Genomic DNA, 136143 nt, shown 5'->3' on the forward strand with positions numbered 1-136143 from the left:
GCTGAAGAGGAATTTCTACCAAAGAAGCTGCACATCCACTGTGAGCTTGGGGAACAATGCCTGCTCCATGCCCACAAAGCACCAAGCGCAGTGAGGACCAAACCTGGTCGGTTAGCAGACACTGCATGTCACACAGACATCACCAAAGAGCTGTCTTTGAAAAGAGCTGGTCACATTGAACCAAGTGCATGTCCTAATGCTCTGCAGCCATCTCCTATTGCCCAGCTGTGATCAAAGCTGGTCCTTCATCCTCCGTGCAGGTGGTAAAAGATGGAAGCCAACTCATCCATGCAGTATTTCAGTGCTGGCATGGCTTCATTTGTTGTTTTTTTTTTTTTTTTTTTCCATTAAAATTGTAGAGTATCCTGGTAATCCTGACAAATGCGTCACCCTCTTCACACACTACATATTAAAGGGGCTCACTTACAACTATTACTGCTGTTGCTATTTTCAGGGAAGAAATTATATTTCATATACTCTGATCTTCCTTTTGTGCCAAACCCTTCCACTTTGGCTCAGGCAAAAGCACCCTGTGACTTTCTCTGGCAGGCCTCCACTGCCCTGGTCTGAAATCTTGTGTTTCATTGCAATTACTGTTCAATTTCTGCTATTCAGCAATGCCAGCTTTTTAGAAAGGTGTTGACAAAAATTAAGAAAAATGTAGATTTAACATTTCTGGATGCATGTGGACAACTTTTACTGAAAGAAGGAAAATGGTTTGTTGTGGAAGAAATCAGCACATCAGGTAGTTGCATAAAGACTGGAAGCTATAGCTGTATATTTCTGATTCATTTTCACCAAGTCATGGAGGTAGCAAGCAGATCCCTGCCATCTTGCTGTGGTGGAGGTTTCTATCAGATGGTGCTGGCGTTGAAACATCCCCAGCTGTGATCACGCAGACACCAGTAGCCTGCCCCGCATCTGTGCTTTCCTGAAGTGTAGATGACTCGGGAATGCCAATATTGGCAAGGACTTGCTTACAAATACGTAATATGTAATGAAATACTCTGGAAAGTATTTGCGAGCAAGCAGTTCCCAGGGTATTTCTTTCCTTGTTACAAATTTGCAAATTGTCCACGAACTATCAAATATTAATATTCAGATGCAGTGCACTATCAGAAGAGATCCACTGCTTCGATAAGAGCTTCGCCGTGTTTGATGGGCAATTACCTGCTGCTGCACTCAGGGCTGCTACGTCACGCCCGCTGATTGCCATTTAAAAACAGGAAATGTCATTGAGGATTTGGCCACATATCGCCGATGACTGGGCCATTATAACCTGCTTGCTAAGGCAGGAGAAAGTCTGGTGCCTGCCGCACACACGAGGAGACGCTCTGCAAAGTACAAAGAGCTGCTGAGCGCCTCGGGGCGATGCCCGGCGCGCTGGCTCCAGTGAGGTTGCAGCCCTGAGGTGGAGCAGACCACTTCTGTGATAGCGTACACACCGCTCCACCCAGGCCTCCCTGTGCAAATAGAAAATATAGTCAAATTATGGCAGTAAAGAGTGGATTACACTGGTCACTGGGAGTGTTTGTGTGTGTTTGGTCATAATCTGCGATAAGGTGCTTGCCACGAAATGCCTCCCTTTGGGGAGCTGCAGGATGCCAGCAGGACCTGGGAGGGTTCATTTGGCTGCATGGGGACAGTACAGAGGGGACTGGGGACAGGGACCGAGCTGCTCAGGAGCATGGGGAGCCCCAGGGGCCACAGGGAGCCCCTCTCTCTTGCAGGAGACAGAAAGGAGTGTCAATGGTTGCCAACAGATATGAGGGGACGAAGTTCATTTCAAAGAGGTAAAGGGTAGCAACCTTTCTACAGACAAGGCTGTCCTGCCATCAGAGCAGCACAGCGGTAATCAGGCCACAGATAACAGCGTATAATGAAGACAGAGATTACGGCACCTCCCAACCAATCCATCCTGCAGCAAGGAGCTGTTGCAGACCGGTTTTAATGCTAGCCTCTGAACACAAATAGAAATGCAATCCTTTGGTACAGGACATTTTTGAGAAAAAAGCTTTCAGTAAGTATCACTGGAGTCATTATAAATAAAAACAGCATGAGAGTCTGAACAGGTCCCAGATTTGATGAGTTTCTTATACACAAAAATTTATTTCTATTGTCTATTAATACAGAAAGAAGTGAAGTCAGCTTCCACTATAAAAGCTATAGGAACATGAAAAGGCACTTCCAAGACAGCTGGAATTCCACTCTATTTAAGAAGTCCCCAGCATTTGGACCATCCCATGCCATGGTGATGCTGCAAGAGGGAAGAGCAGGCTGGCAGAGTGGGCTGGCATAGCCCCAGGGAGGGAACCATGCTCTCTCCTTCCCACCCACGGATGGAATTTGTTTTGAAGAAACATCATTGCACGCTGGTCAAACCTCTAGTTACACTGGGGAAAAAAAAATACCAAGGGAAAGGTTATTGCAGACTGATAACAGGCAAGGAGGCTGGGAGCGGTACCTGTTGCTTGGGTGAGTTTGCTTTGGCCCCCTCAGAGGGGGCATTGGAGACAGCCCAGGGCGGCTGTAGGGACAGACGTGCATTATCATTAGCCCACCTGATGGAAATCAGCCACCAAAAGGCACTGCTTGGACAGGGCTCACATGCCAGGGAGGTGCCATAGGCAGAGGGCAGGGTCGGTGTGGGTTTTGCCAGGCAAAGGTCCCTCTGTGGCTGCAGGTGCTCAGCAAAAGCCCCAGCAGCTTCCATGGTGAAACACCACCCCTGGGACCCGGAGTGAGTTATGCACCTCCTTAAGTATGTGTAGGATAGAGGCCTTAGTTCATTGGGTTAAAATACCAGAACAATATAAAACACCTCTGCCTCTGTAACCCACGGCACTCCATAAAAATGCTAGGGACCCTGCTGGAGCTAAGCCATTGTTGATAGCCATAAAAAATTGGTTAATAAATCTTCTTCCACTGATGAAATAGCTACTTCACAGCCAGAACTAAACAAATTGAGCATTTCAAAGCAACCTGTTTGACACCAGCCCTGATTTGCACACAAACACAAACATCCCAGTGCCGGGCAGCAGCACTGAGCCGCCTGGCCTGTCTTGTTCCCCCCTCCCTGGTGTCACAACCGAGTGCCAGTGGGAGATTTACTGCACAAATATTTTCCTTCCAAGTGACAGGAAGGGGATTTGCCTCTGCAATCTGCAGGCTGCTCCTGCGAAACGATCCCAAAAGCTAACAGCGGGAACCAGCCTCACGCGCCACGTCTGCCGGCACTGCCCTGCTAATGGTCCCCCAGGGCCCGGGGCCTCGGTCGCACAGAGATGCTGGAAACTCATGATTGTGACAATTTTACCTTTTTTGGTTGCCCTCGTTTTAAAAATGGAAGTGTAACTGAAAGGAAGGCAGCATCTCGTCCTCCTGCTGCTTCACTGAAACTGTCCTGGAAGGCTGCTTCATCTGAGAAAAAGCAATTAAAGCAGAGGCCCCGTTTTTAAAAGCTGTCTCAAGTCACTGTTTTTTAAAGCAGCCAACAGCCAAGGTGAGGGAAATAACACACATCACTAGTTTTTCTCAACTGCATGGCCACCGATGTACTATATTAAAAAGTGTGAAACTAGAGGGAAAAATCCTTTAGCATTCCTGTTTTAAGAAAAGCTTCTTAAAAATGAAACTCTCACCCTGAATTCATGCCAGTATCTCTGCTCACCGGGTCAGTACTGCCCTGTTTGCTTCTTTCCTGCCATCAGGGAAGAAGGCAGGGGCTGGGCTGTGGGACAGGACCTGATCCAGGCAGAAATGGGCAGTGAAAAGTTGCATCTAAACTCTGCTACTTCAGCAGAAATCACTGATAGCTGGATGGTATAAACATGCCTAGAGAGCCACACTAGGGGAAAAAAAAAAAAAAAAAAAAAAAAAAAAGGCATTTTTTAATGCTGTTTTAAAAATAATGAATGACATGGAAATAGTGCTGAGTGAAGCCTACATTTTACAAAGCCGTTTGAATTTGGGCTCAGACTTCCCGAGAACTTGTTAAGATTTGGGTTTCCAAGACAGGTGTTTGGCGTTTCTGGCTCCCTGCTCCCTTTAGGAGACATCAAACTGAGCATTAAATTCTTACAGCCTTGGAAGTTCAAGTCAAGGTGGTTTTTGTTTTGTTTTTCCCCTTGAAGGTCAGCACAGGATTGAATCCTTTTGTCAAGCTTGGCTGGAGAGCACAAAGCTTTGTTAATTTGCAGGCACTGTGGCTCCCTCCTGGCTTCCTTCCCTTGCAGTTTGTTTTAGTTCAGGATTCACCCACTGGGATTATAAAGGCTGCAGACAAGGGTTAGAGGTGAAACAAAGAAAACAAGGATGTTTGTTTATTTAGAAGGAGCCAGAATTCATAATGCTGGAGACACTGGGCTCCTCCCAAAAGATAACCATAATTTTACAGCACCCCTCTACAAGCCTTTCTCCAGAAATAAACCAGTGACAGATCCAAATACCATTTCCCTGAGCAGCTCCAAGAACCAAAACAAGAACGAGCATTTTCCCTGCAAAGTGACCAGCCACTGGAACAAAACAAACATGCTTCTATTGATCTTCACATGGGAAAACAGCAAAAAAAAAAAAAAAGACATAAAGACAACTTTGCCTGCTTCAGAGGCCTTTTTTATTCACTCATCTTGTGCCTTATTATAGAGGTTTGTTTTTTTTTGGTCATGGATTTTTTTTTTTTTTTTTTTTCTCCTCAGGAGATAATCTTCTTATTTCCCCCTCCACAGCCCTCCTTCAATAGGACAGCCAAAATTTGCTTCATTTACTGGCTGCGGACCCCCGCTGCTCAGGGGCTAACAGGCACATCGCATCCTGCACAACACCAGGCAGCCTGGCCATACATTTTCCCTTCTTTTAGCAACTATGACAGCTGCAGAGGAAGGTGAAGCTGTATCCATCGTTCCTACGGAAAACCCTGCTCCTTCCCCAGGCACTATAAGCCCTCCAGGGCAGCACCCACTTGTACTAAGACCACCGGATTTATTACAGAGCTAGGGGTTGTACACCACCAAAAAAAAAATGATCCTGAGGTCCCGATAAGCAAAGGTGAGCTGTCCTGGGACAAGAGGCTGGTTGGTCACCCCACCACTAATCTGGGGGGGGATCTGTCGGCATCAGTGGCTGTGCTCAGAGCACACACGGGGGTAACCCCGAGGACAGCCCAGCCCCAGCACCGCTACCAGCAGCGGCTGCTTACTTTCAAGCTCTCCGCGCAGCCTGTAATCACCCAATATTGGAACCAGATTTACAAGCTCTTTAGAGGAGGAGAAGTTTGTGATTTCCAAAGCAGACACATTTGGTATTTCAGAAAAAGGTCAAGCCCCCTGTGGAGTAAGGGGATTTTAATAGGAGCAGTTCAGCAGGAGTTAAGAGGAGACATACCAGCCCAATGGCTCCCAAGGCCAGGAGAAGCAGAGACATAAGAAAAGCCACAATCATTACTGTTTTGAGGAAAAAAAGGAAAAAAAAAAAAAAAAAGTCAGGGAAATAGAAAAGGACAGGGAAAGCTAAATTGCATCTGGAATGTTTGATTTCATTTATTCCTATCCGAGAGACCTTGCAGTTAGAAACAGAGAGGGCTGTCCTGCCTCTGCTCCGGGGCTTGCAGCAGTTTCACAGCAAGGCGTGTTTGTTACTGTCTGCAGGGGAAATCCGAGAGGGCAGCACCACGACAAACCCAGGCTCCCAAGTCAAATGAAGTCAAATGCATTTTAAAGGATAGCCATCAGTTTTTGTCTCACCCCTCTGGCCTCCAGCCTCTGCGGCTGTTGACATTGTTTGTCCCCTGCACGCAGCCGGTGGCCGATGCTGCTTTTGGGAAGCCTGCAGAATATCACAGAAAGCTCTCATGACAGGAATACAGTGGGGTTTTTTGTTTGTTTTTTAAGAAAAACGTGCATCGGTGAGGTCTGCAGAGAGGAGAAGCGATGCCGACAGCCCCTGCCAGCTCCGACACCCGGGGATGCTGCAGTGAGCCGAGCACGAAGATTTGGGGCTCGTCCCATAACCCACGTAGCTGCTGCCAGACGCACACCAGAGCTCATAACGCAGCTTCCTGAATATACTACGGGCTCTAAAATAAATTGAAAATCCAGATTGCATCTTTAGAGGACTCCGGGCCTAAAAGCTTCCAGGCCGCATCAGCCACCCCATGTCAACTACATAGAGGGGAGCAGGCAGCTGCTGCCCCAGCGCTGTCCTGAGCCTCTGAGGCTGCAGGGGAAGGCAAACAATCTCTGCTCTTCTTTAAAACATCTCCACAGCAAGGGGCCAATTAGAGGCTCCCGGTCTTATTAGCCTTTCAATGGCAAGCAGAACTAGGCCCTTCTGTATTCAAATCAGCAGCAAATGAGTGCTGAAGGTCAGAGGATGCTTAAAGGACCGCACAACCTGCTCCTCCGGGCTCCGGGAGAAAGTACTCGAAAGATGGAGCCATCAGGTCTGATAACTCACCTAGCCATCGAAACTACTGCTGTAGCTGCACTGTTTCAGGTTCATCTCTTGCAGCTCCAAGCCAGTCATTCCCAAAAATATGCGGAAGAGCAGACGGCTGCCCCAGAACCTGGTATCAGTGCAAAGAAAGAGCTCTTACGGGAAAGCAGCACTTTGAAAGGTCAGACAGACGACCACAGGCTAGCCTCCTACAGCAGATGCAGCCACATGACTTAAGACTTTAGCAGCTGAAAAAGGTAAAAAAAATTACATAATGCACGGCCTTAAAAGCCATTTCTCAGGCTCTTCGAGGAAATAAGTCCGTAACTTGACATACAGAGATGAAATGAGCTCTCCCAAGTTATACTGTAATATTGTAAACATGGGCTCGGTGGGACCTTGGCAGGCCCAAGGCTCTCGCTGTGCTTGGCTGATAGAAGTGTTTAACTACGGGCAAATTTGCAATATCAATACCGCTGTTTGCACAGCCAAGTGACCAACTTATCTGCAACAAGGCTACCGCATACTTTAAGTGTACTTTCAGCAACACAAACTTGTGACACACAGGGGCAGGTTTCCCTGGCTTACATCCTTCTGCATTTCAGGCCACATATCCCAAAGCAGTTTATCGTAGTAATCAGAGCGCAAGATCCAAGCATTGCTGCAAAGTTTTTGTAAACTTGTTTGTGCCACCTCCTTCTCATTGGTGATAACAATACGGGCCTGACTGTACAGCTAGAGCAGAAGGTGGCAGAAGCATTCCTAAAGTGATTTAAACATAGATAAAAACCAGGCTTCCCAAATCCTGTCTCCAGCAGCATTTACTTTTCTTTCACCATGATGCAGCAACTCCTTTTAAGCAAGTCTACTTTTGGCTTAATCAAACAAGAAAAACACTTTTAGGTCCAGAAGTTTTGTCTGATTGTACCAACTGTGCCCTGAATAAATGAAATAATCAAGTGAATCCAACTTGTTGAAGGAGGAAGGAAAAAAAAAAAAAAGAACCACACAAACACAGGCTGGGAAGAAGAGATACCTATGCAAGAAGAGCATAAAGAGCCAGCAATTAAAGTGAGCACACTGTTGATTTTTCAGTCCCACACAGGAGTTTAGCAGCATGTGACAGTGAGTTACACTATAAGATCAGGCAGATGTTGTTTTCCACAGTGCCTAGAGGGATTATTAGTAGGAGAAAAAAATTACAGAGTAGGCTTCAGGTTTTTTGAGTTCCTTCCCACCTCCTCCTCACCCCCAAATACAAGGCAAGAGTAGAAGGCACAAAAAATGTTACAGAAAACAAGAATTGTGAAACAAAGAAAACCAGCTACGAAGAATTAGGAGACATTTTCTAATGCTTTGTATGGAGAGAGGAAGAAAAAGCAATCGTGTAGCTGCAGAATTCACTTGATTATGAGCAAAGTGCAATAGCCAAGAGTTGAGGACACAAGTTGAATACTATTGAATAAGAAGAGCTGCGATTCTTGTTCAGTAATAATTACCCAATTTCCCTCAGCAAGTAAGAAAATGACTTTTTCAGAATCTGAAAGTGCACAGCATGACCACACATTGCACCCCAATTTATTCCACAACACATTCCCCCACCCAAAAACCATCCCAAAACAAGAAGTCACAAGCAAGTTTCAGACAAAATATATATATTTAAAAAATCTTTACAATAAGTCAGGAAACATAGGAGCTTGCATACAGTTTATTATAACTCAATTCTCAGCTCCCTACAGTTCAGATAACCCTGGTGACAGTGTTTACAACTTCTAATTTTTGCTTTCATAACATTAAAGCAAACAATACATTTGAGTGTATTTTACTCTGTGCAAATAAGACAACTTTTGGAATCCTTCAGAAGAAATATCCAAGATTCTGTTTGCAGAGGTCCTTTGTTTCTCAGATGATCTGTGAGTTTTTGTTTCAAGATAAAGTGCTCCTGTCCAGCAGAACCCAAAGGCCTTCAAGAGTTCAGAGAGTAAGTTTAGCTCAGATTAAAAAATAATTGGTCATACAAATTCCAGCTTCCCATGTCCGCTGTACATTCCCCAGTGGACTAGCGAAAGAATCTTATCATTGCTGAGGTCTGAATGTCTCATTTTATCACAGGTCATGCAGCAGTTCTCATGACCAGTTACAGGCACCATGCATTCCAAGTCCAATTTTGCCACCTGCCCTTTTTTCGAATGATGTCCATGGAAACTATAGTGCAAACGGGAGAGCATTTGCTGCCGCTGGTCTTGCAGTCTCTTATTTTCACTCCTGAGCATCCGCAAGGCCAGCATGATAAGGAGCACCAAGATCAGCCCACCAGCTATAGGAACAGCAATCACGGCTGCCCTGAACCACAATTCTTTTGAAGAGGTCAGTTCCTGCACCTTGGTGATGAGATTCTTGCTGTCATGTTGATATCTGCTCCCTTGTCCTGCAAAGGGAGAAAGACGTGAGGTTTATTTCAGTATCAGCAGTTCGCTTATGCTACAACTCCCTCCCTGAAAGTCCACATTGACAAGTGGACACATTCACAGCTACACGCTTAAGCATGTACTGAAAATACTCCTATAAATTGAAAGACGTTTCCAAGGGTGTTTATGGCATGGAATTTCTTACCCTGAGAGCTGATTTAAGAAGGAATGACGCAGACAGACAAGACGGCCCTCTAGTATTAATGCAGGCATAAAAGCTACTCAGCCGAGATGCTCCCCTGCACCCAGCCACCCGCTTCTCCCTCTGCTGGCTCTACTTACATTAACAACAAAAATCAATAGCAGACCTTCAAGGTCTCGACCAGCACCAGCCTGAAGGCCACAAGAGAGATTTCACAGTAGCTTCTTTGCCCTACCTGAAGTCTCACCCTTGGGAGGAGACAAAACATCATGTAGTCCTCTGTAATTGCACATATCTTCATGGCAGCATTCCAATGTGGACATGGTGGTGCCAGAGTGGTTTTGTGCCTGTTTAGCTTGGCAGATATCAGCTGTGCTTGCAATAGAGTCCAAGCAGCCGTGAGTAAGTGGGGAATGTGTATTCTGAGGATCAAGCAGTCTGGAAAAGCAGGCGCTAAGCTCAGATTTGCACATATAGCCAGTTGCAACACAGTGTGCAGCATCACAGTAGCATCTGATTTCACCTAAAAAATAAAAATTGTGCAAGATAAAGGTAAGAACTTGGTCCTTTAGGAACACCTCGCTAGGCACTCTATCAGCCACAAGCAGTACACAGCCAGACTCGGTGCCAGTCTGGGGGTACTCCTCTAGACTGTAAATCCAGAGGAGCAGGGGGTTGTTTCCTCTCCACCACTGTACAGTGCCTACCTCCTTGTAACCTTAATCCCAGCAAAAGCCTTGGGGCACTTGTTTTAATTACTACTGCTGTAGTCCTTTGAATTAAAGCAAGTACATTTCACTGAACCAGGGGCCAGGGGAGGGGGGTCGGGAAGGTCAAAGTGGCATTTTTTCCAAGGTAAATAACTAACAAGACCACTTTATAGCTACTTCCACTCACTGTCAGCAGTTGCATTAAGCTACATTTAAAATAAAATCACAGCTTTAAAAGAAAAAACACCTACAGTCCCCCAGGAAAGCCAAATCTATGTTTTAAACTGTTACTACAGGAACAGCATTCTCTTTTTATAAAGGGAATGCTTCTTCTCATCGGGCATAAACACATGACAAAAACTTTAGGTTTAAGTATTTGTGTGAAAAAAAAAAAAAGTCGGAACTGCTGAATTGTTTATTACCTCTCAGTACTGTGCCAAAATTTAAAAGGTTTAACTAACACCTTATAAAGCTATTAGCTAGAAACCATTACCATCTAAAAATCTCTCAGTCAGGAAGGTTTTTACTGTGTGAAACTGAGCAACTATTTGTAACTTCTCCAGAAAGAGAGAAATTCTTTTTATTTTTTTTTTTTTTTTAAGTAATCATTCAAGCAAAGTTGCACTTTTTAAAAATCAGTATTAAAAAAAGAGACAGTGCAGCTTACAATTAATTAGTTCACCAGAGTCTGTGTCTTTCAACCCTGACTGTGAAGTTCCTAAATGGAGTGAAATTACAAGGCAAAAAGTCAGACACCCTCCTCAGCCCCCCTGCAATTTCGCATGAAATCCAACATGCGGTCAAAAAGGGAAACACTTAGACTGAAAATCCTCTACCGGCTCTATGAAAAATCTCTCAGGAAACCTCAAAAATTTCTGAAGGAAGCGATAAAAAAGTTCCCTTCATAAAACTCTTCATTTTGTGCTCTCCAAACCGCTCTGGTACGAATTATACACGTCCTGCGCTGTAGGGAAAACTTACTCTTTCTAGGCAAGTCGCGACTCAAACCTACTTGAGTGTGCCGTCAACCCAAGGTCCAGGAGGAAGGCGGATTTTTGGGGCTATCCTTACAAAGATGGGACTCAAAACTACTGATGTGCTGGTGCATTTCGTGTATTGCTATCAGAACGGCACCAAGGCTTTAAAAGTCTGCTGGATTGTCAGAGCTTTCTTCTACAAGACAGGGCATCTTCCATACTGATTTTTTTTAGGGGGGGAGTGAAGAAATCAATCTACAGGCTTCCCCGTGCCACCCCTTTTCGTGATGCCCTTCAGGAGGCGTCCCGCAGGACGTGAAGCCCCCAGCCAGGTTTGGGGTGCCCTCCTGGGCCACCCTAATACCTCCCCCAAACGCCACCGCAGGCTGCAGGCCTTGAAGTTCCCGCTGCTCTTTAATAACTGCGCTTAATGGAAGCCAAATGATGGAGTGGCTCACTGTCTCCAGTCTGCGCTAATTCCCTCGGGCTTCTGCAGAGCAAGTAACCTAATTTTTCTCCAATTCACACACATTCCCCATCCCGCGCGCTATGGAAAAGCCTCTTTGTGTTTGCGGTTGGCAGCAGCCCTTCCCGGAGCATTTCGTGCACGGCTCCACACACCCCCCGCCCTCTCCAAAAAAGTGATTTTTTGGGGTCATTTTCCTCACTTTGAGTTAAAAATAAGAGGCAGGCGAGGAACCCCGCCGGAGCTGACAGCCCGGGAGGGCAGGCAAACAATGCGCTTCCACGCTCAAACAGCCCTGCTCGAAACCCTTCGCTTTATCGACCCGAGACAGTCCTATAAACAGGACCTGACAGGCTCGTCACCAGGTTATGGCAGCCGCTTTTTAATTAAAGCCACGTTTTTTTGGCCGAACAGACCGGACTCTGTACGCCCGTGCTGCTGTCAATCCATAAAGCCCCTTCCTGCGCTCCGCCAAAGGCCGGGCAGGGTATTTAGGATTTTTGAAGCCGCGAACAATGCCCTTCTGTTCCCTCCTCTTTCTTGTTACTGTACGCAGCTATTAAAGAAAAAAAAAAAAATGTCTGCTTTTAGGCAAGATGGCTACAGGAGAGCCTGCAGCCCGCTCCCGGGAGCCTTTTGAAGTCGGCGGCGGCCAGCAGCCGGCGGTCCCCTCATTATATCATTATCAGGCGCATAGTTTCGGTATCTGCGACTTCCCATCACTCAGGCGCTCCCTGCTTTGATGGGGCCAGGCGGCTCCCCCCCGGCACGCTGCAATTTCGCCTTAATTACAGCCTCCCCGAGCCCTCCCGGCTCCCCCCCGGCGGGGTGAGGGGGACCCGGGGCCAGGAGCGAGCCCTTCCCGAGGCTCCGTCTCTCCCCCCCTCACCTCTGGTGAGCAGCACGGCCATGGCGCACAGCTCCAGTTGCAGCCAGACGAAGATGTAGCTGGAATGGCGATCCATTTACCCCTCCCCTCCGCCGAGGAGCCGCTCCGCTCGCTCGCCCGAGGGGCGGCCCCGTTTCCCCGGCTGCGAGCACGGCGGCAGCAGCAGCAGCACCGGCGGCGGCGGCGGCTGCTGCTCACTGACACGGCGGCGCCTCCCGGCCCCGTAAATAGCGGCGGCGCCGGGCCGGGCCGGGCCGCCCCCAGCACCGCCCCGGTGGAGGCGCCGCTGTGAGGCGGGCGGGGAGCGCCGCGGGGCCGCCCCGGCTGAGGGAGCCCGCCCCGAGGCGCCCCCGGGCGGCGGAGGACGGGCATGGAGCCCTCAGAGCCGGGCCCTCAGCCCTCAGTCAGTTCCCAGTCAGCCCCCAGTCAGTCCCCAATCAGTCCCCAGTCAGTCCCAAGTCACCCTCAGTCAGCCCTCAGTCAGCCCCCAGTCGCCCTCAGTCGCCCTCTGTCAGCCCCCAGTCACCCTCAGTCACCCTCAGTCAGTCCCCAGTCAGCCCCCAGTCAGCCCCCAGCCCCCAAGACCCCAGCCCCAGGTCCCCGCTGAGGTGCCACGGGCAGGTTACTCATGGTGGTCCTGCTCCAAAAAGCAGCGAGGAGCCCTGAGCTTCTACCCCCAAGCCGCCCCACATCTCCCTTGGCAGGGCTGCCGGAGATGTGCTCGATGAATAAATGACGAGGCCAAAGGGTTTCTTGCTGATGAGAGGCTGGGTGAAATGGCAGCGGGGTGAAGCCCCCACCTGCGCTCACTGCCCCGCGCTGATGGCGCTGCCACAGGGCCTGCAGCAGGTGATTGCTGCTCGCCCTGCCCCTGCCTCTCTGCTCCGACACTCCGCGAGGATGCAGAAGTGTTGCAACATCATGGATGCCAGAATTTCCATTAAAACCTTATTTTCCACGGTTATGAATAAAAAAATACAACAACACTCACACTTGTGCCCAACTCCCACAGCCTGCACAGATGCTCCAGGGGCCACCCCACTTCTGTCACCTCCACGCCACAACCACAGGCCCACGGGACAGCCACGGGCAGATACCCCCTCAAAGTACACCCTCTTTTTTTCCTTCCAGCACTCCCTTTTGGGAAGCTGCTGTTGGGAATGGGAGCAGGAGGCGATGCTCCATCACCGGACACTGCCACAGCCAGGAGCTACTCGAGGTCTCGTCCAGCCTGGACAGCTTTCCTTCAGATACTAATCCTGAAAACAATATGCCCCATAGTTAACATTTCTTTGCTAATTCAGTTTTCTACTTTCTCTTCTCATTATGTTTTATAAGCCTTGATTTCTACAGTATTTGCACACCAACTGTTTCCCATTTATGGGCAAAATGCTTTAAATATTTGGGTCCGCAGCTAGTATTAAAGCTGTGGGATGGCGCGTAGATAATAAATTAATAGCAAAAATTGCTTTACAATCTTAATTTGAAATGTTTTGTGAGTCTTTCAAGATGTTTTCTATCCGGGATATAATACCTTGTGACAGAGACATTCCTCCCCTGAAAGAGAAAGGAGGAAATATGAGTCTGAGATTGAGATAACTCCAGTTTACTTTGGCAGAGAGGAGCAGACTGGATCTCAGGCTAATTAGTGCTGATGCCATCACACATTATAATGGTTTTACTGCGAGTCTTGCCATTTGCATATGTATAAGATAGACACACGTGTGCTGCACCGCAGTCTTTACACTTATGTTATACATATTTGCACTCCACCACAAAGTAATTTTCTAATTCTTGTTTCTGTTTAGAAATTACAAAAACAGCGAGATCAGCCAAGCCATATCTCCCACTCTGGCACTGGCTATCAGACACTCATTTGCAAACATACGAAAATATCATTCATTATAATTTATAATCATTACAGCAACATGTGCAAGTCTGCAGTCATCGTTCCTTCTACTCCTACCACTAGTGACAAGTGCATTTAGCAGATCTCATTTGTTACATGTGATACCAACAGACTGGAAATGGCTTTTATTCGTGGAGCCACATTACTGCACTAAGTAACATGAGAGACTCCCTGAATATTATAAACATCCTGTCCAAGGGAACGCGGGCAGACTAACCAGAAGGCAATGTGCTTGAAATCAGTTTTCAGCAGCAAATTTCATTGACAGCTGTCAAGCCTGAATTGTGATCTACAATTTACTGTAAAAAATGGGTAAATTCGGTATGTAAGAGGCTGACTTGAAGCACCACAGGGAAGAGGGTCCCATAGGGATTGCTCCCCAGCCTTGTGCCGGACAAAGCCACAAATTTAAATGCCCTTTGGGGGAATCTGTTGATCAAAACGAGGTTTCAGGGGGTCTGACTGCCTTCCCACATCCCCTCACTCATAGGAACCGCCGTGGCTCTGCATAGGAGCTGCGCGAGGATCGCGTGGGGTCCTCTGGCAGACCACAAGGCAAACAAAATAATTCAGCTTTTGCGGCACTAATTTGCTTTTATTTCAGAGGCAGGAGCAAACAGGGCCAGATTGGCCTGTAAGGAAAGGACAGGAGACAGCCCCAGCACAAAGCAATAACAACAGCATGTTCTGCAACCAGAAGGAATGCGGGATAATAAAGACAGGGAACCAGCAAGGAAAGCATCAGGAGCCTGAGGCTGCAGGATACGTCTCCGGCAGCCATGGGACAGCAGACCCGGGACTCCACTTGTAGGGACTGTGTGGCCCAAGGGGCATGGGGCTGTGCTCTTCCACCCTCCCCCAGGTACAGTGAAGCCTTTTGAAACTGTCACAAACAAAGGACCTGGTTGCAAAACCAGCCTCTGGACACCTCAGAGAAAGGCACTGCCTCGGGAAGCGTCTCAGAGGAGCACGTTCCCTTCTGTGTCAGCTCAAGACTGTGTCACTGATTCTAAGAAGATGAAACTCCCAACCAAAAAGAAGAGCTCCATCCAAAGACATGACTTGAACGCTGTTTTGGTTCTCTCACTTCATTTCGTAGGCCATCAGTTGCCAGCCTTCTGCTAGGAGGACTGCTGAGAGGGTTCTGGTAAGTCCTTCTTGAAGACCAGTTTGAGTGAGCCCTGAACTGCTCCAAACCCAGACCTCTCCCAGCAGGCAGGCAGCTGGTGAACCCCCCCCCCCCCCACTGAAACCCCAAACTCCAAAACCCCAAAGCTCCACGTGCTTGACAGACCCACTACAGGCACCAGAGCATGACTGGCATGAGGGATTAGGTCTTTCCTAGATCTAGGAGGAAAACAAAGACAAGCCAAGACAGAGGCTGAGCTGGCAGCACTTTCTGAGCACATTTGAATAAGAGCAAAACTCCTCTCTGGCTCTGGGAAACCGACTCCAGAAAAATTAACCTCCACCCCTTGTATCGCTTCTCTCCTACATTTCCTCTCTTTTTTTACATTAATCAACATCAACTCCTGTCCCAGCTGATGCTGCATACCATGCAGTTATCGGTAGCAGCAACACACCTGCAAAAGTGACTGAAATGGGTTGAAACCTCAGCTTGCAGGTGCTCCTGGTTTAAGCAGCCACCCCTAGAAACATGGCTTGCAGTGAGTGAGAAGCAATTCCTTCATCTGGCAGCTTTGAACGTAATCACAAATTCCTGGCTCTTCTATAAACTTGCCTGGCATGCTGGCAACTTGCCACCGTTTCCCCCAAACGTTTGGATGTAACCACTCAGCCTGCCTCTATCAAACAAAACCTGCATTAACATAATAGTATCTGCTTGTTTGAACACTTCCAGCAACCCACTCCCCCCTAAAAGAAGAAGGAAAAAAAAAAAAAAAAAAAAGGAACAAAGAAATGGATAACAAGTGCAGTTTGGAAACCTATCCTGTGTTCATCTCCAGTCAGGGCATTGTCACAGCAGCCCTGTCCTGGGGAAACTCGTGCTCCTTGTGGAGCTCAGCACTTGCACCCCGGGATATTTGCACATGCATGCTGACTTTTGCTAACACTGCCCACGTAAAGCAGTGTTTTCAGCAGCATGGAAAAATCACTACTGCATTTCACCCCTTTCAAACTGGTGTCAAAAGCAATGTTCACATACCATACCCATTCTTCTTCTTCTTTTTTTTTTTTTTTCACCTTGAAATTACGACAGAGAATTTCTTGTTTGCAAATGATACAAAGGAAAAAAGGCACTGGGACGCTTTCAAGCATTTTTGGAGCAACATGAATCAAAGTGGTGTTTTTTGTTAACCACTCAGCACTAGCCAACCAACACCTTTCTTTTCCCAGTTATTTCGCTAGCATTTGGGACATGATATACACAAGCTAATTCCACTGAATTGCCTTTACTTATGCTGATTATTGCCTTTAAAAAATAATTAAGGCTTAAGCTAGCGTAGCTATGCTCAACGTAAAGCCCAGGGGGCAGGGAACATAATATGACTCCTTGGCTTTGGCTTCCCACTTCTGGGGCTGGCCATGGGTTTAGTGAATCAAGTAGCCGTGTCAGGAGCTGAGACTACGCAGAGCCCAAAGCTTGGCTCCTTCCCCAGCCGCTCCCCGGTGACAGACAGGCTGCCGAGCAGGTTCCCGCAGGTGGAAAACTCCCAGGCAGCTTTATCCCCCATAACTGGGGCAGTTCAAAGGGGCGGATGGAGGCCTGCTCACTTTCAGCAGCAATTAGCATGTCCCCGGTGAAACTCGGTGACCTGCGGACTGCAGGAGGGGAGCTGCTTTCCAGAGATGCTCGGTGATACCCGGCCAGGTAGAACAGACACAAAGCAAGGCCGGTGTGTGCTTCACAGCATCCACCTCTCCGTGCCCATCTGCATCCCCCAGATAGATGGTATGAGAAGGAGACGCTGTTTAGGGGCCCCAGAATATGAATATCAGCGTTTGCTGAGATGCTCATCGGTTTAGTTTTTTTTTCATTTCAAACCAATCCTTCCCCCTCCTCCCCAAACGAGCTGCACTCCTCCTGCTCCTCCCAATCAATAGGACGATTTGCATTTATCCTCCTGGAGGCAGCGCTGCGAGGAGCGGGGGGCCAAGAGCGATTCAATCGATAGGGGGGAAGCTGGAGCAAGGCTGGAAAAGAAGCAGCAGCGAGATTCCCCCCAGGGAGAAATGCAAAACACTGGAGAGAGGCAACAATTATTGTAATTGAAGGTAATGAGGCCGAGGCGCCAGCTCCAGCCCTGCTTAGCATCATTCAATACAAACCGAGACACGCAGGGAGGAGACAGCCCGAGCCCAGCTGCTCGGTGCCGACAGCCCGCACGCAGCCCTGCCCTGTGCCGCAGCCCAGCCCCATCCTGCCTGCTCCTGGGGGGGTCCCTCCCGTGCTGACAGCTCCCGAGCTTTGGAGAAAATCGGAGCTTGGGCCGAGCTGGGGGGGCACAGCCTCCTCTTTTCCCTTTTCCATTAGGGAAATTTCCATTAGGGGCTCCTGCAGACTGGGGAGGGGGAGAAAGTGCATCTTGCCCTGGAGTGCAGGGATGCTCTCCCAGCTCATGTAGAAAGGAGGCTCTGAAAGGCTCCGGCACCGGTTTTATTGAAGCCTCCTTTGGACTCCTAACGCTGCCGGGGCTGAAACGGTGGCTCCGGGCAGGAGGCAGCGCCCCGGCCCCGTTCCTGGCCCTGAACCCGTCCCCGTCCCCACAGCGGGTGCCTCTTGCCCCCTGCTGGCCGAGCGGGTCCCGGCAGGCACGAAATCGGGCCGGGAGAGGGGAAACTCGGCGCTGCTGCTGCTGCTGGGATGCTTGGGATGCTTGGGATGCAGGACCAGCCCCGGCTGGCAGCAGCTCCTGCACCGGCCCGAGAGCTGCAGGCAGGAGAAAATGGCCAGGGTTCAGCCACCACCTCGGGAAACATCCGCGTAAAGGTGTTACCTGTCAGGATCCATAAACTGTACCCAAAAATGCCAAGCACCACCCAGCAGAGCTGAGTTATCGGGTGTCTAGTGATAAGGCAGGGCAAATATTAGGAATTCTCTTTAGATCTCGAGCGGGAGAAACTATTAGTTATGTCCTGGCACAGGATAGCATGCACTAAGGAGAGGGGAGTTAGCTCTGGAGACATGACATGTCCAAAAAAAAAAAAAAAAAGAAAAGAAAAAAGAAAATTGAGCATCATTGTAACTGGACAGAAAGTACAGTGTAAGTAACACAGCTTACAGAAAGGTACAGTATGGAGACAGGACATCTGGAGAAATAGTCATGGAGGACGGTCAAACCACAGCCTCTCACAAATAAATAAATATATAAAAATTGGCAACTGCCTTTTAAAGGAGGCCTCTCAGGATCATATTTACATATAAAAGAGAGAGAGCTAACAAAGTCTGAGCAGAGACAGTCCCTTGGAGGACTTACACCCCGTAGCCAAAACCAGGGATGCTCTGCAGGGACAAGGGGCTGTGCAAGGGTCTTCTCTGGTCTTGCAAGTAAAAATCGTCAGCATCCCCTCCACAACCGCAGCTCTAAAAGCTTTTGATCCAGATAAAGACTCTCTCTGGTGATGTGTTACTTGCTGTTAGTCAATATTTATTGCTCAACCTCTTATTTTCTGAGCCACATATTTCAGAGCCAAACGCCAGAGACAAGGCAGTCAATGGCAGTCGGGAAAGCCTCTACACATCATAATAGATCAGAGTCCCAGCTGCTGGAGGAGGCAGTGCTTTACCATTTTACACCAAACTCCGGCTCTGACAGGCATGTGCAATCGCTGTAAAAAAGGCCAAAGGCAGAGCTAGAAATGTACATATAAATATCCTGTGAAGACCTTAATAATTCTGCCTGAGAAAGCAACTGCTTGCAAAAGCATCTAAATGCAGACATGCAGTAAGAATAAGACCTCATTGCTCGCTCCAACAAGCAGAAGGGACGAGCTTTGTGAGTAAGGGGACCCCAGGAGCTGTGTGTTGGAGGAGGCTGTGGGCCAGCAGCCAGTGGAGCACCAGTGGTGGTGTGCTCCGGGTGAGCACAGAGGCTTCCCTGCTCTGACACTGGGGCAGGGACAGTAGCTACGCCAGGGACAGAGGGTATTTCTGGCAACTGGGAGTTAGAAAATCATAAAGAGGGGGGTTAAGAGGACAAATGGAGCTGCAGTGAGCTCTGGCAGATGCACATGCTGGTGGCATTGAATGCCCCAGCTGCCAGGCAGGGCAGCGTCTGAAGGCCCAAACTCACCATCTCTGGTGGGCTTAACCAGGGAGGGTGGAGGTGGTCACATCCTCGGCTTTCTGCCTGCCCCAACAAGGGACACCCACCCTTGTGGCAGGGGCTGCAGGAGGCAGCCCATCCCTGTCACCCACAGCCTGGCAATGAGCACCTGAGGAGAAGGTTTGGCACAGTCCCCACCACCCTCTGATGGCAAGGATAATCCCATGGGGATGGGAAGGATGCAGAGCTCTTGCCAGAGGCATCTCAAGATGCCTACAGGAGCAATGCGAGACCAAAGGCAGCTCAGGCAGAGGAACAGGTCAGCAGAGGGCTGCAGAGCCTTGGCGGAAAGAGACACCAAGTGGAACAGAAACTCAAATTCCTCACAGACCGGGGCCGAGAGGCAGCGAGGGGGCAGGAGAGGCGAGTTCAGAGAGCTGGGCGTCCTGCAATGGGAAAAAGCTGGGCCTTGGCATTTTCATAACCGCTGAAGAGAAGTGTGCAAGCCACATCAGAGTTACACAGGACTAAAAGCAAAGCCACGGAGCAGGAGAATAGCCCCAGTCTATATTGCAGAGGAGGACGTTAAGCCGAGGGCCTCCCCGCAGGCCTGCTGCCACTCCGGCCTGCCTCCAGCGCTGCGCTGCTGCCACGCGTCCGGGAGGGGCCAGTTTGCCTTTAGTTATTATTTCTCCTTTTTGTTTACACACACAGTGCACTTATAAAGGGCAGGTCGTGAGAGCAGCCTGCTCGCAGCCTGGGAGCCAGTTTGGGAGCTCCCATCTCCCACGAGCAGTGGTGGGGCTGGGGCCTGGCCCTCAGCAGACACACAGCAGGCTGGCTCGCCGCCCTGCCGTGCCTTCATCAGCTCCGGCAGAGACGAGCAGGCACAGAGGGGCAGAGCTGTGGCTGCCTCCTCTTTCAATCAGTCCAGTCATCGCCTGGTTCTCATCTTCACTGTCAGAGCCCTGGTAAAACAAAACTCCGCAAGTCTCTGTAAAGGCACGGTCAGTCTGAGCCTGACATGAAGTCAGGTGCTCAGCTCTGCTCGGGGAGCCTGGCAGGAGGACTGATAACATACCAAAGAATGTGTTTTTCCCTCCCAGGCACAGATTTTAAACTCATCCTTTTCTAGCAATGTAAGCAACAGAAGGGCTGGCATTAGAAGCCAAACAAACAAAACTGCTGCTGGACATTTAGCGACCGGACCGGCTATTATCGTGACAGAAATCAGACACAACAATCTGCCTTAGTTAGTATTCCCATCGTTAGCCCCAGAGCCTTGCATTTCTAAACAAACCGTTTACATCCATCTGAACTGCATTCCCATAAACAAAGCGTGCGGAGGGGAGGGGGTCGGGGCTCTGCTGCTGCCCGAGGCCATGCTGCGAGCCTGTCACTGCCAGCCAGGACCGTGTTGTTTGGCTGGATCCCTTTGCCCTTCCTGAAGCCCTCGGATTAAGACAACATCAGCTCATTTTTGATGCAAACGCCAACTGAAGTGCCTCTATTCCCAGTAGCAGGAGGCACCGCTTGAGCCTGCTGGAGATGTGGATGTGCACATCCTGAGCCTGCCTCCTCATCATCCTCCTCCTTCTCCTCCTCCCTCCCTGGCCCTTCTCCACTTAGCACCAGGCTCCTGCTCAGGGCAAGGCTTGGCTGTGCTCCAACCCTGGGCACAGGGATCAAGGAAAAGGATGGAAGTATTGCAGTGGTGGCAAACAGTGAGGAACTGAGAATGAAAGCAGGTATCTGCACCAGAAACATCACCCGTGGCAGGAAAGCTTTCCAAGGATGTCGTGGTGGAGCATTTCCTATGAACGGTCACACTGATCTCATCTGAGTGCCTTTGTTGCACAACTGAGATGGCCTTTTCCCTCTCTCATCAGCTCCAGCCTGGAGTTCATGAAGACTTTGTGCCATACACGACCAAGCAGCCACCAAGGACAGAGGGCAGTTCACAAGCTCACCTGTGCCTCTCCTCTCCCTCACACTATTTCCCCCTGCATTTACACCTGAGGCAAGGAAGGAGCAAAGGGAAGATGTACTGACTGAGACCAAGCAGAGTAAGAACAGCCCAAACAGAGAGGAGCCTGAGAAGGCAGTGGGAGGAAGCCCAAGAAACAGGCCACCGGAGTGGAAAGCAGTAAGCGGATCTGAATGCAAGCCCCGTGGTGAGTGAAGCTGGCCCTGGCACTGTGCTGGTGGACACGGTGTGATGTGCCAGGAAAAAGAGATGCGGTAATAATGGCCAAGGAGATGCTGACTGACAGACACTGGCATCACCAAACATCCACACATGAAAAATTGTCCTCGCTATCCTCTCCTGGTGAGTCCAGCTGGGACTGCAGAGATGCTGGGAGGAGCTGGGAGCAAGGGGTGGCTGCAAGGAGCATGGAGAGAGAGGCCAAGATGCACCTGAAGTCTGAGGAGCAGGAGGCAGCCGCTCTGCAGGGGCACAACCCCTGTGCATGTCGGGACCCCTCTCTGCAGAAAGGGACCCTCCACATCCTTGTGCTTTCATTCCTCAAACCTGGTAGCTCCAGAAATGGATCATTGTTTCTACCGTACCAAGCTCAGGAGTTTTCACTCTGCCCCAAAAACAAGTCTTCCCATGGCGTGCTCCGTTCCTGACCATCCTGCAGCAACACTTGGATGAGGATTATCTATCTCACCATGGATGACTGAGGTTTTTCCTTTCTGATTTCACTGACATAATTAAGAAAGCACAAATGACGTGGCTCTCTCAGAAAGCATGTTCCTTCCCCTCTCTGCTGGCACATCTGGAGCAGCCCTCCACACTACATTTGTGTCAGGGATTTACTTCATTTGTGTTGAAAGAAGGGGTTGTCAGAAATCTGGAGATGGATACAGTGCCAGGGTCCTACCTTAATCCTTAAAATTGCACAGCTGCCTCAGACTCCCTCAGCACAGATTCCTTAAAAACACTGTGGTATGCAGTGACTTCCCACCAACAACCAAAGGGGACTAGCAAATAACGTGTCAGGAGATGCCCTCTGCTTATAGAGCATGTTTCTTCCAGAAGATCCCCCAAAGCGCAGTGCAAAAAACAGCCAAAATGACCGATTTGCATGGTATTTGTTTAAAAGACCTGCGCCTTCTCAGCTGTGGTGTGGGTGACAATCCTGAAGAGAAATATGCCAGCTCTGAAGCAAGTGAAATAAATGGCAATTGATTCTCCATAAATTGCAAAACACGTAGTTCTGTCACCAGTCCTCATGGCTCTTGTATTAAACTTCACTGGACCGTTACCAACAACAATCCTACAGCTGATACAGAAAGCACAGAAACCCCTCCACAAGCTTTCTCATTTCTTCCAACCCTAACAATTAAGACTGGTGTTCACCAAGGGAATTCAGTGGTGCTAAGCTCCCGCTGGCCACAGAAGCGATCCTATGCATTACCAAAGAGTGGCAGCTCCAAACCAGACCTGAACGTAGCAGACGTGGGAAGCTGAGCGAGTCCTCCGTAGAAGCCGTGCAGCACCTGCAGCCAGAATGGTTCAGTGAATTTGCACGCCCAGCAGTAACACTCATGAAATTATCACTGCTAGAAAAGTCACGCTGACTCCACCAGATTGTTTTCCTCCAGCAGAAAGCAGCACATTGTGAGCAGTGTTGGACTACAGAAACTACAGGAGCCCAGCAGACCTCTATACACAAGACCTTCTGTTCTCCTGACTTGCTCTTGAACAGTGCCCTTACCAGAAAAGTGTTAGGAAATATTAAACACATCCCTGTGGAAGTCATCAAATACCATCTTATTTGACCCCGTAAGCACAAGAGGAAAGGAATGAACTCTATTTCCCAAGCCAACTTCAGAAAACATTCAATTATACGAAGTGCTGCCCTGCCCCACGTTGGATTCCTGCTCCAGTACATAAAATAATGTGTGAGACTTGTTCAGCATCCAAAATTGAAGCTATCAAATTGTACAGATGTTGGAAGTTCATTTATAATCATCTGGAAACGACAAGAAAAGAGCTGCAGGCAGCAATAAAATATCCTGACATCCATTATCACTTCAGAAACAAGGAAAAACAAAAGCAATAAAGTAATGGTTGATACAAATATATGTATATATAAATATATATATAATAATAAGAAAATGGTGAAATAGTTCTAGGGAAGACCTTAAAGGGTCACTATGACCAACCTCCTTGCCTGATTTTGTGTGTTTTGCAACCCAGAAGTTGTGTTATACATCTGAGCCTGCTGCTGTTCTGTGACATCAATACACTGAGAGATAGCCTGAAAAGCTCCCCCAGATGAAGAAGCTCATCTCCCCGTTGCAAAGACAGAGGCTCCTCCAGAGGACGTTTCAGAGCAGCTGTCTAATTCAGGTGGTCCAAACGTCTTTGTAGGAGGAGACTCCGCTGGTTGGAGAGGCAGGCTGGGAAGAGTGGCACAAGGCATCAGCCGTGTTTGATGGAAACCCCAGCACTGACTGGTGACTACTTTTCACTTCCCGAGCATTCCTCCTACCTTATGACAGAAGAGATCATGCATTATTCAGTATCCTGCCTTACTGCTTTTTCTGTTGTTCATCCATGCTGAAACCACTTTCATTGGTACTCTTAGCATTTATTTTTAAAGTAAAGGAATTACTGGTTCTGCTTAACATTTTTTTTACCTTTAGTTTTCCACCCTAAAATTACCTACTAATCCTGATTTTACACCAGCCTTTTGTCTTTAGTTTGCTCTTTCACTTTTTGTTCCTGAGCAGTGCAAACATTACATTTTATCTTTGCAGTCAACCTGTTTCGCTCTCCTGATTAGACTCAAACCTCAAATTTCTTTTTTAATTACTTTATACATATATAAAGAAGGTGAAAAAATAATTTCCCATCTGATTCATACAGTTATAAATATGCAAAGATATGCATGAAACTCATGGCAACAAAAGCTGGAGTTTCTTGCCACTCTGCATCCAGCTCATCCTTTCCCAGCAGGCGTGTAGATGATTATAGCCCTCCATGACCATCGTGCTCTGTGCTTTGGATGCTGCTGCTGGCTGCTGAAAGGCAATCTGGTCCACCCATTTTCCTGGCTTGGCAGTCTGCAGGAACACATGCAGTCACAGCAGTCCTCCCTCTTGTCATCACTGGCAGAGCCACTAACTCCTGTGAAAGCAGCAGTAGGACTCCAAGCCCCAGCCTTTTCAGTTTCTTCAGTGTAATAGCCATGAATCACGCAGAAGTTAAGGTGCATGGATCACCTACAGCAATGATGTTTGGTCTTTGTGCTCATGCAATGATCTGTTTAGTCTTCCCTACTAAGCAACAGGCACCATAACCAAACCAGCAACTGCTCTCTCTTTGCAGTGCAGCCATTTCCTCTCTCATTAGTGATGTTGCTGCAAAACTTCAGTGTCCTGGTTTTTGCTTTTGGAGGCTTTCACATTCACCCTGTCAGGGTCTTTAGAAGATGGACCTGTCTACATCTGACCTTTTCTCACACAGCTCTTGCAGGCTGCTTATAAAGAAACTTCCCCATCACTTCTCTTCACTCGGGATGATGATGTCCTCCCTACCCTCAGCAGAATGTGTGTTTGTGGTGACAACGTGGACCTGGCCTCATGGCTGCAGGTCTAGGAAGGTCTCACCTTTTGCAGCATTGTTTCATCATTTCTGCCTTGCAGACTGTGATCCAGCCAGCCCCCCAGGTTTTATCCCCATGAAACTCCCCTTCATTGTCCCCTATTCACTCACAGTTGCTGGTGCTGAGGGTTCACACACCCTCTCCCAGCACCCTGCTCTCTTATTAAATCGCAGAAAGAGGGCAGAGATGGTACCTCTAATTAAACTGACATTTGGAGGAACAGCAGCAGATGGCTCTGGCTGGAAGGATTGTGTGGCTGTGCTAGGATTCCTTAAAAACTCAGGTCAGTCAGACCAGTTCTCTCAGACTCTGGAAAGACTAAATGAGAAAGAGTTGCAAAGCAGGGGAAGAGGAGGAGCAACAGAGCTGCAACCCTCCGTCTGTTTCTGAGCAAGTGTAGAGCTTCTAGCTGCCAGAGCAGCTTGTCTCACAACAGAAATTGGACTAACTACACCAATTCTATAGATAGACTCTTGGCAAGCACACTATCAGTTTGTTAGTATGTATATTAGACAATAAAAACCCTAACATTCAAAAAGAAGCTGGTAAAGGGCTTTGTCTGAGTCAACAAGTTACTCTATTTCAGCTATTCAGTTGAACACACATTGTCTATCTTCAGTATCCCTGAAGAGACGAGGTTGGTTCTTCCTGTGTCAGGCATCACAAAATAAATAGTAGTTATGCTCCCCATTTTCTTTTCAGTCAGTTCTTCACAGTTCATGTTTTGATCTACTTGAAGCCACCAAATTTCTCCTGTTCCAGGAGGACTGGGTTAAGATTAAGGTTATACCTTAAAACCTGTCCAATGGTAGAGAGGTGGCTGAGTGTCATGCTTACCAAAAGGGGTAATTCCCAATCAGTGTTGGCAATGTAAAGCTGATGCTTTTAAATTATTGAAACAAACAAACAACTACAACAAAAAAGGAGTAATTTATTCCTTTATTTTTTTATACCAATGTCACCTCAACATTGAAATAAATGATTGTACACATTTGAGTAAGAAGGCTCTGTCACGTCTCCACGATTTTTTCCACATCGCCAGAATCAGTATTATTATTATCTTTGGCTTGAACATACCACTGAAAATACTTTGTAATCACAGAATCATTTAGGTTGGAAAAGACCTCTATGATCATCTAGTCCCAAAGTAATGGGTATCTGCCCTCCTCTATGGTCCCCGGCGGCGCTGGGCGGTCACCTCTGCTGTGGGAGCTGGGACCTGGGAGGGGCTGAGCTCTGTCTGTGGGCTGAGGGGGACTGCTGGGGTGAAGGGGACAGAAAAGCAAAGGGAGCTTGCAGAGATGTCACCAAGGGGTAACTTTGGTAAAGTTAAATGGGTAGGAGGGGTCAGCATGCTTAGATTAGAAAATCTATGCCAAAATTCATGACTCAGTGAATTCTTCTGCTGTTCCCTTAGACAAGCAAATGAGAGAGGGAATTTCAGAAAAGTTAATTCATCTCATACGTTATGCTGCTGCAGGGGCAGGCTCAAATGGAATCATCAAGCTAAGACACCTGCTTACCACAGCAGCTTCTTCCTTCCTTTTGCAGTGCATCTGTCGCTGTCAGTGCGACTTGTTTTATACCGTACTGGGCTCTGCAGAGTGAAGGCCATTTCCTACTGTCTGAAACTCCCCAAATCACAGAAACAACTAAAATTGTGAGGTCCATTCCCATAATTGTTCACAAATTTGGGTGAGGTTTTACTCACCCTGAGCATCGACCAGCTATTGGCATAGCCCAAAGCCACTGAAGACCCTTGTGACCTTTCCAGCTGCTCTTGCATGACCACATTTGACCCATGAATGAACAGGTAGCAGACAGATCCCACTCATGGCTCTCCCACAAAAATGTTTTCTTAATGCTAGACATGGGTGTGCGTGGTACACAGGAAATATTTTGACAGAGACCAGCTTGTGTCCAAGCAGATTTGGGAAGTCAAACACACAGGAGCCAAGTCTTGGTCCTTGTATTAAAATCAATCAATCAAACTTCTTAATCATCTCATTGCAACATTCCCGTTGTGCTGCCAAGCTGGGCTGGTCAATGGATTTTGGTTTTCTTCCAATATACATGGGGACTAGCAAAACAGCCTACAACATCCCACCTCTTCTGATAGCTGCCAGGGCCTCTTCCTTTGTGAAGACAGATGGGTGCGAAACCAGGCCAGAGAGCAGAGCAAAGGGAACAGGCACTCTCAGCATTCCCATCCTCTCATCCAAATTTTCTGCCTCCCAAATTGCCAAGGCCTGAAATAAAATGACCTTACGAAGCGTGATGAGAAGCTAGGGATGTTTAGACAGAAATACATAGTAGAGCTGATGCCAGGGAGCAACAAGCAGCACCAAACAAGAAAAAACACCCAAGAAAACAGAGCTATGTGGCAAGGTCTATGGGGAGAGTCTTACTTTCTACCCAGCACGGTTATTAAAGCAAAGCAAAACAAACATACCAAAACCTATGAATTTTCAAAAGCATATATCAACTTTTCTTAAAAAACGAGGAGTCCCCACTGTCTTCCTCTCCTGCTTGAACTGTAACACCTTATGAGAACATTTTTCTGGAGCCACACAGCCGCATGTCCCGTTTCTCGGTACCTTCACACTACAGGAGTGCCTCCAGCAGAAGGGAGCAGGACCCAGGGCCTCACCCTGGCAGGAGCTGAGCACCTCCATGCTGTCCCACAGAGATTTCAGGTGCTTACTCCACAGAATGCCTCTGGCAAGGGCATTTTACTGCTGTTTAAGGCATTATCGTGTGAATTATCACTGCAAGCATCAATTAAAAAAAAGAAAAGAAAAGAAAAGAAAAGAAAAGAAAAGAAAAGAAAAGAAAAGAAAAGAAAAGAAAAGAAAAGAAAAGAAAAGAAAAGAAAAGAAAAGAAAAGAAAAGAAAAGAAAAGAAAAGAAAAGAAAAGAAAAGAAAAGAAAGGAAGAAATAGATTGCAAAATGATGCCTACAGAAGAAAAGTAAAAGAGAAGTTTTCTTTCTAAGGTGGTGCTGCTCTGAGTAGAGCTCTTGTTTGGAAAATGTTTGGGAAAAACAGCTTTGGAGCTGGACCCTGGAAGGTCCTGAGCAGCATCACCTCTCCCAAAACTAAACAATGGCATCAGTATATGGTGCTCTGATCTGAAAGGATTGCTCTGTACCCATATCCCTCCAACCCCACAGCGTGTTCTCTCTTGGCCAGCAGCGACCATCCTCCAGCATGGCACCTCTCTAAGGAAACAGGTTGCAGCTGTGCCGAGCGTTTGGCTTCGCTTAGCACAGCGGGAAGCCCTGGCACCAGGGGGTTAACGCCCGCAGAGCTGCAGCCTCCAGCTTCACTCACAGCCAGATGCAGAAACTGCCAAGCCCACGTTCCAATAAAATGCAGCTCACACGATCTGTAAGTGTAATAAAATAGCTGTTAACAATTCTGTAACTCTCTCTCTCTAAGCTTGTAAAAGCCCGAAGGTCAGCTGGAAGGCAAGCTGCATTTCTTCCCGTTGACCGAGTCCCGTCCTTTTACCTCACCCGCTGGGGTTTTGGAAGGGCAAGCACTACACCTTGTGGGGTTTCTCTGCCTTGCTCCCACCAGAGCACAGCCAGACAAAGGAGGATCTGGGATGGCTGCTGGAGGCTTTTGATAACCTAGAGGGGAAAGAGCAGTGAGTTCAAACCCTCTCTCCAGGTAGATGTCTTAAAATCTCTCTGTAAACCCACTGGGTGTGGGGTTGGGTGTGCAAACCCAAGCGCTGTGCTCTGGCAGCTGCCGGTAAGCTGACGGAAAAGGACACAGACCAAGGGAAAAAAGCAGCTCCGCCACGGAGCAAAGCTAGGAACAGGACAAACATGGGGAGAGAGAGGACGGGAGCAGGGGGAGCTGAAAAAATTCATCAGCACCCTCTCGTCACAAGACACTCCATTGCTGGTTTGGCAAACCGAGCGAATTTATTTGTCATCTCCAGGGTCAAAAGCCTCCTCGCTTAATCACCAAGATTTGGAGAGACAGCATGTGTCAGCACTTCGAGCAAAAACAACTGGAATGAAAACAATGCTTTCCCCAGTAATTTCCCTAATGTGTCCCCAAACATGTCAAATTCGTGAAAGAAAAAGCATCCAGACTGAGGGCGAGGCAATGTCACCAGAGCCACCCTGCTGAAGTCGCCAGTCATGGTAAAATGGTGGGGTCTGCTCCTGGCCATTAATGGCAGCAAGAACAAAGCCTACATGGCTGGTTCCTTTAATTGTTTTTAGTAAAAGCCATGTTATTATATTTCTATTATATTTCATATTAAGATTCTGTTCATTTCAACTGAGAAAGGAGGAAATCAAAGGGAAAAAGGAGCAGTGCACAAACCTGCAAAACCAGTTCAAGTGCAGGCCTCAAGGCTCAGCACCTTTTCCAAGATGATTCAGAAGGATTCAAAGCCCCGTTCCCTCCTGGCAGGCTTCTGCTTGGCAATATTTTACAGCATTGAGGCCGGGGTCTTGAGGGACAGACTGAGATGAGTACCGTGAGGGGGAAACCTGAGGCAGCAGCAGGCACCTTCCTGCCAGGTGCTGCAGCCCGCACACATGGAGGCAATTCTAAGGCCTAGACATACCCACAGCACTCACACGCATGAAGTACTGCTGATTTTTTATTATTTTTTTATTATTTTTGAAGAAGCACCCTTTAAAAATCTACATTCCCCAGAAGATCCTTTGCAGAAAGTGTACTGCGGTAGCTCAGATGACAACAGTCAGAAGCGTAAGTAGCATCAAGACAAAACAAAACAAAACAGAGTGTGTCCAGTCTTTTCACCCAGCCTTAAGCCTTCAGCTTTAATCAGGAAAAAGCCTGGACTCCCTTGGGCTTTGGTTATGAGAAACTGGAGGAGTTATGTTCATGAGTTATGAGCACTGGAGGAAGGTGGCGCTTTGCCAGAGGGTGCTGGTGGGGTTCACTCCTGGTGAAGTGCTCCAGAAGTTCAGATGGCCTCAGAACGAAGGCACAGGGTGACACTGTCAGATCTGAGGTGGAACAAGGCCTTCTGCTGCTGTTTTGGAGGAAAATGCTTGGAGAGAGGAAACTTGGCCCCAACAAGCTCCGCCAGTGGGTAAAGAGAGCAGCAGGCCCAGGCCCTGACCTCGCACATCCCGATCCTTCCTGCCACGGCCTGTCCTCCAGCAGGGGGTGAAGGGAAAGGGGAGCTGCAGGCACCAGACAGGGCGATGGGGGGCACCAGGACAAGAAGGACAGGGCATGGGTCCCCTGCCAAGGCTGGGCTCAGCTGTGGAAGCACCAACAGCTCCCCACAGAGCCCTGACACCCGGCAGCCACCACCCTGGCTGTGCCACACAGTAGGATGGTCGTACTGTGGTGGCGGTGCCTGATTGATGAGCACATGCAACTCAGGAGAGTTTTTCTATTTCTTATACACGTGTCCAGCAGGAAAAAAAAAAAAAAAAAAAACAAAAAAAAACAGAACAGATGATGGGTGAGAGAAGTTAGGTGGTGATTTCTAGCGCATGCAAGCCCAGAGATCAAGGCTGGTTTCTATCTAACGAGTACTTCTGGGGCTGCCCAAAACGTTTCAGATGCAGACTATAGGGAACTGCTTTCTTCCCATGAGAGGTAGTGGTTTAAAGGCTGTCAGTCATTAACTAGACAAGTTTTTCCCAAAGAGCAACATCCATGCTGTCCAGTGAGTATTCAAAGAGACTTCACCATAGGGTAGAATAAGGGAATTGCATCAAAAGCAGAAGGAGCTTGGTTTTTACAAGACACTGACCAAAGGAGGTAAAGGGCAGTAGGACTTTGTTGGCAGAGAAACAACATTAGTCATGAGACAACAAGAGTCAAAAACTTAAGCACGAAGATAGATATCATCCACTACAATGGGTGATAAAAGCCTACCTGGAAAAAGAGAAATTGCATGTCTGAGACATCACTAAAACATTACTGGTGCGGGCTACTGCCCATCTGAAAAGGCACACAGTTCCTAAGCAGAGATGGAGATGGTTTCCAGTTCAGTGAAGACTGTAATGCCACTGCAGACTAATTCTGCACTGATTCAAATGCACTCATAATCTGAGTTTTAGACTAATACTGCAAGGTGGATTCAGTTAATTTTTCTTTTTTTGAATTTGAGCGTGCAACAAAACAAACAAGCAAGTCTGATTTCATTTTTAGACTTCTTCCTCCCCTTGGGAAAGTTATAGATTCTCTTTTTTTTTTTTTTTTTTTTTTTTTTTTTGTTTGTTTGTTTGTTTTTGTTTGTTTGTTTGTTTTTTTCTGAATTCAGTGTTTTTAGGATACACGGTATAAAGGCTTTTCTCGTGTATGCATGCTTTGCTTACTGCATACAAATGATTGAGGCATAACAAAAATAATTTACAACTACATTAGATTCCCTGATAGAAACTCTCTCTTGAATAAATCTGTGTTAGTGAATGAATCCCTCCTGCTCCAAAGAGAAAATCCCATAACCCCTATTATGAAGAGGCTGAAGATATGATATTATATTAACATTTCTACTTGTCAACTAGGGAAGCCATTGATGAAAAATGCATATAATTACATTTCCCTTGTGAGAACTCTTCTAATAATCAAAATCCCACTCAAGTTCAACAACATGAAAGAGTAAAGTGCCATTCAAAATGCAGAATACTGTAAATGGGAATTTGATAAAATGTTCATGGCAGGTTTCTTTTAGGTGTTCCCCATCTAGACTTGTTTAACTGTGCAGTCTTGAAGTTTTAAGGTTTAAGTGTCTCTACATCTTGATGCCTTCAAAGCAGATCATCCAAAATCCAGCACCCACGGCTTAGCACATTGAATGTGAGCCCACGTTATTCTTGTGAGTAGCTTACCTAAAAATAGCGAGATATTTGCATCAGTGCTTGATAATGGAAAACTGTTTTCAGACTACAAAATATTGAGTAATTTATCTATAGCATGCACAAGTGAAGTCCTTTATTAAGTACTATTCAGAGATGATGTTTATCATCCTATTATCCACTCATTTTGACAGATCACAGCTATGCTTTACCTACGCCATGAAGATCAGCCATGCGCATCTGCAAAAGCACATCACAGCAAGCCCTGTGAACCAGCTACCAAATGGTTGCCTTCTGTTCTCTGAATTAGACTTGGAAGCCTAAGTGACTTGGAAAAATTGCTGCCATTTCAGGTAAAAATCAGAAAGGTGTAGTCAGAAATGTACACCCAACACACAAACTCTACTTAATCTGACATTGGTCAAGGATGCTGTAACTGAGCAGTAGAGGATGAAGCAGCCTGAGCTCGCACGGGAGCTGTGGGAGCCCCTCTGCCTGGCAGCCCACCCCTGGACCAGCAGTGGGACACCTGTGTGCTCCCAGGGCTTGCAGACACCTTCCCAGAGCAGCTCAGGTGTTCAGGAAATGCTTCATACTCCTCAGGTGGCAGATGTGGATAGCGGAGATGATTTTTCTTGCTGTTGAGAGATGGTATCTAAAGAAACCATCAAGGCATGATCAGCAGCTCGGTGTCAGTCTAACAGGGAGAAACAATTTAGCATCTGCTTTGAGACACTCCTCCATTCACATTCCAAACCTGCCAAGATGCACTGTTTGCTCTGGGATGGGTGCTTTGTTTTAAATATTTTACTGAGATCACGGTTGATAATTCTACCTTTACTCGTGCTTACTTGAAAATTTATTGTACAGTTAATGCAGCAGCTTGGCTGCTGGGTCAGGACTTTTTTTGCTTGCACACATGGATGGCATTTTCAGTGACATTTTCAGGTGAATGCATACCTGCATTCAAACCTCAGAAAACTATATAGCCATCTCCATGCCTCACGCTCCCCTCTTTCCACATGTACCTCTGAGTTTTAAGAGCTGCTAGACTTTACCATTTGAGCTCACTGCCGCCCAAAGGGTTGTTCTGACCTCTCCTTCAATATTGGAAGGGCAAGGGCCCTTGCTCAGCCCTTGGTGAGCCTCTCCAGCCTGTGAAACCAGCAGGCACACGTACCACAGGTTTCTGCTGGGGTTTGCTCCCTGACCAGCTTCAGAGCTGACAAAAGGGACACAACAGGAGCACACGGCACGGAGCAGGGAAGCGATAAGGAAAGGTCTGCTCTCACTGCAGGGAACAGGATGTCAGGTAAGCCCTCCTGTTGTGTGCAACCTCACCCTCAACAATTCTTTTGGATGAAACCGCCCATGAAGAAAAACAAGGAGTACTTCTGTCCTACCGCAGTTACATGCAGACTCCACACTCACCTACGCATACCCTCCATCTCTAATTGCTCTGGTGAAGAGATGCCAAGGGATGTGACATCAAAATATACAACAAAATTATTATTTTTAATTAAGTGAAATCTGGAAACCACCCTAGGTCAACGTGAACTTTGAGAATTTTTATTCTAGAAGAAAGAACAGTATCAAGATGTTCACCTACCCATGTTTCTACTGGCAATGCTACTGCAAGCAGAAAGGCAGTTTTGTTCAGCAAGCGAAGACAGGGACATGCTGCCAGTGGTTTAACAGCTTTCCCATTTTAAAAAAGAAGACTCCCTAAGGAATTAAATCCTGACAGGAAGAAAAATAATTAAACTTTTCAATTAAGCTTTTCAAAACACGGAAGAAAGGAAAAGCCTTTGCTCCGAGCATGCACAGCAGCAGCTCCATGAACCTGTGTGGAAGTGGCGGACGTCAGAGCCCCTTGGCACCAGCACACCATCCAGAATTACTGACAGCACGGTCACCTTCTGCAGCACCGTCTGCCACAGGCTTCAGCCCCTTTGCCAAATAGCTCTTCCCAGTACACAAGCTCTCTGCTGCTAATGAGGACACATCTAGCAGAACAGGAACCCCAAGCAAACTCTGACAGCATCCCAATTACACTGGAAAAAAAAAAAAAAATCTAATAATTGATTTTTGGACAAAGAAACACATAAGATTTTGACAACAGATCTGCCAGGGCAGGCAGAAGGAAGCTGTTAGGTCTGAAAGGCAACACACTGACAGACAGCTACATGTCAACCTTAAACATTTTGTAGGAAAAGGGGAAGAGAATTAAACATAAGAGACTTCACACCATTCTAGCTACTTGTACAGATGGTGGTGACAGTATTACCCATAATTAATTGAACTTGCAGTGCACAGTAAAAAGAGAAAATGAACATCACAGGCCATTCCGACCACTCAGACCAAATCCTGAGATTTCAGCACAGTGCTGCACACAGAAGTAAACAGTGTCCCTCTGAAAGTGCTCTCTGGCACATGTGACTAACAGCAGGTGACGAAATAGCATCACGTGTATTGAATAACCATCTGGAAAGGTAAGGTTGGTCAAGCTGCATGCAGATCTATGGAGCCATATAGTACCCGATGCCCCAGGTCCTAGGGGATCCAGGCAGGGCCTGCCTGCAATGAGATGACAAGACCTGCCGGGATGTTCCCCTGGGAGACAAGACCCGACAGCTCATTTTCCAGAAAGTCATAGAATAGATAGGTAGAAAATCTAAGTCAGTCCTTTCCGCCATATGGGATCTTCAACCAAAAAGCTACAGCTAAGAAACATAGAAAAACATAGCAAGGAGCATCCTCCAGGAACCATCCCTGCCAAATTAGTAAAACACAGGAATTCAGGAAGGTTAGAATAGGGTGAGGTGCCTACAGCTATGAAAGACTGAATCTTTCTAAAAGCCTGTTGTAAGAGACAAAAGAGATGCAAGAACTTGAAAAGATAGTTCACAAGAGCAACGTGTAGCAGGAATTCAAAACTATCAAAGATGAAAGTTTTCTCTGCAAAGTCGACATGTATGTGGATCTTGGTTGGAAATGAAAGCTTTTGCTTAACTATTTCAACTGCAAAAGCAAACAACTGCCAAAAAAAGTTGAACTGGGCAAAGAAACGAATTCCTCCTGGATCAAAAGCTCCAATTCTTAAAAATACGTCACACAACATCCCGTTCCTAAGTAGTTATCAGCTGAAGGGCAGTGCTAGTATCAACAAGATGGCACCTTGGCTCAGGATATTCCTCGGTAACTTTCACAAGTCAAGGCGCTATTTTTATAACACCCAAAATTATCCTGATTATCTTATGCTTGTACAAGAGAGTGTGTGTTGGTGAGGACAGATTTTTGCTTCAGAAACAGCAACAGGGATGAAGCAATCACAAAAATTTCCATCTCCTAATCCAATATGGGACTTGAGATTTTGCTACATATTCAGTACCACATATTAATTTAGGGTTGAAGTGAACGCCCCTTACGTACAGATGACTTGTGAATATCCCCAAAGCACGATGACATGGGATGCTCAGGGCACACCACTGCTCTCATTCAGCAAAACACACAACATTGAGCACCGTGGCCAACCTCACAGCAGCAAAGGACTCAGCAGAGCATCACCAGAAAGGTGAGACTGTAAGATACAGTCATCTTTGATCCACAGACTTAGTAGACATGACATAAATACCTACTATGTTCTTAACTGTCTTTGGAGGCTGCAGGTGTAACGCCATTTCCTTCTCAAAACCAAAACAAACAAAAAGCAAAATGCCTTTAATCCTTTGGCCTCAATTTGAAGGTCAAGCAAATAAAATATACTACTTCTGCATGTGTTTTTAACTGCAACGGTGAAGACAACATTGGCATCCACCAAAAGAAAAGACCCTCCTACCAAAGGAAAAATAGTTAATAAAACAAGTCCTAAAGGAGACTAACGCTGCTGTAAAAGAACATCCATCTAAGCAGTGGAAGATAACAGCTATGTCATCTTAATATCCAGGCCAGTGAGGAAGATGAACAGATCTTCAAGGACATCAGAAGGCCTGTAGAGTAGGGGAAAAAAAATAATAATAATAAAACAAACAAACAAACAAAAACAAATAAATAGTGGTGTTACAAAGCAACAACACGGGAGATCCTGGGACCAGTCCTGTGGTTTTACAGTGAAGCCCGTCCTTCCAGCAGGGCTCCCTGAGCACACCACCAGATGGTGAAACACCGATTGTACAGCTGCAAGCAGCGCTGCTGGGACAAACTCGTGAAGCAATTCTTAACACCTCCTCTTTATTATATTAAATAGTTGCTTAGCGAATACCTAAGAGGGAAACCAAAAGCAATGTACTCAGCAACTGTTCTTTTATCAGGTCTTCAACACTATTCCTTGACCAGCCATATCAAGTAATTAACGTAGGAAACACATCCCACAACTCCAGTAAATGCTTTCTGAACATCTGCCTAGGAAGAAAACAAGCCTTGCCCCAGAGGAAATTCACTCAATCTGACTTGCAGGTGTAATGTGAGCCAATAAAGCCCCTTCCGGTTAAAAATGTCAATCACACTGGAAAGGATAGCATCATTTTGGGGATAGATAATAAATAATAAGCTGGTAATCAGTTCTCAGTGCACCTGCCCATTCCTTTGTTGTCCAGCTTCAGGAAGATTTGATAGGAAAAAGCAAAATATCGCTTCCCCCTGCCCTGTGTGTCACTCCAGATGACACAGAAAAGCCCAAATTGCATTTGTATGTTAGTGAAGCTGTTTTGAAGGACATTAACTCGGTCCCTGCCATTTGGTTGGCATCTATTTTAAAGCAGAGCCTGCTCTTCCCCAAATTGCCTGATGAGGTTGGCAAGCTGTCGCTCTTCAGCTCACAACAACTCCAGGTTTTGGAAGGGGGAAAACAAGCTATTGCGTGGCGAGCAGAGCCAGGAGCCAACAAGCTTTCTGTTTGCCATCTGAGGCTGACAGAGCAGTCCTTACTGCATTAATTCAGAGAGGACATCACCTGAAGAGCTCGTCTCTGCACGATGTACGTGCATGCATTCTTAAGCAGTTAAATTAGCAAATTAATCCTTGTCCCTTCCAAATTCTCTGTGACCACTACTAATGCTGCACAGGGGCTGAGAAGGATGATCCGGGGTACGTTCATTGTGAAAACAATGACTCCAACCTTTTAGGCTGGAAGAGACTTTCCTGTAAAATGGTGAATGATAAAAGACGCATAGGCAGCAGCTAAGCATATACGAATAAAGTCACTCAAAATAGAGGGTTATTTAAAAAAAAAAAAAAAAAAAAAAAAAGCACAACATGGACTCAAAGGAATTTTCAAGTAGTAGAAAATTAGCCTGTGAAGTTCATCGACAGAGGATGTTATAGTGGATAACCTATGAATCAAGGGAACGAAGTAAGCTCATGAAAAATAGGCCCCCCTTATCTATTAAGAGAGAAGCGATCTGTCTTAGCTAATAAGCAATGTGCAAAATACCAGAACTAAGGACTCCCACTGCTGAAAGCCCATCTCTACTTCCATCTGTTTCGCTGCCAGTTCCCTGTCCTGGGCAACCCCAAGACCACAAGCACCACAAGCAATAGAACGCTGGGCAAATGTAAGAGTCTCAGGAAGCCTTGAGTCACTTTGCCTTGGCTGTCTAAAAGGGCAGAAAGATGTATGATAAAAATAATGCATTCAAGATTTTTCTATTCCCAGTTTCTGAGCAAAACCAAACATCTGCATGATAGAAAACACAAGAGCACAGACTAAATTAAAGTGAACAACAAATTAATCTGTCCTATGTCTGATTTTTTTTTGCTGTTAGTTATCTCAATTTGCTCCATTTGCAATGTCTCAGGACAGAGCATTCAACTTCCACTGATTAAAACTACTTAAAATAAATAAAATAAAATCGATCTGAGCCCACTCAGGAAGAGACAAGGCAAAAGAAAATCAAGTAGCGTTTCTGGTGCTGAAAGACAGGGTTTTCTAGGAACACAGCATGTAGCATCACATGTCAATACCTTTATCATTAAGGTTACGGATTAAAAAAAAAATGAACTGTGAACTCACTCAACAAACTACTGTAACATACGAACCTCTGCAAATAAACTGGCAGTGCCATCGCTATTTTTGTTGTTTTTAAGCAAAGAAAAAGTCACGTTATTTTGTAGTAGCAATAGTTTCTTTTTTATTTTTAATATACTTTAGGAAACAATATACAAAGCTGAGCTTTGCCACCATTTTCAAACGGTGGGTTGCTCCAATTACACAAATTCAGCGTTTTGTGATGGTTAAGAACAGCAGTCAGCACCAGACTTAAACAGTTAGCTACAACACAAACATCCTTCGAAATGAAATGTCATAATATCAAGACAAGTAAACCAGGAGTTAACATATGACAACTGTTGGGGAGGTGTCTTAAATCATTCTTGTTGAATTTTATATTTCGTTAAATATTTTATACACAATTTCCTGTTTACAAGTTTTAAACAAAACCTCCCTTGAGGAATTATTTAAGTACAAAAACGTTCAACAAGAACAGTTCTAATAAAGAGTCCCCAAACAGACCAAAATTTAATGTGTTGACCAAAGGAAATGAAAACCAGTGTTTCTTTGTTTTAACATGTTTATTACAACAGATACAATTCACATCTGACTAGCTTTTTTTTTTTTTTTTCCTCTTTCCCCTCCCACAACCATGTTAACATGTTCATTGGGCTATTTCTTTATATTTGAGCAAGTAATGTACTTTCAGCACACATGCCCAGCAGTACTATAAGTCCATTCTTACAGGGTGCAAATGGAAATACGTTTCAATAATTTATACAAACAAGTGGGTTATGCTCAATCACTGCAATTTTAAGCTACTGTACACAGGAATGAAAAGATTATAGAAAAAGTGCCATAGCAACAGTGCCTTAAGAAAAAGAGAAAATTAGAAGCATTAAAAAACTGATAAAATCAGATTTAGGATTTCACGGGGAAATGGAACACAGAAAATGAAAAACATTTCTCTGTAAAACAGAAATGGAGAAGCACTGCTCTTGATTCGGTGCAAGTGTGGAAACAGTTGTTTCATGATATTTTTGTACATTACCCAAATTGTTGCAGCCTTAGACACAGATCGCCTGGCGCTTGCATTGAATTTTAGGAAATGCAAGATTTCTGAATGATAAATTAACTAAAAAAAAAAAAAAAAAAAAAAACAAAAAAAAAAAAACAAAACAAAAAAAAAGAAAGCTAATTTTTGCAGACAGGTTTACATGTAAAAGGCTAGGTATTTAGCCACCTCAGCATTGATTAGTTTTGGATGTCTAAGCTCTGATACACATGGCTTCCCATGGCTTCACTCTACAAAACATATTTACAACGTGAAGAATACATCTACAAGAAATCTACATTTCAAGGGTTTTACAAATCATTCTTGTATCTTTCCCCTGAATTTGACTCCCTCCTGTCCCCTTCCCCATGTCATCTTTTTTTCTGCCCAGCTCAACGGTCCAAAGTCTACTCAAATGCAGCTCAAAAGTGTTAAGACTGGGCATCAGTTTCATAGTTCCTGTACTCAAAACCATGTGCAATTGTTTACAACTTTTCACACCATGAAGGAATTCTGATTCTTTAGCTTTTCAAGTTCTTTTATTTGTTGTCTCAAAAATAGTATCCTGCAAGAGAAAAGAAAAAAAGAATTAGCGTAAACATTTTCATCGTACAGAGATATTAAGCGCAAGTATCTACACAAATACTTTACAATTTCCTGGAAAGATTCCAAGCTTCTTAGCTCCATTAATAAACTTGGAAGTATTTTAAAATGAATTCCCAATCTATTTAATCACCTACAGGCTCCGTGTGCAGGTGCAGAAACCTGCAGGATTAGATTCCGTTATTTGGAAAACTAAGCTGCTGAGTTTCATTATGACCGAAACACGGTGACATTTGAGCCTCCTATTCAGCTGAATTTAACTTCAAGAAGAAGTGGAACACAGCAGAAGAGTACATGAGCTCAATATTCTGAAAAATGTTATTATGTCTGGGATGCAGTTTTCCAAACTGTGCAACAACCCAAAGAACTCAATTTTTCAGCAAATACACTGCTCCTCTGTCCCCACCCTAACCTCAGTACCTCCAGTGGTACAGAGGTTACAGCTTTTTTTCCCCTGCAGCCTTGTTTTCTACCTGAACTTGCCTGTTCTTGGAGAGACAGTGCCACTAGAGACACAAGCCATTGCCCTCACGTCTTTTAACTGATTTCCTCCCATTGTTCTGCAGGATTTTATACTGCACTAGATTTAGGTAACAGTGCAGGCAGGAGAGTTACACATGCTCTTGCTTCCCTAAAATGCTTATCTCCATAACACGGCCCGATGTATTTTAGTTTGGTTCAGCCACATACAGAGTAATTTAGTGAAGAAGTTTTAAACAAGGAAATTTTCTTCTAGGCAAAACCTTTTTTTTCTAGTATTTGGCTCTGTGACTGGTAGAGGAAAAATAGATTCTGAGGTTTGCCTCTAGTTATGGAAAATTCCCTTATTAGAAGATCCAAGAAAAAAGCTGCAACTACACTTACTTAGAAATCAATTTTGTTGCTAGCACTTCCCTTATGAACTTTTCCTCTACTACTGCACAGGCCTAAGCAATTATTTCAGTTAACAAACATGTGGTTTAGATACTGTTTCCTGAAGTTTTTAATAAATATTTTGTAACAACTTTCCATAACGCTGAAGTGTAATGCAAGCATGTGAATGAAGAAAAAATTAAGAAAGAGTTGAAACATGACAAATATTCTGCAAGTCCGAAACAACTTTAATAAGATAAAGAAAGTGCATTCACTTTAGCAGACTTCTGTAGAACCCTTTTCAAATACATCCCCAGTTCAGTAAAAGTCAATTTTCTACTAAAAAGTAGATAAATAATCAGGACAGACACGCTGAAAAACACATTAAGCTCAAAAGGTATAGGCGTATGAAATGCACCAGTGAGTGAAGAGTGTCATTTCACAAACTGTCACTTCTGGTTCAAACAACACACTTGCTTTGAACAAAGCTCTAGTTCCTTCTCACAACAAACCTAAATAGTTCTATTCAGTACAAAAATACAGAAATGATATTGTCATTCAGGTTGATAGGCTTTGATCATCCCATACTTTGTGAAGGCCTCCCCCCTATCCACCCACCCAAATTATTACTTATGCCACATATTCATTGTCTTTGGGATGGCAGCAAAAGCAAAAGAAAGATTATCAGAGATTCAAAGTCATGATCATCCATATCCACTCATGGCGTACAAGAAACAAGGTGCCATTTAGGGAGCTCAGCAATGACATTTGACATGTTATGTCAGATAAAATGTGCCTCCAGACACAGAAATGAAAGCTTAAGAGGTTTTACTTCATCTGTAAGGAACCAAGCAGTTCCTACAGAAACTATAATTTATGTAATGACACTATAAAGCTATGAAAGAATGAACATTTTATATTTGTTTATTAGGGAAATTGTACAAATTTTTTTACAGCCTACTTCTGATTACAAGGATTGTTTTACCAACAACCAAAAAGCAAGAGCTTCTGGGACAGAACTAGCTGTTTAAAAAGCATACAACGCTACTAAGGCTGAATGAAATAGGAAATCAGAATCACTGTAGTCAAACTTCAGTGTCACAGTATACAGGATAACATCATTCAGAAAGGAAACAGTATGAAAGTTAACTCAAGATCATGACTACCAATGAAAAATGTGTCAGAACATGCAGTAAGACTAAACTTTTCGATGTTGCACAACAGTTTCTGAAACAATACACAACCATGCTGTTAATAAGAAAGACACCCTGCATCACTGACTTGAGAAGCAGAAGTCTACTTTGCCATAATCACCTCTTTCTCACTGAAGAACCCCAAGACCTTCTGAGATACCTCCTACCCAAATAACAGATTTATTTTTCCTTAGCTTGTGATATCAACAAGAACTCGTCAGACTTGTTTGACCCAATAAACATCTCATGAAAATTGTAGTGTTTAAGACCAGTATAAACCACATAGATGTGTATCTATGTAATCTATGCATCAAGTATGGACAGGTATTTTAGAATTATTCTGAGCTACTGTGAGAATCTTAACCCACTAATGTATCTGGAAAGATGTCTTTTCCATCTGTATAAGCAAAAATATATACAGCTGTTGCATATCTGCCTCTATCCACTAGGCACTATCAAGAGTTACCTGCCTGGGAAACAGAACGCACAGAGGGAAGACAGCTCTCGCCCCTGGTAACAATCAGCTTGCTTACAAAGCCATCAGAAAACACAGCTCATGGAAAACAATACCTGAATGGGAACTCTAATGCCACCTTGAAAATTATGCTTTTGAAAACAAACCCACTTACCTTTGCTCACGCAAAGTTGCTTGAATTTCACATACTCGAACTAAAGATCTTAAATTCTTTAATTCAGTACAAATTTCTGACATATGAACACTTCCCATGTTGTGGGCTTCCTCACGTAATCTTGATGCCTGCAACAATTAAATATAAAGGTTAGGATTTTGACCCAAGCACTGGAAACAACTGGCTGTAGCCAAAGGACTGCTGGATGAATGTCTTGAAACAGCAAAGCACTGTAACTTCTGAAGTGCTATGACTTCTGAACACACTGTAAATTAAATCAGAAGAGCAGTAAATTCTCTAAAAAAGCCCATTTAGAATCAGAAATTATACTGGATGTCAACAGATGATGTTAACTCAGACTGATGCAGGAATGGTTCAGATATCCTTGATCCTAACAAATGTTTATTGAATCATCTTAAAGTGAGGAAACTCAGAACCCTGTCATGTGCTAATTAATTTGTTCAAGTAGTTAAGAGCCTCCAGCTGCTTTTTCAATGGTCAACTTAAATTTCTCATCTAAATTAAGCTTCAGTGACAAAAACAGTTGAATGCCATCTTCTTTTCACCTACTTCATATAGAAAACAAAACTTAACCCTCTTCAGGTGTTCTCTTCTAGACAAACTCCATTACTTTGGTGTTTCCACTTGTCCACGTGGAGATGAGCAGATGTGTATGCTCAGAAGAAACGACCCATCTTCCCAGTTTGAAGATTTCTTAACCTCTTGTCACTGAACTGGATATATGAACTCTAGCTAACTCAACAGCACCAAGAACAGTAGTGCAATTACTCAGAGGATCTCTGCATCACACCGAGATATAGAAAGAGGACTTCATTGTGCAAGCAGCACGATGGAAAAAAAAGTTCATTTCTCAAATAGATCCTTCCCTGCAGTATTACTGTTTAGCAATGTTGGTCTCTGCCACACTGGGTCTGGTTAGGATGGAGTTAGTTTTCTTCACAGCAGCCTGTATGATGCTGTGTTTTGGCTCTGTACCTGAAGCAGTACTGATAACAGACCCGTGCTGTAACTACTGCTGAGCACTGCTTACACGCTGTCAAGGCCTTCTGTTTTGCATGCTGCCTGCCCAGCAAGCAGGCTGGGGGTGTGTACGAGGCTGGGGGAGGACACAGCTGCGAGAGCTGACCCAAACAGGACCAAAGAGAGATCCCAGATCACGTAACATCATGCTCAGCAAGGAAACTGGGGGGGCAGTGGGAGGGTGGGTGCAATCTTCCAGGGGTTGCTGTTGCTTCAGGACTGGTTGGGCATTGGTTAGTAAGCTGGTGGTGAGCGATGGCTTTTGCGTTGCCTTTTTTTGTTTCGTTTCCCCTCCCTTTTCTTTATTAAGCTACCTTCATCTCAGTCCAGGAGTTCTCGTACTTTTTTTCTTCCAGTTCTGTCCCCTAGCTCAGCGGGGGCAGTGAGCAAGTAGCTGTGTGCTGCCTAACTGCCTACCGGGGTTAATCCACAACATCTGCGGAAGTACTTGTACACCTCATTTTTCCCTTCCTGAACAGAACTGTATTTAGCAGAGGTCTTCATCAACTTCTGGAATTTATCCAGGTCAAAGAACTTTGTGATCTAATTCCCTCCATTAAGTTTTCTTTTCTGGATTGTGTTGACATCCAGGAGTACACCTGGGCTCCAGCAGGACATCATCATCTCATGTCCTGCATACACAGCTCCATAGCCTTTAAAGCAAGCTAGCACTAACCACTCTTTAAGTAGTTTTTTAAGCTGTCCAGCCATCCATCTTAAAGCAACTTCACCCAGAAGGTCTTAGAATCATTTTTGCATATAAGATTGTTATTAAAAGGTGTTCAGTACACAGTGAAAATAACACTACCAATCTGAACTCTCCAAGCACTGGGCCAAGGCCACAGGGAGAAGTGACTGTGCTGCATCACATCCCTATGTAGCACACCTTCCCCAGCAATGGTGCTCTGACTCAGCACAGCTTTTCAGTAGCTTAAAATCGTATTTAAAACTTAATGGGGAAAAAAAAACACAAGCCAATAACCAAGAACCCAAAGCAGAATCCACACAGAGAATGAGTCTAGACTGCACTTCTAAGAGTCACCCTGCAAGTTACTTGCCAAAAACTTCCTATGTAGCCTTGAGCCAGCATGCAGCCAAAAGACCGAAGTCAGCTGGGCCAAGTAAGGTTAATACCTGACAGACTGTGTCAGACTGGTTTGCCTGTGACAGAAAGGCCTTGAACTGGACTCAGTATCAATATGGTTTCTTTGAGTAACACATTTCAAGTAGCTGACATGCATCCAGTTTCCCCATATTACCACCAGAAGGGTATGTTTCGTGCACTTACTTATGAAATAATGATGACAATTCTATGGATTTCCATTTATGGACACACACAAAAAAAAATGAAGTCCAAATTTAGTCTGAGACCCCTACATCACCTTAAAAAACAGGTACAACAAACAAATCACAGCTCTTTTTTTCACTGCGAAGAGTTAATTACAGTGGGCTCAAACTGTGGATTGGTCTCACATAGTTTTAACTATATCACCTAATTAATGACAGCTTCCACATAGCAAAGATACTGTTGTTATTGAAAAATTATGTTGAAATTTATGTTCTTTGTAAATTTCAACAGAACTCTGGCAATAAGAGAAAATAGCTACGATGACTGTTCTTCCATCGGAGAGAATTTCAAAAGCACTGGTACATTAAGCAAGAAAATACCCAACTGCTAAGCAGTAATCACATGTAAAGCCTGCAAGGTCTGGCCTAATCTCCCACCTCTTTCTGCCTGAGGGCAAGCATGGGTTTTTGTCTCTGTTTTTAAAGATGCTTCCAATTTCTAGAAAAAGCAACCTGGGTAACAAAAAGGGTTTTAAAGCTACCCATTTAGCACCCTCAGAAGGAGCAGAGCAGAAGCGTACTCACCTGCTTTTCTGCGTGGTCTGCAGGCCAGCCTTGAACATGCTTTATAAGGTTTTCATTGAAGTGTGCTGCTAGCGTAGGTGTTAATGAACAAGTGGGTCGTACAGATGTATTCTGCGGTGCAGATGTTGAATTCGATGCACTAGTGCTAGAGGTATGATTTGGACCTGGTGATGGGCTTCTTTGACTACTAGAAGAAAGAATTTAAGAAAAATAAGCATCTAAAAACATATGTAAACGTGTAGAGAAAATCACAATTCAGTGCTTCCAGCCACAAAGTACATGAAGCATTTAAACCATAAATATTGCTGGTAGATCAGCCCTGCGGCACTTCTCCACAAACCTCATGGTTGTATGGGAACCATCTGAGTGCTACAGCACGGCAGAGGTTTTTTTCTTTAAAACTCTGATAGCTGTTCAAGAAATGTAAGCTGTGCCTGTATTTTAGTGTTACACAGAGAATATATACATGCATATTCACCTTCTTGTTACGTATGCAAATAGCTGCAAACCTAAGATTTTCAGTAACCACACATCAGAGCCAGGCAGGCATATTCAAGAGATTAACAGCAAGTGCCACAACAGTTATTAAGCACAAAGCCTGATCTCCTGCTCTAAAAATACACCCATATGGGCTTTGAGGAGTTTAGACATTTACCAATGCCAAAACACCAACGCCTAGGGGGCTGCTGATACACTACATCCTCGCTTCAGGTGTTCAGAAAACCAGAAGCATCACATTTATAGCTACCAACTCGACTGCTTTACTTGAATATATTCACATTAGCACACAAACTGGAGAATTTGTTCACAGAAGCAAAAATAAGTGGGACCAAAAGACATGTTCAGTTAATAACTTTGCACTGTAAGCCAAATCAAAGCCACTGTACCCTGAACAAAGCCTTTCACTGGCCTCTTTCAATCTCTGCATGCAAGCAAAACTGACTTCCACATTTTCTGAATGCTACTGCCATACACAGCGGTTCCAATTCTAATTTGCATCTGTATTTCTTGGTCAAAAAACTCTGCAAATTTTTACTAAACAAGCCTCTCATGCTGATTTTTTGATAATAGTCTTTTGCCATCCACCCAGTTCAATATTACATTACCTATAAAGTATTCTAGTTATTGCTTTAAGCATTGCTTTTTTAAATCACATTCCTCTAATAGTTGCCCTCTCACTCCACTTTACAAGACACTTTTCCTCTCTACCCCATGATGCTCCACATGTACAGGAGGGATCATATCAAGTTCATTTCTACAAATCTCATCTCATTAAAAGCCCATTCCTGCTGCAGTGTCTAAAAGAGGTAGGTACTGCTCAGCTAAATCTTTGGTAAACTGATACGACTGGCTAATCCTTGTAGTCCCAATTTCCAAGTACCCACCTTTCACCTTACACATAGCTTGTAAACTCTCACATTAAAGAAGTCTTTTATTGTTTCCTTTGTACCACTTCCCTCAACAAAGCTGTGGTATACAAGCTGAACACCTAACATCAAGCCCAACAAGCTACAGAGGTTCCCCCCAAATAAATGAAAATCACTTAATTTCCACGTGCCTAGAAGCCTAAGCATCAACACCAGCACAAACACCACGCTCACACCATATGGATCCAACTGCATCTGACAACTGCCAGAGCTGCAGGTGGAGTTTCAGCACATATCCTTTTTTACTCCCGTGGCCCCTGCCAAAACAAGGCTTTTATATTCTTACATCCCTTCCCAGTGCTCTCAATCGCTTCCACGGCCCCTCCACTCCCAGAGGGAGCCTCTGCTCTTGCACTGAACTAAGAGGCAGGAGTAGCTCTGGTTAAAGCATGCCGGGCACTGACAGGTCAGGATGAGTTCAGTCTGCCTCTATCCTCACCATCCTTGCAAGGGAAGACAAAGGAAGCAGCAATCTTGAGCCGGAAAAAGAATATCACTTTATATAGTATCCTAAGAGCGAGGTACCTCACAGTTATGATTTTCTTTGGCACTAAATATGCTGAGAAATGGTAGCACTAATTAAGTAAGTACCTAGCCGTTATTCACAAGATGCACTTGCTCGCAATCAATCTCCTCTTGCACTGGTAGTAACTTTCAACACGCCCATAATTTCAGTCTATTTCTTAAAATTTTCTTACTACTTATTTGCAAGTACCGTAAAGAAACAAGTCTGAGAGGAGCTATCACAGTTCACCACCGAACCACCCCCTTGAGGACTGCCACAGCCCCCCAGCATAACGCCACGATCTTCACAGCCCAGTGCCCAGCCATTTACCCGACTGGCTCACACTTGCAGAGTACATCAGCTTTCCAAACAAACAGCCTGAATTAGGCCTGGCACACTGCTCTGCAGCAACAGACTTGTGTCCCACTCCACAACTTTGTTTAACCTCACTCCTTTCAGTGTCCCCTAACTTGGGTAAAAGCTCTTATTAAAAACACTTATGCAGGAAGACTTTGTCAGGCAGCTTGCTTAGAGTTGTATACAGAAACCTCCCCTGATTTCAGACAGTAGAAGTTGTAAAAAGGAATGTAAAACATAACGAGGGGAAAGAACAGTGTTACTTCATGCTACATGTTCTCTTCAGTAATTGGTTTAACCACTTTAAAACCACTTACAAGTAAAAATGGCTAAGGGTAGAAATAGGAAATGTTCAGTTGGTAAGGAAAAAAATTGAATTTAGATTTTGAAGCCGAAGCTGGAACCTATCCAAGAACGTGAGGGTACCAAGGGCTGCACATCAGCAGCAAAGGAAGGCTGAGGAACAGGTGGGGCTGTCCCCTCTGTAAGGCAAGCGAACCTACTGGCAAAGGACATGGATGAGGCCAGAATAGTCAGTGACTTTTTTGTCTTTTTTTTTTTTTTTTTTTTTTGCTATTTTTTTTTTGGCTGGCTGGTGTAACTGAGGTGCTGCATCACGTCAAAGCATGGAGGTGAGCAGGAAGGTTGCCTGATGATGCGGGAGAAAGGCAGATGTTCCATTGCAGCCATCTTCAGGAAGCACCCAAGAAGGATGAACTGGAGAACTAGAGGCCTGTAAACCTAACCTCAGTCTCTGTGAAGATTATGGAGCAAGCCTGCCTGGAAACCATTTCCAAGTACATGAAAAACTAAAAGGCAAAATAAAGAGAGTCAGCACGGATCTGTTAAGGGCAAATTCTGCCTGACCAACCTCATTTACTTCCACGATGAGATGACCGGCTTAGAGGACAGGAGAAAGCAGTGATGCTGTTTATCAGCCGTCAGCACGGCCTCTGCCATGGTCTCCTGTAGTTTTCTTATAGCTTAACTCCTCACTCACTGATGATTGTGTTTCATGTGCAAGGTGAACAGAAACTGACTGGATTGTCAGCCCGAAAGGGTTGAGTCAGCAGGACAAAGTCCAACTGCACGCCAGTGAGCCTAATGCTGTCCTCCACTGATCCATATTGGGGCCAATGCTGCATTAGGTCTTTATTAACGACACGGATGATGCCACAGAGAGCTCCTCTGGTGAGTGTGCAGATGGGAGGAACAGTCAGTATGTTGTAGGGTGGGTTGTTCTCCAGAGGGACCGGAATGGACAGACAGGAATCAATTTCAAAAAGAAAAAAAAAAAAAGGAAAGGCAAAGTCCTGCAGCTGGGCTGGAATTCCCCTTTGCAACAATACCAGAACCACCCCACACAACAGCACAGGCTGGCTGCTGCTAAGGGGGTAAAACTCTGCAGAAAAGGACCTGAGGATTCCAGCAGACAAATTAAATGCAGGTCAGCAATGAATCCCTGTGGCAAAGAAGGCCAAGCACAAGTTGGGATGTATCAGAAAGAGCACAGCTGAAGAAAGCAATTCTTCCTCTCTCCTAGTGAGAGCCACACTACCTGGCGTACCGCACAGTGTGCAGCCCAAAACTGGGCAAGAAAGAAGTTGCCATACCAGAGGAATCCAGCAGAGGACCACAGAGCTGTTTAGGGGGCTGAAGCACACGCCAGAGAAGCTCTAAGAACTGGATTTGTTCCGTCTGGAAAACAGAAGACTGGGGGGAGGGGGATGGAGGATCTTCTTACTGTCTTCAACTACATATGGGGAGAGCAGACAGGGCCAGACTCTTCTCAGAGATGCACTGTTGTAGGCCAAGAGGCAGAGGTGCAAGTTGAAACAAAGGAAATTCTAATTAGACATAAGGAAAAAAAAATAAATCACTGTGAGGGTAGTCAAACATTCAAAGGAGATGCTCAGAGAGGCTGCAAAGCTCCTATCCTTAGAGACATTCAAAAATCACCAAAACAACTTGATCTTTGGTCCTATTTTGAGTTGGGACTTGGACTAGATCACAACTGGAAGTCTTTTCCAACCTAAATCATTAATCATTCTGTGTATTCACACAGCATCAGCATACTGCTGGTTTAGAGAAAGGCTGTATTTATTTACTAAGCAGAACTCAGGCATGACCTTCAGTGCTTATTTCCACCTTAGCTGCAACAGGATCCAAGTCCCTCTGTGAGTTGTTTCCCTCATTCATTATCCTGACTTCCCTAACTCCTACCTAACCGGTAGAAATCTCAAGACATCAAACATTCCAGGGAAATAACTAAGCCTGTGGGTTTCTCAAAAATACAGTTTTATCTTAATTATGAGTAGAACACACTGTCATAAAACATCCTAGCATTGCTACGTTAGCAGCAGGGGGAGCTACTGATGCAGCAATGATACGAAGCTACTGGTTTGGTTTTTAATGCTTCACTAATGCCAAATACCCGCCTTAGCTGCTAAATGAATTACAGACTGTCTGTGCCACAAGTAATGAAATGTTTCCAGACAGGCAAAAGCATCTGTACGAGAACATGAAAACAGGATGGTTGTGAAATACACTACTACAAAATACAAAAATCTTACAACACGTAAAAAAAAAAAAAAACTGGGGGAAAGACCTCCCAGCAGCAGTTTTGCATTTTCTAAAGAAAGGGAAAAACATTCCCGGCCCTTTACAGAAATAAAGAGAGAACAGTAACCTGATGAAACTAATTACAGAGGCACACTCATTTATTTTTGTTTTTTGTTTTTAAAATGGTGATAATTCATGGCATGCCTTTGGAATCATCTCTTAAGAGAAAGGCTCACTGTATGCCTACATTGCATTAATTTCCTAACTAACAGCAAGGAAACGTTCAAAACTTCCGCACAACGGATCTGTGTTGAAACTGGAGCCATGTAGAAAAACAGATCCTTAACTGTTACAGCCTCTTTCTGGACCACCCATTCACAGTTCAGGTTGTGAAGCTGTTGCTCGTTTGTATAAAAAGACAAAAGGAAGCCAGACCTAAGAGCAGTCCAAAATCCAAGCGATTGCCTTCTCTTACGAAGGAAAAGTGCGTTCTTTATCAGTTCAGAAGTACTGCTCAGATGTAGGAAATCTGCAGATGAGTAAACCTGCATTGTGGCTGGTCCATTTTTGTTCAATTCCACAGCACTGAACAGAATAAAATACCCATCATACAGATTTTTCCAAATCACTTGATCCTCATTTCTTTTTGTTTTGTTTTTGAACAGGACACCAGTGAAATCAGTGCATATCAGTAAAATCAGTGAACAAGCAGCCGAAACTCTCAAGCTTGTGATGCACAACACACCACTATCACATATATGCAACATTTGAGAGACGCATAACACTTAACAATACCTGAATTTTTAGGTAAAGATACTGACATGCTACCTTTGATGCTAGACTGCATACTCTCCTCTACTTGTGCACAGTCTCCTGTGACTCCTCCTCGAACACAGGAGGCTGCTGCCTCCATGACCCTTCTATTCGGCTGTTCAGCTTCTGGGTCAAACCCAGCTTCCCTTCTCCAGCACGATGCTGATGCCAAGCGGAGCACTGGTTTGTAGAGGGCCAGTAGATATCTGAAGGGAACTGGATGTGGGTAGTGATTATGCCAGCACAGGAAGTCCTAAATCCCAAAAGGGTGAGGGAATGGGACAGCAGACCAAATGCTAACCAGTATCACCTCACGCAGGCTCCAACCCATGGTGAGCGTGCCCAAGAAAACGCGTGCCTTCTTCAGCAAGATTTCCCGTGGGGAAAAGGTCACCAAAGGCCGAAAAGGTCTCCCAACTCCTAACCGCTCCTTATGAAAATATCATTTCTTTTTTAATACTACTATTTAGAAAGATTTAAACAGCACCATCCGTAATTACTAGACACTGAAGCTAGTGCAATGATAACACGCGATCCAAGTCCTCCTTAATTAGTCCCAGAAGGGCAGCCAAAAAGACCTGACTATATTATGATATGAAAAGGACCGCTGCTTTCGAGGATGTTGCCATGGAGAAGAGGCGGGTTTTTTTTTGGTTGGTTGATTTTTAAGCATCACATTGCACACCTTATTCCACAACCGTAAAATCTAGTTTTTAAGCGCAACACAGCTTGCAGGGTTTCAGGAATGATGCACTTTTTGAAGAAAAGTATCCCTCCTGCCACAGTTCTAGATCTTGACTGCACCACATCAGTGTCTTACAGCCTCTGGAGCCAAAACGATTAAGTGCCCAACATCCTACATACACGATGGAAAAAACATCTCCCCAAAGAAAAATTTCAGACAAGACACAGATTCTAAACACATCCTGTAAATCAAAGGCTAATGTTGGTAAAATGCAACATTTGAATGTGCTGCAATGTTGCCACAAAAGAAAGGCTGGCCAAGGAAAATTTAATTATTTTTTTCATTCAAGCAGCAAAATTGTATGTTAGAGAAAAGCCCTAATTTAAAAATCAAGTTACACTACAGCAAGACATCACCAACATCTAACAATACGTCAACCACACGGTTAAAGCACTGAATCCCGTAACTGCACAGAAAATAAAAAATCCCGAACTCAGAATCAGAATATAAGGCATCACTTATAGAATTGAACCCAGAGAGACAGGGTGAAAATAAGAATTTAATTTTGCTTCTGTGAACTGAACTCTTAGAAACGGTCCTCAAAAGGAGGAATCCACATTAGATCTGTAATGAAGATATGTAGCTGCATCCTCTCAGCAGCAGCAGTTAAATCATACATTCAATACAGAGCCAAGAAGAATCCACAAATTGCAACACATAGCACATAGCCCGGATTCAGAACAAAAGCAAAGGCCAGTACAGAGAAGTATTTCAACATACCTTGAGCGCTGAAGACTTCGAGGAGAGGCAGGTTCATGGCCTGCCTGCTTGTCAGCTATTACCGGCTGCTGCGGTGCTGACTGTGAAGCTGGTCCTTGTTTAACTCCTGGAGTAGCAACCTGGAAAGTTCAAAAACTTCATTAGGTTTCCTCTGCACTGAATAGCAGAGCAAAACATGGAAATTACGAGGTACGAGACCAATTTTTTTTTTGTACATCTTACGTTGATGAAATCTTGTATTTTTCAGTTTTTTTTGTTGTTGTTTATTATAAGTCATCTCTTCTAAGCATCAAGACCATTTTAAGCCTCAGAAGAGCTGATTATTATTTTAAGTGCTACTGACCTTTTTCCTTCAAATTCCTGAACTACAACAGGATGAAAAAACAAGCAGGAACATACTAATGTATGCTCAAGTGACTTAAGTTACAGCATCTGGAGTTCAAGATTTTTCTCCCCCATACACACAACCCCATCCTTTTTAAACAAGTGCAACAGAGGCAGCAGCTGCAAAAGTTGTATCACCCTGCCCCCAGAAAAAAAAAAAAAAAAAAAAGGTAACAATTTTAAGCAATAGGGAAGGAGGCCAAACAGATTCTAGAGATCCATATAGACAAAAAATCAGGGTGCCTGTCTTGTGTTTGCTGACATCAAGCTGGTGTAAATTAGCAGCTAGTCTTTATCAGAACCTCAAAAAAAAAAAAGCTCTATTTCAGAAACAGATGCCGGTGAAACAAGCCCCAGACAGTCTTTGCTGAAATAAATGAACTTATTTCCCGAGTCTATTTAAATACCCAGGAAATATTTATGTAATATTAAACCTACTTATTTGTCTAAGAGGAAAACCTATTATTGCTAAAAGCTAAAAAAAAAATCTGACTAGTAGATGAAAAGATCTTGGTTCTAGAAAGAAAAAGCAACATTACTGTAGATTATTCAGTGCCCATTTCAGTTGAAGTCAACAGAACTATAGAGAAGTACACAGTTCAGGAGGATGAAACACCAGTAATTCGTAAATTGACTTATGAAGACTACCAAAGTATCTTTATGAAATGTGTGACATGAAAAACTTCGCTATCAATGCCTCCAATGCCTGAATTTCGGTCACCCTGTGAGCAGACAACAACTACTGAGGTTGTTCTAACGGAAGGAATCGTTTCAGAAGGAAGGTCCATCACAGGTAATACCATCACCTTGCAGATCCAAAGCGGAATACTAACTAGCTCCTTGGCTAGTAAATAAATAAATAAAATTTTAAAAGGATTTGTAAGGGAAAAAAAAAACAAAAACAACAAAAAAGCAGATTTGTGAGATAAAATAAGCAGCATTAAAGAAGCTACAAAACCTCTGAACTATTCCATATTTCCTAAGCGTTTTGAAGATTCTCAGTTAAGGCTACTAGAACAGGAAAGAATAAGGGCTAAATCCCACTCTCCCTCCCAAATTTCCATAATCGACATTCTCACCAAGTCTGACTAGTCTTTCTAAAGTATGCTTTACACGATTATTTTACAGGAATTCCAAAGTTTGTTACCATACAACACAGACACAGCAGAACAGCCAGATGTGGTGCATCAGATCCTGGCATCACTCACACCAGGGCTGTCCCATGCACACAGCACGCCTCCAGGCAGCCGTAGCAGTTGAGTTTAAAAGCAGTACAGGCACCTCTGTGCAGCCCCTAAGAAACAAGCCCTGTCCTAAAAATAGCACTGTGTTGTTTCCAGAGCCAGCCTGGAAGTAACTGCAGATCTGGCACTGCGCTCTGCTTGCACGGTGCCAGTTCCTTTGTCTACGCCTGCTGCAGGGAAGCCCCCTAAGCCAGGTAGCTTGTGTCCTGAAACAGTGTCCTGGCCCCACAGCACATCTGGATGATGCATAATTGACCTCAGTGATAAGATCAATAGCCCTGCTACCCACCCACCCCACCCCCCAAAAAAGGAGAGCTCAACTCTCCTCAAACCTGCATTTAGCCTTGAAGTTTGTTGCTTCCCCTGGAAACCTGAGGGAAGGCTCGTGTGCCCAAAGGCATATTCAATTATACAGCTGGTCTACCAAGACACGTTGGCCTTACTTATGACATTTGGCTCGCCTTCACTTTCTCTTCGCACATACTTAACTACTGTGCCACCTATTTTATAGGTATAATGCTGGCCTTTGTACTGGCTGAAAGGCAGTAGGTGCAACTTCGTCTGCACAGTCCTAGGAAAACACCTGTACAAAGCACGAGTACTAAAGATGCTCTAAGACGGGGATGCCTTGCAAATAAAAGTAGAAAAAAAAATCCTGCTGAGGTGTCATTTCTTCATGTTTTCTTTCAGAGTACTGTAGATATAGGAGATGCCACAGAATACAACTTTTGAAAGTCTTACAGAGTAGCTGATGACCAGAACTTGAATAAAGTTGATCCAGATCTCTAGACTGTAGAGACCAGAAAGATCAACTTTAGACGACTGAAGGTAAACAGCTTAAGAGGAAAAAAAAATATATTTTCATATCCCAGCATTTGAAAATGCCAGATATCACCTTTCTTAGTTTCAAGCTTACTATGTGATAATTTAAATACTCATCACCTGTATCTATCGGACGTAACCACATAGATGAATGATGCTCTCCATGGACAGAAACAAAGACAACAAACAGAAGGATTAGTACACGCATCTAGCTTTCACAAATCTTTGTACCACTGTGAATCACAAAAAAAAAAAAAAAACAACAAACAACTGTAGGAATTATTTGATTTTGTTTACATCCATGAAAGAACTCAAGAGTAAGAAAATTAGGTGCTTAGAATAAAATGATGAATGTAATCTGTCCTCCTGGAGATAAAATTATTCTGTTAAGGCCATCAAACTATAAGAGGTTCTTCTCCTAGCAGAAAATTGAAAGGCATCTTAGCTAAGCACAAGAGTCGAGAGGGGAGGAAAACAGATTTTAGGAGGGAAATAAAAAGAATCCCGAAGTCTACGTTCATGCTTCTTGCACTGATGAAATACTGCATACAGTGAGCAACATCCTGACAGACTGGGTTAGAATTTGAGGGTCTCAATCTTAAAGATCTCTGTATACAATGAAGAGACAGGATGACAAGTTCCCACTGCGTGAAAAACAAACCTCCAAAGAAGCGTCAAACTCCTTTTTAACTTTCTTCCATTATTCACAGCCAAAATTACATTGATTTGTTTCGTTATTTTAAAAATTTGCCTAAAAGGCGTAGGAGCAACCTATCTTGAATTTAAAAACGTTACATTCCACCATGAGGTAGAAATTAATAGCTCTGCCTTCTACTAAGAAAATCTTCCTTAATAGAAGGTCCTACAGCCCAAGGACTCTTCCCACCTTTGATCTATAATATGACTTTCAAGTTTTAAAAAGCAGAAAGAAAAACTCTTGAGAAAAAGGAAAGTTCATCTACCTAATTACATTTACGCTTCCGATCTGCTGGACAGAGAAATTCTATAAACGAATAAATCTATCTTAGCTCCAAAATTATTTATTTCTCAATACTGCCTTTGTAGGATATGGAATACTGAGCTCAGATTCTGCAAAAGACTTCTTTTCCTCTGAACAGTCACCCATTAGAGGGAATCAAAAAAGAAAAAACGAAGTCACAACTTTGTTTTCTTCTGCATATCCATCCGCTTCTGGGAAGAGAAGCTAATTTTTAGCTTCAATTAATATTTCCTTGTCACTGATCTGATTAAGAAATTCTGAATGAATGAGGGTGGAGGGGGTTGGAAGGGAAAGGCACATGATGTTATTGACCTTGTAAACACCTAGAACCAAATCTGAGACTACAGCAAAGAAAAAGTCAAATCCCGTAAGAATCCCTCTCATTCTAACAAGCTTTTTTTTTGGCTAAAAGCCAAAGAACTGTTGCCTTCATAGCAAGCTTTTCTTCTCATATAAATATACTACAATATTGATCTCTTACTACTATCTACAGACACTACTATTGCATAAGACAGCATCTGAGGTGAGCACAATATTTATTTCAAGAACAAAAAAAGCGTACTGTAAGACCATGCTAGAGCTGTACTGGGAAAACACAGCTGAGTAGTTGCTTCCAATTGCTTTTGTTCCATTTGGGAAAGATAACATACTTATTTTATCATCCTGTTTGTAACAGCTAGTACCTGGAAATATAAAGCAGCAATACTTACTATTACCCTTAATGGTTTCTTACTGCAATATGCCATAAATCAAGAGGAGCTTACCACCTTCTGCTGCGATGATACTGGTGGTGTAGTCATCAAAGGTTTAAGTGGAACGGTGTTAGTCTGAGGCGTGCTTATTCTTGGAGATACATATGATCTTGGTGATGAGGCATCAGATGTTAAAGACATTGGAGACTGATTCGATGGCTGAGCTGTAAAGGAGAAGATTGTTTCTTATAAAACCATATCCAATCTTAAACTGAAATAGATCTTGTATTTCACAGTATTTTATATTAGATAATACACAAACAGATTCAACTTGAAAGGACGGGGGTGGGGACGTGAACAACTGGGACAATCTAATGTTCAACAACAACCCTAACTAAAGAATTGTATTTTCCCCAAAACGTTCATTTCTAAAACTTGGCAGAAGGGAAGAGGCCTTTGCTCAATGCTTTTTACACATGAAGAGATTACATTAGTTTCACTTGTGATTTTTATTTTCAAGTACTCAGTTCAATGTAACATAAAACACACAAACGCTGTACCTATTCACTCATCCTAAGACAAAACAACCAAAGTCACATTTCCATCATTACTTAAAAGTTAGTGTAATTGTAATACAGCTTATCTACTCAATATCATGACAATATTCATGACTTTGATTTCAGTTTCTAGCTTTAAGTTACAAACCACAATGTACTACAGATACCTGAAGCAATACCATGCCTAGAAGCTGAAAATTATCTACGGAAGACTATAAAGAACACCAGGTACAATGAACTCCTTTTAAGAACTGAAGGTCTCCCTCAAGAGTCACAGCTACACAGCCTTACAAGAGGGTTGTTCAACCACAGAAGTTACATTTTCTATTAAACATTAAGTAAGTCATATTAAGGTTCAGAACAAACTTGCAAGTTTCACATTACTCATATAAAGTTAACAAACAAAGAAAACCCCAAAAGGTGAGACAGAAAAACACATTTACTTAGTTGTTTGCCAGCTTCTTGATCCCCAAGAAAAGATTTCTTATCCTATCTTTGGGAAAGGAAGGCGTTCGAGATCCTCTACACCATGTGGCCAAAGATATGACAAGAAACAGCTTCTGCAAGTTTCAGTTGTATCAGCTTTTATAAAATACAACCTCACCATTTTACACGAGTGAGAAGATAACTTTAAATACCTTGCGTAGACAGTTGTGCGGCTTGAGAAATAAGGGAAGTGATATTGAAAGCAGATGGTCCAGCCGTAAGAATTTTATGGAGTATAGACTGCAGAGAGGCTTGTGTCACAGCTGCTGTTAGAACTAAAAACAAACAACGTTTCACTGAGAATTGTAAACAGTTTAAACCGTTCAAACTGCCTAAACATATAGAAGCTGTTTTTATCAACTGTTTTCCCCATGTCCACAATAAATCAGAGCACCACCTGATCTATTTTGCAATGACATTAGTTCAATACATGAATGCTTTGCATGTCTGACCAAGTCCTTGTTATTTAGCAGCTTATGTTGAAGACATACATTTCAAAAAGTCTTTAAGAAACTGTTTAACTCTTCAACTTCATCTTATGGATCAATTATAATCTTGCAAACAAAGAACACATTTGTTCGATTTGTTACTGCTGTAAGCAGAATAAGCAGGTTTTTTAAGGTTACCATAATTATTAAATACTGGTAATAAAAAAATAAAAGCTGTATCACTTAGCACCCCAAAAAGAGATTTGAGGGGATGGGGGAAAGACCATTCCCAATTCAAAAAATAACAATACCTTAAAATACCAATTATGGTAAAGTTAAAATGCTCTAGTTTTTCTTTAAAAAAAATAAAATTGTTCTGACTTTCAGTCCCATTTGCTCCCACCTTATTAAGAAATTATTAATTTTCAACCAAATGGTTTTAAGCTGCACTGCACAGTTAAAGCATCTTCCACAGTCTGAGCCAAGGAGATCCAGCCTCTGAACTAGCTTTTCAAAAAAAGGTCTAGAGTCTTTGCAGGATACTTACATACACTACCCATGAATAAGTCTGAAAGAAAAATGACCCACCAGCACAAACACAAAGTAACCCTACACTGTGCACAGTGAGGGCAGCCCTGCTGTGCAGGCTGAAGTCACACTGGCCGTTTTGATTTGTTTTGTTTTGTTTTTTAACTGTCAGCCATGCCCTCATACTATCAAAGTGATACTGAGCACTTTTATTCCAAGACAGACACAGTTGCTGCTTAGATGTGTCCACGTAAAAAAGGCAGGGAATTTAAGCTAGCAACTTACCAATAAAACACAACTGGCGTCAACAAGGCCTATTTTTTTTCAACACAAACTACAACACTCCTACTTTTTCAGTCCAACCTGGTATAATAGTTTGAAAAATTTCTCCCAGTACAGGGAAAAAAAAAAAACAAAACAAAACAAAACAAAACTACTTGCCTCCTAGCACTGAATGAAGATTTACTGATTAAAATGAAGCCAACTGAGTTTCTCCTCAGAAACGATTGTAATGTACAAAATCCTAAGTTCTAAGTAAAATTCTACTGTTTAGGTTTTCCTGGTGTGCACTTTCAAAAAGTTCATTATCACTGGGCACTACATGTAAACGTGTTGCTTCCAATTTAAATTGATGATCAGTGCAGAACACGTTTGAACAACAAAACCATCACCCAACATCTCCTCCGGTAACTTGACACACGCAGACATCATGAGATAAAATTACAATCAGAACGCACCAGCTCTACCTGTTCTTGTATTGAAAGGCACTACAGCTAGTTCTAAACCTTCCAATAAAGTCTATGTGACAAAATCGCTGAGGGACACAGAACAGATGCATAAAATTTAGCTGGTTGGAAAATTATCAATACGCTATCTTTATTCAGAGCAGCTAACACATTATGTTAAAGAAAAAAGTTGCCAGGCAACAAAATTTAATAATCCCTAGAAGTTCTGGTATTTGAAACCATTATCAGAATAGGAGCTTAAACTGTGGAAAACAAGGAGTATCACATGAAACAAACAAATAAAAAAACTCAGGAAATTCTGGGCAACAGAATGCTGATACAGTGACTAAGTCACCAGTCTCAATGAAACCGCTCATGTACATGAGAATTTATTAGCTTAATTTTTACTTAATTTTATTACAGTAATGTGCATAAATAAAAGATTACATCAACTTTAAAGAATTCTTACCTTCATTGATTTTGGATATATCTACGCTAGAATTATTAAGCTGCAATGTGGCTTGCAGAGCAGGCAGCAACTGTCGAAGGAGATTTGGGTCCTGAAGTAACGGAGGAATTGGTGATTGTGGGACAGGTGAGACAGGAACTGTAGGAGCAGATGAAGCAGGTGCAGAAGCTGGATTCAGTCCAGAAGCAGAAGATGTAGAAGGAGTTGTGCAAGAATGGGGTACAGACTTGTCCACGGATGTAGACTCTGAACAGAATACAAAAAGTAATTTTAAATTTCCTCAATACAGCCTCACAACTTCTCGCTACTGTAACATTCATATTCAATTCAGAAGATCAAAGTCTTTACTATAAGAAAAAAAGCTACATATTCACATAAAAACTGAAGATATTTGATAACTAGTATAATTTAGGCAACTGAACCTAGTATTTATTAGGAACACACAAAAAAAATACTTATACTTCAAGGATTTGACTGAAAGCTGCCAATATGACAAATGGGATTTTTTTCTACCATTAATGTACTCCTAATTATTAGGACAAACTTTATAAGAAAAAATCTCTGAGGAATTTCTGTCTGCTGTGCATATACTCATTTTGTATGTTTTTACCCATCGTTTCAATCTTTCTTTGGAAAACATCTAATGAAGAAAAACTTTTTGTAAAATTAATAGACTTTACGAACAGACTAGTATGTCAAATTTGACAGAGAACAGAAGCCATACTTCCCTTATTCAGAGACCAGACTACAAGAAGCTACAAAATAAAGGCCAAGTCCATCACATACAATTCACCTACATTGCTCAGGATTACAATGTAAGATGGTAAGCTGTTCTGAAAACTTAAAACATGAGCTCCTCACATCCTGTGGCATCCTCAAAACAGAATGGAAAAGCCATCTAAAAATATATCTGCTCGTAATTAATTTCAAGGCTGTCAGCTTCCCCTGAAGCATCAGGACCTGTATTCTTTATTTGCTTAATCTCTTTTTAGCAGCTAACAACACTTTTTGCCTATATACATGCTTAGCGCTTAAATTCTTAAATTACATCGTACTTAGATGATATCATATGGCAATTTGGTTCTAATTAATGAGAGTTCTTTAATACACTTTAAACATAACTTTCAGTTAATTTGAAAGTCTCTCCTCCATTCCAGTACTGTGAGAAATTCCTGCACTGACACATTTCCACACGCTACGGGCACACAGTCACTTCAAGTATCCTTTCTTAAGAAGCCTGGATCTCTGTACTCTGATTTTAGCTTCCCTTTCTCTCGCCCCCATTAAACCACATCATGAAGCTTGACCCTCAAATTCCATCAAAATGAGCACTCCTGTAGCACCAACAGGTTGGATAAGAATGAAAAGATGAATGTGGATCCAAGATCTCAACCAGGATGCTTGTACATTATACTGAAGACCTGATTTTAAATCCACCTCAAATTGGACATAGAACATCAACCTGGATATTCCATATTTCAAGTAAAATCCAAATGAAAGCTAAAATAACTGGTTTAGAAACTCTGTCACTTTTTAATTATTTTTTCCTTTGGAGAGAAAGTAAAGGTAAGAAGAGGTTGACTTTTACTATAGAAGAAAAATCAAAAGGCCTTTTTTTATTTTACTACTTAAGAATAACATGTCACATAATTTCTAAAAACTGTTGTTGTCTGACAGCCTGAACTGCAATTTTTGAGTTTGACACAGTGGGAGAATGTTAAAAAAAAAAAAAAAAAAAAAAAAAAACCTGACTGAGATTATAAATCTCTAAGAGCAACAAAACACAGAAGGGACATGGTTTCTGCAGGAAATTCGTAACAGGTCACAGATACTGCAAAAAAAAAAAAAAAAACAAAAAACAAACAACAACAAAAAAATAACTTTTGCTGACAATTAGCTGAGAAATGTAAAGCAGAAAAAATGCTGAAGAACCCTATTTTGACTGCTTGTAAGGATGCAACAGCCAGGGCACACAGACGTATTCCAGTGGTTCATGAAGTCTTCTAAAAAAGGAGGTGGCCCTATCTAGTTACAAAAAGCCTTGGGATAATAGATCTATTTTTTATTTTTTTTTACTGTATTTGTAAAGGGACCTGGTTATTTGGCAGGAATGTTCACGAGAACATAGAACTTCCAGTAACACAAAGGAACAGCATTACAAACTGAAAAGGAAAATGATGATGTTACCAATTTTTTATACATTTTTTTCCTTAACAGGACTAGGACAATTGACTACGTATAAGCCCTCACCCTTAATACAGTTAAGACACTGATAAAAGTCTGTGTTATAGAAGTATTACATACAAAATCTCACAATACGATGTTGTTCTAGGTAAACGTATCCAAACTACCGCAAGCCAAGTTACATCAAGTAAACAAGAACCTTATCACACTAAAAAACATGTAAAGTTTGAACTAAACCTGTATCTGCCATAGCGCACATAAGGAAAACAAGATATATTGGCAGACAAAAGCAAGGAGATAAAGCAGAGGGGGGCATGCTAGTACTTGTAAGTTTTTTACCACAGTTTTGAGACCCTTGCAGGGTGGACCACCCTAATTAAAAAAAATAAAAATGAACAGAACAGAAATAAATAAATGGAAAAAAAAAAAACCAAACACAAAACCTAAGCAACTACTAGGACTAGTTTCAAGATATATTTAATGTAGTTAGGCACGTCTTCACAGTTAGATTGTGTTATTTTAGTGGTGTTACATCAGTCCAATCATGTTCCTATGACCAGTGGTAAAAAGAAGAAATTATCTACTCCAAGTCAAGAAAGCACTCACTACTGTATTATGAATTCACATAAGCAACACCTGAGCTTCAAATCACTCCACTACACCAAACAGCTTAAAGTATTTTTCACCCATGCTGCAGCTTTGTACACAAAAAAAGAAACCGAATCAAAAGCAAACTTGAGCGAGCAATACACTGAAGGCAGACCTCAAGATCAGTGCTGGGTGTTTCTCGTTTCTTGTACAGCAGGACTCAATGTCTGCTGTAGGGCAGATTCAAAGTCTGCCCTACAAAACCACTGAATGCCAGAGGTCTTTAGAAGTACTTAAGTTCGAGTGAGCTTCTCTGCTACAAAAATACAAAGTGTATTGTACCAAAACAACCAACACAATCCAATTAATTCTTTTAGACAATATAAAAACATTCCTCGCTATTCTGTAACAGCACTATTACAGACATCTTAAGTACATGTTAAAATACACCTATGAAAGGTATGTTTTGTTTTGCTTATTTCCACCCACATTAAACACCTAGAGAAAATGACGTGAAAAGATTCATGGCTAAGACTAACAGCTAAGACTAACATTTCCATTTTTTGAGACTGCTAACATTATGAAAATAACAGTCCAGATGTAACAGATGAATGTATCCCTATGATCATGACTATCTATATGTACTTAGTGATATAAAGGGTACAAAAGTGTTTCTGCCAAATCAAAAGTCTGAAAAGTATTTTTGTGGAAGTATTTGTCATTTTTAAGTAGCCTGAAAGGCCATTTTCTTCTCAATAATGGGAAACTCCTTTGTGATGGAAGCAAATATGCTAAAAATACAGAATACAGACTATTTCTGTAAAATCACATTTTTCATTACTTATTTTAAACCAAACTACTTCACTCCATCGCTTGCAGACTGGACACGCTATTTCACAGACAGAAGTAAATACAAATGACAGCCAATTAAGAAAAAACTTCTAAATAATTATGTAACTGTTTTTGTATACTTAACGAAGATTTAAAATTTGTTTCATTTAAGATACCAGAAGTTGCAACTTCCACCTCTTGAGTTAACATAACCAGTCAAAACTCCTCAAGATGGGAGTGTCAGTTCTACAAAAATCCTCACATTGCCACTCACTGCAGCATTTCTCCTGCTTTTCCTACAAGTAGAAGCAGAAACTTCTCACCCTTCTCCTCCTCCCTAATAGCCCTTCTCTGATCTGCTTTAAGTTCAGACTGTTTCACTGTATGAGTTGCCACACACTTCAGTTTGTTTTTTCAGCATTTAAATTACTATTTCCTAGTTCCTAAAACATTTAATCAATAAATAAAGCATTAAGAGTTACAGAACTGTTTAATTCTGAATTTGAAGTCACAACCATTGTGGAACATGTTAAGTGAAGATTGCATACTGAGAAAAGTTGCATTTCTCTACAAATCTCTCAGTTACACAGCTCTGACATGCTGTTCTGTACTCCTGAGTCAATTCAACTTCACGTTCATAAGCCACGTACAGTATTATTGCAAAATAAGGCTTTTGATTACATGACAGTCCTTCATAAATCTGATTTTACGCATTAATACATCTATCATGGATTAATTCTGAAACTATGAAATTTTACAAAAAGAAAATGCAAATTGTGTGTGTGTTTTAGAATAAGCATTCTTAAAGGAAAGAAACCATATTGTAAAGGGTCATAAAAATGTCTAAGATGACAGTGAGTTAAAGTTGCCTGCTATTGGACAAGGTAATTCTCAAGTTCCTTCACGTCAACACCAACTTCTACACAAACGACTCTAATCTCACATAAAATTTCAGCTACTATCATAAAAGTACCAAATAAAACTCTTAAAAAAAAAAAAAGAACAATTAAAACTAAGAGCAGAACATAATCCACTGTGATCTTTTGACCTGTTGGAAACTTCATTAACTGATATTTATGTTTTAGCTCTTAAGATCACTGTTCCGAATCAAAACGAGCAAGCAAAAAACCCAAACAGATAAACAAACTAATTAGATGCAGGCTATATATATTTTAAGACCAAAACACATTTCTGGACCAGTATCTGTTATCATGGGAGAGAAGCAAGAACTGAAGCCATCCAAAAAAGTAGGAAAAGAAAGCAACCAGATGGCAAACACAAAACAGGCATGGAGATTAATTTACAGTAGTATGAAGAACTCGTAAGCGGTTTTACATTAGAACAAAGCATTTCTGAAGACCACAATGATTAGAGGAGGGCTTTCTATTTAAAATCATTCTGCTGGACTACGAGAAATTTGAGATGTACAAAGGTGCATCTTGGTTGCAGGTTTCACAAAGGGGCAAGTGAAAGAAGTGAACTGGAGGCTCCTGCTTGCCCCCGAAACGTCATTTCAAGGCAGAACTGAAATACTGAACGTTCCCAAGCACTATGGATTTTTTAACAAAAGGGCCAAGCAATCCTTTCAAGAAAAATTTACCACAGATTATTTTAGACAGCTGTGCCACAACGTTCTTTGATTACAGCCTAGATAGGAGAAGACAAAAGCTTAGATTCTCCAAGTTTGTGGCAGTAAGTTAAAAGGCTCACGAATCTTGCTGTCGCCAGTCGCTGCCTCTCGTGACAAGACCACTTTGCTCCTAAGCAAACCAGCATCTACAGGTGAAATGAAGTTCTTGGCCTAGTATGTTGCCACTGAAATAAAGTTATTCTGACTAGATTTAATGCAGGAAGTGAAAAACTAAGTCCCCCCAGGCATCCTGTTCCAGCAGAGCCCTGTCAGCACCACACAGTGCCAGCTGGGCCTGCACCGGGCCTGCCCTTCTCGTCCCCATGCTGCGCTGCACAGGCATGCTGGTAGGCCTCAGAACTGAGGCGGGACAAGGAATTCTTGTGTGTGTTTGTGACACAGAACTGAGGGGGGACGAGGAATTTGTGAGAGAGCGCACATGTGTGTGTGTGTGTCACAGAAGTGAAGAGGGATGAGGAATTTGTGTGCGCACGCAGCAGCTTCCTTCACAGGCCTCCTCCTGACAGTCAGCACGCTGAGGGGCTCCTTGCGCATCGTGGCTGAAGACTGCTGTAGATGGCTTGCTCTTATTCTGGCATGTATGTGGACAGGTGATTTATTCCAACAAATATATATATATATATGTATATAATAATGATATGGAAATTACTCACAATTGACTGGGTAATTCCCAAATGATCAATATGACCCCTTCCGCATTCCAGCAGCTCTAACTACTTCACGTTTTCCTGTTTTGCTTCTTTTAATGACATTAGAAGACACAACGCGCTCAGTTCCCTGAATTCATATATTGTGAGCTTGAGTTGTATCTCTGCCATTGACAAGTCACACACGTGCTCTCATGCTGTGCTCTCCATGGGGGGAAACCAGCACTACACAATGTTCAGAAAGCCAATGGCTTCCTGCCCCCTACACCTCCCTTCTGCTCTATAATTGAACAGCTACCACCCAGAACAGCTCACTGAACTGCTCTGATTCAGTGCTGATGGCTAAGAATCATAACACATTCATTTGTGCTGAAGTACCATGTTCTGAGCAGTGAGTCGCATTTAGCTTTTTCGCACAGCTCAATTCCATCTATTAAGGACCTTAAGCCCTACCAAGATATGTGAATATTTAGAAGCAAAGCATTTTGTAAATACTTTAGGACAAATGCAACTAAGGAAATAACAGCAACTGGGTTCTCTCAAACGTACTCTAATTCTCCAAAATAATAATAAAAAAATGTATTCTATTCATGTCGGATTACTTCAGTCTCAGAAGATAATTTTTATAATTTTTCCCAATTGCCAAAGTAAATGCAAAAGCTATGCTCAGCAAACATGTATGAAACAGCAGAATAAACCTCTAACAACCTCACCAATGTCATTTTTTTGTAACCACTGTATGAATTGAGTAATATACTTAGAACTGCAAAACTCTGCCAAAGAAGATGCAACAATAGCAGGAGCAAGGTTACCAACTCACTGTTGAAGACTAGCAAGTGTTATAAGTATGAAAAGCAAGAGGGTGAGAAAAGGATAAGGAAGAAGCTCAGCTGTCACTGACCAACCACTTCGATCTGTCAGCATCCACATCACCACCCACACAACACCGCAGCGGCCATCCTGCTGAATTCTGCCAGACATTTTTCAGAGTATTGCTGCACTAGAAACAGAAGTGGACTTGGACTAGAAACAGGACGGGACTTGGAAAGGTGTGAGAATTAGCCTACAGACACACAGGCTGTTAAGATACAGACGGTAAAATATTTCATACAGTAACTGAATTAGAAATAGGAAAATATGTGGTGTGCCCTACAGATAAAGCAGCCAAAAAGTAGGAAAAGCAACCCCACACTTTACCTGCATAAAGCACTCACAGTGAGCACAAACAGAAGCAGCAGATTCTGACTGGAACATTCAAATCAAAGGGTAGAGGTCAAATAGTTCCCCAGGAACTCTCCACCACTGCCAGCCATTGAGGGCAGAGGACTACTGCTAAGAGCTGAGCTATAGTTCAGCCAGGGATTTTATTCAATCTCCTTGTGGGACTACAACATACCCCTGCAGCAAAAGAGATTGAGCTGAAAAAAGTGTTCTTGTTTGTGTTTCTTTTTCCTTCATAGCTATTACTGCATCAAAAAAAAATAAATAATACACACAACAGAACTATTAAAACAGTGGCATATCGCCACCAACAACACATTGACAGGAATAAAAAAATTCATTTAGGCAAGATAATTCACATATTATTCAGTCATTTGGACCAAGCTACTTTTACAAGCAATGCTAAAAGACGGCTTTACCTCTTTTTAGAGAGAGAGAGGGATGGGATGGCACAGCTATTGACCAGAAAAAAAATAAAAATCAAAGTCTGTTCTTTTTGCTCAACTGCCATAAAAATGAACCTCTCAAACCGTTTTCCTATTCTACAAAGATATTTTTAAAAGACTGTTTGAACTGACTATCTCAGAACAAGGTTTTCTTCATTTTGTACAACAACCATGAACAAATACTTGAAAAATGATATACCTATCATACTACAGGTTCACAACCAAATCTTGGAGAATGAGTAACAGAAGAAAGCTAGACAAAAACATTGCTTACAACACTGCTTACTCCCTTCATTCAAACACACACGGTGCTACAAATATTATATTGGTCAAATTTCTTATCCAAAAAACAAATGAAAGTCTTAATCACAAAAAAATAAAAAGGCAAAACTACTGAGAACACCTTTTTTAAATGTTTTTTTATCTGCACTGAATTTTTCTGCTTCTGAATGAAGAGAGATAATTCAAGCAACATGTCGAAATGCATGAAGAAGTGTGTCAAGCCTAACATTCACCTATTCTAACCCTTCAATTACTACCTTTAAAACTGCAATCCACCCTGTCTGAAGCTCAGGAAGTGCTGTATTTGCTCATAATTAAGTGCCATGAAATATTTACATCAACTAGTCATCGGTATGGCAGAACATATCCATTTCACTCACATAAGCTTAAAAAAAATCTCTATGTAGGAATACAGGAATTAAGTGGTTATTAAGACAGAAGCATCCAAGGGAACAGAGATTGACAGGTAGGATTTATACTGTTAAGACTGCCCCATATGGTCACCTGCACTATGTACCCAATTGTATATGCTCAGTTCTCAAACAAATATTGCATGTAAGAAGTACTAGAACTACCTGCCAACATTTCTAGCAGTAGTCACAGTGGGAAATTCCTTCAGCCGCAATAAAATGCATTTGCTCAGTTTAACTGGAAGCAAGTAAGAAAGGTATGTGGTAAACATGTAAAGAATACCCTGTTTGAAGTCCAATTACACACCAAACAAGAATCAAACATCCAAAACAGAGTAAAATGTGTTTTCTTTCAGTATATTTTAAAGACAGCAACAAAAAAAAGAGAGGATATGCTTAAGAATAGAACATATCACATGGACATTTTGCACTGTCACATTTAAAAGAGTGCAAACTGCACTCAAAGCACAGAGGTTGAGCTGAAGCAGGTAACTTCATGGTGTTCTGTACAGGAACCACACACAGACACCTTGCTTCCTTTGCATAGGAAAGGGCTTTCCTCTGTTCCTCTGCATTTATAGTCAATTATGTTTCAGGTCCTGTGAACACTGCACAAAATCTAATGAAAAACAGCAAAATTCTTCACGTGCAATTTCCTTACATTGCAGTTATTTGTCAATGAACAATAGAGTTTGGATTATCTGAAGTACTTATATCTGCACTTAAATCTGCAATTTTTTAATTAAAAAAATGGAAGGCAGGAAAGCAAATGCAGAGCCTAACTAAGACCAACATCAGACCTGAGTCGTCTTGGTGTGCTTTTTAGGACTTATCATTCTTCCTAGACAGACCCACAAATTTCAACAGGGCAACAGGCTGTTCAAAAATGAATCCAGTGTCATCCTAGCTAGGTAACACTTTATATTAAAAAAAGATTATCATTTTTTTTTTCCTCTCCCAATTCTCCCAAAACGTCATCATCTGACATTGTTATTCTCTAGGAACTCAATTATACCCAAATATCACTAATAATACACTTCTCCAGTCCCACAATCTTCTTTAGCTTTTCTTCCCTAGCAAAGAAGTAAATCCAATTAATTTGTAGATTTTTAAAAGTTCACAACACACAGAGAAGTCATGATCTTTGTTTGATTATTCTAAATGTTTAAGGTATATTACAAAGAAATACAAACTTCAGCAGCCTTGGACCTGAAGATCCAGTATATCATTAAGCACAGATCATAACAGAAGAGCAGCTATTAAAGATATGTAGAAAATTTTGTTGCTTTCTGTAAAAATGGCACTTGCAGTTTGACACTAGCTTTCCAAACCGTAACAGCAGTTCAGAAAATGTGATGGTCCAAAATGACTTTCAAACAGTGTAGTTACATCTATGTTAAGAACTCAAAAAATGGCAAAGATCCAAAAGAACATGAGGGTGGAAAAAAAACTAAAATGTATTACTAAGAGATCATCTGAAATTATAATTTGCAGAATAAGCCAGTAAACACTACAGTGTCAATTTAAAATTGTGTAAGATAGAGCAAATGTGGTTTAAGTAAACACATCAAAATACTAACTGGGTTACAAACAGACAACACCAGAAGTATCTCAGTTCCAGAAGCAACATATTTGAACCAAGAAAGCAAAGCAAAGGCACTGCATCATTTTAAATACTACAAGGAATTGCATTAGACGTACCTTTTCTCTCTGTTTTCTGTGAAGGGATGGAAGATGTGGATGTAGGCAGTTTTGATAAAGTAGATGCTCCATTAGCATCAAAGGATTTCTTTGGCTGGTGATCAGATTGTAGAGAAAATGGACTAGGAGGAACAGTGCTTGGGGTAGCAGTTGGATGAACCACTGGTTTGATGGGATGCTGTACTGGAGTAGAACTACTGTGAGTCTCTGCTCTTGGCAGTCTGTAGTCTCTGTCATTGTGCCTGCTTGTTTGAGATAAAATATTCTGTGGGAGCATACTACTGGCGTCACTGGAATGCTTGTCTTCCACTTTTTTTCAGGATTCCCCAAGTAATGTTGCAAAAAGGAAAAAAAATATATTAGAAACTCGTCTAAGATTATACTGCGATTAATACAGTTGCACATCAATAACTAGAACTGACTGAACTTGTTATGATTTAAAAAATCTCAAGCAGATTAGCATCAAAAAAGGCAAAATTCATTTTACTCACTGACAAATTGCATTTTCTCTGACCTGTCCTTGATTTAGAGTTCCGGTTAAGCACTGTGTTTTGATGAAAGGCTGCTTATAACGAGCGTTACAGTCAAAGTTACCTTTTGAAGTCTCCTAAAAGAATCTAAATCAAAATCTATTATATCCATCTTATATTTAGTGTTAAAAGATAATTTGCGCCATTTTTCTTTTGTTCATTAAAAATACTGAGCACCAAGTATAATTTAATAGTTTCAAATCATAGCCTTCAAAGAATTCCATTTCAAGTTACTTCAGTACTACCACAAAGAATTACTTCTTAGTTTAATTAGTTCAAGACAACCACACACGAAGTGGGCAACTAATCTGCATCTGTCACATGCTAATGCAAGTCCTGAACTTTTTTTTCCCCTCAATTCCTAGACTTTCATGTGTCACAAACCAAGTTGTTACTGAAATATGTAATTATGCTTTTTGTTTTAGCACTGCAATGTGTTTCAATGTACACAGAAGAACAGTCCTTTACACACCTCTGCTTTGTCAAGTCCCTTGCAATACAAAGAAAAAAGATACTTTAGAAAAATAAACTCTGGTTTCTCCTTTTAAACCATCTTGAGACATATGCTACGAAGTTAACAAAACTATATCTGCATACAGAAGAAATCTCACACGTTTCTAGGAAACAGTCACACATTTCCTAGAAAAACTTGGCAAAGATTAAAGCTAGGTATGAGGAAAAAGAAAACTCCAAATAGAAATTCACAGTCTGAGAAAGGCTTTGCTAATTGTATGGGCTCAGTACAAATACCCTTTCAATAACACGTACAGGATTCTGAAAACCCCAATATCATAATCCATCAAGTTATTTTTACTATTTTCAGGTGTTAAATCAAGGTTTTAGGAGAGACTTCTTTATTTCTAATTTCATGCTCAGAATTGACAAGTCTCAATAATCGCAACACTGCAACTATACCATAAACCACGCAAGCTTCTATAACTACCCATGGAGAGATTAAGTTACACAGTGAAAGCTGCATAAAGGAGTACCACGAAAAGCATTAAGCAACTGTTGTACTAATAAATGCTCAGGGTTATTTTAAGGAACAACATTTGGGAGAGCTGTCCGCACCATCAGATTTGGCTTTTTTATATAAAGAGGAGAGAAAAACAGTTAAGGAAAAGGAATTATTTTATTCTGTAAGTTTGGAAAAGAAAACAGTAAGGCAAGCAAGACAAGAATATATTACTGTAAAAAAGAACAAAAAAACAAACAACCACATACTTCCACTGGCAAACCCACTGGCAGCTGTCGCCTGCATCACCTCTCTTCTGTAATCCCTATCTTTTGGGAAACTGTTAACTGACATTTTGCTTGCTTCTTTTTGCCTCTGCTCTCTGAAGAAAAGAAAGCACAAGTTAAGTCAAAATGTACATCACCTAGTAATGCTTTCTACCAGTTAAGTTACATAAAGATGAATTAAATCATTCAAATAGGTCACTGCTGCAGATGGGGTTGGCAAACTATCTATTGCTTCCTGACACCAGCACTTGTTGAAGCCCTGTTTTGGCTTGCTAAGATAGCAAAGAAAATGTGCATTTCCCCTCCCCTGCCTCTGGGATCATCAAGGGAGAAAACAGGTGCAAGAGGCCATGTACAGTGCAGAAAGACTAGACTTGGACCCAATCTATTATAGCAGTAATCTACTGCATAAACTTAACCACTCTCTACATGACCACAGGAGTTGTATGTTCTTTATAGATCGAGAGTAGACACACGCAAATACCTTTCCAGCCATTCTTTTGGTTTTTCCCACTGTGAAACTTCTGTTCGGCAGTTGTAATAGTACTTTTTGCCTGAAGAGCTGATGTGTTCAGACCAATCATCCGCAGAATCATAAGCCTTTAAAATACAAACAGTGTTGGACAAAAGGCTACCCCAGAGTTTTAACATACACATTTAAAACTAAGTGGTGTCCTCACATGCACCCATATCACTGTTTCCTACTTAGACCATCTCTAAATGCCTGTTTCATTTTTGATAGTTTAAAGACATGACCACTATACTCCTATTGCATTCTACAGTAGTTTCTTCTGTTTTATTCTCACCAGCCCCCCCCCCAATATAATACTATGCTTATTGAGATACAATAACATGTACTTTGTCTTATAAATAATTAAACTTAGACAAGACAATACGACTTTACCCACAAAGTTCATGGAAATATTTCTTTCTGTATCTACTTCATTTAATCATGTCATATTTTACATTCAAGATATATACCTCAAACCTCTAATGATTATCAATTAGAATAGTTTTACACCATATAACAATCGCAGCTTGTGCATGCAGAGCGTTTATAAAATAAAGCCTGATGTTGGATAATTCAATAAAGCAAATAATGTACAACCCCCTCCCCCCATTTTAGACAAAACGCTATTGAAGTCTGTTTGAATGGGGTGATTGATGCAAGGACAAATACCAATCAAAAATACTCACTGCATCAGAAGTTTTGCTCGGATTATTGCTGGGATTAGAAGAATGTGAATTTGAACTATGAAGAGCACTGTGGTTATGTGAATTTTCTTGTGGAGAGTAACTGGTCCCTAAAAGAAAAAAGAAAGACATTTACCTTGTTTGTTTGCAAAGAAATTAAGCATCTGCACTCTAAGGAGGTGGGAAGGGCACATCATCCACAGCCTGGAGCATGACATAGGTCAAACACAGAAGTATTTCAGGAGACACATACACATATTTTTTCTGTTGCATAAAGAGTAAAGCTCACTTTGTTTTTCCCGTTACAATAACATAGGTTGTCCTTGCACTGTTTTTACTCTCAAATCTCACTCCACTACCAAACATGTAGCTTGTTTATTTGCCTTTTATTTTTCAGTAGGCTGAAAAAATGCTAACGTGTCAACTCCAAAATTAAGAAATATTTTCTCCTCAACATTAAGCTAGAAAGTTCAAATGGGTTCATCATTAGCGCAGCGTTACATGCACAAGAACCGTTTTTAAGTTCACTGGAGCAATGCTGTTTTCTTAACCCTTTTGAGACTCCTTGTAACTATTTCTATTTATGCATATAGATTAATTTTCCTGCAGTACAGGTGCCAACATCTAGAATACTAAAAACAGCATTTCCCAGAGGGCTGCACGCTTCTGGCCTTCTAACAACTGCTTCTTGAGATAACCTAGTTTTCTTCCCTGCCATGATAGCACTCGAACACAAAGGAATAGCTGGGATATGAGAAGGGAGACAGTTTTAAGCACTTTTTACAACCACATTTGTGCCTACGCTCAAGTCACCAATTCAACCTGAACGGTTCTAATTTCCAGTTAAACAATCTCATCCATTTACCCTTTGTGATCTTATTATAAACATCCTGCTCTTTGAAGGAGTAGGAGGCTGTAGTGAAATTCGAAGTACAAACTGTTCAGTTTTTCTATTCTTCCTAATTTGTAAGTGTTCACATAAATCACACCAAACTAAGAAAAACCTTTTATATTCTTTTTGTCTTTTCCTCTACCGAGTTTTTAAATACCCAGGAATACTACAATAGGAATTAGCAGCTTCACATACTGTAGAGCAAGCTAAATATGAAGTCAAAGAGCTTTGTAAATAGCAAAAACTAAATCTTATGAGCAACTACAATAAACATCCACCAATAAACAGCCCACCAATACTGGAGTAATAGGTAGGAATGAACGAAGCCATTACGAGAAGTTGTTACAAGTCTTCTGAAAGCCACACACACAGATGATGACCAGGAATATACCACGTACAGCACAGGAGAGATTATAATACAAATTCTGATTTCTGACTATGCAAGCATTGACAGAATTACTATTTCAAACTTGTGCCCCCACACACACGTTAGAAAAACAATCACAAAAGAGGTACACCATGACTAACACGTTTAGTCCCCTACAAAAGATAAAGATGGAGTTGCACATACACGGTACTGGCAACCCGAAGCATCAGTAATTCTAAACCTTTTCCAGCACTATTTTGGCTAACAAATATATGACATTCACTTTAAAGACTGAGGGTAGGGAGAGGAAAAAGGAAGTCTTCTGAAATGTCTCCTAGCTTAAGCAAGACAATTAGGGCTACACCAACACTACCTGGTGTGCTCAGAGCCAGGTGGAACGACACTTATGATGTTGGGGTGTCAATCTTGTCAGAGCCATACTCATGTGCATTGCAAACATCTGAATAACAAAAAATTGGACTTGCATAACATATAAAGTCACCTCGTTCACTGTAAGTTAGAATATTCCAGAATTTAGACTTCAATATGCATTTATAGAAAGACTAATTCCCTTAAATGCATGTAAGAACATTATAATTACAAGGCTGTGCTCCACCATCAGCCGTATCAACAGAGGCTTGATCTTTTTCATAGACTGATTACAGAATGAGATAGACGTTTATTATTTTTGTATTAATCATCCTGTTAATAGTCTTTATCTATTTACTGTACCCTTTCCAGACTCTACTGAGATACAGTTACTAAATATCTTCACGTATTTCTGTAGGTTGCTTACCACAGACACATTAATTTCTACTATGAGGTAAAATCATCCCCATTTTCAAAGGAAAAAAAAAAAAGATGGAAATTTATCAGACGGTTTGTCTAAACAAATTGTTGGTATCAGTCCCTTTAATACTTCAGAAAACATGAATATAGTTTATTTGTGATTCTCTACTATAGATGCAGTTCCATTACGCTATATTCAGCATACTCAATATGTGTTTGGTGAGTTTTAAGTCCTATCGTGGTCTAAATAAACAGCCACACTGAATAATCTAATAAGCGTTTTCCAAACAAGAGTATGAGCCAACAACGTATGTATTAAATCAATACAATCCTTTAATGCCAATTCTATCCCTCCTGTAAACAAATCCCTCAAACTCACTGAAGAGCCCTTCAGCCCCCACTTGGTGTAAGGGCTCAGCAGTATCCCCCCACTTGGCACTGTTCCCTCGAGGGCTTTTTTCCAGCCAGGGCTGAGTCACAAAGCACCTCTGAGCGAGTATCAGAGCGCTGCAGTCACACCCACCTACAGCTGGCCCTGATAATGGCAACGCCTGCTCTGCTCTGCTGCAGTTCCTGCCCAAGGAGCCCCCCAGGCCTCTCAGCCCAGCTGCAGTGCTCCTTGCAGGACCGCCAGGCTGCACGCACTTGGACTTGCCCTAAATCAGTGATCTGAGCTGGCCCCAGCTGCACGAAAACCCGTCGTGGCCTCTCTGCAATGCTGACGGCCTCAGGTTGCCAGGCCAAGCTCCTTGGGCTTTTCGAAAGGCCACTTGTAATTACATACCTGGTGGTGTCTGGGGCAATTACAGCGTGCAATTAGAGGTGCAGCTTTTCCCCACAAACCTCCGTTTAGTTTTCTGGTTAATGCCGCTCTACGTTTGGATCAGGCCCAGAATCTCAAGGGAACGAGCAGGCAGGGAGCTGCCGACACCGTGCTTGCTGTTAGGAAGCTTCCATCTCAGAAGCAGCCGAGGCTCTGAAGAACAAGGGCTTTAGGCACTTCATACGAGGTTAACGGCTTACAGATCAGACGTAAACAGCAAAAACACACATCGCCAAGTTAACCACATGCTAGAACTCTGTGATCTTAGTTCTCTGAGTTCTGACAACCCAGCCCTGCAAGCACTGCCAGCTCAGGTCCCCAGGGAAAGCTGCTCAGGATCTTCAGCAGCTCACCAAGGTAGAAAGGTACTCAAAGAGCGACCCCCCTGTGGAGGTCTGCCTCTAACCAAGAGGGGGGGAGTTCCCCTCATATGCCGGTTTCACAACACCTAACCCCAAATCCTTTTACACAGCTGTGACTGTTGCAATCAGCTCTGCATCTATTTCCAAGCTGCACGCACAGCAAGCTGCTGACGGGAAGCAGATCACAAGGACGGGATCGCTGAGATTACCCCATGGCCCAGAAACAGGCCTGGTAAGGCAGGCAGTGCTCACTGCCCCTGGAGATGTTCCCTCATAGCACTTCCTATTATTTCTTCCCAAGGGTTGGAACCTCCTAGTTAAAGCTAGCAAGGCTCTAACTTTCTTAGAAGGATAAAGAGTCTTCTGGTTTTTAAAATACATATTAGCTTATGTTAGGATGCAGCAATTCCAGAACTCCCTATGGAAATGTACACAGCACCGTCACCGTGACTTTGCTCAGCTCAATCATTTTTTGGGAAGGATTAAGTCTGGGGAGAGCTATTTCTAACTGCAGGTTGCCAAAAATGGCACAGCACTAGGGCTGTACAGAACTGCAGCGGTGCAACGGTGACAGCAAGCTGTCACTAACACTATCGCTCGTTATGAACAGGTCATAGGACAGGTTAAGGTTAAATTATCATAATTATCTTCAAGTCTTTCAAACAACAACAAAAAAAAATCCTCCTCACTCATGCATGAAAATCAGCAGGAAGTACAAAAAGCGTGGTTCTGGGAACCAATTCAAAAAACCGGCTGTGACTTTATGCCTACTACACATTGGAGGTTCTGCCATGCCAAGTCTCACTTTCATTTTTTTTTTTTTTTTTTAAAGTATTCTCCTGATCCAAACTGCTGAATCAATGACATTTTGATCCACAATGAGGCTTCAGCACTATGATGGACTTGGAAACAGACATAACATAGGGTGAAGAAAATACCTCATCCTGCAGTATAGTCAACTTTTTCAGTAGTTCTTACATTTAAGAAAAGTTGAAATTCTGAGTTAGGTAAGCATCAGATAGTAATAAAGCACCTAATTTCCTTCCCTCCTTCCCATCTTTCATTAACAAGCTGAAACACTTTCCCAAACCTCTACTAGCAACTACAGCATCAATTTGTAACCACCTTAAACCAATTTGCTCACTGCCTGATTAAAAGACTCAAACATACCACCACGCAGTCAACACTTTCCTCTGGCATCCAGGTGTCGCAGCCTAATTAAAACAACTTCTGTCTCATATCATGCAGTATCAACAAACCTCCAACTGAAACAGCAGTATCAGAACACTGAGACACATTAAAGTTATCTTCAAAAGATAATCTATAATTCACACCAGCAAACGATAGGAAAATGCTGGTTTACATCCTTTCCAAAAAACTAACACTGAGAAATTAGGCAGTAAATACGATCACACACCTCCCCTGATATCCAAGATTTTGGCCAAGCACAAAGAGTAAGTTTATGGTGGTTGCAGCAGTGTACCATTGAACAATACTGTACTGTATGTTAGTTAATTTTATACTAATCTACACACAGAGCACTTATGATCCCTTTTTTGTTGTTGTAAGATATATATACCTTGTCAATATCCTCACTTTTGTCCATAATAAAAAGTCTCAGTGCAGATAATACAAAGTTTACAAATGCCCACCAGCCAGGCAGAGAGCACAAAAAACACCCCCCAGCAATAATCAGTGCTGTAACTCAAAGCCTGTCCTTCCCCTTCACTCCCACCAGCGTCAAAAGGGATTTATGAAGGGTTTTAGGATAGTCTTCTGTGCTCAGAAACCAGGCATACAGAAAGAAGCACTGGGCAGCAGAAAAGCAAGGAAGTTTATTCAACTTATTTATACTCCACAGATAGTGTTCTGTGACTCCCCTTTCCATCTCTTGGCTAACACACAATCCAATTTGTTCAACTGGAGACACTGCTAGAATGTGACCCTTCTCAACAGCACGGACATTGTTTGTTAACAGAAAGTTTAACAGCACGATAGTTTATGGTAGTGACACTTTATGGAGATAACTAATTAAGACTTGTTTAAAGAGTTAAAATGATACAGCCTTGGTGTGCTTAAATTAAGACGTCTGAAGTGTATTTCAGCTAACGTTAATTCCATGAAAATCTTTGTGCAGAACACTTTCTACAGTTCTGCATAGGGGAGGGAATAAAATAACTTAATGGGAACACAATACCCAAGTCTCAGCACTAACTGAACAGCTTATCACAGCCATTTTTATTTGCCACATGTAAAAATAAGAAGACAGAACATGATTTTCTTCAGTACTTTTTTATGTGGCCTCCTGTATTGAAATAAAATATGGCTGTCTTCCATAGGCAACTAAAATCATAAAAAATTGCATTTTTCTAGCAGAGCAATGGCCTCAGAGAATATACCGACTGTGCAGTAACATTTTCCAGAAATTCATAACATACTAAGTTGAATGCAGAGTGCTCTGCCAAAGAAAGAAAACACTAGCCTGATCGCTCTACTACCCGATTAAATACTCATTATGCCCCCAGAAGCAAATGTTTTACACTGTGAGCAAAATAACTTACAGAGCCTCACTTCCTCTCCTGCCCTTCCTCCTCTCATGCCCTGTCCCTTATCTGGAACAGAGAAGCCTGTGCTGTTCTCTAACAGCTGGTTTTCAGGACAATCCTCCCTTTGGAAAGAAGTTTTCATCTTTTTCTCCAAGTTAGCATTTGCAGAAGCTTCTGTGGAAATCAGTCCAAGACCTTAGTGTAACAGTCATACACAACATGGAGGGGGACACGTTACTAATAAGGGATGAAAAGGATACTACGTGCATATGTTTACTTCAGAAAAACAACATAAAAGTAGGTCTGTCTTTCTAAAATGCTAAGGAACACCTCCAGAAGGAAAAGGCAGGAGCAATAAACCAGTGAAAGCCAAGGACTTGCACTGTTTAACTAATAAAACAGCCAAGGAACTCCAAGATACTACTTATCATTAAAATGAAATATTAGCTTCTATTTTTCTCTTACACATTACAGAACACAAGTTTGCTATCTTCTGTTTACATCTCTATTTTAATTAGGTACGTCCAATTTTATTTCAGAAAGTGCAGTTTAATTTTGAGCCAAACAGTACAAACCCCTCTAGAAAGAACAGCAGTTATCTGCCCATCAAAAACAAAAGCAAAGGCAATAATAAAATGGCTCAAATTAAATTCACCCTGAGCTCTCACATATCAATATTGAGGGATTTACTACTCCAGCAGCTAGCAGGCAGGCTGTTTTCCTAGAGCTGCTGCACTTTGGTCTGAATGGACCTAACAGCTCAGGTGCTGTATATCACTATATCACTGGCAGAAGAAATATAAACCTATTTTTGTCCAATCATCCCCTTCTAATCCATTTTCTTCCTTGCTATAGCTACAGCAAAATAATTAAAGATTTTTTGGGCTGTTTTCTTCCTTCCCTTAACCCCCTGCCCATCCCCAGTTAACAGTGAGAAATCATTTTTCAACCTGCACACACTGCTGAAAACTATCAGGTTCAATGAACAAAGTTCACTGAATCTAGTGAGCTGCTGAAACATTTCATGTCCCAAGGCATTCCTTGTAAAAAGGCTAGGGGATGAAAAACGGGTTTCCACTGCACTCCAGAAAAAATACAAATAGGTACCTGAAAGAGTAAGATTCGGAGCACTACTACAACTACAAACAAGTTGGCAGCCAAGCCATCTCACTATAGCTTTTTTTTGTTGTTGTTGTTCCCTTCCAATTTTTCTCTCTTGAATTATACCTCAGTTCACACGCAGAACAGTTTTATTCAGGTATTTTACCAAAAATCAGGGAACTCCCTCTCTGCCTTTGCATGGAGAACAAGAGGACAAATAAGTGCAGGTTGCCTTCCATGGGTCCTTTCACAACAATTACGAGGCTATCCAGGAATTCATAGTTCAGAGCAAAGAAACAGAAATAAGATGCATGAATAAGCAGGGAAAGAGAGTAGCTGGCAAAGACAAATGTGTATCATTTCCATTTTCCAAAGGTGATTTTTTTACGCACCTTTACATCACTACGCTGAGTACTGCAAACAACAGATCCAAGTCTCCTCCCAAGTAGGTTACACATTTCAAAGATTTTTCTCTTTATCTGAGTTAATATATATGTTAACTCAAGATAAGGAGTTGGTTAGACAACAGAAACTTCAACCAAGCTACACAAAATGACTTTCTACCCACTCAAAAATTCCAAGTGCTTTGCATAAAGGTTTACCTTCTTAAAAAAAATAAATTAAAAATAAATATATATATATAAATGTACCGTATTTCCACAGGTGGTGCTTCCTTGGCTAAGATTGTGATCCCCCTAGATCACAACTGAATTCATCACTGTAATGTAGGTAAGTCTACACAAACACAGGTACATAAATGTAAAACACTTCTAACATAGTATGTGAAGCTACCACAGAAGTCTCCTTCCGCTCACAAATCCCTACCATTTTATTTTATTTTTTTTTTTAAACAGAAAACAAATATTGGCAGATATCTTGATATCTCAACTATCAAAATAAAAACAGGCAAAAAAGATTGAAGATTTTAAAATCACCTGTAAAAATTTACATCGGTATTATTTCATTTCTGAGGATCGGTAAGCAGTATTATTTGAATGAATTTCCTGTTTCTCCTAAAATAAAGCAGCAGACAGTCAGCTTCTTACCAGGAAAAGTTAGAACACCTTAGAAAGACTATATAGATTCTAAAGCAGACCCATTTAGACAAGTTGAAAAGTACACGTTGAGTTTAAAGGAAATTAAGAACTGTAAGTGGACACCAAATTCCTTGTATTTCCATTTGCTATTTCCTCCCCTTGGATTAGGGCAGCTAATAGAGAACATTGCTAGCAACATCCTCAACACTGCTTAGCATGCCTAAAATGCCTGTCCCGGCATACCTAAGCTGCCTAACTCCTATAGGAGTTGGACTCCGTGATCCTTGTGGGTCCCCTTCCAACTCAGGACACTCTACGATTCTATGATCTTACTTGAGATCAATCTGCTTGAAAAAACAGCTTAAACAATTTTACCCATGGGAAGTGTGAAAAGGTACTGTGAACTTCAGCAACTCACGGTCATATTCCTGACCCTCTAAAAAAATAGAAAAAAAACACAAAGCACCAACCTCCCCACTATATAAAAGACTATAGGTCTTTTTAGTCTTGCACCACTTGCTAACATTATCCCCCCTGCATTAGAGTGGAACATTACCCTAGGAAGTAATTAGATGTAGTTGAGAGTAAAGCAAAACCATGCTTTAGTTCTTGACTATAGCTCAGAAAACACTCATCTCTCTGATACAGAACAAGAAAGTGAGGAAGAGACTTTTTTTGTCCTCAAGCAAATGCTTTTTTGTTATTTTGGGGTTCAATTATGACATGCAAAACAAGAGCATCAAATTGATAGCCAGAACTCTTACCACAAACTTAAAATGGTGTTATCTCAACTCCAAGTGGATCTGCACAGCGTAAGGGCAATAGGCTGAATTTCCCCCTTCTGAGGCCTTGCCACAAAACCCTAGTGAACAGCCCTGCCACGACAATGCTGTAATACAGCACAAAGAGATAAAGTTTGGTGATAGAAGTCCAACAGCACCCCCACCATGGGCTTCCCTGTGCCAGGCAACGGTATTCATTCAACATCAGCAAGAGAGGTCAAAACAGCGAAGAGAGGGGAAAAAAAAAAAAAAAAAACGCATTTAAAGGAAGCTAGTGCACAATTTTTTTTGTATTTAAACCCTCAATACACAAAGGCAAAAATTCTGTTTGATCAATACTGTGTGGAACCAACAACCTTGCCTCAATACCGAGCTCATTGTTATCTTGTTAAAGCTATAAAACACCTTCACTCAGAAAAAAAAGATCGAAGATCGTGTAGTGAACTAGTGGTGACATTTCCATGCTTAACTTCTTTAAAAAAAATCCACATTCCATGTCACAATTTGCCTAAAGGGAACTTTCTTTAAAGTTTAAGCAACAGTCATTAATGAAAACGTTTCTTAAAAAAAAACAAACAAACAACAGAAGCATTTGTTCACCTTCATTTCTGCTGTTTATCGTGTTGCTAACATTCTGCTCAAAGAAAAAAGCAGAGACAGTTAACTTTTATAAAAATCAGCAAGAATATAGACTTCTTTTATTTTACCTTATCATAAAACTGCATTATCCATCCTCACAGGCGCACACAGATTCTGGTCACATGCCTCTTGCAAGACTTACATTCTTCTTTGTATCAAACTTCAGATGTTAATTTCAGAGATAACCAGACCATTTAAGTGGTCAGAGTACTCTCTTGAGACTAAAAACGCATGAAGAAAGTTGCCTCCAAAGAAGTGCAAGCACACAGAAATAGCAACTACACAGAAATGGATCTCCTTGTGCCATTCAACATAAAATCTAGTTGAATATATACTACAGTAGGTCTTTTTCGTATGCATGCAGTACAGTTACAGAAAAACACTCAATTATAGCAAGGATACACCTAAAGAGATTATTTTTATGTATACACATGCATGTAGATATTACACATACAAATAAAAGCACTGGGCTTCTAACATCATGGATTCCCAGCCAGTGTCAGGCTCAACGTTCAGCATAGCTTAACGAAGGTGCTGTGTAATACAATTCTCCAACATGGAAAGCACACTAGATGACAATTATTCCCTCCTCCAAATCAATAATTCTTAAAAATATATAGAAAAATTCAACTGATCTTTCCTGGAATTTCCTTACTAGAAGAAATCCCAGGAAATCCCTACTCTCCACAAAAGCTGAAGTTTACACACTGAAAATACATTTTACGATTCCCTGGTTGCTGAAGTGTCTCATTTATTTCCCTAGCTAAGTAAACACTCTCAAATGAGTGGAGAGAGATTGCAATCATTAGCACAGACAGCGTTTTGCCAGTAAGAAAGGTGAACTTGACATCACTTGAGTTGGAAAATGATCGTATTATTCCCCATATTACATCAGGTAAATATAGTATTCTTTCAGAAGAAGTGAGAAGATTTGAAAATTAAGTCTGCGTTAACCTGTCAGCTGCAGGTGTCTGAATAAGCAAAGCACTTAAGCAGGAGGTGCGTGAATGCCCGCTGATGTCAAGGGTGACAGTTGACATGAAATCACCATCAGCCAGAAGAATGTAATTACATGAAATTACCTCATTTGTTCCTCCTGTGTTTAAGTGCATTACCTAATTTGTATAGAGGAACCTACACATAAACGTGCATTACATGGCAAAGAGCAAAGCCAGGACCCTGAACTTCAGAAGAACAAACCCGCAGCTCCTTGAAGAATTAGTGGATGGGATCCCCTAGGAAACTGTCCTTAGGGACAGAATCAGAGCCTGCAAATCTTTAAGGACGCTTTTCTTACAGCACAACATCTCTTCATCCCCCTGTGTAAGAAATCAAGAAGGCAAGGCAGGAAAACAGCACGGCTAAGCAAGGACCTACACGTCAAACTGAGGTGCAAGAAGGAAATGCACAGGTAGGGGAAGCAGGGACGTGACCTGGGAAGAGTACAGGGATGCCATCCAGATGTGTAGGGACAGGACCAGGAAAGCCAAAGCAGAGGTGGAACTGAACTTGGTAAGGGCTGCAAAGAGTAATAAGAAAGGATTCTAGAGGTACACTGCTCAGGAAAGGAAGGCCAAGGAGAGCACTCCTCCTCCAATAAATGAGAAGGGAGAAATGCTAACAGACACTGAGAAAGCTGAGGCACTCAATAACTTCAGAAGAAATGGATTTGAACGGTAGAATATTCAGTGAATAAGGAATTGGCTGGTTGGCCACAGCCAGAGAGCTGGGGTTGTTCAGGCTGGAAAAGAGAAGGCTCCAGGGAGACCTCATCACAGCCCTTCAGTACTTAAAGAGGGCTACTAGGAAAGATAGAGAGCAACTTTTTACGTGGGCAGATAGCGACAGGACAAAGGTGAATAGTTTTAAACTAAAAGAGGGGAGATTTAGATTAGAGGTTAGGAGGAAATTCTCTACTCATAGGGTGGTGAGGCCCCGGCCCAGGCTGCCCAGAGGAGCTGTGGATGCCCCATCCCTGGAGGTGTTCAAGGCCAGGCTGGATGGGGCTTTGGGCAATAATTATTTGCCTTGACTTAAAAAAACAAACAAAACACAAGACGTTTTTGCCCCTACATTCTCAGGTGAACAGGTATGTTTGAAACGCAACAGTAGGGCAGATCATAGATTTCCTTCCCTGTTTTTGTTACCAATAGGTATGAATAATTTACAGCTCAGCTACTCTGACAAGCTCAGTAACAAACGCACCCAGAGAAGTGTTGAAGAAGACTGTCGCTTTTGGAGGACATAAAACAGCAGGATATTTAAGAAATACAGGAAACCAAGGGAAAGCAACTAATCTGTGTAACTGGGACAGAGCTGTAAATACTGCTGCTTAAAAATGTTTCAGAAGACTGCCATGCCCTATATTTTCTGAAACAGATCAGATTTCTACAGTAATATTCTCTTCCACAGAAACAAGTTTTAAGAAAAAAACATCTTTCCAGGGATAATGAAACTTACTTCTAGTAACAGATGTAACAGGTTTGAAAAAGCAGTGCGTGGGGGAGATTTTTTTTTTTATTGGAAGGCTTAACTAGGTTGATTTTTTTTTTTTTTTTGGTGGTAAAGCTCCAAAAAAGGCAATTTAACATATTTACTTAGTTTGAAACCAGTAAAATCTAATGCTAACATACCTATTACTATGGTTCTTTTTTCAAATGATGATTTTTTTCCTTTAACAAAAAGGCTGATCCTCAGAATCCTGCAATAAGCCGATGTAAGATAACTAGTGGCAAGAGCAGAATCACTGAAACCTCAAATCCTTTGGTACAGTTACAGGAAAAAATGTAAAGCTCTCACATCACTAAAAACAGACCAGAAATGGTTTATATTTTTTAAGATTTTTTTTTTTTTTTTTAATTTCCACGTATTTATTATCTCACTGCCTCTTGCTTAGGCCAAAATTAGTCAGCATGTTCACAGCTTCCCTTCTCACAAGCTTTTCTGCGGTAGGCAGCTTCTCTGACAGAACAACTGCACGGGGTAATGACAGCACCAGTTCTGAGTGCACAGCTCTTCACTAGAAAACATCAAATTAAAGATGTTACTTTACCCCAGTAATGGCCAAACTTTTTGGCTTTAAAATAAAAGCAAATTGCTCATACTGGGGATTTAAATGCACATACGAACACATCCCAGATAAACACACCTCCTTCCTCCTAATTTATCAAAATGATTCCATGTCGTTGCCTGTTCAGGATCCACCACATAGGCACTTCTATTAACTCAACTCTACACACATGGAGAGAGATGAATCTGTATTCTTCCACTCTTAAACATGGCAGCATTTTGGGTTTTAGTCACCTGCCCATGAGGAGGTACAGAAGAGCTATTTTTATTTACACTTCAGGTAGCTCTCCCAACTCTCTGAAGTTAGGAAAACATTAAGAAGGAATTTCACTTTATCATATGAATTGGACTCACAAGAACACCTACACAGATTGTACTGCAAGAACTTCCTGAGCCGCAAAACACATGTGCCTCAGATCAAAATACTGTCACTTTGTACTGCTGTATAACACACTTTTTTTGCATGTTTTTAAAGAAATATCACAAATAGCTTCAAAAAAGAGGAAAATGTAATTTTACAGAAGATTTCTTTAATTTTTTTTTCTTCAATAAGAAGCTTTACTATCTTAAGCACACGCTTTTATTATTTTAAATGTTCGTGAAATTACTGTACAAAATGATGTGTGAGCAGTTTCCATTCAATATTGCCTTATTTAATACTTAAATAAAACGGATTTGATCTTAATGTAAACAGAAGTAACCTAGTTGATCCTGCTTCTCGTCTCATCCTGTAGCTATCTCAGTCTCTACACCCAGATCCGTTTCTCACATTCAGTCAAAGCTGAAGTTGAGGAAGGGAATCAGAAACATAGATAGCAAGGAGCCACATGTCACTATCAAGCTGTCACCCTCCTATGTCCAACTACTTTGCCTGCTTCCTTTAGAGTCACAATGAATTACAAGAAAAGTATCCAAATAGATAAGCCAGCATATCTGGCATGGAGAGGAGAAAAACTGACAGCAATTTCATTTGGATAATTGATCATGTATCTTGACTTCATCATCTTATACATAAGAAAAGGAAATTTCATTTAAAGCAAAGATTTCACAAGTTCTTACGAGTTACAAGTTCTTTCAGTTTATACCATGCCTCCTCAAGGAATTCTGCAAGACACACTAATCCTTTCTATTGAGTGAAAACATCTGTATCACAATTCAGAAAAAAAAAAAGATTCTACATTTTAATTTTCATTATACTTAAACCAAAATTAACTGGAACGAACAAGAAAATGAGATTGGAAACATCAGGAAAAAAAACAAGTTTGATAAACCTAAAACCAGCTTGAAGGATTATTTAAGTCAAATTATTCCCTAAATTCACATTATTCCACAAAAACATGATCTACAATTGACAAGTTTAATGAATACAACGCTTCTCTAATCAAAACAGAAATCTTTACCTACAGAGCGTATCAATTACTCTCTTTCAAATCAGTGAATTTAATTTTGAAATAATGTATATGTATGCTGGGGGGAGGGGAAGTAGAAGGGCCTTATAAATAATTCTGTAAAAAGCCACCCAGGCAAGCATGTCAACCTTTCTGTAACAAGTCCTGGCAAAGAAAACAAGAAACTCAAGAACTTTACATTTGTTTTGGCATATGCAAATTCTGCAAACCTGAAACAGTAAAGCAATTTCATGATACTCAGATACTGTCCAAATAGATGAAGCTCTGTAGTTACGGCCAACTCATACTAAAAGCCAATCTGGCAAATATAACAACCAGTCAAGCAAATCAAAGCATATATGCTGCCAGTAGATCTGTCGTAGTTTCACTTGACCTCAAAACAGCACTCAGAAGAACATACTCTCAATGACCAAAAATCCTACAGTGCAATACGAGCTATGTTCACAGGTTTGTAACTCTTGGACTTGATGATCTTAAGAGGTCTTTTCCAACCTATATGACTCTGTGATTCTATTCTATGATAACCTTCGTGTGCCGTGAGCTAAGTTCAACCACTCGGGAAAAAAAAGTTATCACAGGAGCATTACTTACAAAGTTAACTAACAATTTTTAATCTGTTCCATTTTGAAGAGGCCACTAATCTAGATCATTTGAATAACAAATATTCACGTTATTGTTTTATCTGCCAGTGGATCTCTGAACAGCTAGTTCAACTTTCTGCACTGAAGATGCCTCTGAGAACTGTCTTTAAGTAATTCTGTTTGAAAACATCTAGCTCTGCAAAAGTTGTCACAGTAAGCTTCCCCAATTGTTACTGACAACAGCAAAAATTGTGCCTAATTTCTATTTTCTGAATACTTCAGTTAAGCTAACTGGATCTTGCTGCACCTTTGTTTGCTAAAGAACTCTTTAAAGTTCTTTAATTTGAATGAATACTAAAGTATGCCATTTCTTTTCACTGTAGTTATTAACTGAATTAAACCCTTAATGCTTCCATTGCAACTAAACCAAGAGTTCATCAAGTCTCTTCTAAGGCCCAAATATCAGTTACAGCCTCTTTTTTTTTTTTGCCTCTTCTCTGAAAATCTCCATGTTTGCATCCTTCCTAAACTGAAAATCAAAGCAGAGACTGTATTCCAATAGCTGTCCCATTAGCTTTAAGAGGTAACCTCTCTCAGGTCCTACTTGATATCCTCTGATTATAAAGCCTTTCTGGCTAACACTGCACTCAGTATTTATGCTCTTAATTGCGTCAGGAGTTTCACATCTGTTTTAAAAGTCATCGCTATCTGCAGTCATCTTCCTTCTCTTAATACTTCCACTCCTTCCTGTAACATTTCACACAGCAGACCACTTTTTACCTGCAGAGAAGTTAGCATTTGCACTTTTACATAGCTTTGCCAGCTCTGTACAATTAAAAGTTTTTATTATTTGTCATTCAGTGAAAAATTATTGACAAATTGTGAAGAATCCTAAGATCTCTTCCTCACAGAAGAATCTAGTTCATTTTTGAGCACCTTGCCTTTGCTACTTGGATCAATACTGCATTACATGCCTTTTTTGAGTGATGACAAAAGCAGGAAATTATTTTATTGTATCACTGTTGTAGAAACAAAATTAGGTGTGTCTTAAAAGCAAAACAGAAAAATTACAGCATCAAACTTTGACATACTACTCCCTTTCAACGCTTCTCGTTGTAACAGGCACAGCAAGAAGCAAATTATTCCAAAGTAGCATGGGGTCTAATCAAGAAAGGCATTTAGGTATCTTGTTTTCCATTCCCTTCAAACACACCGTAATGCTGCTGCATACATAGAGTCACAAGTCAAGGCCACAAATATTTAGCAGAGTTCTCATAAAGAGAAAGTGAATAATGAGGTCTCTTGTCAGTCATCCACTCAAAAATGCATCTCCCTTTCCAATAACTTGGAAGTCAGAATGTCCAACTGAATGTTATTTTTGAGTAGTGCTGCAAGTAGTGCTCCTTTTCATCAGTTTCTAGTCAGAACCAAGTATAATTTGTCTTAAAACATGCATCTCGACCTCACAAGCTTGAAAGCACTGAGAAGAATCAAGTGCTGTCCAAGAGAAAAAGGCTGGATACACAAGCATCTCCTTCTTTCAGACCTATTAACCTGTGGCAAGATGATGGGAGTCTGCCAGTATTCATCCACCAAACTCTGATTTGCAGAATATTCTCCTCCCTCAACAGAATTTCTCACGAGACACTCGTATTTCTCCGAGCTATGCGGGACAACTCCAGGCTGTTTTGCTGATAGCCAAATTTTCTGAAGAGCTGAACTGAAAATCAACATTCAAGGGTTTTATTTTTGTTTTCATTGAAGGCCTGAGAAAAAACTATCTGCAGCAGGAAAATATTTGAAGTGAAATGTCAGGGTCAAGAGATGTATTTGGAATAATTTAAAGCGCTGTTAAAATTTACAGGATCAACTATTTTTTACAAGCTCACACCTCAGAAATTGACAAAATTTTGTCCCTTATATATTACCATAAATTTGTCAATCACTACAGATGAATGAATTTTAAAGTATTGTTCCACAAAGCAACACTTGGACAAAAATTTAAATAAAATTGGTAACTGGCATGTGGTAAAATTCTAATATTCTTCCCTGTGCATAGAACTGCAGACAGAAACACAACGTTCAGCAAAAATCTGTTAAGCCACAATTATTATTGGTTAGTATTTTTAGTAGCACCAAAGGAATACAGGTTTATTCCAAAAACCCCTGCATCATTAGGCTAGTCTTTCCAAGGGAAAAAAAAAAAAAAAAAGACTACTTCACTAAATGAAAAAAAAAAAATTAAACTTGTGCAAAACAAATAAGGAGAATAAGCCTGGTAGGAGATAAACAGTGCTCTTTTATGAACGCTAATATAATATTGGGATAAAGGAACAGCTAGTGAGGTAGTGAACTTAAGCACTTTTTCTAGGGTAGTTTTATTGTGAAAAGCTAAGAAATCTTTTCAAGTCCTTGAAGAACAGAAACAGAACCATCGAATGCTGAAGTTACAGCAGAAACACCAGCGGAGAAATACAACAATGTTCTGGGACCCTTCAGAATTCAAGAGAACACACTAACAGGAGATCAGTCTTGCTCAACATGTATAAATGCTTCTCTCTTCAGATGTTAAAGTCCAGAAATTCATTTTTGCTTTACAACCATGTATTGGCAATGCAAGGGCCTAAAAGCATCACTGTCAAGAACTGTTTTTCAATGCCAGAACGTTTTTTTTGGCCTTACTGAAGAACTTACGTAAAGAACAATTCCTCTGTACACCCAGAGTAAAGATATTCCTAGGAAGTGCCTGTATGAAGCTTAAACGTAATTCACACTGCAAGTTTGGTGCCATTAAACTACTGTTTTCCACCAGAAAGTTATTACAGCGCGTTGAACTAGAAGACACCTTGCAGAGGGCAAACGACACTGCAATGAAAAGCACCTCTTCTCTCAGCCAAACCAGACAGGCCTTTCCCTGCAAGTTCTGCATAATTTAATGATACTTGGCTTACCGATAGTCTGTATGGATTAGCTAAAAGAGCATGAAAAACAAACATAAATTGTGAATAAACACTATTTCCTCTCACAGAAAACACCACTGTCACAACCAGCAGTTCAGGAACTAACTTTAAGCAGGGGCCATTGCACAGTACAGAGCGATTCCAGAAAAAAAAAATAAAGAAAAAACAAACATAATTTGTAAATTGCTATCTTTACTACTGCCTGGCAGCAGGCAACTCATCAGAAACTACCAGTTTTCGTTGCTGCTTCTCATTTTCAGAAAAGCAAGCCAAAAGTACAAGTTCAAAAGCCCAGGCAACAGTTTGCAGAAGTGGAATATACAGGCTAAGGCTAGGAGCATACCTTCAGAAAGCAGGACCATAAGTAAACTCAACACAAAGGAACACTTTTTATGTATCAATGATACATATTAAAAACTAAAAGCAATTTGTCATTGACATTTTGCACTTCAAAACTAAAGGAAGTGCATACAGAAGTTATATCACTCACTGTGACTCCATTATCACACTTTCCATTTTTCTATTAGAGATTCTCACAGAAGAAGAAAAAAAATAAAACCCAGCAAATCCAGCAAAAAATACAGAAAAAAAAAATCAGAAATGTTGCCAAACATACGGAGTGAAGTTATCCTCTATCTACAATTTCCAAGTTTTGAAACAAACTCTTAATTTTAAGTGCAACCAATTGAAGGTACTAATATTAGTGAAAGAAGAAAGCAAGCTTTTATCCAAAACTAGAAAGCCACAGAAATCGACTTTTTCTGTCCTTTGTGTGTGTGCATTTGTCTATAATTCAGAGAAAAGCTGAAGTACTAACGGGTTCTGGAAACAAATTTTTAATTAAAAATAATAATAATAGAAGGGGAAAAAATCCCACCTCCATCATAGCCATCCTAACTACTAGCAGTAACTAGGAGAGATTCTTTTTATTCAGTTATTTATTTTTATACAAACTTGTATGTTGGGGTGGGATGCAGCTTTCAAAGCACGTTTCAGGGATGATCCACTCTCATTTGGATCACAGACTTCTCTCATCCCAGCTATCTCACAGTTACTGTGAGAGAACTGTTTTCATAGTAATGAATAATAACTTCAACAGCAGTTAACAGTGACTCAACACTTCACTATGATTCACTATTCTCAGACTTCCCTCTTTCCAGCAGTCCTGTAATTTCCTCTCTGCAGCAAGTGCTGCACAGGTAGCACTTGATTCTTGCACCTGCCCTAATGCCCTGTTTGTTTCTGACTGGTGGTCAACGATCGTGCTAATTTATCCATTTATTTATTATTTATAGTTTATTTTTCAAATGCCAGCTTCTTGTCCTCCTCTCCTGTGAGCGTTGCTCACACAGGAAAGGAAAGCTGAGCTTCCTGCTTCCAGCTGTTCCGTGTTCCTTTTGCAACGAGCATTCTGAACTCCTTCAGGAACCACTGGAAACAAAGCACGAAAACAATTCATGACAGAAGCTCCCAGCAGCAATTCCATAAAACTGGGGACTCATAAAATATTCCATTCAGGCCCTGCTAGCTGTAGCATTTTGAATGTTAGAACTGTATCACAGAGCAGAGGGAGTTGGTACTGAGAGTGCTCTTGACAATTAAAAAAAGCATGCAAAAGAAGTATTCACTGAAGTTCTGTGGTATTTTGGAACTTCAGTATCACAAGTTACAATCAAATTTTATGAAAATAGCATACACAGCATACAATCCAGCCAAAAAAAAATCATGCTGTGCATACTAATGTTCTCCATTAACGTTAAACAATTTATTATGATCATAACATGAAGTAAACATACATTTCCAACATCTCAAATATAAACGCAACAAAATACTCAGCGTTTTCTTCACTATAATAAACAACTGAGCATATTTGGTTAAACTGCACTTTTTTTTTTTTCCCCCCCCAAGAAGTTTTGCTAAGTATCTTTTCTATCATTAGTTGGTCTTTCTGGCACATGTATTTCAGTAGGAAGAAACTTCAGAAGGAAAACAAAACAAAACAAAACAACAACGTGAAGGCCACATCTTGCAATTCTTACTCCTAAATAATGTGTATACACACGCACATACACACACCCTTCCCCCTCACAGCATTCCCAAAGCTACCCTACACATCTGACCTCTTTGCTTTCTTTCCTGTACTTTTACACCAATATTATCACTTCCTTTATAGCTTTGAAAAGGCCTACAAGGATCATCCACCATCCTTGGGCACGGGAATGCTAAAATCTTTGTATTTCCCTTTTCTTTTTAATGGAAACACTCTTCCCCTTCTGCAAGGCCCTTCATACTTCTATTCCCTGTAAACAATGCCAGCTGTAATTCCCTATTTGTTACTGTTAAGGAACTTCACACTTGAATTGGTCTCACAGGACTCCTAATCTCTTCAAACTCCGCACTTGCCTATAGCAGCTGACCTAGAAATAAGAGATACAGAGAAGAGGGGAGCTGTTCATTATGTTTCAAACCCCTGCACACAGGGACAATATCCCCATGCACGGGGACCTGAAGGCAAGACCAAAGTTAATCCAGCACTTTTACATGCTAGACTTACCAGTTCTCTTTGGAAAGCAGGGATGTGACAAAAACTTGCAAGTTTTAGGATTAGTACAAGGTACACTTCGAAGTCCCTCTCCAGAGAACCTCCTGTCTCTGTACGTAGTCTCTTTCCACAGAAACCATGCTGTAAGCAACTCTGAAAAATGCTTTGTTTGCACTGTATCAGTATGGAGGGCCTACCCCAACCCAAGTTTTAAAGCCTTAATTGTAAGCGGCGAAATTTCTCACCATGGATACAGTTCTACGAACACAAAAGATTCTGCTACAAATACTACAGAAATAAGGGATGATGACAAATACCTTTACACAGGTACCAAAGCTGTTTGCAGTGGGAGGTTCTACCATTTCTGAGGTATTCATTTGAAATCAATTTAATTATAGCTCTTACATTTTATATGCGTCCACTCAAATCTTTAAATTACACTTAGCCAGTTCTGTATTTACCACAAAAAAGTGAACCAGTCATGACTAAATGAGTCTGAAATACCAATCAGCATGCTGTACTGGTGTATCTTTTTTATCACTTCACAGCAAAACTTAGTAAGGGTTATACAGGAATGACTTCTCAAAGATTAACTTGAAAGGGAGCAGGTTCGGTTAATTCAGCTTTCTGTTCAGCAGTAACACTCCACATTTTTGTTTTATTTTCTAAGGGATGAGAGAAAAACAGATGGTTTGTTTGGGGCTTTAATGCAGTTTGGGGAAATAAATACTGGAGATTTTTCATTGTGATTTGTTTTGGTAAGTTCAGCTAGATAACAGGAACGCAATAATATCTTTTTAGTAGTTACAAATCAAGCACCTCATTTTAAAGTAACACAGGGCAACTACAAGAAGAACACAACCAAACCTATTTTACACTGATGATGTAAGAAAGTCACACTGGGACTTCGAAGACAATTTTTAGCTTTTTAAAAATTTGTTATCTGCTCATTTAAACAAAGACAGACTTTTCCTTTTTCTCCCTTGTATATCTGCACCTGCAAAACTGTGTGAATATTACAACAACAAACAGTACCTCAGTGCAATTCAGCAGACAGAGGGCATGGTAAATTATTGGATGATGTCTTTTGGATATTAGCAACGTGCAAACGTCCACATTTACCTACATTCTAACACCTACCTTCAATTCATACTGACAGAAAGATTCAGTAAATCACAGTGGGACAGAAAAAAAGAACCAACAAGTGCAAACCTGTATGTAGTTACTCTGGAAGACAAAGTTAACATCCTCCTGCCCATACCTGCTCAACTTTGGTTTACTATATACAACGCGTAGTGCTTAACACAACTTTGGTTGTTTTGATTATGTTCTGAAACCCTTAAACTGGCACCAAACTAACCTTATTAACAGCACACACACACACAAATCACTTAGCCGTTCCATTACAGATGCTTATGTTTCAGAATTACTAACTTCCCTCAAACTGTTTAAGACTACTTCCTTCTCCTAGTTTACTAACATACGATGTAGACAGAAGCACTTTCAGATCAGAATACAGGATTTTTTTTAATTGTGTTTGCAGCCTTAGTAAGGAGAAGGGGCAGTAAGTTTCTAAGTGTTCCTTACACTTACAGAACTACAAATATTTCATTTTCCTCCATCATTACTGTGAACACCCACACATCAGGTCATTTACCAGCTATTCAATCCAGCCAGACTCAGTGAGAACTTCAAAATATCTTTCCTATCCTTAAAAACAGTTTCAGTACTCAAATAAGCAAATGTGCTCCCCATATAGAGCCTCATCCTCCAGATGTTTTCATATATGCGTAACTCCACTAAACATAGCTGCACTGAAACAAAAAAATTACTGATTGTAGCAAAACTCAGCAGAATTACAGGAGTATGTAGGACGAATATCTTCAGACAGGTGAACAGGAAAGAGAAGGCCGATGTGTGTCTTGGAAAGTAGCACAGAACAGCAGCCTACCAGTTTTACACATGCATTTGATTGTGAGATTCCTACGCCTTCAAGTATGATCAAATATAATGAAAACCAGCATACTAACAGAAGATGTATGTTTTTGTAATTCTTCTACAGAACCGTATCACATTATCAATGGTCTACAGAGCCTCTGTATTAATCCAAAAAAGGAGAAAAATTAGGAAGTATAAGAACACTTGGATACCATAAATATCCTTGTGGTAGTGAACTAGTATATTCTAAACGGGACTTCCAGACATTTTACTTAAACTATTACAAGTAACAATCCTGCAGCATAAATATATCCGTACATCACAGATTGTTAACTTTATATGGAACTTTGAATCAATGCTTCTTTGTTCCAAGTTCTCTACTGGAATACTTTATATTTGTTCTTCATATCAAGTTAGAATACTTACAAAACTGGGAACAGGCTTCCAAATTCAGTCAGTAAGCACAATTTTCTAAACTATAGCTGTTACATCTTTTATTAAAAGGAAAATCCTATTCTTTCCTGTTTCTAGGAGGCAGGGATAGAAAATAGTATCAGTTAAGAAATATCTGTGCATGTTATTACTATCTATCATGCCCTGTAAAAACACAGGTGAGCTGACTGACTCTAAGCTTCTGCCAAGAGGGATTCTAAGAACTATCTTTGATTATCATTCTAAGATTGTTAAGAATTCTACACAGCATCTAAATATGAAGCTTTTCTTCCTTTTTATGTAGTTATGTGTTTCAGAGGATAAACGCCATAGTAGAGCGTTACAATACACAAAATTATGTTAAAACAGCAATGTTATAGTCTCTAAGACAGCAACGCTAGTGAAAAATAATCTAGAATACCATTTCACGTTATTGAATGTTGCTGCATGTCTAAAATAAGTCAGACATGCTAATTTAAAAAAGGAAAAGTTTATATAAGCTTTATGATCCAAACAGAAACTCCTACACCTGTAAAAATAAGAAAATCAATAGGTATTATACTGCCAAAATGACTGCTTCCAACGAAACGTGCATTTTGGTTTCTCTGTAGTTTTCCAAGCACCAAGGCATACCATTTACTGCAATGTTCCCTTCACCTGAGTGGTAACTGCTCAATTTTGATACTTATGAGGATTAGTAATTGCTTAAATAAAGGTTAAAGATAACTCACCACCATCCCTCTCTCTAACTCTGTGAGTATGCACACTTTTTGCTTTACTGTGCCCTGTGTTGTCACCGTATTTGTTTTCAGGGCTATCAGAGCGCCGCAACATTTTATTTGGTGGTGAAGGATCTGTGGTGTCTCGCATCTTGTCATGACGGTGATCACCACCACCGGGGTGACTCTTGGATGAGTACTTAAGAGCCTGTAACAGAAGATGGCAAGAGAGCAGGCATTGACATTAGACAGAAAGTCACAGAAAAAAATTAACATCAGATCTAAATTTTAGACCTCTTTCCAAAATACTTTTAAAAGGTAATTAATTTTTCATTTCCCATTTATTAATCAACATTAGCCTTTCTAATTTTAATTACCTACATTAAAGCAACAAGTTCTGTAATTAGAACTCAAACCATTTGCTCCCACCATGATCCAAAGTTAACAACTGCTGTTAGGATGGACCTAATTTCTTTATCTTTCCAGTGATGGACTGCATACTTTCAGCAGTACATAGGCTGCAGTACTTCTGACACTTCTGGGAGAAGCACAAGTTCTACTGATATTAAGAGAATAAACAGAAAGTTGCATTGAATCAGTGTAAACTTTGAGTATGTCCTCCAGACTGTAATCGAGGGTGCTCAGTTTCACCTCTACCTTTAACTTTTGTGAGGTAGATTTCAGTACTAGCAACCTGGTAACAGATGTAATAAAAATCTAGAGTTTGGGGAGCGTGTAACTTGACAATTTGGGGAACATGTAACTTGACGAATTAACTTTAAAACGTTTACCAAAAATGACATGTTCTGCTTCTCTCTGACGTGCTTGATTTTGCAGCTTGAGCTTCTGAGGGGCAAGTGTTTACATTTACATGAACTGTCACTGACAGCTGCCCTGGACTGTCAGATTGCTCTTCACGGTGGCACAAATACCCAGAAATGTAATAAAACACTTCCATTATGTGCCCTAAGGAGAGGGATATCACCACACGCAGCATTCCCCACATTCACACCCTGAGAACCGATTTTTTTTTTCCCCATAGCCAAGGCAGAGGAATACAGCACCTGCCTGACGGAAATCCAGGTTATTGCCAGCAGCTCAAGGCTCTGATGTTTGGCGAAGGAGCCCAGCAGCTGGCAACCGTCGAAATTAACCCTCACACCCCCCCCCCCCCTCAAGTTACTCAGGGTCTCCAATCGAGCCCTGCTCAGGTTTCAACCCACAGCCGCAGTTTTGGGGCGAAAAAAGGGCTAAAGAAGGGGGGGCGGGGGGGTGGAACAAGCCTCCTTTTGTTTTTGGGAGGCCCCCACTCACCTCCCCCCGGGGGCTCCGCTCCTCCGCCGCCGACCCCGAGCCGCTCTCCCGCCCCTCCCCGCCTCTAGGCCCGAGCCCGGCCCGGCCCGCACTAGGCCTCTCCTCCTCGGCCCGGCCCCGGCGGCCTCGCAGCAGCTCCACAGCCCCGTCCCCTCCTCGGGCAGCCTCCCCCCGGCCCCTCACCACCCCCTCAGGCCTCCGGGCCCCCCTCCGAGCTGCCGTGGGGCGGCGCGGCCTGCGGCGGCGGCCGAAGCCTGGGCTGGAGTAGCTCCCCCCCCCCCCCCCCCTTCCCCTCCTTCCCCTCCCCTGCTCCTCCTCCCGGGCCTAGCGGCCGGCGCTGCAGGTACCTGGTAGGGCTGCGAGTCCCCCCTGCGGTCGTGACAGCTGGAGAGAGAAACGGAGAGAGAAAAGAGAGAGAAAACAGAGAGGCGTTAGGAGGAGGCGGCCCCGGGGCAAAGGGGGGGGGTGGGGTGGGGGGGGGCCCACAACATGGCGGAGGGGCCGGGGGCCTGAGGAGGAGGAGGAGGAGGAGGAAGGGATTTACCCATCACTGAGTCTCTGCTGTTTCCTCGCATACATTACCATCAATGCCCGGCCTGTGTGCGTGAGTGTGAGGGCACCAGCAGGCGACGGCCGCGGCCGGGCCACGGGCGCCGAGGGGGGAGGAGGAGGAGGGGGAGGCAGCGCTCCGCCTCACCGGGGGCAGGCAGGCAGAGCACGGCGGGGTGGGGGGGGAGCGGCTGGGCTGGGCTGCGAGCAGCGCTCACGGGCCCATCTCCTCCTCCTCCTCCTCCTCCTCCAGACGCCGGCAGCTCGGCCCCGTGCCCGCTCAGACGCCCCCGGAGCGCCGAGGCCGCCGCTGTGGGAGCCGCCGCGGCCGCCTCCTCCCCCCGCTGCGCCGCCCGCCGCCGCCGCCGCCGCTCCTCCAACTACATCCGGGAAACGCGGGCGCCGCCGCGCTCGGGCAACGTCGGCTCTTTTCGGCTCTTTCCGCCGCGCGCCGTCCCCGCTGTCCCCTTTGCTCTCGGGCGACTCTGCCTTCGGCAAACATCGGCTGCCTTCGCCCAGCCCCACGCCCCCCGCTCCCCGCCCTTCGGCAACCATCGGCTCTTTCCGCCGCTCCCTCCCCCCGCCCTCCTCTCCCGAGCGCTACCTGTCTTCGGAAAACATCGTCCGTTTCCGGAGCGAGGGCTCGTGTTATTTTCCACCCCCCCACACACCCTTCGGAAGCGCTCGGCTCTTTCCGCCACCCCGCTCGGCGCGGCCGTTGACGGGGCGGCGCTGAGGGGGCGAGCCCTGCGCTGAGGGGACCACAAGAGGCGGAGGGGGGCAGCGATGGGGCGCCCATAAAGGACCGGCTCCGGCTGTGAGGTAGGAAAGGGAAGGTCCCGGCTCGCCTCCCCTTCCGCCCGGGGACTTGATGTATAGGCAGGAGCCATTTTGTGCGCGGCGCGGCCGCAGCCAGGAGGCGGCCGGCGGGGAGGAGGTGGTTGTAAGATGTCCCTGGGGGGCTGCGCTGCTTCAGCGTCCCCCCCCTCAGGGGGGTGGGGAGAGGGGCGCTGGGGGCTCGGGAGGAGTGGTTGGGAGGGGGGTGGTGGGGCTGGGAGGGGCTGGGGGGGTCAGATTGGGTGGGTTGTGGTAAATTTGGGTTCTGGGGGCGAGGGGAGACCCGTTATTCCCCTTATTTTGCTTAAAAACATGTGGGTGCTGCTGGCTGTGCTTGTTCAGCCCCCCTGCTCAGCCCTCTCTGCCTTTTGTCTTGCCCCTATTCCACCAAGGGACACAGCATGGCCCACCTCAAAAACCGTGTATAAACCTTTAACAGCATATCCTCACCATGTCTCAGCCTTATCATCACATTATACACACTGTTACAGAACTTTCTATTTTCTCCTTGTTTCCCTTTGTTAGGGTGCAGAAGGCTGTTGCCAAGAAGAAGCCGTGGCAGAGCTCGGGCACAGGAGTGGAGGATGACTCAGCCGGGAGCTATTCTTCAGGGTTACAATAACGAGCTGGTAAAATACATTGAAGACTTATGTATGCAAAAAGAGGAGCTGAACAAACAAATCCAGCAAGCAGAAGAGGAAAAAAATAAGCTCCAGCATGAAATTCAAGCCCTGAATGAACAATTGGAGCATGTGTGTGAAAACCTGGACCAGAAGATAGCTTTGCGGAATGATCTTAGTAAAATTCTTAACGAAGCTGAAACCGCTTACATGAAGATTTTGGATAGTTCTAGAACTTTGCTTAATGTCCTGAAGAAAGAGGTGGGAGACTTAAAGCATACCCCAGAACTGAAAAGTAATGTAACGTGAAACTGTCAAGTGTTTGGAATCCAAAGTACTAAAATTCTGCTAGGTGAGACGTGGCTAGCCACAGAACTCTACCTCAGCAGTGCAAATAGAGAGGGACTTTCCCTTCAACCTTTCTATACAATTCCCATGGCTTTTAAATGCGTTAGGAAAAAATGTAGATTAAATAGATGAAATAAAGTTGATGTTTTGTTATTAACAAAATCTATATAGTCACTTAAATCACTGCAAAGTTATTGCAAATACGTAGTTGAGGCAGATTTGAGGCTGTCAGTTTTTTACGTGGTGGTGTTTCAAGGCTATTCTGAAATACAGGAAAAAAACATTTTACTGTTGAGCTTCAGGTGGTTGCTACTGAATGCCTGAATATTACTTTAAATCTCGACAGATCTTTTACCCCCACCTGCCTTCCCTGCCCTTTTTTTCTTTTCCCTACTTGCCCAGCTAGGAGACAACCATTGTAAAACTAATGGATGCAAGTAAATCAGATAATACTTCTTTTCACTTTCTGAGTACTTAGGGCCCAAATACTTAGGAACCAGCTACTTAGCTCCCTCCTTTTAAGGGGTTTGGAGGTTTCTTTCGGTTGCATGCACAAAGTCAGTGTTTACAGTCATCTCCTACCTGGAATTCAGTTAAGGTAAGAAAACATGCATAGTGCAGGGTATGGAAGGTTAAACTGTAAGAATCCACGTGGTTCGTGCATTTTCTGAAGCTATACTCAAAAACCTTGTATAGAAAGGAGTCACGCTGGTGAAAGGTTTAGGTACAAGTACATGCTCCCTGCTTGCAAGGCACAGCACTACAAGCAGCTATAGATACACCATGTATACTAAGGCCAACTATAAAAGAGATTGTAAAGAAGAGTGAACAACATGGAATTTAGAGAAATAAATAAAAATGGAACTTAAAAAGGAAAAAAAGAGATTGGAGGTAGATGGGCAGCTGTTATCCATTCTTATGGATGAGGCACGTAGTTCAGAGCCTTGGGAGGAGGACTCCAAACTGGCAAAGATCTCAGTCCTGTTTCTTATATCTAGAAGTCACTAAGTCTCTCTGTGTAAGCGCATGAATTTTGTCCTGCTCATTCACATATAGCAGCAACTTTAATCTGCTTTGTAAATCAAATGTTCATTCTGTAACAATTCACTGAACAAGTGCAATTGCAATTTCCCTACTTGATAACCATGTGTCTCTCAGGTGCGAGTATAAAGGGTATGCAGATGTGAATGGTTTCGGTAACGGCTCTTCACCAATAATTATAAGCAAATTTTATATCCTTCTGATTGCTCCATCTTTTGCGGCAGGGATTAGCGTGAGGGAGCTAATCAACAACGGTGTAGCGTTTCCACTGGCTTCCCCTGAGTAACGCTGAGGTGGTAAAATGAGATAACCTCAGGAGTGCTGTTACTATTGTAGTACCACCCTATTCATGGCACCCTTGTTTATACTGAACTGAAGCATAAAAGCAAAAATGTTTTTCTTTTAGTAGCTGAAGGGTGATTTGACTGGATGTATCTTGGCATTCTCTTTCCCCTTGGTCTGGTCATGGTAGTAATTACATCGCAATAGGATGTCTCTGAAAGGTACTAACTAAATAGCAAGGACTTGTTTTTTTTTTTTAAAGTTGCACGTGTAAATGGGTTCACTTCATTAACTGAAAGGGAGCTTGAAATTGTCTACTTTAAAAACAGCTTTTACCGGGGAAAGTTTACAAAGAGCAGTACAGTTAATTTCTTGTGTTATCCATCTCAGACAGTAATTCAGTAATTACTGGTTTATTTCCAAGTAATCCTGTACTATAACTAATGTCTCTCATTACTTTATTTAGGATGTTAAAACCTTTGGGGGACGCATTGTAAGTCTTTAAAGATATCTACCTCACAACCTTTATTACCACAAAGCGTAGCTCAACTGCAATTGCAACTTGAGATGTGTTTTGTTAAAGTTACAAAATCAAGGGGGAATATAACTGTTAGCTAATATTTACTTCCATTGCGCCTCTCAAATTTCAGATAAGAAGTTAAGCTGTTATTAGATCTCTTTCAGTAGTCCCAATCTGTAAATTTTCTGTTTAAACTCGGATTCACAAATGGAGAGCAATAATAGCCTATCTCCAGAGCTTGTTCATCGTGGAATAACTCCCAAGTGAGGCAGTCGTTGTGAAGTGCACCTGCAGAATGGTGCTTAAGAATGGCTCCTGCCGTTGTGTTCTGTACTGACCCAAAGGAATGCAGTGCATCTTTTTATTGAAGTCATAAACCTTTTTCAGGTGTGTAGGTCTTCTGTATTTTTATCGATTGTCTGGTATACTTACAAATCTTGACAAATTTTCTTAAACAGCTTCAGTTTGTTCAGAAGACGTGAATTAAGACGCTTCTAGAAGAGAAATGATAATCTGGAGATCACAGCAGCTCTGTGGGGCTGCCTTGTGAAAGACACTACCTGAAGAAAGACCGGTTATAAATCTGAAGCATCGTGTTTATTCCTAACTTAATTTTCTATGTTGATTTTGCATGGCTTTCAGGGTTAGATCCAGCAAGTTACTTGACTGTTGCAAGCTAGAGGCTTTAATGACAAAGTTCAGGTTACCAAACTGTAGTGCTGGGTCTGAAGTGCTGCTCAGGGTGTCTTGCAGCTTATTTGGTTTGTGAGGGGATGCTGCTTATGAAATTCATATCTGTGCTTGATTCAGAGCTCCTGTGAAATGCAGGCAGAGCTCTGGGCTCATTTCCTGAATGAAGGTAGTGGCTCTTCCAGCTGGCTTCCCAATACCAGTACTTAGCTGGAGGAGAGGTGATGACTCCCAGCTTTTACAACCACGCTGCAGTGTGTACTCACCACGTAAAGCTCTAGTGATCAACAGGCTTTTCAAACCGTTCGAGTATTGACTCCTGCCAAGTAAACAGAGTTTATTATTTACGATGGTGTTTGGTGGTTACCAGAGAAACTGCTTTTGGGTGGTATGTGGAAAGGAATTCTCTGTGTGGAGGTGGTTACACAAACCACTGGCGGAAGCCCCAGGTACAAGCAGTCACTCAATCCGTAGCTCTGCGGGGATGCTCGCTATTCAGATACCTCCACACACGCAGCTTTTGCTAACCACGTTACCAGGAAAAGGGCTGAGTGGGCTGGGATGAGTGCTAATTTTTGGGGTGGTAAGTAAAGAGGAAATGTGGATGTGGAGTGCTTGCAAAGCCAGAAGGTTAAGGGTGCCTGACAGAAATGGAGGCTGACCTCTTAATTTCTGTTTCAGCTCAAACTGTGCTTGTACTGAGTTACAGCCTGCATTTCCTGCTCCCTGATACATGGAAACGTGGAAATCAACTGAGGTTGACCACAAGCAGGACAACCTGCCTTTTTCTTCCTCTTTCTGGCTCTTTACTTCTTTCTGGCCAAACTGGCACATTCAGCCACTCAGTGGCCGTTTCCAACAGGAGGCTGCAGAGTGAACTCTCTCCAGAACAGCACAGGATCCAACCAGCAGCCACTTAAGCGAGGTGACGCTTCAAATCCCCCAGATGTCTGAGCTTCCAGCTCCTTGGGTAAGTGTACTGCCAGCCCCACACCAGACACGTTCCTTTATTTCTGACCCTGGCAGCTTTTTTAGGAACAGCGATCAGTGAACTGCTGGATTTTACAGAGAACCCAGAGTCTTTCAGTGTATTTGATGCCCTTGGAATGGATGTCACATTGATCTTGAGGAATGTATGTTGCTTTTTTTTGTTTGTTTGTTTGTTTTTTAGTTTTTTACTTTGTGAGTGCAATAGGTTTGTTTCCCCAGACTAGACAGAATTTCAGATGCCCAAAGAATTGATCATTCAAACGATGAAGCAAGTTATAATTAACCAGATGACTGGGTCTTAAAATGCAGTTCCAGAATTTGGTATCTCAGGTCCATCTAGAGCTTGTGGTGTGAGTGAGATTTATTCCAAACGGATTAAGTGTAATTGGAACAAGACACCCTTATTCTGGAACAAGAACACTCAAAGACAATGAGAAAAAGGATTGAATGTCTACAGTTAATTCACCATCTAGGTGAGTCCTGAACAGAAGACCAGTACCTAATACTCCTTAGGTGGTTTTACTTGTTAGGAGAAATTTGAATTAGGAGATGTAGCTCATGGCAGGTGCTGAAATTATCCTTAACTTGGAGTTTGCAGCAGTTGCTGAAGTTATCGCTCAGCTTGAGAGGTTCCTGGACTGCCGGGTTATGTATGAATTAGGTAAAACAGTTTATTCCTTTTACAAGGTTCCCCCCCATCTTTTTAGTTGTGAGTGAGAGTAAATTCATTAATACTGATTTGGTTGCTTTTTTAAAGATGTGTATGGATGTGGAAGCTTTCCTAAAATCAGCGAGTTTATTGAGATTTTTTTAATGTATGTGTGTTTAAATACAGATATTTATATCTGTTTACTTATCAGGAGAAGGACAGATTAGCCTTAGGTTCAGTTTGTGCTCCACTTGCTTTGTCAGTCATTGTGATTGTGTGGGTAGGGGTACAGCACTGCATCTGCCTCTCGGGTAAGTGCTCTACATGTCTTTTAAAACTGAGAGTTGCTGTTACTTTGCTCTTTGTCCCTTGCTACTTTATAAATCTGCCTTTCGTTTCAGTTGTCCCTGTGTTTTCCTTGATTGTTGTATTTCTCAGTTGTTTTTCAGACCAAGTCTTATTCAATATCCAACGTTAAAAAAAAAAAACAACACAACAGATGTGTGTAGGTGACACAATTTATGTGCATGTTAGCTATTAATATGACATTACAGAGAGGTTCAGGCTTGCAGGAGAGTTACATATTATTTCATGGCTTTAGCTTATGGGATTTGTGTGAAAAGGAGTGAAGTGTTGTAGTTTAATTTTATGAAAATGTGATTTTTAGAAGAGGTAAGGCTAGTAAAAAGCAGTTTTGTTTTGTAGTAGTTTGAAAAGTAGTTTCACAAGATCTTGTAGAGCACTAAAATCTGCATCTTTTGTCTACTTCTGCAAGACGAGGCTACAGATGCACCACAGTTGCCAGTACGGTAGATCAGACAGCCAATTTTAGTGCAGGCTTGGATGTCTTTCTGAGCTGTAGGACTGAAAATGATGGTGTCAAATCTTTGCACCGTGATTGTCGCAAGCCTCTATCTTGCTACATCGTTCAAAGCCAGCACTATTTGTCAGTATGCCTGATTTGCACATCAGAAAGGGGGAAGTAAAGTGCTTGGAATAGGATTCTTCCGTCCTGAGCAAAATGGGCATCTGTAGCGCAGATCCATCACGTTCAGGAAGAGGCCTGGGAGAGAAATCGGATCAATCGCCCTCTGGAGGTGGGACCGGTCGTGGTTCCTCTGACTGGAATGGGAGCTTCGGTGTCCCTGGCACACATCTCACTCCAAGGCACCTGAAGTTATATGGGATGATTTCTCCCCTCTGCTTACCTCCACTCCTGTTTTGTAGAATACTTGCACTTGTCTCTGAAGTATTTACGATAGTGTTGAGTTTTTTCATTTGTATCTTTCTAGAGACAGGCACACAGCTTCCTGCAGCGGCCAGCTTAAATCAAGAAGGTGGAAGTGTTACCTAGTGGCTATAAAGCAAAGGAAGAGGCTCAGCATTTTTTAACACTTGATTTTAAACATTTCTTTCAAAGTATGGTAAAAATAGATCACTTTAAATTTTAATCATCATGGGTGTTATTTTATTTGAGTTTCATATGCATAGGTTCTCATGCTCCAGAGCACCGTGCTTGTTTGTATTTAAAATGAGAATGCTTTTGTAGTGAGCCTGACGATTTCCTTCTCCTAACATAGATATCTGGTATATAGGAACACTTAAAAATTATTTCCATCATAGTCCATGATGGATCTGCAACTTGTATTATTTTTTTCCCACTTCATATAGTTGATTCAATTGAACATACATGTAGTTTGTTTGGTTTTTTTTAAAAAAAAAGGCAAATTTATTTCCTAGTGCTTTCAAACCTACCTATCCATACTCAGAGATAGATTTAATTATTATTCTATCATTCTCTTTTTGTTCTATTATCAAGTTGATATAACATTGATAGACATCTGTACTGATCAGGCATGATTATCAGTCTCAGTTCCAGAGACGAAATCTTTTTTGTGTTCTGCCAGCTTTGCATTTTTAAAGCCTCTTCTGTTGTGCAGTAAGAACCCTTGGCTTGAAAATCAGTGTGATTGTTAGGCACTGATGATGTGTTTTTATATAGTGCTCACATCTGATCTGTATTTTAAGGTGTTTAAAAAACAGAAGGGCAGCAGTAATTCTTTGTATGTTTATGCAGTTGTTCAGTAACAGAAATCCTGTCAGAGATTTGTGCTGCTTCCTGTGCAATATTAAGCAGGATTGTTTTCTGTAGCAGACAAACCCAAGGTACTGTTCATTAAATGTTGGTCCCTCATGGAGAATTGGTGCTAGCTTGAAGGGAATAGGTACTTCATCCTTCGGGGCATGGGACAAAAGGGGAGCTGCCTGTGCAGCAGAAAACGGCCACCTAAGGGAAGAGAGGAGCATCTTTCTTAGTCCAGCTCATCGTAAAGGGTTATGAGACAAGTCAAAGCAGGTTTCTTGAAGCAAGCTGGAAAAAAAGAAAACCCAGTCCATACTGTCAGACACAAGGGATACCTGGTGATACCTAGTCAAAGTCCTTAGCTCTAAAGGTAGAAGCCCAGGTCTAGTTAGAAGCAGCACATGTGATGCAGTCCTGCAGCAAGGGTTAATTTACCCTGCCAAAAAGTGACCAAGGATGTGGAGGCTCATGAGTGCACACAGGATTCATTGGACTTGCTAAAAAAAAAAGTGTAATCTGCTTCTTTCCTTCACACTGGGGAAGTTTTGTCTTCTAGTGACACACAGCTCCATGTGAAGGATGTTTGTTTAAAATCCTATTACCTTCTGGGGCTTTTCTTTGAAGACCTGAGTGTTCTTGTTTCAAGTTGTTGCAGTTCAAAAACCCGTGGCTACAGGGGAAAATCCGGGTGGCTGCCCAAGCTCCCCGGAAGCCTGCATGCCTGGAATTGGTTGGTGTTCATCAGTTAGTACTCAAAGTTCCTGGTCAAATGCTGTCTCATTTTTCAGTTGTGTTTCAAATTCTGTTGATCCCCTTTGTTCTTCAAACGATTTGCAACAAGCGTTGCTTGTTCAATTTGGAGTGTACTTTTGCTTTTTTGTTTTTGTTTTTTAATGAAGCGTTCTGCTGAGGCCTCACATGGTGCTGTTTTTGGCACCCTGCAGTCCACATTCATGTTGTGTATTTGAATATATGGCTTTTCTTTGGGACCATCAGAAGGAAAATACGTATAGTTAACTGAAACAAGATTTGAGTTCATGCTGTTCTGGTTTTTTTATTTTAGAAAGTGTTCACAAATGCCAAGTATTTGTGTGTATATACATATGCATACGAGTCAGTGTACATATATATATGTTAACATTAAGAATGTTAACACCTTTATCCTGTTTGATAGACCGTGACACTTGCTGGTAAGTTGCCCAAAGCTGGGGACAGATCTGGAAGCGAAGGCTTCACTTTTTCAGCCTCAACTGAACACTCTGACTCTGCCACTTCCCTGGGTCCCACGTCTTGCTTGGTGTTTGGTGTGCAATAACAGGATTACATGTTCTCAACCTGTGTGTTACGGGGAGAGAAATAACTGAATAAATGCATACTTCACGTCATATGCAGTGTCATGATGGTATGTAGAAGTATTTTTCCATTTCTCCGTGGATACACCCAGCATGGCAAACTAACCCTGCTCCAGAACAGCTGCTCCCACTTTCCAGACCTGCTTTCTCCAAGTCCTTACTCAAAGACATTTGGGAGCTGACTGTAGGAGATGGGTCACAGGAACAGAACCATGCTGGTGGTTTATGATAAATTACTTTTATAAGTCTAACCTCGTTCGAATACCTTGTCTTTACAGATCCTCCTGTTTGCCTGTTTTCAGCAGGCTACTTACTACCTTATATTAGTCTGTTCAAGACCACCAGGCATTTTTACCAACATCCTTTAAAGGATTTCTAGGCATTGAGGTTCAGGATCTGAATTCTAGCCCATATATAGTCCTTACAACAGCATTCTGACCATACATTTGCTCAGAGAAGCTGTGGATGCCCCATCCCTGGAGGCATTCAAGGCCAGGCTGGATGGGGCTTTGGGCAACCTGGGCTGGTGGGAGGTGTCCTTGCCCATGGCAGGGGGTTGGAACTGGGTGGGCTTTCAGGTCCTTTCCAACCCAAACCATTCTATAAATCTGTGATGTAAAAGCAGCAGGCTTCTGCAGGTGTAGACAAAGGTACGCCAATCTTTTTCCATCGTGGCTCTTACTTTGGATTAATAGAAGTGAAGTAGCCTGGCAAGTAAAGAGCTAGTGATGTGGATGGACAGGGCTCTCTGACAAGGAAAAGAAGCCGGTTCTAAACCTCTTTAATGTAAGATAGGTGACACCTGACAGCAGTATTCTCTTATTTCACGCATTGCAATAAATATAAATATTCTTGAAACTATATTAAAATGTGCAAAATATTTAGTAGGTTTCTGCTGAGAGCATTCTGTACCTATCTGACACTTCAATACTGTGCTACTAAAAAAGACAACTTAGGTCATTAGAGGCATGCATTAGGTTGTTTATCCTCTGCTTCCAATAACCCTCACACCCTTGTTACAAACTCACTTTGTAGCCTGCAGTTATCCTATTTCCTAGCCCCTTGATGGCCATGTTTGTAGTTTTCCCAAGCTGCCAACAAGAAACACACTGTTCTTCTGCCACGTGGTGGGCCGGAGATGCTTTCATTATCTTCATACTGTCCAGACGTGTTCTGGCACACTTGTTTAAAAAAAAAAAGTTTGCAAAGATAAACAGATTTCACTCAGTTTGGTAGTGTTACAGAAGTTATGGCTGGACAGGGTAAGAACTTTGTACTGTAGAGAAATAACAGACATCTGATCTGAAGGGATTTGCATCCTATGAAAAACTACATCCTAACAAGGCTGACTTTTAGGCTGAAGTGATGGGTGGATGGAGCATTACACTCCATCTTCCTGATGTGCTGTGGAAATTAAAGAAAAGTTTATTATCTGTATGTCAGTGAGAATGTCCTTGTGCTAGCAAATTCAGACTTTATTTAAGGTCATCAGTAAATACAGAAATAAATACGGGATGCTGTAATTTAGTCAATAGTACTGCCGTATGCAGAGTGACTTGAATTTGCTCCAGAAATGATTGCACTATGTTTGAGAAAAGGCCATAATTTGAAAATAAAAAGAGGAAAAAGGATTATGATGGCAGAGCTTGCAGATCAGTGATCTCATTGAGAAAGCTGTGTAGTTCTTCCAGCGCTGAATGTGACCCATAAGCTCTGACTGTGACCTATATTGCCGAATAACAAACGTGTGCTGTGCTAGAGTGGAGTGCGCTCACAGTAAGGCTGCTTACAAAACGACACCGTGTGCATTCAGCACTTTTCTTTGTAGCCCTGCTCTATTTTACAAACTAATACATCCCCCGGTACGCTGCACTAGAGATAAATGCTCCAGATGCCTTCACTGCCAGGTGGAAGGAGAGGCAATTAACGGTCTGCGTGCTGTGAAATCGCTGGGTACCAGCATTTTTGCATATAATCTTTTAATGTTTTAAGGAACAATTGTTTTTCCTGCTGTATGGGGTGATGGAATGCAGACAGAAAGAGGATGGTAGCTCAAGAATTGTCACGCTAACTGAAATCCTGTACGTTTGCACATAGTTTGTACTTTTATTAACTAATAGCGAAGTCTTAGTGACAAACTGGCTCCTCCAGACCAGAGAAAATTTGCTTTTCTTTTATTGGCATGCATCATCTCAGCTCTCACAAGGGAAGGGCAGCCTTCTGATAATGCAGTGAAAGAATCCGGGCCAGAGCAGTGTCTGGTGCTGGCCTCCAACAAACAGGAGGAGAAGCACAAAAGGACAGAATTGCTGGCCTCGATGTGAATTGAGCAGGCTTGCTGGCAGAAGTAGCAAGTGAGAGGTTTGCTTCTTTCTTTTTATTCTTTTTTTTTTTTTTTTAAATTCCCTCCCTACTACATCATTATTGGGCTGAGCAGGGAAAGAATTTTCTTTCTCTTTAAAGGTATGAATAATAATAAATGGGATAATCTGCTCCACAAAAAGCCAATTCCACATGGGAGGCGGGTAAAGCTCCCCCACGGGAGCTCTATTTTTTCCTTCAGAGAAAAAAAAAAGTCATCATGCAAATGCTAAAAGCCAGCAGCCATTGCAGAGGAAGGGGAAACAACAAAATGCTGCGTTTGCATGTAATTGTGGGCCAATTATTCTTCCAATAGCTGCCTTTGTGTGTGCAGCTTCTTGGTGACAAGTATTGCCCGTCCAAAATGTGGATTTTTGGTCTTGGGCCTGTTTATTTTCAAATCTATTTTTTTAATTATTATTTTAGATGAGCTGGATAATACAGTACAATTATTGGTGCTTATATGGATATGAAATTAATTTATAACTGTTCATAAACCATGTGTTACTACGCTGCAGTAGCTAGAATGAAGCTCAGCTCTGATCATTAAGCTGAACATTTTAACTTAGATTTTACCAGTGCGTATTTTATAGTTTCAGCTGTTAGTGAAGTCGTCAGCAAGCAAACACAATGAGGTGTGACTTGGCTTCTGTGGACTTAAATTAAATCTTCCCTTATTGCCTCGCATGAACATTTTTGCCTTAAACAACTTCTACATTTGGGTATTTGCTGGGAAATATTTTAAAGAGGTCTCAGAGACCACTGGTTTTGGCTGACGTACGTCCTGCATAAAGCGCTTCTGGTTCCTGCCTCCTCCAGCTCCGGTCCCTCCAAGCTTCTCCTGGCATCAACATGGCCCATGTCCATGGTTTGGCCCCAGATCTGAAAGGAAAGCTTTAAGAGAAAAAATATTTGGAAATAAGTACAGCAGCAGATGACTGCTTGTTATCTTCTCCTCAGTTTTATCATTCTGAGGGGAGCTCTGAGGCAGCCAGGGCTGCACAGGCCACGAACGGATCGCTGCATTTGGACACAAAAAAAAAAAACACAACACACCACCGTTGCTCGCATTTTTCCAAGTTCTATCTGGATTCACCTGCCAGAAGCTGCTTTAAGCATGGTGTTTGTTCTGAGCCAGGAGCTCTCAGCACAGCACAGCCTCCATTTCCCAGACCCTTTATTCCTACCAGGCAGCCAGCAGCTCTGCAGGGACAGCGGGATGAGCTGCTATGAGGGGAGGCAGCAGAGCCCCACGAAGCCCCCAGCCAGGCACGAGGAGCTGGGGGTCTCTGCTCTGCTTCTGCTCTGTGTGAAGTGCAAATAGAAGTGGCCATGTGTGCTGCCTGAGCTATGTGATGCTGCCTGTGCCGTTTGATTCTGCTACATCAGGAAGCTCTGATTTAATCTGTAGTTAAAATAGGCTCACTTACAAAAGCACTCAGAGCCAGCAGAGCAAAGTAGCTGTGCAGTGCTACTGATTTTCAAAGGGCTGAGTTTCCCCATCTGTAACTTCTGATTCTGGTGCTGTTTCCTGTACGGCAGCAGTACTGAAACAACTACAGTGCAAAGAGGGTAACGAAGATAATTTTAAAATTCAGTGATGAGTTTGAAGATAACACCAAGAATTTAATAATTTACCAAAGCGTTTTTACACCACAAGGCTTACCGAAAGTTCATGGGTCTCGTGCTCTTCTGTATCTCTAGACTTTGTGATTCAGGATTCTCAGTGCGTGTCTGAGAGGCCCAGCTCCTGAAATCCTGGCATTTTCTTTGTTCCTCCTCCCCCCTTTGAAGTTCCATTTCTCCTCCTGGTAAAGGAAAGGTGGAAAACACAAAAGCAAGTAAATATGAAAGGCTCGGGAATAAAAGGCAGGTATGAATCATTCTGGATCTTTTTAATGACTTAAAGACCATCTCACACTTGGTGTTTGGCCTTGTGTGTGTTGTTTTGAACGCTGCCTGCTGGTCGTGCTCAAAAGTCCTACCAAAAATTCCCCCGTGTTATGTTCCCATCACAAAAGAAGCAAGGTTTCACCTCAGGAGCACTGGAGGAGCCCACATTTTGGGGCTGAAGGGGAGGGTCTAGGGCATCTCCGAACACCACAATATGTTTAGCTCACCAAAATCAATCCAGGGAACGTAAATGATGACTGAAGAGGAGGTTTTTCTGATAGTTACAGAGCTTTCTTTGGAGTCTGAAAGGCTGAAAATGTGATCACAGCACCTAGCTGGAGACTGGAGATGGGCCTGAGAAATGGAATAATTTATCAGACTGCAGCTAAAGATAGAAGTAAGTGTGCCATACTTGTGCCATGTAAAGGGCAGGATGAAGACATTTTAGGAAAACTGACATGGGAAACGAGAATAAGCTTCTGAGAACATCCCGGGAGATCAGGAAAAATTTTCATGAGAGGAGAATGTCACAAAGACCACCAAAACTGTCAATCTTTAAACATTTCTTTATTAAATATATATATAAACTTAATACCTAACATAAAGAATCATTTATCACAATAGAAGTGATTAAGTCCTCATCCTAAAGATGAATTTTTATGCCATTCCACAATTACTCTTGACAAATGTTTTTAATTTGGCCAAAACAATAGCAAGGAGGCTTTGTGGGTGTCATAATCAGAGATCTAGACCTGAATGATTTGTTTCAGTCATCACAGAGAGGGGACAATAAGAGGGAACAAGATGAAAATATAGAAAACAATAAGGCTGTACATAATTTTGGCTCTCATATTTTATTAATAAATCTCATGGTAGTTTGTGGTTTGCTTAGAGCTTCGGCTCCCAGATTCATTTAGTAAATAAGAACCTGAGTTGCCATCACAGAAAAACAAGTTTCTAATTTTCACAATTGCAAGAACACTACAGAGCAAGAAAAGGAACCAAAATACATCTTCGAAGAGACAAGTTTGCAAGAGTTTTAACTCAGAACCAAAAAATATATCTTTTACTGTAAGAACCCAAAGGCAGGGAGCTAAACCTTGGTCCTGCCATTACAGCTCCAGTCAGGGTTGTATTTAAAGTGTCTTTTTTAAACAGATATTGCAAAGTCTTGTGTCCCCATCTTTTTCTGCCCGTAGGACAACTTTTTAGAGCCTTGAAAGCAACGTGCCTTTGCTCCCTATTTTACTTGCTTTTTCCTTCAGGAGATGCTGCTGAGGCCAGATTCTCACTTTGGTTCCGACGTGGAATAACTCCTCGGGCTTGTGCAAAGCCACCCTGTTTCCCTCCTGATGCAGTAGTGGCAAGGAGCATCGTCCTATTGTCCTCTATCCTTTTGTCCCTCCTGCAGCAGAAGCCACCATTGTTCTCTTTTATTTACTTCCCTCTCTCTGTAAACCAGCAGGGCTTGAAGCAGAGGGACCCAGCTCTCCTCGTTAGAATAATTGGGCTGATTTATGAGAGCAAGACGCAGCGAGGCTCTTTGGCTCCACCGTTTCCCACTTGAGCCTGGGTTCCCGCTCCCTGCTGCCTGCCTGGGCTCTCAAACCTCTGCTTCGTTCCTCAGTTATAATGCAAGAGACATACAGCAGAAAGCCTTTTTTCCTTTATGTGGCATTCCTCGCAAGTTGTTCATCCCAAGGTAATACTGAGGCTCTAACTTAAACACTGAAGGAAAAGGAAAAATCTGTTGGGCCCTTCCTTAGCATTAACAGAGTGGAAATTTTGGCTTGTAAAAGCCTCCTTGAGCAGGTTCACTACAGCATGTTATAAAAAAGTTTTATACAGGCAAACTTCAAACAAACAAAAAACAACAACACAACACCACTCCCACCCAAAACACTCAAAAAAAAAAAAAAAAAAAAAAAAGATGACTGGCAATTCTAGCGCTGTGTTTCTGCAGGCACCCCCCCCCCCAGTCAAACAGCGACCAGCCTGGCAGTCCCGGCTGCCTGCACTTCCCAGGGAGATGTTTATGGTCACCTATTCAAAAGAAACCATACCCATCACATGCTTTTGCTAACTGGATGGCATTTGTAGTGCCTGAAGGGCAATTGAACCATTTTGTGAATCGCACTTCTAGTCTGCAAGAATATTTTTTGTTTGGGGGCAGGCCGGTGGTGCCAGAGTTTCAAGAGTAGTTATTCAAATTCAAGAGCCCTCCACATTGTAAAAGCCACTGCAAGCCCTCTGAAAAGCCTCAGTGAACTCGGAGAGCTTACGGTGTAACCAAGGCAGAGAAGTGAAAGCAGTAAGGGAATGAAGCACATGGTACAAACCGGCTCGAAAACCCTCACTGCAATTGCAGCTGTGTGCCAAAACGCCGTGTACCACCCGTGGCCCTAACACATCACAAAAACAAATCGGCACCAATGTTTCTGCCACCTCCATGTTGCCTCAAATGCTCCCAGCGTCGTGTCCGCGGATGGAGCATCTCCCTCTGCCTTCCACACGTACGGAGAGGCAGAGCTGGGCTGGGTTTCACCCATCCCATTCTGTATTCACCAGGAAACAAAGCATCAAAAAATACACCCAAGCCACAGCTTCATTGTTCAGAGCTTGGTGTTTAGACGCATAAATTCACAGCCTGGTCTTTTCTGCCTCCAGACACAGTGATTTCGCTGGTGGACGTGAGGCACTGCCATAGGAAGGGCTCAGTATTAATGCTGTTGATCGGTGTGGAAGAGCCACAGCTATAAAATGGAGAAATGGTTAAAATACTCCACAGCGTGCCCCTCTCCCAAACAATCATACTGTACTTGCTTTCCCTCTCTCCTCTCAAAATTGCTGCCTTGGGGAGGTACAGAATTACCATTGCCATAAACTGTAATCAAGATCAGATGTGCTAAGGGAAAGGCCTTGCTCAAATATCAAAGAGGCCTTAAACTGCCAAAACAGAGCGAGAGGGAGAAATCCCGAGGGAATCAGAGATGTAATTTACGACTGACCTTCATTTTAACTGGGAAATGCGTGCTCTCGAGAGGCAGTGCCCCCGTGAGTGCGTGTTTTGTTGTGCTTCAGCTCGCTGGGAACCCTGGCTGCAGTGGTATTGATCCCAGCTGCCGGGCCACGCGCCGGGGGACTGATCGCAGACCCAGTCCAGGAACATTTTTCTGTGCTGAACTCCTCACAGCAGCGACAGTGCCCTGCTTCGTCGTCCCCTCTTCGCCGTCCGTGGCTCGCTGCTTTGTTTTCGCAGCAATTGCCTGAATGCCTCTGCATTTTTGGCATTCTCATAAGCCAGTTGTTGTCTGGATTTGGGAGCAATCGGAGATAACAACTCTGCAAGGGGATTTGTGCTGCCACAAGAGCAGTTGATGTCTGGATAAGCTCGCAGTCATTCAATTACAGGGCCAAGCATTACAAGAAAAACCAGACATATTATATCTCTGCAGTCTAATGTAAAACGACAGTGTCGCAGTGCCTCAGCCCTGTGCGCGCTGCCTCCTTTTCTCCTTTTTACAGGGTAACTTTTGGCTGAAGTCTCTCCACCCCTCAGAAAAATTCAGATTAAAATCTAGCTCCAGACTTATCTTTGTAGTGGACACATGTGGCACGCTGAACTTCAGGGGAAATTTGGATCCACGTTCATCTATATTTCATGGCTCACCTCCAGCCACGGTGTAAATCAAAGATACTTTGGTGCTGTCAGCTGAATCCAAGCACTGAGCTCCCTGCCTTCCCATGGGGTGCGCTATATTAAGCCAAACATTCATTGTTATCACCTCAGAATTACATTCTGGATTCTTTTTCAGTTCCGATTAAACACTTTGATTGGAAAACTTATTTTCTGTAATTCTACCTTTCGTCTAACAGGGACTGAAAGATGTGACAGCACTTAGCAGGTACAGTGAGAAGTGTGTCAGGAAAGCCCAGAGAGATGGCTGTCATGAAGAAACCTGTCACCAGTGCAGCAGCTATTTGTAAAACCCTCGGCTTGTCTGATAACCAGAAAAGTTGCCTTGTCTCATAAAAGCCACAGCTCCTTCACAGCCTCCTGCCTCAGCTCCCTCTGTCAGCAGCTGTCAGTGTGTGGGGGGAACTGAAACAAACAGGCACTCGGGTTTGGTGTCTGATGTGAAGGAAACTCATCTTTTAAACAGAGCTTTTCCAGGTAGAAAACCTCGTGGAGTCAGCTGAATGAGAGAAATCTCTCCTCCCTGCAACATGTTGTTTTGCAACACAAAATATGGCCATTTACAGTAAATACAGAGATGTCTGCAATAAATTTACTTCAGTTTCGGAAACACAGATGGGATTTCTTGCACTTTCCCAAAGGGCTACATTTGCTCTAAAGAAAGCAGCGATTTCAGCTATTCTGTTATTTTTAGGAGCTCGCTCATCCCCAACATTTCTCCTTCACTAAGACGAGATAAAATCTGATTTATAGTTTATCTGCAATCAAGCAAGGAGATTAAACAATTCATCTTGTCACTTGCAATATGTTTCTGCTGCCTCCAGCATGTAATTTACACAACGTACATCTGTAACAGCGAGCGCGAGCCCTGTGTAATCTGTAAGGGAAGGCTCGACGTTCAGCACATTTTGGTGGGGAAAAACGCGGATTCGTGGCGTGACACAGCCAGCACCAGTGACACACTTGTCCCCAGAGACCCAGCCTCAACCCTGTGCTTGTCCCAAGGCCTCCGGCCTCATTTTTTACCTCAGGGCAGCCCGAGCCCGCCCAGCCCCGGCCCCCGGCCCGAGCAGGGCGGCTCCAGCAGGGGGCGCGGGGGAGCCGCGGCCGGGCTGAGGGCAGCCGGGGCTGGCGCCTCCTTCTGTATTTCTTTTTTTTTTTTAATATGGTTGTTGTTTTCATTGTTTGGGATTTACAGTTTCAGATAGATGAAGGATAGAGTTATTGAGTCCTAGAATATCCCAAGCTGGAAGGGACCAACAGGGATCATCGAGCCCAGCTCCTGGCTCCACACAGGGACACCCCAAAACCAGACCCTGTGTCTGAGAGCGTTGTCCAAACGCTTCTTGACCTCCAGCAGCTCAGTGCCGTGACCACTGCCCTGGGCAGCCTGTCCCAGTGCAGAACCTTTCCCTAACCCCCATCCTGACCCTCCCCTGTCCCAGCTCCATGCCGTTCCCTCGGGTCCTGTCGCTGTCCCCAGAGAGCAGAGCTCAGCGCCTGCCCCTCTGCTCCCCTGGTGAGGGAGCTGCAGGCCGCCATGAGGCCTCCCCTCAGCCTGCTCTGCTTGGGGCTGAACAAACCCTCGAGGGTTTACTCTCAAGAGGCACTAAAGATATAAAGGGATCGATCCTTTTTAAAGATTTAACGTATCTATGAACAAGCAAATGCAGCATTTCATATTGGCCTTCTTTTATGCTTATGTTCATGAGTGTTGTAAACATTTTTGGAACTTTCATCCCTCGTTATGCTGCACAAAAATTAATTAAGAGCACTCCAGGGAGGGCTGAATTGCTGTGTCCTTTAAACAGCAAGGGTAAATGAAGCATACAGCTTATAGGAAGGCATTCATCCCACCTAATTATAGGCATCTAAGAGAGGTCTGACTTCGAAGCCAGCTTGTCTTTGCTTCCCTCTAGAGTTTATGGATAGGTTTGGCAGCTCCAAAGAGTGATTCAGCACACACAACTACCGAAAAAAAAAAAAAAAACACACGCAAATAACTCATTAAGAAATTATTATTATTATTATTAAAAAAAAAAAAAAAGAAAAAGAAAAAAAAGAAAAAAAAAGGAAGGATTTAGATTTGGGGGCAGTACAATAACAGTACATTTTTAATGTATCTGTAATTGTGGTATTAGACTCAAATTGAAAACTGTAAAGATCACTACTCTTATTTATTATGTTAAAAGGCACACAGGATGCCTTATAGATGTAACTTGCCTGTGACCACTTGTTAAGAAGTGAGATAAATGACCCTGGGGCAGAATTGTGATTGATAGACTGTGAAATCCTACAAGTGAACCAGGAGGTAATCCACAAATCCAGAGAGGTCTCAAGCAACAAACTGAAATTCTTGCTCACAGTAGGCCAAGCTCTGCTCTCCCAAATTGCACATTTGATTTAGCTGTGTTTATAAGAAGCAAGTGGTAACCCTGAGGTAACTGGTAGGGCAGAATGGGGATCAGTGCGGCCTGCTTGCTCCTGGCAGGGGCAGCAGCTCGTCCCGCTGATGCCCTGCAGATTCCTTTGCTGCCTGGGATTCTTCTGCCCTTTCTGATTTGGCACTTTCCTTGCTGTTCCTGGGATCAGAGCAAACACATTTTAAATGTTCACCTTTTACACCCCAGTTCCTGTAGTGCTACATCTGCCTTTTAGCTCATGGCCCCGATCCTAAAGGTGTTCTGCAGCTTGGCAAAATTGGTCCCTAATTCCCGGGGACATGTAAAAGCCCTGATGGATGCCTACCTGCATGCTAAGGCACCTAAAATCCTTTCACAGTCTGGTCCCTGCTTAGGCCAGTGGCTGCTGTATTCCTCCAGCTGGCTGATGACAATGCAGAAGCAGGATTCAAATCAGGTCTTACATCTACAGACAGCCTGATGGCAGTCTTTTTCCACGGGTCCAACATTTTTTTTTTTTTGCATTTAAGATTTTTCTAACCATTATATATTGGCTTTTCCTGTTTTGTCTGCAGAGAAATCTGTTATTTCTCCCAGGGAACAAATAAAAAGACCGACTCAGCTAACTTAGCATCATCCTCAGTAGGCCACTGATAAAATATTTCATGTTTCCCACAGGAGTACATTCAGACTCAAATCTTCTTCATGAGGTATCTGGAAGGCATACACCCTCGTCCTATTGTCACAGACCTGTCCGCTTTTATCCCATGCAAGTGAACCTCTCCCATTACAGACTTCTGCAACAAAGCCACAAGTGTCCACTTCTGCTGTATCACCCTTGCTCTTGGAGGTCTTCTGACATGCTGATCAACATCTGATGTTTCAGGCAACATGGTGAGCTGCTCAGCAGGCATCCGCACACATCCTGCCTTGCAAGACCTCATCTCCTGCGGTGCCAGACCTCTCTGTGTCTCATCTCGGAAGAAATCTGAATAAATACGCTGCTGGTATAGAAGTGAATGCTAAGGTAGGCAATTTCTTCTCTGCTATTTGCCCGCTGGTTAATGTGAGGATGTATGCCATCAGGAGCAGTGGTGAGAAAAGGAAAGCAGCAGCTGGGAAAAATGACAACAGGAATTCGGAGGGGAAGTGGTAGATGTTTGCTCGTAACTTTTACATAACAGCTTGTTTTCTCTTGGTTCCCTATGTCAGGAAAAACCATGACGGTACTTAGGAAAGGGAAATATTTCTTTCTGTTTCTAAGCATGAGAACCAGATTCCTCGCTACCAAAAGCTGCCCAGCACATTTTATTTAGCGGTGTGCTCAGCTTGCAACCGTGCATCGCACCAGGGGCGAAATGTATTATGTGTAATTATACTTCACAGTCTGCATAGGGATCACATGTTAGCTAAGTCCCACTTATCTCCTGCTTTGTGCCCTTGTTTTCTTTACAAAAAGGGTAAATTCCACTGGTATTTCATTTCCCTTTCTAACAAAGGAGAAGTTGGGTATTTTGAGGATGTGGCTGACTTCTCAGCCACAATTTGGATGATGAGCGTGACCCCCATGGAAATGGCAGGGGTGGATGGGAAGAGATGGGATGTGTCTTCCAGCGGCAGGTTGTGGTGTCATGCTCTGCACCTTGCCGGGGAAGGGCTGGTGGGGGCTGAAAACCCCCCAGAAGCTGCCTTCAGCGAGTACCAGCACTGCCCATCGCTCCTGGCTGATTGTAGGCTCTTGTAGCTCCATGTGTGGCCATGCTAGAGCAACTTTTTGTGGAGCTGCAGCCTGATCATGAGAAATGAGCTCACGCAAATGCCAGCTTATGACAAATGGCAGTCTTTAATTTATTTATTATCTTTGAAACAAGTGGAAAAGACCTTCAAGGGATATTGGTAATTGCCAAATTTCAAAACTGTTTATTAGTGTTTTGCCTCTACAGTTGAAAACAGTCTCTTTGAAGAAGCAAAAGTTGAAAGGAAAGATAATTTTTGCTTTACTCTTTCACGGTCACTTCTCTGCAAAGACAATGTTCTTTCCACTTGCATAGTTTTCACCTCACATTTATTTTTTCTTTTCTATTCCTGTGGGATGAAACCACGATTGCAAGTACAGAATGTATCTAGGGGGACCTGAGGACACGGGGAATGCCAAATCAATTTCAGACTGCAAGCTGAAGTCCTCCTTTTGTTCTCACTTGCAAATGTTTTGCATCTACAGATCTGCCAGTCTCCACACTGTAATAATCTCGTCGTATAACTCTATGAATACTTTTTCCTACTGACCATAAGATAAAATCCGGCAGCGTGTTACTTCCTTGCGTGAGACCTGGTAAACTCTGCCCCAGATCTGAAAGGAGGAGAAACTTCACAGATTCTCTTTGAAAATTCCTTTTCCTGCTTGTCTGTAAAGATCAAGGACACAAAGGTGTAAGAGTCCAACCTCCAGCACTCAGAGGGCCCAGGGAAGCTTTTGATGTGGGGAATCCCATGCAGAGATGTAGCTCCTGCCCTTGCAATTACTTTCCACTCCCATGAAATTCTTTCAGGTTCATCCTTTCATGGGCAAAAAGCCTCTCTGGGCCCTTGTTTCTAGAGCCTGTCCGAGGCTGAATGAGTCTTTACATCTCCTTTGGAGAAGTCACAGCATCTGGTGGTGGGAGGTGTGGGACGAGCTGCTGCCTGCACCACTGTCATCAAAGCAGAGGGGACTCGGGCTCACTAGCTGGAAGGCAGAACTACCTCGGTGGGAGAGGTCCAGGAAAAAACCCTACCTGCCTGGAGCAAATCCTGAGAGAATTTGTGATGCCTCAGCCCAAGAGAACAATAGCAAAAGGCCCAGTTTATGTGTCTGAGTTTATGGGCACCTGAGCATCATTTGTATCTAAACTTCTGCTGCTGCTCTTTCCAGAGGTGCAGCCATCTTGCTGAACAGAGCAGCTTAATTCCCTTCTCAGCTGAAAGGATTTAAATCGGTGGTTCCAAAGAAAGTAAGTCAGCAGACTACAAAATGATATGGGAAGGGAACAAAGTCTGCCTCTCCTTTGTAGGCTAGGTCACTGCAGGTCCAAGAGTGACATGGCTGGAAGGAGAGGAAACATAACGGAGCCGGTCTGCAGCCCACAAGTTAGCCATTGAGTTGGGAGTGTAATCCTAAAGCAAAAAACATATGGGAACTATTCCCATAAAAATATACAAGGTATGTTTCCATGGCCTTTGGAGACCAGGTGTGGGTTTGCACTGCATTGCAGAAAGCAAGCTCTTTGTTGAAAGAAAATTCAGAGGGATTGACATTTTATCAAGAGGTTAGAAGCTCTTCAGAAGTCAGAATGTAGATTCTGATCCAGCTTTTTACTGCAGAGTTCACAAACTCCCGTTTAAGAGTTCATTTTTTAAGACCACATCCCCTTTCTGTTCCCTACAAGCTCTGCATCTGCAGTGCTGCAGTACGTCAAGTCCTCAGCATCTCAAGTTCAAGAAGGGTTAATCCAAATTTTTGGGTTACTGAAAGGCAACGCTGATGTAAAATAAGCAAACAGAGTTTTTAGGTCACGTGGGTTTTTATTTCCAGCTCTCAAATCTTAGAAATAAAATGCCTGAGTACTTATTTCCAAAAGAACTGCAATTAAGGAAGAAAAATCAAAGCTGATTATGGGAAAAATATTTATAACCTCCCTCATGGATCCCTGTTGCATCTCCAGAAGTTGGATTGTGTACTTGTAAAAACCATGTGTAGTTTCTCAGTGAGAAATTTGCTCCTTGCCTGTACCTTTGTATTCACAGCACTCTTGAGCTGCTCAATCGTGTGCTACTCATGAGAATGGGAGGGAGAACAGGAGGGCACCACGCACGGGCTCTCCTCCTCCTAGTCCCTGCCTGACTCCATGCAGCTGTGAGCTCTGTCAGACCTTACCCTTCCTGAGGCGCTGCTGGAAAACTCCACGATCCTCTCTTTGAACTTCTGCAATTATCTCTGCTTTATTCCCTTTTAAAGTGACGAGTGGGAAACGAGGTGTCCTTTTTGAGCTTCCTCCTCCCTGATGCTCCCGACGCACCTTTCCAGAGACGGGCAAAGCGCTGGCTCCAAAATTCACACTGCTCCTAATGGACTGAGATCCAGGCAGCCCCTTGAGCACGCAGGATGCTCTCCGTGAGGCTGTGTAGCACAACATTCACCACTCACGCTGCTGGAAGAAGGCCTGCTTCTGAAACACAGGCTTCTAAAAAGCAAGCAGTAGAGGTAACGTGTTATTGCACTCACTGCAAATTCATAGGAAATAAGCTTTCTTTTTTTTGTTTTTTTTCTTTTGAGAAGTGCAGGCATGTTTGAATCGAGACATTCCCACTTCTTTAACCTGCAGGTACAGCTGTCTCACTATTTATTACGGTAACAGGAGGAATTACTGAACATCAGCCTTGGCACATCAGTGAAGAGGGACTGAGTTCTTGGCCCTTTGGCTGCAGAAGACAAGTCTTGCTTCAGCCACAAGTTTTTCACCCTGCTTTTTCCAGTTTACTTTCTGAAACAGAGGATTTGATATTTGCATGTGAAGAAAAACAGGAATTTTCTCCTTTGGGTCATTAAGGGGGACTTGGCCAGGGACAGCAAGAAAGAAGCCGTGGCTGACGCACTGGGGCTGACCCTGGAAGAAGGGGAGGCTGCACAGCAGTATAAATATCCGCTTGCACAGGCCCTTGAACCGAGTCACACACAGCATTTCTCACATATAGTTCTTCCACACAATGCCCTGGCAGCGAGGAGCCCCTTTTTATCCCACTTTCCCTGGGAAGTGCAGCCTCTTATGCTCCGGCCACCTGCCTGCCGCTTCTCCCCCGCCCTCCTCCTGCCACTCGTCATTTTTCCGCTTGCTGGCTGGGCCACAGCAAGCCTCAGAGTGGGGAGTTCCCCAAAACCTGGCAGTTCACAGCAGAGATGAATCCACAGCCTCCCCAGAGGGCAGAGCTCGCCCCCAGAGAGGGGGCACCCGGGGATGCTGCGGGGAGGAGCAGTGGCACCGGGACACGGGAAGGAACTGGGAGGGTAATGGGAACGCGGGAGAGAAATCCGTAGGAAACCGGCTTTCACGGGCTCCGCTGCACACAGCGGCCAAATCCTGCACAGGACAGGCTCTAAACCAAAGCCTTTTAAAGAAACATGTATTCTTTCCAAAGTATCTGCTGGTAAAATAAATCAACCCAGTTAAACTAAGCTGCCACGGGGCAGCACCGCTCTGATTCACCAGTTTGCTCGATGGCAGCAGGCAACGTGAGAGCAGCGTTTTAAAACACAGGACATTTGGTTTTGGTGGCGCTCGACATGCTGTACACGGATCCCCGCTCTGAAGAAATGGGGAATGTGAAGGTGTCTGCTCGCCCCTGGAAAAGGAAATAAATATTAACTTATCTGCACAGTGCGCAAGCGGATCTAGCCCTGCTGCAGGAAACTCATTAATCTCACATGGAAAATAAATAAACCAGGAGAGAAAAGGATGGGTGGGATTTTAACTTCCTCTGTTTCCGCAAATCATTATTTTATACGAACGAATGCGAGCCAAGGGTTTTTAAAAGGAAAATTACTGCAAAGGGCAAATAAAGCTTCTGGAATCTTTTACAAGATTTTCGGTGGGGGGATAATTTTGGGTGGTGTCGGGACGATTCACCTGCTAACTGCTGCCCGATAACTCCCACCGTTAGGTCACATTTTCCATCGCCTATAACAGTGTCAGACTCGAGCCTCCAGGACAAAGATTTTCCATGGCAGGTGCCTGCTGGATAGGTGTGATCTGTGTGTACGTGTACCACGAATTGCCTCAGGCTGAGCACGTATAAAAATTTCAGCCAAAATGGGTTTGCTTTTCGGCAAGTGCAAGAAAATATGTGCTGCTCCCCTCATATTAAAAAAAAAAAAAAAAAAAAAAAAAAAAAAAAAAAAAAAGGCAACCTCTTCTTTAGACAGTCCCAAAGGCACCATAGTTGAGAAGAAAAGCTTGAAATTTGGCAGGACAAGTGCTTTAGTCACTCTGGAAATCCACCTCAGTCTGACTGGCTTGAGAAAGATCAGTTTGCTTTGATAGAGCCTTAGAGGTCTGCATTTCAAATATCCCAAATATCAAAAAATCGGTGAGTCTGTGCTAGCCTGGGGCTGGCCGAGGTGGTTTTCTTCTGCCAGTTTCTCCTCCTCTGCTTCGGAGCCTGCTGCTGCAGCCCAGAAGTGGTCACCCACAGTGAGAGGCTGTGGAGGAAAGGGGAGAGAAGAAATAGGAGGATAGGAGGGACGTGGGACGAGGGAGGGAGGCCAAGAGGAGAAACCAGCGATGGTGAAATAAATAGCAGAGCTGGTGCAAGACCAGGATGGAGCAAAAGAGGCCTGGGCTGGGAGAAACGCCCAGGCTGTGGCCGCTGTGCCCAGAGTGAATGACAGGTCTGTGAGCCACAAGATAAGATAGGGGCAGCTTTGTTTGCTGACAGGGAAAATGTAGGTGGCCACTGGCAGCCCGTTCAGAATTACACCATTTGGAGAGTGGCAGAAAGGTCAGGGCCCTTCTCAGTACAGCCAGGGAAAAGTTGCACAGACGGCCTTATACAGAAATGAGACGAATTGGGAAATGGGTGTGGTTGAGCCTTACCTGCCAGAAAAACACCACTTTGTATCTAAAAACAGCCACTGCGACCTTGCTCTTCGCAGGTGGGAGAGATTGTTGTCCAACGCCTCAAAAATTCGCTCACTCACTTTTATCTTAAAGCCTTTCCATATGACTTCAGCTGCTGGCCTCTCCCAAAGACAGACATCTGTGGCCAGGGTGGTCAGTGCTTCCACGATCACCCCTGTGCGGCTCAAGGAGTTTGCAGAATTCCAGATTTGCTATCACATCATTTGCAAAATCAGAAACAGAAGGGAAACGCTGTGAGCGGTACGCGCGCTGACCGACTACCAGTTCTCTCTCTGAGCCCCGCAGTTTATTCTCTGATCACTAAAGCAGCTTAAACCCGAGTAATTTGTATGGCATTCACCAAGCCTATCCTGCCAGGATGCGTCTCTTTCTTCACATTAATCTATAATCTTTGGCAGTCCGGGATTTTTAATGGTAGCAATTTTTTTAACAGCAAAATACTGCTATAAATACTCTCCTTTCACGGTTTATGGCATCCAGACCATTATGCCCTAAGGATCTCGGAAGATATTTGTCAGGATTCAGAGTTATATTTTTATAAAGATATAAAGCTTAGAAAAACGAGCGGTTTTAGAATATTTCTGAGAAACAGAGAATGGTAAAATGAAGGTAAGAATTTTATTAGCGAGAATGCAGATTCATGGTCAAAGGATGGGTGCACCACTCACTGAGACAAATGTGCTCCTGGTAAGAACAGGGGCTGGAAAAGGGAAGGAGAGCAAGTGTGAATGAGACACTGATAGCCTGAGGTGAGTGCAGGAACGTTGCAATCAAATTAAAAGAGCAAACAGCATATGACCACAGGATAGCTTTTTACAGAATATATTTAGGAGAGTAGGCACAAGGTAGTTGAATTGTTGTTTTGGATGGCAAATGCACAAAAATCAGATTCTGTACATTTCTAGCAGGTAGGGAGGGAGGCAGGGAGGAAATTTCAGGGGTGTTACTCAGGGAGCCTCAGGACAGCACAAGGCAGAAAGGAAAGGGGGGCACACATCATGTTTAATGGTCCAGTTTTGCTTTTATATTGGTCAAAGAAATGGCCAGAGTACAACAGTCTCTAAACCAAGAATCTGTATTAATTGCCTGTTGTAATGGGTTTCCATCCAAGCAAAACTTTAATGGAAGCTTTTCTTCTGGTTTGGATGCTGAGAAATGTCACTCCTCCAAACAGATCCCCTGACATTTAATTATAGTCAGGCTCTTGTAGCCTTTTGGTGTGGGATCCCCAGTTTGGGTTGCTTTCCTCTATCAGCGTCCTAATTTCACAAAATTAAAACTACCTGTGAGTGAATGCAAGCCTGTCTTTGAGACCTCCGTCAACTTCAGTTGATAGAAACTTGCTAATAAATCCCAAAATTATTGGGAATACACACAGACATACACCTTTGCCCCCACAAAATTAATACTAATAAAGGAGTCTTCTCCTTAATGTCTGAATAAATAATGTAAGTAGGTAATATTAGCTAGATGTAGTTTAAATTAAGTGATACAGCTTTGCTGTACCAGCTGTTTTGGTGAGGGATAAAAAACCCTGTTTCTTACATAGTCGGGTGGATATGACTGCTCTGGGTTTCAGCTGACTTTAATTTAGAAGTTAAAAAAAAAAAAAAAAAGAAAAAAAGAAAAAAAGAACTGAAATTAACTATACTCTTAAGTTTTTGATCTCTATCTTGAGGATCTCTGTGAATAGTATCTGGTAGATGTGTAGTGCTGAGTCCCACAACAGAGGGACTGGAACTTTTACTCAGGGGTGCGCAGCTCTTTGATTCAGGCATAAATGTTTCCTTATTTATTAAAAGTTGGCTGGGGGAAATCAAGAATTCCTGGAGAAGAAATTTTACATATTTCTGATCATGTTGATATGTGTCTGAAGCTACTATTCCCAAAACAAAAATGGGTAATTAAAAGTTACGCTTTGTGACTCCAGAATTTGAAAAAAAAAAATGCCCTGAATCTAATTAATGTCTGCAGGATTACTTTCATGTCTCTTCTCAGGGCTCAGATATTTATAGCCACACACAAAAACAAGAAGAGGGCTTAAGGGAATGCAAACAAAACCCCACCACCCAGCACCTTAAGTGCAGCATCTGCAAGGCAGCGATCATGGAATACTTGATGAAGTGCTGAAGGCAAGGAAGGCTGATAATGAGATTTCTTTTAAGTTCACAGTGCCGCACATTAAAGAGACGCTGCCAACCTGATCCTGAAGGGAAAAACATCACAGAGCACTCATGAGATGACTTTGTTTTTATAGAAGAGGCTTTTTCATCAGTATTTACCGGGGTCTGGAAAAGCAAACAGGTTTGGTAAGCAGCGTATTTGGTCCACGGGTTTCCCCTGGTGTTTTTCTTCTATTTGTCCACCTTGTAATGCTTCAGTTACTGGTCTGATGCTGTGGGTGGCCCCAGAGAGGAGAGTAAAACTGAGCTCTCAGTGGGTGCAGAAAGCAGCAGCTCCCTGAGACGGTGCCTTAAGCAGGTTGCACCAAAGGCCACCTGCACACATCGACACTGAGTGCATGCAGGGTGCTGTCAGGTGCACAGCTCCAACAGCCAGCAACCAGACAGTTCCAGCTCCTTTCTGCCCCACTCCATGCTAGGAAACACCACTCTGTTTGCTGCAACATCAGCTCTGGCACTCCAGAGTTACACATGAATTAGCTGGTTGAAGCTAAAAAAAAAAAGTCTAGCTGACTTATTAAATCTATCTATAAATATTTTTTATAAAACCAAATAATATTTTATGGGTGCAGAAGCCTTGTATAGAGGGACTATAACCTTTTTTTTTATAAAACTGCTTAAGTGTAATCTTACATCTATGCCAACATAGCTGCTTCTCGGAGCTTCTCTGTCCAAATGTCCTTTACCCCTTTCCATTTGGCTTTCCCAATCTAAATGGAGGTGGTAAGGCCAACATGTTCCAGCTGCCTGTGTGGACTAGTCCAAATTAGCACAACTTTCCTGTTTTTTCTCAGCATCCTCTGGGAAGAGAAAGAACATGAGCTGACAAACAGGTAGAGCACATAAACGCATCTGTATTCAGCAAAAAAATGCATCCAGACAGCACTACTAAAGTCGTACAGTCGATCATTACAACTTGGGAAAGGTAATTTTGTAATTGTAACTTTAGCATCGTTTCTACTTACAAAATCACGCTAGCTTTTCAGTCATGCTGTGGGTATGGATCGGTTTCTGAACCAAAAGCACCCGTTGCCTGCCAGCCCCTTGTCCCCATTACTGCTGAAACTGGAAAATGAGCAGTGAATGATCCAGGTGTAGGGCAGGCAGAAACAGAACTGGTTTACAATTAAGATAGCAGGGTGCCTTCCCTGGAGAACTGCAGTCTGCTCCGCTTCTGCTAGACACTTCTCGCAGAGGAGTGCTCCTGTTAGCCTCTAATTTCACATCCCTCCTCTTGGTGCCAGCCCAGTAGGCTGGGAGCTGATTTGCAGACGCCCTCTGATAGCAGGAACTGGGGCGTGCAGGCACTGCTCGCTGAACATACGAGGTGATGCATAACCCTTGCCTAGGTGCTACCAAATAAAAACATTTAAAAAAAAAAAAAGGTCCTAAGAACCACAGACTGAAATTAGGCTGTGCTTTTCATCTAGTTTAATGTGCAGGTTTGATGATATTACGCTGTAATTGCTGCGGAAACTGGCAGAGAAACGCTCGCACTGCCTGTCTGTCTGCACACCCAGCTCACGCTGCCGAGATGCATTCCCAGGACACACACAAAAAAAAAGCTCCAGAAAGCAGAGAGAGGTGAGGGTGAGCCTTCTGCTGCCCTGCCCGGCGCTCCCTGGGCTGCAGTGACACGTGCCTTGTGCAGGCGCTCCCAGCACAGGGACAGGCACCACCCATGGAAAGGTTTTGGCGTCCGTCAGATTTCCTGCCAGAAAGAAGCATCGTTGGGATCACGTTTGTTAAATATGCTAACAACTGGCTGCCAAGAGAAAGAGGAAAGCGAAGCTGACTGCACCTCTGAGTATCCCAACGTCCCCCCCAGCATGCTAGTCCGCTGGGCAAGGCTTCGGTCATCCTCCCTCCAGGAGTACCAAGGACAACCGAGGTGTTACTCTGCAGCAAATGATTTCACGGGACTGTGGGAATCAAAGCCACCCCCGGAGCTGCAGAGGAGTGATTCCCACAACACTCGGTGCGTTTTGAATATTCATAGTCTAAAAGCACCACATGAAAGAGATTCCTAAATGCTGATGGTACCTGGCTGATCTTGAGTGACAGTAACTACTGAAAGACTGGCACGAACCCAAATGGTGACAGGTCACCGCAGAAAGAAATGAGGACCCGTCCTTGTCCCATCCCTGGAGGTGTTCAAGGCCAGGCTGGATGGGGCTTTGGGCAGCCTGGGCTGGTGGGAGGTGTCCCTGCCCATGGCAGGGGGTTGGGACTGGGTGGGCTTTAAGGTCCCTTCCAACCCAACCCATTCCCTGATTCTCTGTTTCTGTGACTCTGCGATGCCGAGGCAAGCATCAAGTATGCCGATGCCTTTTCAGGCTAACACGCTCTGGCACACAGAGAGCCCGGAGACAGCTGGAGTTTTTGTTAAACACAATCCGGAGTAAGAGGATCAGCCCAGCCTGAGCACTCGCAGGCACGGTCATACCCATCGGTCGGAGGAGGAAGATCAGCGACTATTTCCAAAACAAGCCCATGAGTCTGCCCAAGAAGGCAGGGCTGGGTACAATAACCATTATCTGCTGGTCACGCAGCAAGTCCTGTGGCTGAAAGATTTCAGCCTCAGCAGATTTCACCATGTTTATCTTACCGTGATTATTATTATTGGTAGATTAAGATCAGGAAGAGCCATGTAGTTACCAAAACCTCCCCACTGGTACCTGGCATCAGACTGCAACCCTCAGCCCGATCAGCCGGCGGTGCACACAGAGCAAGGACAGGTCCTGGTCGCACTGACAGACCTGGAGGAGCCTCCTGGGAGGGACGCACAGGCAGCAGGGGACACCTCCTCGGCTCACAGTGCCACCACCACCAGGCCTTCCCCTGGGCTCCCACGTCCCAGTCCCCTGGGGACGCTGGAGGAGCCTGGTCTGGGCACGCACGAGGTGTGAGGGGACATTTAGGGGACATTTTGTGTCCCGGCTGGGTGGCTGCTCTTGTCCTGGGCCCTCTCCTGCCTTCTTGCACTGAACGCTGAGTGGTCTTTGACAGTACGATCATGGAGCTGCTTTCGGTTTTGTTGCAAGTGCTGCCTTATTTGTTTGGCTCGCCAGCATTTGTTGAAAACAACCCCTCATATTCAAGCTCTCACTAAAACTATGCTCCTCATCTCCTTGTCCAGGTCATCCGAATTCCCTCCTGCCCCTTCTCCCTGGCTGTCTCCCACCCTGTCTCCCATCCCACTCCGCGCACTTGCCGCTGCCACCCTCCTCCTCTGCTTTCCAGTGCCAGCCCTGTGTGCTCAGCCCGCCTTCCCTCCCCATCCCAGCCTCCTTAGCAGCTTCCCTCACTCGTGTCCCAGTTTCCTGGGCAATTTGTTTCCTCCATCCTCCATCCACCCCCACCAGCCCCGTAGCCTACAGCCCCAACATCTGGAGCTTCAGCCTCTGCCCGTCGTCATTTCCTTTGCCGGCTTCAAAACCGAGTATTCCCGTCCTGCCAGCCCTGCATATCTGCCTTCCCTGCAGGTCCCCGTTCTCATCCCATGTGTTCCCAATTCCAGCAGCCTGCTGGTTCTCCTTAGATCCAGCTCTCGTCCTGCCTCTGCATCAGATAGCTTCTTCCTTCACGTTGCCTCGATGCCAGCAGAGAGGTCACCGAGAGTGCAGCGAAGTGTCCCCGCTCTCGGTTCATTGCTCGGCTCCTGCAGCAGCTGGAAACAACCAGGACTGGGAAATGTTGCCTCCATCGTGTAATCCCGGGCTGGGGCATGTGTGGCAGCTGTGTGAGGAGGGTGCGTGTCCGGGCGCGGGGCTGCGAGGGACTGGAGAGCCTGATGTGCACCGTGGGAGGGATGCACGACCAACAGGACTGGGACTGCCAGAGGCATCAGCTTGCTCTGGGACATCCTTAACCCTTAAGCAGCAGCAAGTGTCTCTGTAAACTGAGATTTAAAATACCCTAAAAGTTGGCTGAATTCGAGTAGATTTTCTTTGGAGTGTTAAACAACATCTGACAACAGCCTCCTTTGCTCAACTTCAAAGCAAACTTTTTCCATAAAACATTTCATTCCTTTTTTTTTTTCTTTTTTCTTTTCCTACTGAAAAACAATGTACTCTTCCTGTATTTAACTTCTGAAATGCCAAAACGCTTTGGCTGATATCTTCCACAAAGAAGAACCCCCCTCATGATGCAGACCATCAGTGCTGATGCCCGGATCGGTGTAGCCGTGCCGTGGAAGGGGCTCCCTGGCCCCCTAAAGCCCCACGAGCTGCTCACCCTACCTTGCGCCTGCCTTGGGAAGCAGCTGCAGGGCTGATTCCCAGCAAGCTGATTTAAATAGGATTCCAGCTTAGGGAGAGAAATGGATGTTTGTCTCGTAGGGGAGCTGCTCCTTCCTCCCACCCCTCCCTTAGATGTGCACACACATGCACCAAAAGGAGCAAAAAGGGGATAAGGGCGCTTTGCAGGCGGAAAAGAGTACTGCTCTGTGGAGGCAGAAGAGCCCTTTTGGCAGACCTGAAAGGCAGTAGAGTTTAACTGAGTTGAAAATAAAAGACTGATAATGAGATTTTGCACCAGATCGGCTGGCTTGTGCTGGCAGGCAGCGAGCGCAGCCAGCCTGCTTACAATCCACCCTAGCTGAGCTAACCAAAAATAGACACCGAGGAACCACACAGTGTGTTACCCAGTCTAGAGCGGTAAATATGTGGACTTGGAAAGACCCAGACGAAATTACAGCTCCGAACTGCACCCGCTTGCCTTTTTCAGCAGCAGGAGCCCCTGCTTTAGCCCACTCGAGGGCTGGCACGAAGGGAGCGTGAGGAAGCAGGAGCACGGTGCTCCCCAGCTCTGGTCTGACTTACGGTCCCGTTTCTGCTGGTCTCTGCTGTGCCCACATCACCTGCACAGGCAGGAGCTTGTGCCGGAGCACGACGGAGGAGTTCTGGGATTTTTGGGAAGTGATGACTGCTTCACCTGGCAAGGAGGAACAGGTTTGGCAGTTTAAGCAGCAGACACCCACGATCCGCTTCATCCTGGGTGTTAGCATCACTGCAGCCCGAGCTCAAAGCATCTCTGCTTGGACTTAGGAAGAGGTAAAACTGAGACTACGTGTATCTCACTACTGCCCGCGAGGCATCTGCCTGTGCTTGAGTCATCCAGATCCAGTGAAGGAGCACAGGAGCTGGTGCTAAGGCATCTGGCACACGTCAGGAAGCCATTCAGCTTGTGCTGCTGTGGCCTTTTGGTGCGAAGTGTAACACAGCTGGCTGCAATCCTGGCTTCAAGGGTAGGCTTGACTACACCTGGCTAGGTGTGGAAGGGGAAGGTGTAGTTCTTGCTAGGTCTTGGAGGAAAATTTATGTTAATTTCTGGTGTCTTTCCTGGTATCTGGAGGGTTACATGGCTCTCAGTTTTTGTCAGGCAGCTCTCATAAACATGAGTTTAATAATTTGATGTGGAATGAGCATGCTTTGTAACAACTGGTAACAGCAGGATTGATAATGAGCATCTTACCACTAATAGGTGCTCGTTTTTCAGCCTGAAATATCCTCTCACTATGCACTAAGTGCACAAGTGCTGGGGGCATCTCAGGCATCATGGCTGCTGTAACTTCGTCTGGGAGACATCCCAGAGCTGGTAACTTTTGCCTGTTCTTCATTGCCCTCTCCCCAGTTCTGATATTCCCCAATGTCGGCCACATGCAGAACATTTGTGAATGTGGAGGGGCCAGGTTAGCTCCAAAGCAAACATCCTTCCCCTGGAACAGCTTGCTGTAGGCACTCAGCATCTCTTACTCCATTTTCCTGTTAGCGTAATATCACTGATTTAGTCGAGATGTTTTAATTTCGTAACATGCCATAATTATGTCCCAAGTTGTGAAAAAATATGTCTGGCTCCCCGTTCTTTATTAGGTAATGCGCTTTTGTGAGATTATAGTTCTATTTTTCCTGTTATTCTTGGTGGCATGTCTGTACCTGAGCAGTTGCCTCTTTTATAACGCACTCCCTAAAGGTTATGCTCCAAATACTGTCAGCTGCATCTAATGATAACTTAAGGTAATGCCAAAGGGAAATCTGCTTTCCATTGCACAGCCGCTCACTGCCCAAAGGGGAAGGAGCAGCGGCTCGTGCTCCTTGCCTTAGCTCTGTTTGCACAGGTGTTCTGCACTCTGCCTCCAGGCTGCAGGAGGGGATTACGCAGGGTTTAGGGGAGAAAAAAAAAAAAAAGGAAATTAGATCAGTTTAGAGGAGAAAATATAGGGAAATGAGATTAGGCAACCAGATAGCAAATGAAAACGAAATGGTAGCTGCTTATCCAGCCGCCACATTTTAGTTTTCTTCCTACTTCTGTCTGCTATGCAAAAATTCGTGCATGACGGGTGGATCACGCTCCATCGCTTCTGGCGGTGATCTCTCAGAGTTCTCTTTATTCTGTGAGTGGAAGAATAAAATGCACACGCAGGATCAGTCATAAAACTGCACATTCTTGGCTTGCAGCCACATCCTAATTCATTAATAACAGTAGTTCTCTGTAACTGCCAGAGATGATAAAGAAAGCAGTGATATTTTAACTATATTGTGAAGCAAACAAAGCAGAATAAAGCTCAACCCTAATTAGGGATGACACATCCTAAGCTTCCCATTCGTTATGCTTTTAATTCTTTCACAACTCCTCCATAAACTCCAAAGTTGTCTTAAAAGAAACTTTAAGATCCATGTTTAACACATAAATACCCTTTTGTTTAGAAGTAGAGCAAACACATTTTTGCTTCTCTTAGTTTCAACTGTATGTGTTTTTCTCCTCTCCAAGCACTGTATTAAAATAAAGGATGAGTATTAAGAAGTTTAAAGGATGTGTCTAGCTTTGGTACATCAATGTCCATCATAGTTTGGTGGTGGTAGGAGACTTAGGCAAATCCAAACCATTAAACAAGATATCAGCAGGTGTGCCAGGGATCAGGAGGTGGCAGCAAAACTCTGAGGAGACATTTGATGTCTGCATGTCAGTAGTGGAAGTGTTTTAACTGCAAACCAGAATTAATAAATGATTAATTTGTGAGATTCTAATAGGAAAAGCAAGGGATGGTCAGACATTTATGAATAGTACGAGAGACTATTAAATTAAATGGATTTGATGGATAGAAGATAGCCTCCATTAATATCTGAAATTATCTTCTTAATTAAAATAATTAACATTTCAGAACAGGATAATTCCAAGTCAGAGAAGGCTCCAATATAAATTCTCAGGTTGGATGGAGTAGCATCACTGGATGTACTGCAAAATTCAGCAAATTGAACTGTAGCCTGATGATTGGGCAAGTTTAGGTATGTTTATATATAGACATAAACATGTATCAGACACATGTAATTGGGTGAAAGAGCATACAAATTACAGAGCGGTTTATCTGGTATGGCTTGCAAGATCATGATAAAAACATACAGGAAAGCATTCAAACAGCACTTGAAATACCAAGCTGCCAGGTAGGATTCAGATTTGGAATAGGCATGAGGGAAGTTGTATTTCTGCTTGATTGTCTTCATGTAGTTTCTACTTTGTAAGTGAGAGGGTGGTGGAGAAGTGAGACCTGTAGGAAGGATAAGTGAGAGCAGTAGAAAGGATATCAACGTGGTTTGCCGTAAGGAAAACTGAAAGTCTGGAAAAAAAGAACAAGAGGTATTTGGTGAAGGGAGAAAATCTGACCTTGGTCACATCAGAGCACTGGGACAGGCTGCCCAGAGAGGCTGTGGAGTCTCCTTCTCTGGAGATATTCAAGACCCGTCTGGATGCCATCCTGTGCAGCGTGCTCTAGGTGACCCTGCTGGGCAGGGGGGTTGGACCAGAGGTCCAGATCTCCAGAGGTGCCTCCCACCCGCAACCATTCTGTGATTCTGTGATGATAGTTGGGTCCTGAAGAGAAATGTGCACACACTAGAAAATGGTGGTCTCTCAAAAAAATACTGAGAACTCAAGACAGAAGAAGTTCACAACATGAAGGAGAGAGGACTGGAGAAAAATACTTAATTTGAAATTTTTGTAAATATAATGAAAAAAAAAAAAAAAGAAAGTTAAAATCACCTTGAGTGTAGCTAGAAAGATTCAGAAATTGCTAACGGGGTCTCATAGACAGACTGTTCATGAACATTAAAATATCATAGCCCTGTTTCCTTAGGAAACTAGCCTAAAACAACTAAAAATAATGTTTAGCATATTTTAGTATTTATTCATATTAATGTATTCAAGCTCCATATGCCCTACATAGACACGATAGGTTTCTACCGTATCAGCCAGAAATGTGGAGCCTCTAGAGCACTCCTTTGTTTTTACAAACTAGGATTTAACTGCAGCTGTAATAGGAAGACCAGGCAAATAATGTGCATACATGAATGTGCATGTTCTTGCAATAAAATCATTTGCATAATTCATTTACTGTACCTAGATGTACTTCAGGCTTTTGCTGAACCACAAGTTTCAGGTTTTGCAATTATAGTAGGAAAAGGTGTGAGAAAACAAAATGAATATGTTTTCAATAAATTCATCTATTTTTACATTATCTTCAGTTTGCAATGACTGAAACAGACTTTTTGCTGGTTCCAGTTCCATTCAGCCAGTCCTTCGTGCCAGCCACAAGCCTGTCTGTTTGAATACTATGAAGATGAAGCAGTAACACAAAAAAACAGCAAGCATTTTCAATGTATCAAGAAAAAAAATTTAAGCTCACTTGCTCCAATGTTGCTGGAATTTGAGACAGAAAAATAAATAATATTGGTTATTGCTTTGTCAGACTAAAATCAAGGAATTTAAAAAAATGCAAACAACTGTCATTTACAAGTTTCATAAAAATTTTGGGAGCCATTCAAATATATGTGTGTGAAGAAAATTTATCTGATTTCTAGGAAATTCTCTAAATAATCAAGGTTGGTAAGCTCTTCTAAAACGTAATGTGATACAAGCTGCGTGCCAAAATCTGGAAAGGAACACAGCTCGAGTGCTCTGAACAGAGTGGGAGACACCTGAGATGGCTCTGTTAAATTATGCAAGAATCCCAGCTATGCACAGCAGAAGTGCCAGTGTCAGGAGGTGAACACCAAAGCAGGTTTTATACACACACAACTGAATGTATTTAAAGTAGGAGTTCTCAAAGTTCTCCCAGGAGTTCTGGCCACATTTTGTAGAGACACCGTCTTACTTTCATTTCCCATTAATGATCATAAAACATCTGCATGCCAGACACGGCAATTGCCTGCACGGAAAAATAATTTTAGGAAGGTATTTAATACGTTTTAGCTGCCTTGTAACAACAACTTAGCAACTGCAAAGAGCGAGGCCAAGACCTTGTGATCAGCTCACTCTTTAGAGACCACCAGGAAGGTTCTGTGGGCCCTACAGCGGTCTGCAGACACAGAACCACCTGCCTTGTCTTTCTGTGGCTGTGTTCCTTCAAGGGAGATGTAGGATGCTGCTTGTGCAGATTTCCAACCTTGTCAGCAAAACAGAGGAAAATTCCTCGGCCACATCAGTCATGTTTAAAGTGTTTCGAGCGCTAGTGTGTCACAACAGCTTCTCTAGTGCCTTATTTCTTCTCATCCTTTTCCACCAGAGAATGCTGTAGGAGAAAATCAAAAGGCATCTAACTTGCCTGAGTTTAACTCCATAGCTATATTTTGCTAATCTAGCTCTTAGACTTCCAGACTTGGGACAGATTTAATGACACTGGGATGTTTAGTTCTTAACTAAAGTTGTGCTGGAGAATGTCCTCTGGAGACAGCCGTCTCCCTGGGTCTGGAAAGAGCACCAAACCATGGAAAGCTCTTCATTCTCCCTAACTTCACCTCCTGTGGTATCAAACGGGAGTGGTCAGCTGGCAGGAGCTGCTTTGTGTTGGGTTTGTGGAGCATACGCCCTTTTCCAAAACTGATGGAGGGCTCAGCCCACTCTTGCCAAACACTGTTTCCTATAATAGGAAAAGAACGGTCATACTTGGATGGGTACGATGGCAATTCATCTTTCTGGCTGGAAGCCTTGTTTTGGAGTTTTGTTGCTTAGAATCTGTCAGCGCTCTCATCCCGAGGAATTTAACTTTCTCCTACAACAGCTTGGCCTCAACTAGAAGTTTGCATACAAAGTGGCAGAGCTCAGAGCCTAATTTGCCAAATGAGGTTAAGTCTGCAGAAATGAAAAAGTACTTGGGGGGTAGTCGACATAAAAAGAAGGAAATTATTAGCTTGGCACTTGTTTAATCTTGTTTAATTTGTTTAAAAGGAAGGTGAGATGAATATTTAAAGTATGGTCTTGAAAAATGCAAAAACTACGGATTTATCCTGAAACTGGGCTGTATTTCGAGGTGTCTAGCACCTCCAGGCATTGTAATTACTCTACATTACAATGATTTATGCCCGACCTAACCTTATATGTTCAACCAGTTTCCTCTCAGAAATGCTTTA

The 136143-nt window shown here is 42.9% G+C and overlaps 3 protein-coding genes across 5 annotated transcripts; 1 reads left to right on the forward strand and 2 right to left on the reverse strand.

The window, feature by feature from the left end:
* Positions 1-8444: 8444 nt before the first annotated feature.
* Positions 8445-12160, reverse strand: BAMBI (BMP and activin membrane bound inhibitor; the record flags this gene model as incomplete). The annotated part of the gene is made up of 3 exons (XM_084306806.1): positions 8445-8860; positions 9278-9565; positions 12085-12160. The coding sequence occupies 3 exons, from the start codon at positions 12158-12160 to the stop codon at positions 8445-8447; spliced, it is 780 nt and encodes a 259-aa protein (XP_084162932.1).
* Positions 12161-38197: 26037 nt separating this feature from the next.
* WAC (WW domain containing adaptor with coiled-coil) lies at positions 38198-97545 on the reverse strand. 3 transcript variants are annotated; one of them, XM_084282913.1, is made up of 14 exons: positions 97117-97545; positions 96920-96956; positions 95271-95466; positions 72274-72380; positions 71561-71676; positions 71059-71171; positions 69305-69613; positions 59344-59589; positions 57346-57468; positions 56226-56374; positions 52009-52127; positions 44880-45066; positions 41967-42094; positions 38198-39254 (listed from the first exon to the last, which is right to left on the reverse strand). In XM_084282913.1, the coding sequence occupies exons 1-14, from the start codon at positions 97155-97157 to the stop codon at positions 39185-39187; spliced, it is 1941 nt and encodes a 646-aa protein (XP_084139039.1). In that variant the 5' UTR covers positions 97158-97545; the 3' UTR covers positions 38198-39184. The 3 variants fall into 3 exon arrangements, with proteins under 3 accessions (XP_084139039.1, XP_084139040.1, XP_084139038.1); XM_084282914.1 differs by having other exon boundaries at positions 44880-45063; positions 56223-56374; XM_084282912.1 differs by having other exon boundaries at positions 56223-56374.
* Positions 97546-98542: 997 nt separating this feature from the next.
* LOC311207132 (microtubule nucleation factor SSNA1-like) lies at positions 98543-98887 on the forward strand (the record flags this gene model as incomplete). The annotated part of the gene is made up of 1 exon (XM_084283032.1): positions 98543-98887. The coding sequence occupies one exon, from the start codon at positions 98543-98545 to the stop codon at positions 98885-98887; it is 345 nt and encodes a 114-aa protein (XP_084139158.1).
* Positions 98888-136143: the final 37256 nt, after the last annotated feature.

Source organism: Netta rufina (assembly GCF_964035555.1).
Source record: "Netta rufina genome assembly, chromosome: 2".
NCBI lineage: Eukaryota > Metazoa > Chordata > Aves > Anseriformes > Anatidae > Netta > Netta rufina.

Coding starts and splice junctions, on each gene's coding strand:
- WAC (XM_084282912.1), bottom strand. CDS start 97,157: ATGGTAATGTATGCGAGGAAACAGCAGAGACTCAGTGATGG. Junction 71,677..72,273: donor CGAGCAAAACTTCTGATGCA/GTGAGTATTTTT, acceptor TGTATTTTAAAG/GCTTATGATTCTGCGGATGA. Junction 42,095..44,879: donor CAGACCACGCAGAAAAGCAG/GTGAGTACGCTT, acceptor TAATTGTTGCAG/GCATCAAGATTACGTGAGGA.